Raw genomic sequence first — 144,179 nt, 5'->3', positions numbered from 1 at the left:
GACCCTTCCAGACCTGAGATATCGAAACTCAAAATTTTGACCCGAAAAAAAAACGACAGTGTTACCCCTTACGTTTTTTTCCTTTTTGGGCGAAAAATTAAGTTTCTCCAATCTTCTCAAAACTCTGGATTATGATAGAGGACTGTGAGACTTTGACCTTAGTGCAAAAATGGAGGCTCTAGACCCTTCTAGAGCTGAGATATCGAAACTCAAAATTTCGACCCGAAAAAAAAACGACAGTGTTACCCCTTACGTTTTTTTTCATTTTTGGGCGAAAAATTAAGTTTCTCCAATCTTCTCAAAACTCTGGATTATGATAGAGGGCTGTGAGACTTTGACCTGAGTGCAAAAATGGAGGCTCTAGACCCTTCTAGAGCTGAGATATCGAAACTCAAAATTTCGACCCGAAAAAAAAACGACAGTGTTACCCCTTACGTTTTTTTCATTTTTGGGCGAAAAATTAAGTTTCTCCAATCTTCTCAAAACTCTGGATTATGATAGAGGGCTGTGAGACTTTGACCTGAGTGCAAAAATGGAGGCTCTAGACCCTTCTAGAGCTGAGATATCGAAACTCAAAATTTCGACCCGAAAAAAAACGACAGTGTTACCCCTTACGTTTTTTTCATTTTTGGGCGAAAAATTAAGTTTCTCCAATCTTCTCAAAACTCTGGATTATGATAGAGGGCTGTGAGACTTTGACCTGAGTGCAAAAATGGAGGCTCTAGACCCTTCCAGAGCTGAGATATCGAATTTCAAAATTTCGACCCGAAAAAAAAAACGACAGTGTTACCCCTTACGTTTTTTTTCGTTTTCGGGCGAAAAATTAAGTTTCTCCAATCTTCTCAAAACTCTGGATTCTGATAGAGGACCACGAGACTTTGACCTGAGTGCAAAAATGGAGGCTCTAGACCCTTCCAGAGCTGAGATATCGAAACTCAAAATTTCGACCCGAAAAAAAAACGACAGTGTTACCCCTTACGTTTTTTTCATTTTCGGGCAAAAAATTAAGTTTCTCCAATCTTCTCAAAACTCTGGATTATGATAGAGGGCTGTGAGACTTTGACCTTAGTGCAAAAATGGAGGCTCTAGACCCTTCTAGAGCTGAGATATTGAAACTCAAAATTTCGACCCGAAAAAAAAACGACAGTGTTACCCCTTACGTTTTTTTCGTTTTCGGGTGAAAAATTAAGTTTCTCCAATCTTCTCAAAACTCTGGATTATGATAGAGGGCTGTGAGACTTTGACCTGAGTGCAAAAATGGAGGCTCTAGACCCTTCCAGAGCTGAGATATCGAATTTCAAAATTTCGACCCGAAAAAAAAAACGACAGTGTTACCCCTTACGTTTTTTTTCGTTTTCGGGCGAAAAATTAAGTTTCTCCAATCTTCTCAAAACTCTGGATTCTGATAGAGGACCACGAGACTTTGACCTGAGTGCAAAAATGGAGGCTCTAGACCCTTCCAGAGCTGAGATATCGAAACTCAAAATTTCGACCCGAAAAAAAAACGACAGTGTTACCCCTTACGTTTTTTTCATTTTCGGGTAAAAAATTAAGTTTCTCCAATCTTCTCAAAACTCTGGATTATGATAGAGGGCTGTGAGACTTTGACCTGAGTGCAAAAATGGAGGCTCTAGACCCTTCTAGAGCTGAGATATTGAAACTCAAAATTTCGACCCGAAAAAAAAACGACAGTGTTACCCCTTTCGTGTTTTTTTTCGGGCGAAAAATTAAGTTTCTCCAATCTTCTCAAAACTCTGGATTCTGATAGAGGGCCACGAGACTTTGACCTGAGTGCAAAAATGGAGGCTCTAGACCCTTCCAGACCTGAGATATCGAATTTCAAAATTTCGACCCGAAAAAAAAACCGACAGTGTTACCCCTTACGTGTTTTCATTTTTGGGCAAAAAATTAAGTTTCTCCAATCTTCTCAAAACTCTGGATTATGATAGAGGGCTGTGAGACTTTGACCTGAGTGCAAAAATGGAGGCTCTAGACCCTTCCAGAGCTGAGATATCGAATTTAAAAATTTCGACCCGAAAAAAAAACGACAGTGTTACCCCTTTCGTTTTTTTTTTCGGGCGAAAAATTAAGTTTCTCCAATCTTCTCAAAACTCTGGATTCTGATAGAGGGCCACGAGACTTTGACCTGAGTGCAAAAATGGAGGCTCTAGACCCTTCCAGACCTGAGATATCGAAACTCAAAATTTTGACCCGAAAAAAAAACGACAGTGTTACCCCTTACGTTTTTTTCCTTTTTGGGCGAAAAATTAAGTTTCTCCAATCTTCTCAAAACTCTGGATTATGATAGAGGGCTGTGAGACTTTGACCTTAGTGCAAAAATGGAGGCTCTAGACCCTTCTAGAGCTGAGATATCGAAACTCAAAATTTCGACCCGAAAAAAAAACGACAGTGTTACCCCTTACGTTTTTTTCCTTTTTGGGCGAAAAATTAAGTTTCTCCAATCTTCTCAAAACTCTGGATTATGATAGAGGGCTGTGAGACTTTGACCTGAGTGCAAAAATGGAGGCTCTAGACCCTTCCAGAGCTGAGATATCGAATTTTAAAATTTCGACCCGAAAAAAAAACGACAGTGTTACCCCTTACGTTTTTTTCGTTTTCGGGCGAAAAATTAAGTTTCTCCAATCTTCTCAAAACTCTGGATTCTGATAGAGGGCCACGAGACTTTGACCTGAGTGCAAAAATGGAGGCTCTAGACCCTTCCAGAGCTGAGATATCGAATTTTAAAATTTCGACCCGAAAAAAAAAACGACAGTGTTACCCCTTACGTTTTTTTCGTTTTCGGGTGAAAAATTAAGTTTCTCCAATCTTCTCAAAACTCTGGATTATGATAGAGGGCTGTGAGACTTTGGCCTGAGTGCAAAAATGGAGGCTCTAGACACTTCCAGAGCTGAGATATCGAATTTCAAAATTTCGACCCGAAAAAAAAAACGACAGTGTTACCCCTTACGTTTTTTTTTTCATTTTTGGGCGAAAAATTAAGTTTCTCCAATCTTCTCAAAACTCTGGATTATGATAGAGGGCTGTGAGACTTTGACCTGAGTGCAAAAATGGAGGCTCTAGACCCTTCCAGAGCTGAGATATCGAATTTTAAAATTTCGACCCGAAAAAAAAAACGACAGTGTTACCCCTTTCGTGTTTTTTTTCGGGCGAAAAATTAAGTTTCTCCAATCTTCTCAAAACTCTGGATTCTGATAGAGGGCCACGAGACTTTGACCTGAGTGCAAAAATGGAGGCTCTAGACCCTTCCAGACCTGAGATATCGAATTTCAAAATTTCGACCCGAAAAAAAAACCGACAGTGTTACCCCTTACGTGTTTTCATTTTTGGGCAAAAAATTAAGTTTCTCCAATCTTCTCAAAACTCTGGATTATGATAGAGGACTGTGAGACTTTGACCTTAGTGCAAAAATGGAGGCTCTAGACCCTTCTAGAGCTGAGATATCGAATTTTAAAATTTCGACCCGAAAAAAAAAACGACAGTGTTACCCCTTTCGTTTTTTTTTTTCGGGCGAAAAATTAAGTTTCTCCAATCTTCTCAAAACTCTGGATTCTGATAGAGGGCCACGAGACTTTGACCTGAGTGCAAAAATGGAGGCTCTAGACCCTTCCAGACCTGAGATATCGAAACTCAAAATTTTGACCCGAAAAAAAAACGACAGTGTTACCCCTTACGTTTTTTTCCTTTTTGTGCGAAAAATTAAGTTTCTCCAATCTTCTCAAAACTCTGGATTATGATAGAGGACTGTGAGACTTTGACCTTAGTGCAAAAATGGAGGCTCTAGACCCTTCTAGAGCTGAGATATCGAAACTCAAAATTTCGACCCGAAAAAAAAACGACAGTGTTACCCCTTACGTTTTTTTCATTTTTGGGCGAAAAATTAAGTTTCTCCAATCTTCTCAAAACTCTGGATTATGATAGAGGGCTGTGAGACTTTGACCTGAGTGCAAAAATGGAGGCTCTAGACCCTTCTAGAGCTGAGATATCGAAACTCAAAATTTCGACCCAAAAAAAAAACGACAGTGTTACCCCTTACGTTTTTTTCATTTTTGGGCGAAAAATTAAGTTTCTCCAATCTTCTCAAAACTCTGGATTATGATAGAGGGCTGTGAGACTTTGACCTGAGTGCAAAAATTGAGGCTCTAGACCCTTCCAGAGCTGAGATATCGAAATTTAAAATTTCGACCCGAAAAAAAAACGACAGTGTTACCCCTTACGTTTTTTTCGTTTTCGGGCGAAAAATTAAGTTTCTCCAATCTTCTCAAAACTCTGGATTCTGATAGAGGGCCACGAGACTTTGACCTGAGTGCAAAAATGGAGGCTCTAGACCCTTCCACAGCTGAGATATCGAATTTCAAAATTTCGACCCGAAAAAAAAAACGACAGTGTTACCCCTTACGTTTTTTTCGTTTTCGGGTGAAAAATTAAGTTTCTCCAATCTTATCAAAACTCTGGATTATGATAGAGGGCTGTGAGACTTTGGCCTGAGTGCAAAAATGGAGGCTCTAGACCCTTCCAGAGCTGAGATATCGAATTTCAAAATTTCGACCCGAAAAAAAAAACGACAGTGTTACCCCTTACGTTTTTTTTTTTCATTTTTGGGCGAAAAATTAAGTTTCTCCAATCTTCTCAAAACTCTGGATTATGATAGAGGGCTGTGAGACTTTGACCTGAGTGCAAAAATGGAGGCTCTAGACCCTTCCAGAGCTGAGATATCGAATTTTAAAATTTCGACCCGAAAAAAAAAACGACAGTGTTACCCCTTTCGTTTTTTTTTTCGGGCGAAAAATTAAGTTTCTCCAATCTTCTCAAAACTCTGGATTCTGATAGAGGGCCACGAGACTTTGACCTGAGTGCAAAAATGGAGGCTCTAGACCCTTCCAGACCTGAGATATCGAATTTCAAAATTTCGACCCGAAAAAAAAACCGACAGTGTTACCCCTTACGTGTTTTCATTTTTGGGCAAAAAATTAAGTTTCTCCAATCTTCTCAAAACTCTGGATTATGATAGAGGGCTGTGAGACTTTGACCTGAGTGCAAAAAATGGAGGCTCTAGACCCTTCCAGAGCTGAGATATCGAATTTTAAAATTTCGACCTGGAAAAAAAAACGACAGTGTTACCCCTTTCGTTTTTTTTTTCGGGCGAAAAATTAAGTTTCTCCAATCTTCTCAAAACTCTGGATTCTGATAGAGGGCCACGAGACTTTGACCTGAGTGCAAAAATGGAGGCTCTAGACCCTTCCAGACCTGAGATATCGAAACTCAAAATTTTGACCCGAAAAAAAAACGACAGTGTTACCCCTTACGTTTTTTTCCTTTTTGGGCGAAAAATTAAGTTTCTCCAATCTTCTCAAAACTCTGGATTATGATAGAGGGCTGTGAGACTTTGACCTTAGTGCAAAAATGGAGGCTCTAGACCCTTCCAGAGCTGAGATATCGAATTTCAAAATTTCGACCCGAAAAAAAAAACGACAGTGTTACCCCTTACGTTTTTTTTTCATTTTTGGGCAAAAAATTAAGTTTCTCCAATCTTCTCAAAACTCTGGATTATGATAGAGGGCTGTGAGACTTTGACCTGAGTGCAAAAATGGAGGCTCTAGACCCTTCCAGAGCTGAGATATCGAATTTTAAAATTTTGACCCGAAAAAAAAAACGACAGTGTTACCCCTTACGTTTTTTTCATTTTTGGGCGAAAAATTAAGTTTCTCCAATCTTCTCAAAACTCTGGATTATGATCGAGGGCTGTGAGACTTTGACCTGAGTGCAAAAATGGAGGCTCTAGACCCTTCCAGAGCTGAGATATCGAATTTCAAAATTTCGACCCGAAAAAAAAACGACAGTGTTACCCCTTACGTTTTTTCATTTTTGGGCGAAAAATTAAGTTTCTCCAATCTTCTCAAAACTCTGGATTATGATCGAGGGCTGTGAGACTTTGACCTGAGTGCAAAAATGGAGGCTCTAGACCCTTCCAGAGCTAAGATATCGAAACTCAAAATTTCGACCCGAAAAAAACTCGACAGTGTTACCCCTTTCCTTTTTTTCATTTTTGGGCAAAAAATTAAGTTTCTCCAATCTTCTCAAAACTCTGGATTATGATAGAGGGCTGTGAGACTTTGACCTGAGTGCAAAAATGGAGGCTCTAGACCCTTCCAGAGCTGAGATATCAAAACTCAAAATTTCAACCCGAAAAAAAAAACGACAGTGTTACCCCTTACGTTTTTTTCATTTTTGGGCGAAAAATTAAGTTTCTCCAATCTTCTCAAAACTCTGGATTATGATAGAGGGCTGTGAGACTTTGACCTGAGTGCAAAAATGGAGGCTCTAGACCCTTCCAGAGCTGAGATATCGAAACTCAAAATTTCGACCCGAAAAAAAAAACGACAGTGTTACCCCTTACGTTTTTTTCATTTTTGGGCGAAAAATTAAGTTTCTCCAATCTTCTCAAAACTCTGGATTATGATAGAGGGATGTGAGACTTTGACCTGAGTGCAAAAATGGAGGCTCTAGACCCTTCCAGAGCTGAGATATCGAAACTCAAAATTTTGACCCGAAAAAAAAACGACAGTGTTACCCCTTACGTTTTTTTCATTTTTGGGCGAAAAATTAAGTTTCTCCAATCTTCTCAAACTCTGGATTATGATAGAGGGATGTGAGACTTTGACCTGAGTGCAAAAATGGAGGCTCTAGACCCTTCTAGAGCTAAAATATTGAAACTCAAAATTTCGACCCGAAAAAAAAACGACAGTGTTACCCCTTACGTTTTTTTCGTTTTCGGGTGAAAAATTAAGTTTCTCCAATCTTCTCAAAACTCTGGATTATGATAGAGGGCTGTGAGACTTTGGCCTGAGTGCAAAAATGGAGGCTCTAGACCCTTCCAGAGCTGAGATATCGAATTTCAAAATTTCGAACCGAAAAAAAAACCGACAGTGTTACCCCTTACGTTTTTTCATTTTTGGGCGAAAAATTAAGTTTCTCCAATCTTCTCAAAACTCTGGATTCTGATAGAGGGCCACGAGACTTTGACCTGAGTGCAAAAATGGAGGCTCTAGACCCTTCCAGACCTGAGATATCGAATTTCAAAATTTCGACCCGAAAAAAAAACCGACAGTGTTACCCCTTACGTGTTTTCATTTTTGGGCAAAAAATTAAGTTTCTCCAATCTTCTCAAAACTCTGGATTATGATAGAGGGCTGTGAGACTTTGACCTGAGTGCAAAAATGGAGGCTCTAGACCCTTCCAGAGCTGAGATATCGAATTTTAAAATTTCGACCCGAAAAAAAAACGACAGTGTTACCCCTTTCGTTTTTTTTTTCGGGCGAAAAATTAAGTTTCTCCAATCTTCTCAAAACTCTGGATTCTGATAGAGGGCCACGAGACTTTGACCTGAGTGCAAAAATGGAGGCTCTAGACCCTTCCAGACCTGAGATATCGAAACTCAAAATTTTGACCCGAAAAAAAAACGACAGTGTTACCCCTTACGTTTTTTTCCTTTTTGGGCGAAAAATTAAGTTTCTCCAATCTTCTCAAAACTCTGGATTATGATAGAGGGCTGTGAGACTTTGACCTTAGTGCAAAAATGGAGGCTCTAGACCCTTCTAGAGCTGAGATATCGAAACTCAAAATTTCGACCCGAAAAAAAAAACGACAGTGTTACCCCTTACGTTTTTTTCCTTTTTGGGCGAAAAATTAAGTTTCTCCAATCTTCTCAAAACTCTGGATTATGATAGAGGGCTGTGAGACTTTGACCTTAGTGCAAAAATGGAGGCTCTAGACCCTTCTAGAGCTGAGATATCGAAACTCAAAATTTCGACCCGAAAAAAAAAACGACAGTGTTACCCCTTACGTTTTTTTCCTTTTTGGGCGAAAAATTAAGTTTCTCCAATCTTCTCAAAACTCTGGATTCTGATAGAGGGCCACGAGACTTTGACCTGAGTGCAAAAATGGAGGCTCTAGACCCTTCCAGAGCTGAGATATCGAATTTTAAAATTTCGACCCGAAAAAAAAAACGACAGTGTTACCCCTTACGTTTTTTTCGTTTTCGGGTGAAAAATTAAGTTTCTCCAATCTTCTCAAAACTCTGGATTATGATAGAGGGCTGTGAGACTTTGGCCTGAGTGCAAAAATGGAGGCTCTAGACACTTCCAGAGCTGAGATATCGAATTTCAAAATTTCGACCCGAAAAAAAAAACGACAGTGTTACCCCTTACGTTTTTTTTTCATTTTTGGGCGAAAAATTAAGTTTCTCCAATCTTCTCAAAACTCTGGATTATGATAGAGGGCTGTGAGACTTTGACCTGAGTGCAAAAATGGAGGCTCTAGACCCTTCCAGAGCTGAGATATCGAATTTTAAAATTTCGACCCGAAAAAAAAAACGACAGTGTTACCCCTTTCGTGTTTTTTTTCGGGCGAAAAATTAAGTTTCTCCAATCTTCTCAAAACTCTGGATTCTGATAGAGGGCCACGAGACTTTGACCTGAGTGCAAAAATGGAGGCTCTAGACCCTTCCAGACCTGAGATATCGAATTTCAAAATTTCGACCCGAAAAAAAAACCGACAGTGTTACCCCTTACGTGTTTTCATTTTTGGGCAAAAAATTAAGTTTCTCCAATCTTCTCAAAACTCTGGATTATGATAGAGGGCTGTGAGACTTTGACCTGAGTGCAAAAATGGAGGCTCTAGACCCTTCCAGAGCTGAGATATCGAATTTTAAAATTTCGACCCGAAAAAAAAAACGACAGTGTTACCCCTTTCGTTTTTTTTTTTCGGGCGAAAAATTAAGTTTCTCCAATCTTCTCAAAACTCTGGATTCTGATAGAGGGCCACGAGACTTTGACCTGAGTGCAAAAATGGAGGCTCTAGACCCTTCCAGACCTGAGATATCGAAACTCAAAATTTTGACCCGAAAAAAAAACGACAGTGTTACCCCTTACGTTTTTTTCCTTTTTGGGCGAAAAATTAAGTTTCTCCAATCTTCTCAAAACTCTGGATTATGATAGAGGACTGTGAGACTTTGACCTTAGTGCAAAAATGGAGGCTCTAGACCCTTCTAGAGCTGAGATATCGAAACTCAAAATTTCGACCCGAAAAAAAAACGACAGTGTTACCCCTTACGTTTTTTTCATTTTTGGGCGAAAAATTAAGTTTCTCCAATCTTCTCAAAACTCTGGATTATGATAGAGGGCTGTGAGACTTTGACCTGAGTGCAAAAATGGAGGCTCTAGACCCTTCTAGAGCTGAGATATCGAAACTCAAAATTTCGACCCGAAAAAAAAACGACAGTGTTACCCCTTACGTTTTTTTCATTTTTGGGCGAAAAATTAAGTTTCTCCAATCTTCTCAAAACTCTGGATTATGATAGAGGGCTGTGAGACTTTGACCTGAGTGCAAAAATGGAGGCTCTAGACCCTTCTAGAGCTGAGATATCGAAACTCAAAATTTCGACCCGAAAAAAAACGACAGTGTTACCCCTTACGTTTTTTTCATTTTTGGGCGAAAAATTAAGTTTCTCCAATCTTCTCAAAACTCTGGATTATGATAGAGGGCTGTGAGACTTTGACCTGAGTGCAAAAATGGAGGCTCTAGACCCTTCCAGAGCTGAGATATCGAATTTCAAAATTTCGACCCGAAAAAAAAAACGACAGTGTTACCCCTTACGTTTTTTTTCGTTTTCGGGCGAAAAATTAAGTTTCTCCAATCTTCTCAAAACTCTGGATTCTGATAGAGGACCACGAGACTTTGACCTGAGTGCAAAAATGGAGGCTCTAGACCCTTCCAGAGCTGAGATATCGAAACTCAAAATTTCGACCCGAAAAAAAAACGACAGTGTTACCCCTTACGTTTTTTTCATTTTCGGGCAAAAAATTAAGTTTCTCCAATCTTCTCAAAACTCTGGATTATGATAGAGGGCTGTGAGACTTTGACCTTAGTGCAAAAATGGAGGCTCTAGACCCTTCTAGAGCTGAGATATTGAAACTCAAAATTTCGACCCGAAAAAAAAACGACAGTGTTACCCCTTACGTTTTTTTCGTTTTCGGGTGAAAAATTAAGTTTCTCCAATCTTCTCAAAACTCTGGATTATGATAGAGGGCTGTGAGACTTTGACCTGAGTGCAAAAATGGAGGCTCTAGACCCTTCCAGAGCTGAGATATCGAATTTCAAAATTTCGACCCGAAAAAAAAAACGACAGTGTTACCCCTTACGTTTTTTTTCGTTTTCGGGCGAAAAATTAAGTTTCTCCAATCTTCTCAAAACTCTGGATTCTGATAGAGGACCACGAGACTTTGACCTGAGTGCAAAAATGGAGGCTCTAGACCCTTCCAGAGCTGAGATATCGAAACTCAAAATTTCGACCCGAAAAAAAAAACGACAGTGTTACCCCTTACGTTTTTTTCATTTTCGGGTAAAAAATTAAGTTTCTCCAATCTTCTCAAAACTCTGGATTATGATAGAGGGCTGTGAGACTTTGACCTGAGTGCAAAAATGGAGGCTCTAGACCCTTCTAAAGCTGAGATATTGAAACTCAAAATTTCGACCCGAAAAAAAAACGACAGTGTTACCCCTTTCGTGTTTTTTTTTCGGGCGAAAAATTAAGTTTCTCCAATCTTCTCAAAACTCTGGATTCTGATAGAGGGCCACGAGACTTTGACCTGAGTGCAAAAATGGAGGCTCTAGACCCTTCCAGACCTGAGATATCGAATTTCAAAATTTCGACCCGAAAAAAAAACCGACAGTGTTACCCCTTACGTGTTTTCATTTTTGGGCAAAAAATTAAGTTTCTCCAATCTTCTCAAAACTCTGGATTATGATAGAGGGCTGTGAGACTTTGACCTGAGTGCAAAAATGGAGGCTCTAGACCCTTCCAGAGCTGAGATATCGAATTTAAAAATTTCGACCCGAAAAAAAAACGACAGTGTTACCCCTTTCGTTTTTTTTTTCGGGCGAAAAATTAAGTTTCTCCAATCTTCTCAAAACTCTGGATTCTGATAGAGGGCCACGAGACTTTGACCTGAGTGCAAAAATGGAGGCTCTAGACCCTTCTAGAGCTGAGATATCGAAACTCAAAATTTCGACCCGAAAAAAAAACGACAGTGTTACCCCTTACGTTTTTTTCCTTTTTGGGCGAAAAATTAAGTTTCTCCAATCTTCTCAAAACTCTGGATTATGATAGAGGGCTGTGAGACTTTGACCTGAGTGCAAAAATGGAGGCTCTAGACCCTTCCAGAGCTGAGATATCGAATTTTAAAATTTCGACCCGAAAAAAAAACGACAGTGTTACCCCTTACGTTTTTTTCGTTTTCGGGCGAAAAATTAAGTTTCTCCAATCTTCTCAAAACTCTGGATTCTGATAGAGGGCCACGAGACTTTGACCTGAGTGCAAAAATGGAGGCTCTAGACCCTTCCAGAGCTGAGATATCGAATTTTAAAATTTCGACCCGAAAAAAAAAACGACAGTGTTACCCCTTACGTTTTTTTCGTTTTCGGGTGAAAAATTAAGTTTCTCCAATCTTCTCAAAACTCTGGATTATGATAGAGGGCTGTGAGACTTTGGCCTGAGTGCAAAAATGGAGGCTCTAGACACTTCCAGAGCTGAGATATCGAATTTCAAAATTTCGACCCGAAAAAAAAAACGACAGTGTTACCCCTTACGTTTTTTTTTTCATTTTTGGGCGAAAAATTAAGTTTCTCCAATCTTCTCAAAACTCTGGATTATGATAGAGGGCTGTGAGACTTTGACCTGAGTGCAAAAATGGAGGCTCTAGACCCTTCCAGAGCTGAGATATCGAATTTTAAAATTTCGACCCGAAAAAAAAAACGACAGTGTTACCCCTTTCGTGTTTTTTTTCGGGCGAAAAATTAAGTTTCTCCAATCTTCTCAAAACTCTGGATTCTGATAGAGGGCCACGAGACTTTGACCTGAGTGCAAAAATGGAGGCTCTAGACCCTTCCAGACCTGAGATATCGAATTTCAAAATTTCGACCCGAAAAAAAAACCGACAGTGTTACCCCTTACGTGTTTTCATTTTTGGGCAAAAAATTAAGTTTCTCCAATCTTCTCAAAACTCTGGATTATGATAGAGGACTGTGAGACTTTGACCTTAGTGCAAAAATGGAGGCTCTAGACCCTTCTAGAGCTGAGATATCGAATTTTAAAATTTCGACCCGAAAAAAAAAAACGACAGTGTTACCCCTTTCGTTTTTTTTTTTCGGGCGAAAAATTAAGTTTCTCCAATCTTCTCAAAACTCTGGATTCTGATAGAGGGCCACGAGACTTTGACCTGAGTGCAAAAATGGAGGCTCTAGACCCTTCCAGACCTGAGATATCGAAACTCAAAATTTTGACCCGAAAAAAAAACGACAGTGTTACCCCTTACGTTTTTTTCCTTTTTGGGCGAAAAATTAAGTTTCTCCAATCTTCTCAAAACTCTGGATTATGATAGAGGACTGTGAGACTTTGACCTTAGTGCAAAAATGGAGGCTCTAGACCCTTCTAGAGCTGAGATATCGAAACTCAAAATTTCGACCCGAAAAAAAAACGACAGTGTTACCCCTTACGTTTTTTCATTTTTGGGCGAAAAATTAAGTTTCTCCAATCTTCTCAAAACTCTGGATTATGATAGAGGGCTGTGAGACTTTGACCTGAGTGCAAAAATGGAGGCTCTAGACCCTTCTAGAGCTGAGATATCGAAACTCAAAATTTCGACCCGAAAAAAAAACGACAGTGTTACCCCTTACGTTTTTTTCATTTTTGGGCGAAAAATTAAGTTTCTCCAATCTTCTCAAAACTCTGGATTATGATAGAGGGCTGTGAGACTTTGACCTGAGTGCAAAAATTGAGGCTCTAGACCCTTCCAGAGCTGAGATATCGAAATTTAAAATTTCGACCCGAAAAAAAAACGACAGTGTTACCCCTTACGTTTTTTTCGTTTTCGGGCGAAAAATTAAGTTTCTCCAATCTTCTCAAAACTCTGGATTCTGATAGAGGGCCACGAGACTTTGACCTGAGTGCAAAAATGGAGGCTCTAGACCCTTCCACAGCTGAGATATCGAATTTCAAAATTTCGACCCGAAAAAAAAAACGACAGTGTTACCCCTTACGTTTTTTTCGTTTTCGGGTGAAAAATTAAGTTTCTCCAATCTTATCAAAACTCTGGATTATGATAGAGGGCTGTGAGACTTTGGCCTGAGTGCAAAAATGGAGGCTCTAGACCCTTCCAGAGCTGAGATATCGAATTTCAAAATTTCGACCCGAAAAAAAAAACGACAGTGTTACCCCTTACGTTTTTTTTTTTCATTTTTGGGCGAAAAATTAAGTTTCTCCAATCTTCTCAAAACTCTGGATTATGATAGAGGGCTGTGAGACTTTGACCTGAGTGCAAAAATGGAGGCTCTAGACCCTTCCAGAGCTGAGATATCGAATTTTAAAATTTCGACCCGAAAAAAAAAACGACAGTGTTACCCCTTTCGTTTTTTTTTTCGGGCGAAAAATTAAGTTTCTCCAATCTTCTCAAAACTCTGGATTCTGATAGAGGGCCACGAGACTTTGACCTGAGTGCAAAAATGGAGGCTCTAGACCCTTCCAGACCTGAGATATCGAATTTCAAAATTTCGACCCGAAAAAAAAACCGACAGTGTTACCCCTTACGTGTTTTCATTTTTGGGCAAAAAATTAAGTTTCTCCAATCTTCTCAAAACTCTGGATTATGATAGAGGGCTGTGAGACTTTGACCTGAGTGCAAAAAATGGAGGCTCTAGACCCTTCCAGAGCTGAGATATCGAATTTTAAAATTTCGACCTGGAAAAAAAAACGACAGTGTTACCCCTTTCGTTTTTTTTTTCGGGCGAAAAATTAAGTTTCTCCAATCTTCTCAAAACTCTGGATTCTGATAGAGGGCCACGAGACTTTGACCTGAGTGCAAAAATGGAGGCTCTAGACCCTTCCAGACCTGAGATATCGAAACTCAAAATTTTGACCCGAAAAAAAAACGACAGTGTTACCCCTTACGTTTTTTTCCTTTTTGGGCGAAAAATTAAGTTTCTCCAATCTTCTCAAAACTCTGGATTATGATAGAGGGCTGTGAGACTTTGACCTTAGTGCAAAAATGGAGGCTCTAGACCCTTCCAGAGCTGAGATATCGAATTTCAAAATTTCGACCCGAAAAAAAAAACGACAGTGTTACCCCTTACGTTTTTTTTTCATTTTTGGGCAAAAAATTAAGTTTCTCCAATCTTCTCAAAACTCTGGATTATGATAGAGGGCTGTGAGACTTTGACCTGAGTGCAAAAATGGAGGCTCTAGACCCTTCCAGAGCTGAGATATCGAATTTTAAAATTTCGACCCGAAAAAAAAAACGACAGTGTTACCCCTTTCGTTTTTTTTTTCGGGCGAAAAATTAAGTTTCTCCAATCTTCTCAAAACTCTGGATTCTGATAGAGGGCCACGAGACTTTGACCTGAGTGCAAAAATGGAGGCTCTAGACCCTTCCAGACCTGAGATATCGAATTTCAAAATTTCGACCCGAAAAAAAAACCGACAGTGTTACCCCTTACGTGTTTTCATTTTTGGGCAAAAAATTAAGTTTCTCCAATCTTCTCAAAACTCTGGATTATGATAGAGGGCTGTGAGACTTTGACCTGAGTGCAAAAATGGAGGCTCTAGACCCTTCCAGAGCTGAGATATCGAATTTTAAAATTTCGACCCGAAAAAAAAAAACGACAGTGTTACCCCTTACGTTTTTTTCGTTTTCGGGTGAAAAATTAAGTTTCTCCAATCTTCTCAAAACTCTGGATTATGATAGAGGGCTGTGAGACTTTGGCCTGAGTGCAAAAATGGAGGCTCTAGACCCTTCCAGAGCTGAGATATCGAATTTCAAAATTTCGAACCGAAAAAAAAAAACGACAGTGTTACCCCTTACGTTTTTTCATTTTTGGGCGAAAAATTAAGTTTCTCCAATCTTCTCAAAACTCTGGATTCTGATAGAGGGCCACGAGACTTTGACCTGAGTGCAAAAATGGAGGCTCTAGACCCTTCCAGACCTGAGATATCGAATTTCAAAATTTCGACCCGAAAAAAAAACCGACAGTGTTACCCCTTACGTGTTTTCATTTTTGGGCAAAAAATTAAGTTTCTCCAATCTTCTCAAAACTCTGGATTATGATAGAGGGCTGTGAGACTTTGACCTGAGTGCAAAAATGGAGGCTCTAGACCCTTCCAGAGCTGAGATATCGAATTTTAAAATTTCGACCCGAAAAAAAAACGACAGTGTTACCCCTTTCGTTTTTTTTTTCGGGCGAAAAATTAAGTTTCTCCAATCTTCTCAAAACTCTGGATTCTGATAGAGGGCCACGAGACTTTGACCTGAGTGCAAAAATGGAGGCTCTAGACCCTTCCAGACCTGAGATATCGAAACTCAAAATTTCGACCCGAAAAAAAAACGACAGTGTTACCCCTTACGTTTTTTTCCTTTTTGGGCGAAAAATTAAGTTTCTCCAATCTTCTCAAAACTCTGGATTATGATAGAGGGCTGTGAGACTTTGACCTGAGTGCAAAAATGGAGGCTCTAGACCCTTCTAGAGCTGAGATATCGAATTTTAGAATTTCGACCCAAAAAAAAAACGACAGTGTTACCCCTTACGTTTTTTTCGTTTTCGGGCGAAAAATTAAGTTTCTCCAATCTTCTCAAAACTCTGGATTCTGATAGAGGGCCACGAGACTTTGACCTGAGTGCAAAAATGGAGGCTCTAGACCCTTCCAGAGCTGAGATATCGAATTTTAAAATTTCGACCCGAAAAAAAAAACGACAGTGTTACCCCTTACGTTTTTTTCGTTTTCGGGTGAAAAATTAAGTTTCTCCAATCTTCTCAAAACTCTGGATTATGATAGAGGGCTGTGAGACTTTGGCCTGAGTGCAAAAATGGAGGCTCTAGACCCTTCCAGAGCTGAGATATCGAATTTCAAAATTTCGACCCGAAAAAAACAACGACAGTGTTACCCCTTACGTTTTTTTTTCATTTTTGGGCGAAAAATTAAGTTTCTCCAATCTTCTCAAAACTCTGGATTATGATAGAGGGCTGTGAGACTTTGACCTGAGTGCAAAAATGGAGGCTCTAGACCCTTCCAGAGCTGAGATATCGAATTTTAAAATTTCGACCCGAAAAAAAAAACGACAGTGTTACCCCTTTCGTGTTTTTTTTCGGGCGAAAAATTAAGTTTCTCCAATCTTCTCAAAACTCTGGATTCTGATAGAGGGCCACGAGACTTTGACCTGAGTGCAAAAATGGAGGCTCTAGACCCTTCCAGACCTGAGATATCGAATTTCAAAATTTCGACCCGAAAAAAAAACCGACAGTGTTACCCCTTACGTGTTTTCATTTTTGGGCAAAAAATTAAGTTTCTCCAATCTTCTCAAAACTCTGGATTATGATAGAGGGCTGTGAGACTTTGACCTGAGTGCAAAAATGGAGGCTCTAGACCCTTCCAGAGCTGAGATATCGAATTTTAAAATTTCGACCCGAAAAAAAAAACGACAGTGTTACCCCTTTCGTTTTTTTTTTTCGGGCGAAAAATTAAGTTTCTCCAATCTTCTCAAAACTCTGGATTCTGATAGAGGGCCACGAGACTTTGACCTGAGTGCAAAAATGGAGGCTCTAGACCCTTCCAGACCTGAGATATCGAAACTCAAAATTTTGACCCGAAAAAAAAACGACAGTGTTACCCCTTACGTTTTTTTCCTTTTTGGGCGAAAAATTAAGTTTCTCCAATCTTCTCAAAACTCTGGATTATGATAGAGGACTGTGAGACTTTGACCTTAGTGCAAAAATGGAGGCTCTAGACCCTTCTAGAGCTGAGATATCGAAACTCAACATTTCGACCCGAAAAAAAAACGACAGTGTTACCCCTTACGTTTTTTTCATTTTTGGGCGAAAAATTAAGTTTCTCCAATCTTCTCAAAACTCTGGATTATGATAGAGGGCTGTGAGACTTTGACCTGAGTGCAAAAATGGAGGCTCTAGACCCTTCCAGAGCTGAGATATCGAAATTTAAAATTTCGACCCGAAAAAAAAACGACAGTGTTACCCCTTACGTTTTTTTCGTTTTCAGGCGAAAAATTAAGTTTCTCCAATCTTCTCAAAACTCTGGATTCTGATAGAGGGCCACGAGACTTTGACCTGAGTGCAAAAATGGAGGCTCTAGACCCTTCCACAGCGGAGATATCGAATTTCAAAATTTCGACCCGAAAAAAAAAACGACAGTGTTACCCCTTACGTTTTTTTCGTTTTCGGGTGAAAAATTAAGTTTCTCCAATCTTATCAAAACTCTGGATTATGATAGAGGGCTGTGAGACTTTGGCCTGAGTGCAAAAATGGAGGCTCTAGACCCTTCCAGAGCTGAGATATCGAATTTCAAAATTTCGACCCGAAAAAAAAAACGACAGTGTTACCCCTTACGTTTTTTTTTTTCATTTTTGGGCGAAAAATTAAGTTTCTCCAATCTTCTCAAAACTCTGGATTATGATAGAGGGCTGTGAGACTTTGACCTGAGTGCAAAAATGGAGGCTCTAGACCCTTCCAGAGCTGAGATATCGAATTTTAAAATTTCGACCCGAAAAAAAAAACGACAGTGTTACCCCTTTCGGTTTTTTTTTCGGGCGAAAAATTAAGTTTCTCCAATCTTCTCAAAACTCTGGATTCTGATAGAGGGCCACGAGACTTTGACCTGAGTGCAAAAATGGAGGCTCTAGACCCTTCCAGACCTGAGATATCGAATTTCAAAATTTCGACCCGAAAAAAAAACCGACAGTGTTACCCCTTACGTGTTTTCATTTTTGGGCAAAAAATTAAGTTTCTCCAATCTTCTCAAAACTCTGGATTATGATAGAGGGCTGTGAGACTTTGACCTGAGTGCAAAAATGGAGGCTCTAGACCCTTCCAGAGCTGAGATATCGAATTTTAAAATTTCGACCCGAAAAAAAAACGACAGTGTTACCCCTTTCGTTTTTTTTTTCGGGCGAAAAATTAAGTTTCTCCAATCTTCTCAAAACTCTGGATTCTGATAGAGGGCCACGAGACTTTGACCTGAGTGCAAAAATGGAGGCTCTAGACCCTTCCAGACCTGAGATATCGAAACTCAAAATTTTGACCCGAAAAAAAAACGACAGTGTTACCCCTTACGTTTTTTTCCTTTTTGGGCGAAAAATTAAGTTTCTCCAATCTTCTCAAAACTCTGGATTATGATAGAGGGCTGTGAGACTTTGACCTTAGTGCAAAAATGGAGGCTCTAGACCCTTCTAGAGCTGAGATATCGAAACTCAAAATTTCGACCCGAAAAAAAAAACGACAGTGTTACCCCTTACGTTTTTTTCCTTTTTGGGCGAAAAATTAAGTTTCTCCAATCTTCTCAAAACTCTGGATTATGATAGAGGGCTGTGAGACTTTGACCTTAGTGCAAAAATGGAGGCTCTAGACCCTTCTAGAGCTGAGATATCGAAACTCAAAATTTCGACCCGAAAAAAAAAACGACAGTGTTACCCCTTACGTTTTTTTCCTTTTTGGGCGAAAAATTAAGTTTCTCCAATCTTCTCAAAACTCTGGATTCTGATAGAGGGCCACGAGACTTTGACCTGAGTGCAAAAATGGAGGCTCTAGACCCTTCCAGAGCTGAGATATCGAATTTTAAAATTTCGACCCGAAAAAAAAAACGACAGTGTTACCCCTTACGTTTTTTTCGTTTTCGGGTGAAAAATTAAGTTTCTCCAATCTTCTCAAAACTCTGGATTATGATAGAGGGCTGTGAGACTTTGGCCTGAGTGCAAAAATGGAGGCTCTAGACACTTCCAGAGCTGAGATATCGAATTTCAAAATTTCGACCCGAAAAAAAAAACGACAGTGTTACCCCTTACGTTTTTTTTTCATTTTTGGGCGAAAAATTAAGTTTCTCCAATCTTCTCAAAACTCTGGATTATGATAGAGGGCTGTGAGACTTTGACCTGAGTGCAAAAATGGAGGCTCTAGACCCTTCCAGAGCTGAGATATCGAATTTTAAAATTTCGACCCGAAAAAAAAAACGACAGTGTTACCCCTTTCGTGTTTTTTTTCGGGCGAAAAATTAAGTTTCTCCAATCTTCTCAAAACTCTGGATTCTGATAGAGGGCCACGAGACTTTGACCTGAGTGCAAAAATGGAGGCTCTAGACCCTTCCAGACCTGAGATATCGAATTTCAAAATTTCGACCCGAAAAAAAAACCGACAGTGTTACCCCTTACGTGTTTTCATTTTTGGGCAAAAAATTAAGTTTCTCCAATCTTCTCAAAACTCTGGATTATGATAGAGGGCTGTGAGACTTTGACCTGAGTGCAAAAATGGAGGCTCTAGACCCTTCCAGAGCTGAGATATCGAATTTTAAAATTTCGACCCGAAAAAAAAAACGACAGTGTTACCCCTTTCGTTTTTTTTTTTCGGGCGAAAAATTAAGTTTCTCCAATCTTCTCAAAACTCTGGATTCTGATAGAGGGCCACGAGACTTTGACCTGAGTGCAAAAATGGAGGCTCTAGACCCTTCCAGACCTGAGATATCGAAACTCAAAATTTTGACCCGAAAAAAAAACGACAGTGTTACCCCTTACGTTTTTTTCCTTTTTGGGCGAAAAATTAAGTTTCTCCAATCTTCTCAAAACTCTGGATTATGATAGAGGACTGTGAGACTTTGACCTTAGTGCAAAAATGGAGGCTCTAGACCCTTCTAGAGCTGAGATATCGAAACTCAAAATTTCGACCCGAAAAAAAAACGACAGTGTTACCCCTTACGTTTTTTTCATTTTTGGGCGAAAAATTAAGTTTCTCCAATCTTCTCAAAACTCTGGATTATGATAGAGGGCTGTGAGACTTTGACCTGAGTGCAAAAATGGAGGCTCTAGACCCTTCTAGAGCTGAGATATCGAAACTCAAAATTTCGACCCGAAAAAAAAACGACAGTGTTACCCCTTACGTTTTTTTCATTTTTGGGCGAAAAATTAAGTTTCTCCAATCTTCTCAAAACTCTGGATTATGATAGAGGGCTGTGAGACTTTGACCTGAGTGCAAAAATGGAGGCTCTAGACCCTTCTAGAGCTGAGATATCGAAACTCAAAATTTCGACCCGAAAAAAAACGACAGTGTTACCCCTTACGTTTTTTTCATTTTTGGGCGAAAAATTAAGTTTCTCCAATCTTCTCAAAACTCTGGATTATGATAGAGGGCTGTGAGACTTTGACCTGAGTGCAAAAATGGAGGCTCTAGACCCTTCCAGAGCTGAGATATCGAATTTCAAAATTTCGACCCGAAAAAAAAAACGACAGTGTTACCCCTTACGTTTTTTTTCGTTTTCGGGCGAAAAATTAAGTTTCTCCAATCTTCTCAAAACTCTGGATTCTGATAGAGGACCACGAGACTTTGACCTGAGTGCAAAAATGGAGGCTCTAGACCCTTCCAGAGCTGAGATATCGAAACTCAAAATTTCGACCCGAAAAAAAAACGACAGTGTTACCCCTTACGTTTTTTTCATTTTCGGGCAAAAAATTAAGTTTCTCCAATCTTCTCAAAACTCTGGATTATGATAGAGGGCTGTGAGACTTTGACCTTAGTGCAAAAATGGAGGCTCTAGACCCTTCTAGAGCTGAGATATTGAAACTCAAAATTTCGACCCGAAAAAAAAACGACAGTGTTACCCCTTACGTTTTTTTCGTTTTCGGGTGAAAAATTAAGTTTCTCCAATCTTCTCAAAACTCTGGATTATGATAGAGGGCTGTGAGACTTTGACCTGAGTGCAAAAATGGAGGCTCTAGACCCTTCCAGAGCTGAGATATCGAATTTCAAAATTTCGACCCGAAAAAAAAAACGACAGTGTTACCCCTTACGTTTTTTTTCGTTTTCGGGCGAAAAATTAAGTTTCTCCAATCTTCTCAAAACTCTGGATTCTGATAGAGGACCACGAGACTTTGACCTGAGTGCAAAAATGGAGGCTCTAGACCCTTCCAGAGCTGAGATATCGAAACTCAAAATTTCGACCCGAAAAAAAAACGACAGTGTTACCCCTTACGTTTTTTTCATTTTCGGGTAAAAAATTAAGTTTCTCCAATCTTCTCAAAACTCTGGATTATGATAGAGGGCTGTGAGACTTTGACCTGAGTGCAAAAATGGAGGCTCTAGACCCTTCTAAAGCTGAGATATTGAAACTCAAAATTTCGACCCGAAAAAAAAACGACAGTGTTACCCCTTTCGTGTTTTTTTTTCGGGCGAAAAATTAAGTTTCTCCAATCTTCTCAAAACTCTGGATTCTGATAGAGGGCCACGAGACTTTGACCTGAGTGCAAAAATGGAGGCTCTAGACCCTTCCAGACCTGAGATATCGAATTTCAAAATTTCGACCCGAAAAAAAAACCGACAGTGTTACCCCTTACGTGTTTTCATTTTTGGGCAAAAAATTAAGTTTCTCCAATCTTCTCAAAACTCTGGATTATGATAGAGGGCTGTGAGACTTTGACCTGAGTGCAAAAATGGAGGCTCTAGACCCTTCCAGAGCTGAGATATCGAATTTAAAAATTTCGACCCGAAAAAAAAACGACAGTGTTACCCCTTTCGTTTTTTTTTTCGGGCGAAAAATTAAGTTTCTCCAATCTTCTCAAAACTCTGGATTCTGATAGAGGGCCACGAGACTTTGACCTGAGTGCAAAAATGGAGGCTCTAGACCCTTCTAGAGCTGAGATATCGAAACTCAAAATTTCGACCCGAAAAAAAAACGACAGTGTTACCCCTTACGTTTTTTTCCTTTTTGGGCGAAAAATTAAGTTTCTCCAATCTTCTCAAAACTCTGGATTATGATAGAGGGCTGTGAGACTTTGACCTGAGTGCAAAAATGGAGGCTCTAGACCCTTCCAGAGCTGAGATATCGAATTTTAAAATTTCGACCCGAAAAAAAAACGACAGTGTTACCCCTTACGTTTTTTTCGTTTTCGGGCGAAAAATTAAGTTTCTCCAATCTTCTCAAAACTCTGGATTCTGATAGAGGGCCACGAGACTTTGACCTGAGTGCAAAAATGGAGGCTCTAGACCCTTCCAGAGCTGAGATATCGAATTTTAAAATTTCGACCCGAAAAAAAAAACGACAGTGTTACCCCTTACGTTTTTTTCGTTTTCGGGTGAAAAATTAAGTTTCTCCAATCTTCTCAAAACTCTGGATTATGATAGAGGGCTGTGAGACTTTGGCCTGAGTGCAAAAATGGAGGCTCTAGACACTTCCAGAGCTGAGATATCGAATTTCAAAATTTCGACCCGAAAAAAAAAACGACAGTGTTACCCCTTACGTTTTTTTTTTCATTTTTGGGCGAAAAATTAAGTTTCTCCAATCTTCTCAAAACTCTGGATTATGATAGAGGGCTGTGAGACTTTGACCTGAGTGCAAAAATGGAGGCTCTAGACCCTTCCAGAGCTGAGATATCGAATTTTAAAATTTCGACCCGAAAAAAAAAACGACAGTGTTACCCCTTTCGTGTTTTTTTTCGGGCGAAAAATTAAGTTTCTCCAATCTTCTCAAAACTCTGGATTCTGATAGAGGGCCACGAGACTTTGACCTGAGTGCAAAAATGGAGGCTCTAGACCCTTCCAGACCTGAGATATCGAATTTCAAAATTTCGACCCGAAAAAAAAACCGACAGTGTTACCCCTTACGTGTTTTCATTTTTGGGCAAAAAATTAAGTTTCTCCAATCTTCTCAAAACTCTGGATTATGATAGAGGACTGTGAGACTTTGACCTTAGTGCAAAAATGGAGGCTCTAGACCCTTCTAGAGCTGAGATATCGAATTTTAAAATTTCGACCCGAAAAAAAAAAACGACAGTGTTACCCCTTTCGTTTTTTTTTTTCGGGCGAAAAATTAAGTTTCTCCAATCTTCTCAAAACTCTGGATTCTGATAGAGGGCCACGAGACTTTGACCTGAGTGCAAAAATGGAGGCTCTAGACCCTTCCAGACCTGAGATATCGAAACTCAAAATTTTGACCCGAAAAAAAAACGACAGTGTTACCCCTTACGTTTTTTTCCTTTTTGGGCGAAAAATTAAGTTTCTCCAATCTTCTCAAAACTCTGGATTATGATAGAGGACTGTGAGACTTTGACCTTAGTGCAAAAATGGAGGCTCTAGACCCTTCTAGAGCTGAGATATCGAAACTCAAAATTTCGACCCGAAAAAAAAACGACAGTGTTACCCCTTACGTTTTTTCATTTTTGGGCGAAAAATTAAGTTTCTCCAATCTTCTCAAAACTCTGGATTATGATAGAGGGCTGTGAGACTTTGACCTGAGTGCAAAAATGGAGGCTCTAGACCCTTCTAGAGCTGAGATATCGAAACTCAAAATTTCGACCCGAAAAAAAAACGACAGTGTTACCCCTTACGTTTTTTTCATTTTTGGGCGAAAAATTAAGTTTCTCCAATCTTCTCAAAACTCTGGATTATGATAGAGGGCTGTGAGACTTTGACCTGAGTGCAAAAATTGAGGCTCTAGACCCTTCCAGAGCTGAGATATCGAAATTTAAAATTTCGACCCGAAAAAAAAACGACAGTGTTACCCCTTACGTTTTTTTCGTTTTCGGGCGAAAAATTAAGTTTCTCCAATCTTCTCAAAACTCTGGATTCTGATAGAGGGCCACGAGACTTTGACCTGAGTGCAAAAATGGAGGCTCTAGACCCTTCCACAGCTGAGATATCGAATTTCAAAATTTCGACCCGAAAAAAAAAACGACAGTGTTACCCCTTACGTTTTTTTCGTTTTCGGGTGAAAAATTAAGTTTCTCCAATCTTATCAAAACTCTGGATTATGATAGAGGGCTGTGAGACTTTGGCCTGAGTGCAAAAATGGAGGCTCTAGACCCTTCCAGAGCTGAGATATCGAATTTCAAAATTTCGACCCGAAAAAAAAAACGACAGTGTTACCCCTTACGTTTTTTTTTTTCATTTTTGGGCGAAAAATTAAGTTTCTCCAATCTTCTCAAAACTCTGGATTATGATAGAGGGCTGTGAGACTTTGACCTGAGTGCAAAAATGGAGGCTCTAGACCCTTCCAGAGCTGAGATATCGAATTTTAAAATTTCGACCCGAAAAAAAAAACGACAGTGTTACCCCTTTCGTTTTTTTTTTCGGGCGAAAAATTAAGTTTCTCCAATCTTCTCAAAACTCTGGATTCTGATAGAGGGCCACGAGACTTTGACCTGAGTGCAAAAATGGAGGCTCTAGACCCTTCCAGACCTGAGATATCGAATTTCAAAATTTCGACCCGAAAAAAAAACCGACAGTGTTACCCCTTACGTGTTTTCATTTTTGGGCAAAAAATTAAGTTTCTCCAATCTTCTCAAAACTCTGGATTATGATAGAGGGCTGTGAGACTTTGACCTGAGTGCAAAAAATGGAGGCTCTAGACCCTTCCAGAGCTGAGATATCGAATTTTAAAATTTCGACCTGGAAAAAAAAACGACAGTGTTACCCCTTTCGTTTTTTTTTTCGGGCGAAAAATTAAGTTTCTCCAATCTTCTCAAAACTCTGGATTCTGATAGAGGGCCACGAGACTTTGACCTGAGTGCAAAAATGGAGGCTCTAGACCCTTCCAGACCTGAGATATCGAAACTCAAAATTTTGACCCGAAAAAAAAACGACAGTGTTACCCCTTACGTTTTTTTCCTTTTTGGGCGAAAAATTAAGTTTCTCCAATCTTCTCAAAACTCTGGATTATGATAGAGGGCTGTGAGACTTTGACCTTAGTGCAAAAATGGAGGCTCTAGACCCTTCCAGAGCTGAGATATCGAATTTCAAAATTTCGACCCGAAAAAAAAAACGACAGTGTTACCCCTTACGTTTTTTTTTCATTTTTGGGCAAAAAATTAAGTTTCTCCAATCTTCTCAAAACTCTGGATTATGATAGAGGGCTGTGAGACTTTGACCTGAGTGCAAAAATGGAGGCTCTAGACCCTTCCAGAGCTGAGATATCGAATTTTAAAATTTCGACCCGAAAAAAAAAACGACAGTGTTACCCCTTTCGTTTTTTTTTTCGGGCGAAAAATTAAGTTTCTCCAATCTTCTCAAAACTCTGGATTCTGATAGAGGGCCACGAGACTTTGACCTGAGTGCAAAAATGGAGGCTCTAGACCCTTCCAGACCTGAGATATCGAATTTCAAAATTTCGACCCGAAAAAAAAACCGACAGTGTTACCCCTTACGTGTTTTCATTTTTGGGCAAAAAATTAAGTTTCTCCAATCTTCTCAAAACTCTGGATTATGATAGAGGGCTGTGAGACTTTGACCTGAGTGCAAAAATGGAGGCTCTAGACCCTTCCAGAGCTGAGATATCGAATTTTAAAATTTCGACCCGAAAAAAAAAAACGACAGTGTTACCCCTTACGTTTTTTTCGTTTTCGGGTGAAAAATTAAGTTTCTCCAATCTTCTCAAAACTCTGGATTATGATAGAGGGCTGTGAGACTTTGGCCTGAGTGCAAAAATGGAGGCTCTAGACCCTTCCAGAGCTGAGATATCGAATTTCAAAATTTCGAACCGAAAAAAAAAAACGACAGTGTTACCCCTTACGTTTTTTCATTTTTGGGCGAAAAATTAAGTTTCTCCAATCTTCTCAAAACTCTGGATTCTGATAGAGGGCCACGAGACTTTGACCTGAGTGCAAAAATGGAGGCTCTAGACCCTTCCAGACCTGAGATATCGAATTTCAAAATTTCGACCCGAAAAAAAAACCGACAGTGTTACCCCTTACGTGTTTTCATTTTTGGGCAAAAAATTAAGTTTCTCCAATCTTCTCAAAACTCTGGATTATGATAGAGGGCTGTGAGACTTTGACCTGAGTGCAAAAATGGAGGCTCTAGACCCTTCCAGAGCTGAGATATCGAATTTTAAAATTTCGACCCGAAAAAAAAACGACAGTGTTACCCCTTTCGTTTTTTTTTTCGGGCGAAAAATTAAGTTTCTCCAATCTTCTCAAAACTCTGGATTCTGATAGAGGGCCACGAGACTTTGACCTGAGTGCAAAAATGGAGGCTCTAGACCCTTCCAGACCTGAGATATCGAAACTCAAAATTTCGACCCGAAAAAAAAACGACAGTGTTACCCCTTACGTTTTTTTCCTTTTTGGGCGAAAAATTAAGTTTCTCCAATCTTCTCAAAACTCTGGATTATGATAGAGGGCTGTGAGACTTTGACCTGAGTGCAAAAATGGAGGCTCTAGACCCTTCTAGAGCTGAGATATCGAATTTTAGAATTTCGACCCAAAAAAAAAACGACAGTGTTACCCCTTACGTTTTTTTCGTTTTCGGGCGAAAAATTAAGTTTCTCCAATCTTCTCAAAACTCTGGATTCTGATAGAGGGCCACGAGACTTTGACCTGAGTGCAAAAATGGAGGCTCTAGACCCTTCCAGAGCTGAGATATCGAATTTTAAAATTTCGACCCGAAAAAAAAAACGACAGTGTTACCCCTTACGTTTTTTTCGTTTTCGGGTGAAAAATTAAGTTTCTCCAATCTTCTCAAAACTCTGGATTATGATAGAGGGCTGTGAGACTTTGGCCTGAGTGCAAAAATGGAGGCTCTAGACCCTTCCAGAGCTGAGATATCGAATTTCAAAATTTCGACCCGAAAAAAACAACGACAGTGTTACCCCTTACGTTTTTTTCGTTTTCGGGTGAAAAATTAAGTTTCTCCAATCTTCTCAAAACTCTGGATTATGATAGAGGGCTGTGAGACTTTGGCCTGAGTGCAAAAATGGAGGCTCTAGACCCTTCCAGAGCTGAGATATCGAATTTCAAAATTTCGAACCGAAAAAAAAAAACGACAGTGTTACCCCTTACGTTTTTTCATTTTTGGGCGAAAAATTAAGTTTCTCCAATCTTCTCAAAACTCTGGATTCTGATAGAGGGCCACGAGACTTTGACCTGAGTGCAAAAATGGAGGCTCTAGACCCTTCCAGACCTGAGATATCGAATTTCAAAATTTCGACCCGAAAAAAAAACCGACAGTGTTACCCCTTACGTGTTTTCATTTTTGGGCAAAAAATTAAGTTTCTCCAATCTTCTCAAAACTCTGGATTATGATAGAGGGCTGTGAGACTTTGACCTGAGTGCAAAAATGGAGGCTCTAGACCCTTCCAGAGCTGAGATATCGAATTTTAAAATTTCGACCCGAAAAAAAAACGACAGTGTTACCCCTTTCGTTTTTTTTTTCGGGCGAAAAATTAAGTTTCTCCAATCTTCTCAAAACTCTGGATTCTGATAGAGGGCCACGAGACTTTGACCTGAGTGCAAAAATGGAGGCTCTAGACCCTTCCAGACCTGAGATATCGAAACTCAAAATTTCGACCCGAAAAAAAAACGACAGTGTTACCCCTTACGTTTTTTTCCTTTTTGGGCGAAAAATTAAGTTTCTCCAATCTTCTCAAAACTCTGGATTATGATAGAGGGCTGTGAGACTTTGACCTGAGTGCAAAAATGGAGGCTCTAGACCCTTCTAGAGCTGAGATATCGAATTTTAGAATTTCGACCCAAAAAAAAAACGACAGTGTTACCCCTTACGTTTTTTTCGTTTTCGGGCGAAAAATTAAGTTTCTCCAATCTTCTCAAAACTCTGGATTCTGATAGAGGGCCACGAGACTTTGACCTGAGTGCAAAAATGGAGGCTCTAGACCCTTCCAGAGCTGAGATATCGAATTTTAAAATTTCGACCCGAAAAAAAAAACGACAGTGTTACCCCTTACGTTTTTTTCGTTTTCGGGTGAAAAATTAAGTTTCTCCAATCTTCTCAAAACTCTGGATTATGATAGAGGGCTGTGAGACTTTGGCCTGAGTGCAAAAATGGAGGCTCTAGACCCTTCCAGAGCTGAGATATCGAATTTCAAAATTTCGACCCGAAAAAAACAACGACAGTGTTACCCCTTACGTTTTTTTTTCATTTTTGGGCGAAAAATTAAGTTTCTCCAATCTTCTCAAAACTCTGGATTATGATAGAGGGCTGTGAGACTTTGACCTGAGTGCAAAAATGGAGGCTCTAGACCCTTCCAGAGCTGAGATATCGAATTTTAAAATTTCGACCCGAAAAAAAAAACGACAGTGTTACCCCTTTCGTGTTTTTTTTCGGGCGAAAAATTAAGTTTCTCCAATCTTCTCAAAACTCTGGATTCTGATAGAGGGCCACGAGACTTTGACCTGAGTGCAAAAATGGAGGCTCTAGACCCTTCCAGACCTGAGATATCGAATTTCAAAATTTCGACCCGAAAAAAAAACCGACAGTGTTACCCCTTACGTGTTTTCATTTTTGGGCAAAAAATTAAGTTTCTCCAATCTTCTCAAAACTCTGGATTATGATAGAGGGCTGTGAGACTTTGACCTGAGTGCAAAAATGGAGGCTCTAGACCCTTCCAGAGCTGAGATATCGAATTTTAAAATTTCGACCCGAAAAAAAAAACGACAGTGTTACCCCTTTCGTTTTTTTTTTTCGGGCGAAAAATTAAGTTTCTCCAATCTTCTCAAAACTCTGGATTCTGATAGAGGGCCACGAGACTTTGACCTGAGTGCAAAAATGGAGGCTCTAGACCCTTCCAGACCTGAGATATCGAAACTCAAAATTTTGACCCGAAAAAAAAACGACAGTGTTACCCCTTACGTTTTTTTCCTTTTTGGGCGAAAAATTAAGTTTCTCCAATCTTCTCAAAACTCTGGATTATGATAGAGGACTGTGAGACTTTGACCTTAGTGCAAAAATGGAGGCTCTAGACCCTTCTAGAGCTGAGATATCGAAACTCAACATTTCGACCCGAAAAAAAAACGACAGTGTTACCCCTTACGTTTTTTTCATTTTTGGGCGAAAAATTAAGTTTCTCCAATCTTCTCAAAACTCTGGATTATGATAGAGGGCTGTGAGACTTTGACCTGAGTGCAAAAATGGAGGCTCTAGACCCTTCCAGAGCTGAGATATCGAAATTTAAAATTTCGACCCGAAAAAAAAACGACAGTGTTACCCCTTACGTTTTTTTCGTTTTCAGGCGAAAAATTAAGTTTCTCCAATCTTCTCAAAACTCTGGATTCTGATAGAGGGCCACGAGACTTTGACCTGAGTGCAAAAATGGAGGCTCTAGACCCTTCCACAGCGGAGATATCGAATTTCAAAATTTCGACCCGAAAAAAAAAACGACAGTGTTACCCCTTACGTTTTTTTCGTTTTCGGGTGAAAAATTAAGTTTCTCCAATCTTATCAAAACTCTGGATTATGATAGAGGGCTGTGAGACTTTGGCCTGAGTGCAAAAATGGAGGCTCTAGACCCTTCCAGAGCTGAGATATCGAATTTCAAAATTTCGACCCGAAAAAAAAAACGACAGTGTTACCCCTTACGTTTTTTTTTTTCATTTTTGGGCGAAAAATTAAGTTTCTCCAATCTTCTCAAAACTCTGGATTATGATAGAGGGCTGTGAGACTTTGACCTGAGTGCAAAAATGGAGGCTCTAGACCCTTCCAGAGCTGAGATATCGAATTTTAAAATTTCGACCCGAAAAAAAAAACGACAGTGTTACCCCTTTCGGTTTTTTTTTCGGGCGAAAAATTAAGTTTCTCCAATCTTCTCAAAACTCTGGATTCTGATAGAGGGCCACGAGACTTTGACCTGAGTGCAAAAATGGAGGCTCTAGACCCTTCCAGACCTGAGATATCGAATTTCAAAATTTCGACCCGAAAAAAAAACCGACAGTGTTACCCCTTACGTGTTTTCATTTTTGGGCAAAAAATTAAGTTTCTCCAATCTTCTCAAAACTCTGGATTATGATAGAGGGCTGTGAGACTTTGACCTGAGTGCAAAAAATGGAGGCTCTAGACCCTTCCAGAGCTGAGATATCGAATTTTAAAATTTCGACCCGGAAAAAAAAACGACAGTGTTACCCCTTTCGTTTTTTTTTTCGGGCGAAAAATTTAGTTTCTCCAATCTTCTCAAAACTCTGGATTCTGATAGAGGGCCACGAGACTTTGACCTGAGTGCAAAAATGGAGGCTCTAGACCCTTCCAGACCTGAGATATCGAAACTCAAAATTTTGACCCGAAAAAAAAACGACAGTGTTACCCCTTACGTTTTTTTCCTTTTTGGGCGAAAAATTAAGTTTCTCCAATCTTCTCAAAACTCTGGATTATGATAGAGGGCTGTGAGACTTTGACCTTAGTGCAAAAATGGAGGCTCTAGACCCTTCCAGAGCTGAGATATCGAATTTCAAAATTTCGACCCGAAAAAAAAAACGACAGTGTTACCCCTTACGTTTTTTTTTCATTTTTGGGCGAAAAATTAAGTTTCTCCAATCTTCTCAAAACTCTGGATTATGATAGAGGGCTGTGAGACTTTGACCTGAGTGCAAAAATGGAGGCTCTAGACCCTTCCAGAGCTGAGATATCGAATTTTAAAATTTCGACCCGAAAAAAAAAACGACAGTGTTACCCCTTTCGTTTTTTTTTTCGGGCGAAAAATTAAGTTTCTCCAATCTTCTCAAAACTCTGGATTCTGATAGAGGGCCACGAGACTTTGACCTGAGTGCAAAAATGGAGGCTCTAGACCCTTCCAGACCTGAGATATCGAATTTCAAAATTTCGACCCGAAAAAAAAACCGACAGTGTTACCCCTTACGTGTTTTCATTTTTGGGCAAAAAATTAAGTTTCTCCAATCTTCTCAAAACTCTGGATTATGATAGAGGGCTGTGAGACTTTGACCTGAGTGCAAAAATGGAGGCTCTAGACCCTTCCAGAGCTGAGATATCGAATTTTAAAATTTCGACCCGAAAAAAAAACGACAGTGTTACCCCTTTCGTTTTTTTTTTCGGGCGAAAAATTAAGTTTCTCCAATCTTCTCAAAACTCTGGATTCTGATAGAGGGCCACGAGACTTTGACCTGAGTGCAAAAATGGAGGCTCTAGACCCTTCCAGACCTGAGATATCGAAACTCAAAATTTTGACCCGAAAAAAAAACCACAGTGTTACCCCTTACGTTTTTTTCCTTTTTTGGCGAAAAATTAAGTTTCTCCAATCTTCTCAAAACTCTGGATTATGATAGAGGGCTGTGAGACTTTGACCTGAGTGCAAAAAATGGAGGCTCTAGACCCTTCCAGAGCTGAGATATCGAATTTTAAAATTTCGACCCGGAAAAAAAACGACAGTGTTACCCCTTTCGTTTTTTTTTTTCGGGCGAAAAATTAAGTTTCTCCAATCTTCTCAAAACTCTGGATTCTGATAGAGGGCCACGAGACTTTGACCTGAGTGCAAAAATGGAGGCTCTAGACCCTTCCAGACCTGAGATATCGAAACTCAAAATTTTGACCCGAAAAAAAAACGACAGTGTTACCCCTTACGTTTTTTTCCTTTTTGGGCGAAAAATTAAGTTTCTCCAATCTTCTCAAAACTCTGGATTATGATAGAGGGCTGTGAGACTTTGACCTTAGTGCAAAAATGGAGGCTCTAGACCCTTCCAGAGCTGAGATATCGAATTTCAAAATTTCGACCCGAAAAAAAAAACGACAGTGTTACCCCTTACGTTTTTTTTTTAATTTTTGGGCGAAAAATTAAGTTTCTCCAATCTTCTCAAAACTCTGGATTATGATAGAGGGCTGTGAGACTTTGACCTTAGTGCAAAAATGGAGGCTCTAGACCCTTCCAGAGCTGAGATATCGAATTTCAAAATTTCGACCCGAAAAAAAAACCGACAGTGTTACCCCTTACGTTTTTTTTTTAATTTTTGGGCGAAAAATTAAGTTTCTCCAATCTTCTCAAAACTCTGGATTATGATAGAGGGCTGTGAGACTTTGACCTGAGTGCAAAAATGGAGGCTCTAGACCCTTCCAGAGCTGAGATATCGAATTTTAAAATTTCGACCCGAAAAAAAAAACGACAGTGTTACCCCTTTCGTTTTTTTTTTCGGGCGAAAAATTAAGTTTCTCCAATCTTCTCAAAACTCTGGATTCTGATAGAGGGCCACGAGACTTTGACCTGAGTGCAAAAATGGAGGCTCTAGACCCTTCCAGACCTGAGATATCGAATTTCAAAATTTCGACCCGAAAAAAAACCCGACAGTGTTACCCCTTACGTGTTTTCATTTTTGGGCAAAAAATTAAGTTTCTCCAATCTTCTCAAAACTCTGGATTATGATAGAGGGCTGTGAGACTTTGACCTTAGTGCAAAAATGGAGGCTCTAGACCCTTCTAGAGCTGAGATATCGAAACTCAAAATTTCGACCCGAAAAAAAAACGACAGTGTTACCCCTTACGTTTTTTTCATTTTTGGGCGAAAAATTAAGTTTCTCCAATCTTCTCAAAACTCTGGATTATGATAGAGGGCTGTGAGACTTTGACCTGAGTGCAAAAATGGAGGCTCTAGACCCTTCCAGAGCTGAGATATCGAATTTTAAAATTTCGACCCGAAAAAAAAAACGACAGTGTTACCCCTTACGTTTTTTTCGTTTTCGGGCGAAAAATTAAGTTTCTCCAATCTTCTCAAAACTCTGGATTCTGATAGAGGGCCACGAGACTTTGACCTGAGTGCAAAAATGGAGGCTCTAGACCCTTCCACAGCTGAGATATCGAATTTCAAAATTTCGACCCGAAAAAAAAAACGACAGTGTTACCCCTTACGTTTTTTCATTTTTGGGCAAAAAATTAAGTTTCTCCAATCTTCTCAAAACTCTGGATTATGATAGAGGGCTGTGAGACTTTGACCTGAGTGCAAAAATGGAGGCTCTAGACCCTTCCAGAGCTGAGATATCGAATTTTTAAATTTCGACCCAAAAAAAAAAAACGACAGTGTTACCCCTTACGTTTTTTTCGTTTTCGGGCGAAAAATTAAGTTTCTCCAATCTTCTCAAAACTCTGGATTCTGATAGAGTGCCACGAGACTTTGACCTGAGTGCAAAAATGGAGGCTCTAGACCCTTCCAGAGCTGAGATATCGAATTTTAAAATTTCGACCCGAAAAAAAAACGACAGTGTTACCCCTTACGTTTTTTTCGTTTTCGGGCGAAAAATTAAGTTTCTCCAATCTTCTCAAAACTCTGGATTCTGATAGAGGGCCACGAGACTTTGACCTGAGTGCAAAAATGGAGGCTCTAGACCCTTCCACAGCTGAGATATCGAATTTCAAAATTTCGACCCGAAAAAAAAAACGACAGTGTTACCCCTTACGTTTTTTCATTTTTGGGCGAAAAATTAAGTTTCTCCAATCTTCTCAAAACTCTGGATTATGATAGAGGGCTGTGAGACTTTGACTTGAGTGCAAAAATGGAGGCTCTTGATCATAGACTGTTAAAAACCGGGTTGAAGAAATATTGTTTAGGCCACTTTGTTCGATATAATCACAACAATTTAACGCAAGTATGGGATTTGAACTCAGGTCTTCTTGATTAAAGCCCAACGCTTTATCAACTGAGCTACTGCATCTGTTGTGTTCAAGGGTATATTGGACGGGTTTTATTGCAGGTTTGGCTTTATTTGTTGGAAAAATAAAAATAAAAATATAATTTGACACAAGAGGGCAGTATAGCCCTATTTATGGTTTTGAGATTAAACTAAACCGTGACATCTACACGTTTTCCAAAGTGGACCAACGTGATTATTTCACGTCTTGTCGTGATAGGGGTTGGGCACTGAAGTGACAGGAGTTTCTTCCCATTGCTAAGCAATGGAACTAGGTCGAGTATTTAAAAGGTTATGGTTAACGTGGTTTAATGTCAATGTAATACGTTGTTTTTAGCGTACCTTTTGCCTAAACGAGGAGCTGGGGTGACACCGGAAAAATAGACATTTTACTCATTAGACTGCTTCATTAAAAACGTGACATTTGGACGTTTTCTTCGGCGTGGATCCATGCAAATGAATCATTTTCACCTTGAAAATAATATTTATTTATTTTTTTTGCATTTAAAATAATAGAACATTTCTCAGTGATCGTAAATAAAACAAAATTCAATTTTCTCGGTTTAATGAAAACCAATAGGTCGTTATGGCAGAGGCGAATAGACCCGGATATCTCTCCAATGGAGCGTGTTAACGTAAACGTGTAAGTTTCACGTTTGAGGGGGTTAAACCGTGACATCTACACATTTTCCAAAGTGGACTATTGAGGCTGCTTCATTAAATGTGACATTTAGACGTTTTTTTCAGCGTGGATCGAGGCAAATGAATCCTGTTCACCTTGAAAATAATAAATGTTTTTTGCATTTCAAATATTAGACCATTTCTCAGTGATCGTCAATAAAACAAAATTCCATTTTTCTCAGTTTAATGAAAACCAATAGGTAAGTTTCAGTTTAAGTGTAAGTTTCACATTTGAGGGGGTTTAAACCGTGACATCTACGCGTTTTCAAAAGTGCACCGATTATTTCACGTCTTGTCACGATACCGGGTTGAAGAAATATTGTTTAGGCCACTTTTGTTTGATATAATCACAACAAATTAACTCAAGTATGGGAATTGAACTCAACTCTTCTTGATTAAAGCCCAACGCTTTATCAACTGAGCCACTGAATCTGTTGAGTTCAAGAGTGTTTTGGACGGGGTTTTATTGCAGGTGTGGTTTTATTTGTTGGAAAAATAAATATAGAAATATAATTTGACACAAGAGGGCAGTATAGCCCTATTTCTGAGTTTAAACTAAACCGTGACATCTACACGTTTTCCAAATTGGACCAACGTGATTATTTCACGTCTTGTCGTGATACGGGTTGGGCACTGAAGTTACAGTTTCTTCCCGTTGCTAAGCAATGGAACTAGGTCGAGTATTTAAAAGGTTATGGTTAACACGATTAACGTCGATGTAATACGTTGTTTTAGCGTACCTTTTGCTTAAACCAGGAGCTGGGGGACGCCGGAAAAATAGACATTTTACTCATAAGGCTGCTTCATTAAAAACGTGACATTTAGACGTTTTCTTCGGGGTGGATCCAGGCAAATGAATCCTTTTCACCTTGAAAATAATATATATATATATATATATATATATATATATATATAGCATATATATATATATAGCCTATATATATATATATATATATATATATATATATATTGCATTTTAAATAATAGAACATTTCTCAGTGATCGTAAATAAAACAAAATTCCATTTTTTTCGGTTTAATGAAAACCTGACATCTACACATTTTCCAAAGTGGACTATTTAGGCTGCTTCATTAAAAATGTGACATTTAGACGTTTTCTTCGGCGTGGATCCAGGCAAATGAATCCTTTTCACCTTGAAAATAATAATTTTTTTTTTTTTTTTTTTTGCATTTTAAATAATAGACCATTTCTCAGTGATCGTCAATAAAAGAAAATTCAATTTTTCTCGGTTTAATGAAAACCAATAGGTCGTGATGGTAAGTTTTAAGTGTAAGTTTTACGTTTGAGGGGGTTTAAACCGTGACATCTACACGTTTTCAAAAGTGGACCAACGTGATTATTTCACTTCTTGTCACGATACCGGGTTGAAGAAATATTGTTTAGGCCACTTTGTTTGATATAATCACAACAATTTAACACAAGTATGGGAATTGAACTCAAGTCTTCTTGATTAAAGCCCAACGCTTTATCAACTGAGCCACTGCATCTGTTCAGTTCAAGGGTGTATTGGACGGGGTTTTATTGCAGGTTTGGCTTTGTTTGTTGGAAAAATAAATATAGAAATATAATTTGACACAAGAGGGCAGTATAGCCCTATTTATGGTTCTGAGTTTAAACTAAACCGTGACATCTACATGTTTTCCAAATTGGACCAACGTGATTATTTCACGTCTTGTCGTGATACGGGTTGGGCACTGAAGTTACAGGAGTTTCTACGTTAAAAACGTGACATTTAGACGGTTTCTTCGGGGTGGATCCAGGCAAATGAATCCTTTTCACCTTGAAAATAATATATATATATATTTTATTTAAAATAATAGGGGGGTTTAAACCGTGACATCTACACGTTTTCCAACGTGATTATTTCACGTCTTGTCACGATACCGGGTTGAAGATATATTGTTTAGGCCACTTTGTTTGATATAATCACAACATTTTAACGCAAGTATGGGAATTGAACTCAGATCTTTTTGTTTAAAGCCCAACGCTTTATCAACTGAGCCACTGCATCTGTTGAGTTCAAGGGTGTATTGGACAGGGTTTTATTGCGGGTTTGGTTTTATTTGTTGGAAAAATAAATATAGAAATATAATTTGACACAAGAGGGCAGTATAGCCCTATTTATGGTTTTGAGTTTAAACCGTGACATCTAATAACAATAAATGTTTTTTTTTTTTTTGCATTTTAAATAATAGAACATTTCCCAGTGATCGTAAATAAAACAAAATTCCATTTTCTCGGTTTAATGAAAACCAATAGGTCGTTATGGCAAAGGCGAATAAACATCCGGATATCTCTCCAATGGAGCGTGTTAACGCAAAGGTGTAAGTTTGAGGGGGTTAAACCGTGACATCTACACATTTTCCAAAGTGGACTATCCCAGCTAGAATTTTTTTGTTCTAAAAATGTTCTGAGAACATTACCATGCAGTGTTCTAATAATGTTTTCAGCGGGTAGTTTTCTTTTTGTTCCTAAAATGTTCTCTTAAAAGTTCTAATAACATTCTCTAAAAACATTCTAAATATGTTTAGTGCTAACATTGTTAGAAAATTATTCCCTGACGTTCTTATAACATTTTCAGCGAGTAGTTTTCTTTTTGTTCCCAGAATGTTCTCTTAAAAGTTCTAATAACATTCTCTAAAAACATTCTCAATATGTTTAGTGCTAACATTGTTGGAACATTATTCCCTGACATTCTTATAACATTTTCAGCAGGTAGTTTTCTTTTTGTTCCCAGAATGTTCTCTTAAAAGTTCTAATAACATTCTCTAAAAACATTCTAAATATGTTTAATGCTAACATTGTTAGAACATTATTCCCTGACGTTCTTACCTGACTCCTACATTTTCAGCGGGTAGTTTTCTTTTTGTTCCCAGAATGTTCTCTTAAAAGATGGCATAACATTCTCCAAGAGCACTCTGAAAATGTTTTGTGATGACCTTCTATAAAGGTTTAATCATAACATTTTTAAAACATTATCCCCTAACTTTCTTATAAAGTTTTTAGCGGAAGTTTAGTTTTGTTCCCAAAATGTTCTCTTAAAAACCCCCCAAAAATGCTTAGCTATAACATTGTTAAAGCATACAATTTTATTAATCTCAAAACTAAAACATCAAAATCTAACAGGTTTATGAATGGCATCCACATAAATTATTAGAAGTTCTGCGTACAGTAAATGCCCAACATTACATGTAGAACTCCATGAAGTCACTCATGCGTCTTGACTGCGGTGTTTGCTCAGAGCACTCATCATCTGTCTTTGCTTGTCTTGGTTCCTGCAGAAGAATAATCCAGGAATCTGTATTAAGTGTTCTACTATTCTCTCTTCTAGTTGTCCAGCTTCTCCCCCAGTTAGCAGCATTGAGCTCTGTTCTCTGTGTGCACGGTAGAGTTTTTCCTCATAGCCTAAAAAAGATGATCATGCAAAAGTGTAAACATAAAGAATACACATACATTAAGATCACAAGCAATATTGACATTGAAAACTTTCAAAATTAGCCAGCCTAATTAGCAATCAGAAATTATGTAAAGACTAATTTATTGAAAGTATAAATATGATAAATTATTAGTATCTTTTTTGTTTCTGTAATTTAAAACATATACTTAATCCATATATCCAATATCTTAATCCAATAAAGTTTTAAAAATGGATATTTTTCTTACACAAATGCTTCGCTTCAAAAGGCCTTTATAAGTCATGTGGTGGATTACTTTTATCATGGATGGATGCGCCTTGATAGACGGCCATTCACTGCCATTCTAAAAGTCAATTTAAATAGAACTCCGATTGTATTCGTCTGTAAGAAGAATGTCATATACACCTGCCTTGAGGGTGTGTAAATCATGGGCTAATTCTCATTTTTGGATGTCTTTTGGATGAGATCCTTTATGGTCTGTGCTTTTAGCACTAAAGCTCTAGGAGTTAAGAGTTGAACATTTATGTCTCAGATATAATAATAATAATAATAGTGTAAATAGGTTAACAATATGTTGGCTTTATTAAACCAACAAAATTATTTCCTAACATTTGAACAAGATTACTATAATATGTAGCCTACTATAATGTAAAGGTAATTCTATGAAGATTTACAACAAAAGTTACAAAACCACTTACAAGGGTCTTTAGCTCCCATGTCCATTCACCTCTGCAGGTTTATGTTTGCTTCAATAGTTGCCAGATTGTGTCCTTTACATTGGAGCATCAGCACCAGAGTAATTACCTGAAATATTTGGTGTAAAAACATGGTCTGTCAACATAAAACGATATTACAAGCACAAACATTGCAAGAAACACAAATGACAGAAAATAGTTTTAGACTAAACGCTCCTTCCAATTCTTCCATTAACGTTACCTCTATATGAATTACTGAAATATTAATAACTTTTACTTTCAAAAGACATTAAGATCACTTTTAAGTAGCAAAAATACAGTATTCGTATGCATAAAACACAATACCGGTATTATAGGCTAATGTTACCTGGTTGTAAATGGAGACTTTATTGTGTCATCGGTAACTTAATCATCTTGAATGTAATAAGCTAGTAATAAAAAATCTTAGTAAAAATCAAAGCTAGTAATAATTGCATTAAAGAGCTCTCTTAATGTAATTCTTACTAGTAAAAACTGATTTAGAGAGCTCTCTAATGTAATTCTTACTAGTAATGCAATTGCAGAGCTCTGCAATTCAATTAAAGAGCTTTGCAATATTCTTACTAGTAAAAATCAAATTAAAGAGCTCTCTAATCGTAACTGTTATTAGTACGAATTTAATTAGAGAGCTCTATAATTGTAATTGCTACTAGTAGGAATTAAATTGTAAAGCTCTCTAATTGAATTCTTACTGGTAAAAATGCAATAATGACGATTAAGGCTGGGTACAATTTAAGCTAAAATGGCTTGCAATACAACACTCCAAGTGCGCAGCCTGTGCACAACCCATCTACGGCAAGCCCCGAGGGGAAAAACACATTGCATACACACATACAACGAGCGCCAGAACATCATTACCGGTATTATAGTAACAGACTTTGTTGGATTATGTCATGTAATATCTAACAAAGTCTCTTACGATAATAATAATAATAAAGCTTTTGAGGACAGTTACACTGTATTGAGACAGTTGAGAAATAGTAGGCCAAATATTTTTAGTTTTCAACAATAGGCTTGTTGTTATGTTTCTCAGTTTTGTCATAATTTTAGCAAATAATTTCTTTTATATGTTTTGAGACAGTTTTAAGACTGTTAAAACTTTTTTTTATTTAAGTAAGCATCTATTTTCTTTTTATTAAGTATTAATTTTGTTGTAGCCTAATACATAACCTAAGTGTATTCATTTATAATGTATCATTATTGCGTGACATTTGTGTCAATAATCGTCAAACACAGGTGACTCCGCGTCATGGGAGGGGCCCCCAAATCAAATTCTGCTTAGGGCCCCCAAAAGGCTCGGGCCGGCTCTGAGAGCATCTCCTCTTTCCAATGGATACAGTCCTGCCGAGCTCCTCATGGGAAGGAAAATAAGGACACTAGTTCCTATGATTCCATCTCAGCTCAGTCCAAACAGTCCAAACTCCAAAATCTCCTGTGACATCTGCTGATCTTCCAGACCTGACAGAGATAAGTGCATCTCCACTCGCTGCAAGTTCAGCTGTTACGCCAGAAATTCAGAAGGCCTGCCAAGAGAATTCACAAAGTTCAAGACGTTATCCTTCCAGGGTTAGAGTTCCTCCTGGGTATCTAAAGGACTTTGAATGTAGTTAGAGATGCCCCGGGTAAATTGTGGTAAGCGGGCAGAATAATCCCCACATTCAGTTTAAGGTTTTGGGCAGACTTTTACAGAATTGTTATTTAGAAAAGATAACTATTTATTCATTTCAAGTTTATTTTGCTCCCCTAAAAGATGCAAAGAGAAGGAGCCTTATTTGGAAAGGGTATTAGTTATATACGGTAGTATTGGAGTGCGTAGGAAATGTGTGGAACACATATTGAGTGTGTTAGGGTACTTACTTGTGTGGGGAGTTAATAAAGAGTTATCAGAAGATATGGCTGGTGGTCTTGTCGTCCTTCATAAGAAAGGTTATCGTTGTACCTATTAAACAACCAATCTCATCAAGCTCAATATCCATAGTCTCATCTTTTTTAGTTAGTTTCTCACTAGGCTACTCTTCACTCCACTACTTCCTGGTTCGAACCCTCACCAATCATACTTTCTTTTTCCACACTCTGACCTTCGAGGTCCACTTTCATCTTCTGTAGGCTACCATTTGACACATTTTTGCCTGGACAAGCTCGTACCAAGTGCCCCACTTTCCCGCATCCAAAGCATTTCATGCTGTCAGGTGTTTTCAAAAATGACATAATCAAAACTAACTTTGAATTTAAAAGCAATGTTCAGCACATCAATATCAATCCTCAAGATCATATATGGCTACTTGTCTATTGAAAACACAACGTGTTTCAACAATGGGGATTTGCAACCTAAAGGAATTTTCTTAATTGCTGAAACCAACTGTCCATATCGAGATAATTCACGTTGCAGGGCTTCGTCACTAATAAAACGAGGTACATTGGACAGCAAAACCTTTCTCGCTGGGTTAACAAGTGGGAATACCTTGATCAAACTATCATTAAGGACAATCCCGTTTTCAACCGTTGCGTTCACTTTTTTTAGGTTTATCTAAAAATTTCACCACAGAACCGTTCATTCACGACGGCGAACGAATAGTACTGTGAACAACATCCACCGCTCCAACCGCTAACACACATTCTTCGACTGAGCACTCAACTCCAACCCGCACTTTTTATTCCATGCTCCCCGGTGAGTTGCCCATAATTCGCCATCTCTGCATCCGGTATTTAAAAACTGGCTATCCCAACCTCCCCTTTCTCACCACAATATCCCCAGTGCGAATGTTTAAAGGGTTAGTTCACCCAAAAATTAAAATTAAGTCATTAATTACTTACCCCCATGCTCCACCAACCCCGTAAGACCTTCGTTCATCTTCGGAACACAAATGAAGATATTTTTGATTCAATCTGAGAGCTGGATCACTACTTCATAGGCTGCCTAAGGGAATGACACTTGATGGCCCATAAAGTCATTAAAGAAAATGTTTAAATATTCCATGTTGCCTACAGTGACTCAATTATGCGTTTATCAAGCGACGAGACTACTTTTTGTGTGAAAAAAAACATGAATAACGACTTTATTTGACTATTCCATTACTTCCTTGTGGGCCTTGAGACGAGAGTTGAAGAGATTTCCAGAACGCATGCGCGAGAACTGAGATGAGGACATTCTTCTTCGACTACTTCTTGTTACCGGCTGCTTACCGCTTAGGAGTATTACCGCCACCTACCGTATAAGATGACGTGCTGATATAGCTGGAAGCGCAAAACTTTCTGTTTACAAGCAGAGGAAGATGCGCGCTGTACATACTCTTTTCAATTACTGTATTTTCTGCACTATAAGGGGCAGTTAAAAGCCTTTTATCTCCTCAAAAAGCGACAGTGCGCCTTATAATCCGGAGTGTCTTCTATATGGATCAATTAGTTAACAACGCTCCGCGTTATTAAATTCGCCCACGAACCCTGCAAAATGTACGGCCTAACTTTTTTCACTTTCCCATTTAATGATCTTGAGCGACTGAAGCTATGGCTGCTGGCTGTTCAGCGGGATGTTAAGTGTCTAATTGAAAAGCATATGTACAGCGCGCATTTCCCTTTGCTTGTAAACAGAAAGTTTTGCGCTTCCAGCTATATCAGCACGTCATCTTATATGGTAGGTAGGTGGCGGTAAAACTCCTAAGCAGAAGCAGCCGGTAACAAGAAGTAGTCGAAGAAGAACGTCCTCATCTCAGTTCTCGCGCATGCGTTCTGAAAATCTCTTCAACTCTCGTCTCAAGGCCCACAAGGAAGTAATGGAATAGTCGAATAAAGTCGTTATTTATGTGGGGTTTTTTCGCACAAAAAGTAGTCTCGTCGCTTGATAAACGCATAATTGAGTCACTGTAGGCACATGGAATATTTAAACATTTTCTTTAATGACTTTATGGGCCATCAAGTGTCATTCCCTTAGGCAGCCTATGTAGTAGTGATCCAGCTCTCAGATTTAATCAAAAATATCGGTAACACTTTATTTTACGACCCGCAAACAACTGTGTAAGTACACCGAAATTACGGTGTACGTTTCTGTAATTAGTGTACTTCCGTGCAAGTATGAGGGAACAATATGTTAAGTTTGGGGTAATAAAGGGGTAACAAGCAGATATATTACAACCTGCAAATAACTTCGTAAGTACACTGAAATTACGGTGTATATTTCTGTAATTATGGTGTACTTCAGTGTAGGTATAAGGGAACAATATGTTAAGTTTGGGGTAATAAGGGGGTAACAAGCAGATGTGCAAGCAAATTATTGAATTAGTTAAAAAATAACAGGTACCTATTCTGTTAATATATTCCAGGCAAAGATTGTACGTCTGTTTTTTATAAAATGTATCACATTTCTGGCAAAACATGTTCAGGATAATTTTGACATCTGTGGGTTGAAAATTAAACACACACACACACATATATATATATATAATATATATATATATATATATATATATATATATATATATATAAATGTATTGGCTTTTCTTACTAGATTACTAGAAAAGTCAAAGTAAATTGTTTCTGCTATGATTTTAATTTAGACCGTACCATGTGGTAATTACTTACCTTATCCCATTGAATTGCAATGACACTTAAATGTCAGGGCAAATATACTGTGTAATTTAAACGTTATTTTGTTTGTTTTTTGTTGTTGTTTTGTTTTCTTGATAACAGTACCTTTCTCTGTAATTACAGTGGAAAAAGTGTTGTTTTGTTTTGCTACATAGTAAGTAGCGTTTGTTACCCCCTTGTTCTGTGTAGTTACAGGGTAAGTGTAACTCCTGCGGGCTGTAAATTAAAGTGGCGCTTGTTACCCCTTTATTACCCCAAACTTAAAGGAACTCTCCGACTTTTTGGGACTTTAGCCTATTCACCTTATCCCCCAGAGTTAGTCCATACATACCTTTTTCATCTCCGTGCGTGCTATAAGTCTGTTTGACGCACCCACCGCTAGCCTAGCTTAGCACAAAGACTGGATGTGAATGGTTGCAGCTTTCATACTAATCCAAATGAGTGACAAAATAACGCAAACGTTTTTCTATTTACATTTTGTGATTTGTATTGTCACAGAGTGTACAAATAACAAAGTCAAATGAGAGACAGACATCTTTTAACTGTATAAAACCTGGGAACTATTCTCTGAAGGCGAAGCACTGCTACTTTGGCGGAGTGATAACCGCATCACCTGAGACACGCTGTGGTGAGGAGCGGAGAGTTCGCTCAGAGTTTGGGTAACAGAGTCAGCAATTATAAATAGCAAAACCGTAGTTTACAGTCATGGGTTTTCGCTCTATTGTAAATAGCTGCGACAGTAAACAGGGGAGGTAATACCACGTTTCACAGAATTCCAACTAAAAACGCTGACTGGATGAAAAAATGGCTAACTTACTTACTCTGGATATTGATCCAAACACACCTAAATAGATTATCAAGGGACATTATGTTTGCTCGGTACATTTCAATAAGGGCGATTATTTTGAAAAAAATGGAATTTGCCACACGGACCATAATGTGCTGAAGGATACGGCCATCCCATCTATAGCACAGGACAAGTGGATCACCTGCGGCAAAGGTAAGTGTTTTTAGATGACCTACTGTAACAGTGCCATTAGCCAGATCTAATGTAACGTTAGTGACACTATTATATGATTAGGGTATGAATATGTTTTTATCTTGATGCGGCGCGGACGCGCTTGGAAAAAAACGAGCGCGTTGAACTTGCACCCTGCGCGCCTAGTAGCCTAAATTTGAAATAACCATGGAAATAACGAACTTGAGCGTGCAAAAGGGTACGATAGGCTGTGAGTTCATTGTGCAAAAACAATTTGTGCTATTTCTTTCCCCTTATTCTATCCTATTAATGCAATTATACTGTATATTATATGCTGTTGAATACATTTGGTTCAGCTAATAAATTGCATTTAAAATATATTGATTCCTGTAATAATTATTTATTCATGTTCTGTGATATTTATAAATCTGGATGCGTTTTTGGTTGGAATTCAATGAAACATGGTACTTTACCTGGTCTCCCCTGTTTATTGTCACAGCTCATACAATAAAGCAAACACCCATGATAAACTATGCTTTTCTATCTAACATTAGTAATTGCTGACTCTTTACTCCAACACTGAGCGAACTCTCTGCTCCTCGTCACGGTGGGTGTCAGGTGATGGTTATCACTCTGCCCAAGTAGCAGTGCCTCGCCTTCAGAAAATATAGTATTTATACGGTTAAAAGATGTCTGTGTCTCACATGGCCTTGATATTTGTACAGTCTGTGACTATACAAACCACAACATGTAAATAGGAAAACGTTTGCATTATTTTGTCACTCATTTGGATTAGTATGAAAGCTGCAACCATTCACATCCAGTCTTTGTGCTAAGCTAGGCTAGCGGTGGGTGCGTCAAACAGACTTATAGCACGCACGGAGATGAAAAAGGTATGTATGGACTTATCTAACTCTGGGGCATAAGGTGAATAGGCTAAAGTCCCAAAAAGTCAGAGTGTTCCTTTAAAATATTGTTCCCTTATACTTACACGGAAGTACACTATAATTACAGAAACGTACACCGTAATTTCGGTGTACTTACACAGTTGTTTGCGGGTCGTAAAATAAAGTGTTACCAAAATATCTTCATTTGTGTTCCGAAGATGAACGAAGGTCTTACGGGGTTGGTGCAGCATGGGGGTGAGTAATTAATGACTTAATTTTCATTTTCGGGTGAACTAACCCTTTAAGAGCAAAATATAATCAACAATAACAAACATTTTCAGCATATCATATAATTCTATTTCTATAAAATTCTAAACAAAAACTAATCAGTGAATACAGTATTGACTTACCAAACACAGTGGTACAAGAAATGTATAAATGGCAACACTTTACAATACGAGTACACTAATATGCATTAATTATGAGTCAAGTAAAGTCATAATAATACATTTGCAAATCATTAGCTAATTATTAATTAAAGCAGACAACTGGAAGTTGTGTCCATAGTTTTGATTAATTGTGGTAATCGACACATTAATTTACACTATTAGTTAATATGTTATTAAGGAATTAAAACATGATGACATGTTTAATTAATAGTAATGCATGTATTAGGCTACTTAATCTATTAATCTTAAATAGACTCTTTATTAGTTGCTGATGCAGTAATAATTAATTAATGGTTTAGTTCTTCATGAGTTACTCACCCCCATGCTGATCATGATTATCTGTGCATTATTAAAATGTGAATTAATGTATTAGTGCACTCGTATTGTAAAGTGTTAGGCCCTACTGGATAAATACATATGTAAGTCCATCAGCTTTCATTTCTAAAGTGATGGGAACCTCATGTTAACACCACTCCATCTAAAAAAACAACAACCGTCAAACTGTTCAAAGACATAGGCTAAAGGGAAGTTAAAACAGTAAAATCTACTGCCCTGACCATTTTTATAGATAAAGACCTTTTAAAACAGCTGCAGAAATTTTATGCACAGGCATATTTCCTAGTAGCTGCATTTTTTTTCACTCGTGGAGAAAAAAAAATTCCGTGGTTTATCATTAACTGAAAACCAATGTAAATAGTTCAGATGATATGAGCTGCAGCTCTTGACGGATGAGAGCTCGATCATGATGGTTTATTATCGTTTATACTGGACGCTGTGGATGCTGTTTTGTTTTGGTGAGACTTTTTAGAAAATAAATTATGATGTGTGTTAAATTTCTGTGTAAAATAACCACTTAGTCAATGTTTGCCAATTACTGAAGCTGTTCTTTTTTGTTACCACTAGACTACTTTCACTTGGATTAGTGAAAGTAGTTAAGTAATTTAATTGCAAAATGTAAAAACATTTAAAATTAGATTTTTCTTTTTTAGGACAATATTTATGCCAAGTTCTGCAGTTTTCTGATCCGGCTAATGGAGAAGTGGGAAAAAGCGTGAAGCTCGCCCCTGATAACCCACCCTCCTCCACGTCCATTCGTAGAACTGAATGGTCTTTTACAACAAATATTATTATTACAGCAGAATCTGGAGTAACTACAATATACGATGCATATAAAGGCAGAGTCAAGTTTGACATCAACACTCAATCTCTGGAGCTGCAGAATCTGACACTGGGTGATTCTGGAAAATACAGACTCAGATTATTTACTAATGCTGGAGATATACTTACAGGAGAAACTTCACTTCAAGTGTTCGGTGAGTGTTTTGCTAAAACCTGGTTCAGTATTTATAAAAATAATATCCTCTAAATCGTTTACATTAAATTAACAGAAAACTACTGACAACCCGTCAACCCCTGCTGTCAGTATTTTATTGTTAATTTGCAGTTCTCTGTCTGTAATCTTTATTGGAATAATACCATGCAAGTGAACACATTTCATTTTGAGAAACTAAATTTGAACTATTTAAAATTTAAAACTAACAGTATTAATCCTGTGAAATTAATTAATTTGAGTCCACTATATAAAACAATTTTTAATCATTTCTAAAAACTTTTCATTTCTTCAGGCAAGCAGAATATACCATAGGCTATTATCCAGCCAAATGCAGATTTGTCATGTGACAGTTTATTATGCAAATGAGATTTGGTGAGGCATTATAAAATAAATTGATTCGATTTATTGATTTATTTTCAATATAACAATTTTAAATGTATTAAAATAACTACATTATGTATATTTAATTTTTTCTGAGCTGAAAATATTATTAATTCAAAAACAATTTTATTAAAATCTTTCAATCGCTAGGGTGTCCTCTGAGGTTGTATTTATATAATTTTAAGACCTGCCAAGGACCAGATGATTTTTAAGTCCTGATACGCGCACAACCATAACATTCAGAAGGGTGTCCTTTCTTTTTCACTTTACTGTAAAACAATTGTGACATCAAAATTGAATGTCTAATGATAAAAATGTATGTTTTAAATGTAACATTGTCCCAAAGTATTGGTCAAAGTTCAAGAATAATTTATGCAATTTTATATTATTTATTTAAAGAATTAATAGAGCAGTGTCATGTATGTGCTTATTGTTCAACTGGTCGAGTTTGATATTGGATTTAGAAAGTAATTAGTAATAATTAATGCAATATTTTTTAGAGAGAGAGTAATTAGTACAGTAAACTAACTACACTGATAATTAGTAATTGGTTGCTAGTAATTCATTACTTTTTTACAGTAATTTACCCAACACTGCCCTTAACATAAAACTAAACTGCAAATTGTCTTGGAAAGGTTTTACCAATATAATAAACTTTTACAATTTTTTATGCTATGTCCCAGGCCCTGACATTTCAGTATTTTCTATGAAAATTCATTAAACATAAATGTATGCATAACAAAATGAGGCCATGTAAATACACACTGAAGTAAACCATCTCGATATTTAATGGGAATTGATTTACATTTAACACAAATTGCTGCTTTCCTTCAGTTAGTGTCAAAACAAACTGGTTTATCTCTAATAAATGTGCGTTTATCAATGTGGTGCGATTATTCAAATATAAATAAACATATCTATGACTTCTGTACAGCCCTAGACATGCAGATTTGAGATATAGGGCCTCCCTGGCCCCTGAAGTCAGAGACCCCTGATGGCCCCATTGGCCTTGTCCATAATATAGCCTATTTACCCGAAAATTATTTTAAAAAAAGCTATACTTTGCTAGCCAGTTGTTAAAAAAGAGCTACAATTGTTGTTACATTCATCAGACTTGTACTCACATCTTTGTGGTTGTTGTAGTCTTAATTTTAGCAACTTTCTGCCATGAGAAAATGACAAGCTTTTTTGCTGTTATTACAAAAGATTTGGGCCCTAAATGTGAAAGACTATTTTAGATCCAGTGTGTGGATTTGTTCTTTCTCTCGTTTACACAGAAAAAGTATCTAATGTCAGGCTTATTGGTCCAAAAGAATTATTAATAGAGGGCGACTCATCTGCTAACATCACCTCTATGGGAACTGGCAACATCACCTCTGTGGAGTGGATTAAAGATAACAGTCCTCTGTCTCCTAGCAACCGCATCATCTTCTCATCTGATAACAGATCAGTGTCCATCAGTCCAGTGCAGAAATCAGACAATGGGGAATATCAGTGTACTTATAGAAATCCTGTCAGCTCTGAAACGGCAAAACTCCCTCTAATCATCAACTGTGAGTGTTAAACATTTAAACATCAAGATGATTTAAGATCAAACCTGATAAAGTAGACATACTTCAGTGCTTGTGTTTGTTCTAGATGGACCAGAAGATGTTTCTATAAACGGTCTGGATGTGGTGGATTTAGGGGTCAGTGTGTCTCTGTCTTGCTCTGCAAATTCTACACCTTTAGCCTCATTCAGCTGGAGGTTTAATGGAACAGACACCAATGTGACCACAGACACTTTCACCATAGCTGAGACTGACTTCACACACAGTGGAGATTACGAATGCACTGCCTCGAATAATGTCACAAAGAGAAGCAACTCACAAAGTCATGCTTTACTAGTTAAAAGTAAGTGTTATAACTAACTCTAAATGTTTTTTCAACTTTTGGTAACCAGTATTTTGACCTTAATTTAATTTGTTTATGGAGCTTTCTGTTGTCATCGTTTTGTATGTACGTCTCTTTTGCTCGTAATTGCCTTGTGTTGTCTTATTATTATTATTTTTTACACTGTGTATTTAAAGCGTATTGCAATTATTATTGTGTGCAGTATATGTCTTTAGTTCTCTGTTGTTTATTGTAACTTTTCTATAGTCGGTGGTGGTGGTGGAGGAGGGGGACTGACAGCAGGAGCGATAGTTGGGATTGTCATTGGAGTTTTATTGGCAGTTTCAGGCATTTGTGGTCTGATTGTCTATTTAACAAAAACTAAGAAAATGTGAGTAATATGGCGCATCCTGGTTTAATTTGTAATCACAGCCTCAATTTGACATATTATATACATTGTAACCATTAATAATGAGTGTACAAATCCCATCTTGTATCAGCTTCCAACAGGTCTAGATCCACATTTAACCTTTTAAAATCTCCATGATTAAAAAATATCATTCTCATGAAATATCAAACTCAAGAGTGTATGAATTATCCGATTACAGTAAATTTCCCTAACATTATTATTATTTTTATTTATTTTTTTTGCTGTATTTTAAATTAAAAAATGTTTGTGAGAGAGAAAAGTGGTAAAGATTTTAAAGAATTTATTTGTCTTAACTCTACAGCCCAATGTTAAACAAAGAACAAAAAGGAAAATCAAGTGGAGGTATGTTTCTTCGTAATACTGACATGAGTATGGTTTAATTGAAACAGCGCTGATCCTGATCATCCCATAACAGATTTCAGATGATCTATTCATATTACAGATGATTCAGAACACATTTCTCTCAGTATCAAACTTATTGAATGTTTTTCTTTTAGCAGCAGCTCCAGCACAAAGCAGACAAGAGCCTGTGAGTGACTTTCAGTTTTTTCTTCTCATCACAGCCATTCTTTTCATTTTAAAACTGTAAATCTGGTGTGAAATTCACATATTACAAATTGTAAATGTGACATGTTACAAACACTTACAGTTTAGGTGTTTTTCGCAATGAGACCAGGCTGGTTTTTCAATAGTAGTAATGATATTCAGGTGTTGTGCCTATTCTGTCTCTGGAGTCTTTTGACTCATAGAGGTAATTAAAGAGTTTATGGCTTTTATAGCAGGAACGATGTGTGTATTTTTACTGTCACCTCAAGTGGACTTTAATCTTTCACATATTAGGCTACTGCACAAAAACATGCCAATGATTGCAATTAAACTATAGATGTTAACAAAAATTCAATTATGATAGCATTATCACTGATTTATAGTGGACTTTCTGTTTCATGATTTAAATGTCAACTAAAAAAAATTACCTCAAGAGACATCATCATGTGTCTGATGTTAACTTTTTATCAATTAACTTAAATAGTTAACAATTAACTTTTTGTAGGAACCAAGTTATGAAGAAATCATTGATATCCAGAAGACAAGAAGAGATGGAGCAGTTCCTGTGAAGAGGAGTGAATCTACTGTGTATGAGAATTTCAGTTATGAAGAAAATGAGTATGAAAATGTAAAGCATTGAGTTTCAAAAACAGGCTAAGGGCTCCTTCACCTCAGACAAGGTTAATAATTTAAGTCCTATTGTACAGCATAATATAGAAATAAAGACTGAAACATTTCTTTCTTTCTTTCAAAATGCAGGTCTACATTAAATCTATGAAAACACACAGAATCTTTCTTTACATAGTCCTACATGTTTCCCATCTTGTTTGTTTATTTATAATTACTCTGGCTGATCACATTCACTGAACAGTTTATCAGAAATCATCAGACACATCCGCATTCTTTCTTTCTTGGACTGGGAAAATACAAGAACTGTGATAGTGGGTGATTAAAAACAGTGGTTTCATTGTTGAGTATTCACCTTTAGACCCGAGCACAAAGTCATACAGGGGAAAGACATGAGGAAGTGACATGGTCATAAATAAGGGGTTTGGCTAAATAAATGTATTGTTCATTATCTTTTTCAAAGAATCCAATATACATACTGTCCTGTTATTTTCATTTTCTTTGCTCAAAATAAAGAGTTTGTCTTGTTCATTACACCTTCTGGTTATGGTTTTCAGCTCTTGAATATTTATAAGGCCACATACAGTACTGTATATATGTTTTCTTCTTGTTGCAAATGCACTGACGTGCATATGATATGATAAGAGTTGATCAAGGCAGATAAAGAGTGTTAAACTTTAACTAGTTGTTTTTTTTTTCCATGAGGATGAGTGATTTTCATCACGGATGAATTCTGAATAAACTGCAGGAACCAAAAACTGCCAAATGTCAACTTTTACCACTTCTTTTACACTTTTATGTGTGTGTTTAAAACAATTTAATGCAGTTGTTGAGGTGATATAAATAAGTACCACTTGCATGAAGTTTTCCACTTCAAATATAATATAAGGCTAATATAATATACAAGATTAAAGTCGTAATATTTTGAGAATAAATGTAAAATTACAAGAATAAATTCATAGCATGATAATGATATCAATATGAAAATAAAATTGAGAATAAAGTCAAAAGGATGTGGTGTACCAGAAATGTCTCGGTTATGTATGGTATCCCTTACGGAGGGAACGGAGACATCTTGTCGGAGAAGTTTCCAACAAATTGGGATCATGCACGCTAGGGAGACCAATTGCCTTCGAGTGAATTAAAACGACCCAATGAATATTGGCATGCAGGACTTGCATTCCGTGCCCTGCCTGCCATTGCGGGTATAAAGCGGAAGTGAGTGCACACTCATGTTTTATGCTGAGGAGCCAGACAGTGTCCAGTCCTCTGCGAAGGTACAGCAAGCATGGCGACAGTACAAGACGTAGTTTCCGAACGAAAGGGATCGTCTCGGTTACGTATGGTATCCTTTGTTCCCTGAGGAGGGAACGGAGACGTCTCGTCCCGTCACCATGCTTGCTGCACCTTCGGGAAGGACTGGACAACGAAATAGGACTTTCCTATTGGGAATGCTGCAGAGCCCCTGCCCACCCGAAGGGAGGCATTGGAGATAGACATGTGTCGGTAATGCGATAAATTGCGGTAATGAATATGCACGATATTGTTATCGCGGGCACTTTACAATACCGTGAAAAAATAGTAGATTCGAATTTAGACTTTTAGAATGCGCATTGGCTTATTTTCCATCAACCGCTTAAACACTGCATACAGTGGGACAAAAAGTATTTAGTCAGTCACTGATTGTGCAAGTTCTCCTACTTTTCATCTTTCAACTATGAGAGACAAAATGAGAAAACAATATCCAGGAAATCACATTGTAGGATTTTGTAAGAATTTATTTGTAAATTATGGTGGGAAATAAGTATTTGTTCAATAACAAACCAGCAAGATTTCTGGCTGTCACAGACCTGTAACTTCTTAAAGAAGCTCTTCTGTCCTCCACTCATTACCTGTATTATTGGCACCTGTTTCAACCCGTTATCTGTATAAAAGATGCCTGTCCACAGCCTCAAACAGTCACACTCCAAACTCAACCATGGCCAAGACCAAAGAGCTGTCGAAGGACACCAGGAAGAAAATTGTAGACCTGCACCAGGCTGGGAAGAGTGAATCTACAATAGGCAAGCAGCTTGGTGTGAAAAAATCAACTGTGGGAGCAATTGTAAGAAAATGGAAAACATACAAGACCCCTGATAATCTCCCTCGATCTGGGTCTCCACGCAAGATCTCATCCCGTGGGGTCTAAAGGATCATGAGAACGGTGAGCAAAAATCCCAGAACTACACGGAGGGACCTGATGAATGACTTGCAGAGAGCTGGGACCAAAGTAACAAAGGCTACCATAAGTAACACACTACACAGAGAGGAACTCAAATCCTGCAGTGCCAGGCGTGTCCCCCTGCTTAAGCCAGTACATGTCCAGGCCCATCTGAAGTTTGCCAGAGAGCAAATGGATGATCCAGAAGGGGATTGGGTGAATATCATGTGGTCAGATGAAGCCAGAACTTTTTGGTAAAAACTCAACTCGTCGTGTTTGGAGGAATGCAGAGTTGCATCCCAAGAACACCATACCTACAGTGAAGCATGGGGGAAGAAACATTATGCTTTGGGGCTGCTTTTCTGCAAAGGGGACAGGAAAACTGATCCGTATTGAGGGAAGAATGAACAGGGCCATGTATTGTGAGATTTTAAGCCAAAACCTCCTTCCATCAGTGAGAGCCTTGAAGAAGAAACGTGGCTGGATCTTCCAGTATGACAATGATCCCAAACACACCGCCCGGCCAGCGAAGGAGTGGCTCCGTAAAAAGCATTTCAAGGTTTTGGAGTGCCTAGCCAGTCTCCAGACCTCAACCCCATAGAAAATTTGTGGAGGGAGCTGAAAGTCTGTGTTGCAGCCCCGAAACATCACTGCTGTAGAGGAGATCTGCATGGAGGAATGGGAAAAAATGACAGCTACAGTGTGTGCAAACCTGGTGAAGACTTACAGGAAACGTTTGACCTCTGTCATTGCCAACAAAGTTTATGTTACAAAGTATCGAGTTGAACTTTTGTTATTGACAAAATACTTATATTCCAACAAATTTACAAATAAATTCTTTAAAAATCCTCCAATGTGATTTCCTGGATTGTTTTTTTCTCTCATATTTAGTGTACCTATGATGAACATTACAGACCTCATTCATCATTCTAAGTCGGAGAACTTGCACAATCAGTGGCTGACTAAATAATGTGTGGCCCCAATGTAATAATGGGGAAGGCTCTTGAACGGTGGAAAGAACTCAAAGAATTGAACATTTTTAAATCAGACGCCAAGGTTGCATTGTTTCTACTGGACAGGTGAGAAGCTTCAAGTACTGACTGTTTTTGTATGTGAACTGTGTGTGAAAATGTAATTCTTTAAAAAATATGAGTGAAGCTCGACTAAACTTGAATAGCTCTAGCGAATATCAGGTTGTAGGGATTTAGTGTGTGAGTTGCGTCAACTATAGTTCCCATGGGTAACAAGTGTTGGCTTCTCATCAAGAAAAGTCTCTGAAAATGAAGCAAAGCATTCCATCCACATTGGCCTACATGGGAAATTAACATTTAGGAGTAAATGTAGTTTAGTGATTACTGATTTTTCAATATTGCCTGTAATGACCTTTTAGATTGTTTCAATTAGCCAAAAACAAATACATGTGTTTTTTGTGTGCTCTACACTACAAAACTTCAAGAAGGTAAGTTGACCTGAATCACTTAAGTAATTGTAAATATCAGGTTTGGGTTTTTATATAATCATTATTTGGTAGCCAATATCCCAAATGTGCCATGTTTTAATACTAAATACCTGATGAAATGAAAACATCAATTTTAATCATCATTACTTCACCATATTCTAAAGTTCTGTATTTTGTAGTTCCACCAAGTTCACCAGAGCCTGACACAGATTGCTGGGGATGGACAAACATACGTACCGGGAAGGAAAACTCAGATTTCCAGTTGCAAAACCAACCAAATCCACTGGTATATTTTCACATAAGGAACGTAATGTTTAAATGTAGATTACTGTCTTGATCAAAGCAGACAAAAGGCACACTGTTTTGGATATAAATATAGTTATCAAAACAAATTTTAGATTAGATTTTAGATTAGATTGTGAACATTATCTGTACTACTTTCTGAGGAGGGAGTGTTTTATCAGCTTGTTTTGGTAGTCTGTCCTGATAATAGTGAGCTTAGGCCCTCTTTAACCTTGGAGGAAATGAAGCCAGCGCAAGTTCTATCAGGAAGACTCAATCGTACACGTCATGTACTATTACATTCTCACTTATCCAATCATATCCTAATAGCAAGTATAAAAAGGTGGTACTAACACATGTCAACAACAACAACTCAACCTGTAAGAAATCAAAAGGACATAAGCTCTCGTTCATTCAACTTTCGACCTATAACCCATTGGAGAGATAATATCCATGATCAAATAGACATGACTGTGTTAATCCAACGCCAGGTGGCGCAGTGAGTATTCTGCACTGCCGTTTATCATTAACTGAAAACTGATTTCAATAGTTCAGATGATATGAGCTGCAGCTCCTGCCAGATGAGAGCTCAATCATGATGGTTTCTCATCGTTTATACTGGAAGTTGTGGATGTTTTGTTGTTTTGGTGAGACTTTTTAGAATTTAAAATGATGTTTAATGCTATTTTAGCAATTAATTTTGCAACTAACACAATCTTATATTAATAGGACAACATTTAGGTCAAGTTCTGCAGTTGTCTGCTCCGGCTAATGGAGAAGTGGGAAAAAGCGTGAAGCTCGCCCCTGATGACCCACCCTCCTCCACGTCCATTCGTAGAATCGAATGGTCTTTTACAGCAAAACTTATTATTACAGCAGAATCTGGAGTAACTACAATATACGATGCATATAAAGGCAGAGTCGAGTTTGACATTAACACTCAATCTCTGGAGCTGCAGAATCTGACACTGGGTGATTCTGGAAAATACGGACTCAGATTATTTACTAATGCTGGAGATATACTTTCAGGAGAAACTTCACTACAAGTGTTCGGTGAGTGTTTTGCTAAAACTTGGTTCAGCGTTTGATCATAAATTATGTATAGGGCAAAAATATTAAAATAATGAGGTGTTTAATAGTCTAATATGTGAAAGATTTAAAAACAAAAATTAATTGACACAGTAAACCAATGTTTTAATGCCATTAGAACAATGGCTAACAGTGTAACAGGTAACATTACAAATAAGGGTTTTAAAACAGTAATTATTTCAGATATGCAACTGCCTGCTTTTATTCGCAATGAATTGCTGTTAGGCTGGTCCCACCATATTATGTCTATGGGTCCCACACTTGAAGAGCCCGCTTGAAGGCCTAAGGGTGGGTGCAGGGGCGTAGCAATCATTTCAAAAGTGAGGGGGACAAAATGTCAAGCATTATACCTTTTTTTTACAATTGCATACTGCATTTATATTGAATGGAAACACTTTACAATAAGGTTTCATTAGTTAACTATCTATCTATCTATCTATCTATCTATCTATCTATCTATCTATCTATCTATCTATTTTACTTAACCAAAACTGTCTCTCATATTGAAAACATTCAAACTTCATGCTTTTAAAACTTCTTCAAACTTTCTGGTTAGGCTTTTTAAAGAAACCCTAGGCTCCCTGTTTCTTGATCAATCTTGACAACACAGAAGAAGAAAAAAAACATTAAATTAGTGCAATAATATTATTGAACCCTATAAATTAAGACCGAACATTAATGCATACAATTGCATACTGCATTTATATTGAATGGTAACACTTTACAATAAGGTTTCATTAGTTAACTATCTATCTATCTATCTATCTATCTATCTATCTATCTATCTATCTATCTATCTATCTGTCTATCTGTCTATCTGTCTGTCTGTCTGTCTACCTGTCTGTCTGTCTGTCTATCTGTTTTACTTAACCAAAACTGTCATTCATATTGAAAACATTCAAACTTCATGCTTTTAAAACTTCTTCAAACTTTCTGGTTAGGCTTTTTAAAGAAAACTTAACATTTGTCTACAAACTTTTTTAATCTACTTGTAAAGTGTTACCTTATTATATGGTAAACATCATGTACACATGTTACAAGTCAAGTGCAACGCTGCATGATTCAAGAAAATAAGTTGGATAATGGCAGAAAATTAGGCAAAGTTATTCATCAATGACAATGAGCAACCAAATTCGGATACCACATTACAACTTACAGTTCTTGACTTTTTGCGAAAAAGTGTGAAGTGTTTTGGCGTTTGGCGTGTTTTGGCGTTCATTTCGACCTTCGACGATGGATTCAGTGCGGGTGCGAGCACGGGCGTGTGGTGATGCACGAGCGCGAGTCACTGATTACCATGGCAACGTGAAAGTCACGTGTAGATACAGTAGATAGACGATCTTTTCTCTTTGAATTTTACATCTGTATCTATAAATACACATTACCTTGCGAAAACCTCAACATGTCGTGAACACTTCCCCTATGAAAAAAAAGTGCGGGGGACAAATTTACATTTTATAAAATGTGGGGGGGACACGTCCCCCGCGTCCCCCGCGTAATCTACGCCCTTGGATGGGTGCCGAGGAACAGGTGTTACGGATCAACTAGGAAACATGTCAACTGGGAACGCGCGCGTGCACGCAGACAGTTTTACCTGGATTTCCAGCAGATGTTAACAGCGACAGATTCGTGCCCTATTTTTCACCGATAAAAGGGTCATTCCTGGTATGCGGTGACATTTTGGCTTCATAAGTGTTGGAAAAAAAAGGACATGATTTTCATGTTTTTAGCATTCTAAAATATTGACATGTTTAACTATAAGGAATACATATTGGTCAAGCTCAGGGACTCTGAAAATAATAATTATGGTTAGATTGTTCAGACATGTCCATGAAAATATTCCACCCTGTTAGGGATATATACATAGTTATCACAACATGTTAATAATGTAAATGTTAAACAATAATGAGCTTTTCTTGGATAGTATATGTCCCTTATGCCATCTTAGATTTTTTTCTTCTTGAAACAAGCAAAACAATTTTTGATGAAGAGATTATTAAAAACTGGTACTTTTTGTGCCCATCTTTGCAAATAGGATGGTAAATAACAATAAAAATTGGCTCAAAACATATACACTCACCGGCCACTTTATTAGGTACCCCATGCTAGTAACGGGTTGGACCCCCTTTTGCCTTCAGAACTGCCTCAATTCTTCGTGGCATAGATTCCAGCATTCCTCATGGAGTTTGGTCCATATTGACATGATGGCATCACACAGTTGCCGCAGATTTGTCGGCTGCACATCCATGATGCGAATCTCCCGTTCCACCACATCCCAAAGATGCTCTATTGGATTGAGATCTGGTGACTGTGGAGGCCATTTGAGTACAGCGAACTCATTGTCATGTTCAAGAAACCAGTCTGAGATGATTCCAGCTTTATGACATGGCGCATTATCCTGCTGAAAGTAGCCATCAGAAGTTGGGTACATTGTGGTCATAAAGGGATGGACATGGTCAGCAACTATACTCAGGTAGGCTGTGGCATTGCAACGATGCTCAATTGGTACCAAGGGGCCCAAAGAGTGCCAAGAAAATATTCCCCACACCATGACACCACCACCACCAGCCTGAACCGTTGATACCGTTGACCGTTTATTTCATGTTGTAGACGCCAAATTCTGACCCTACCATCCGAATGTCGCAGCAGAAATCGAGACTCATCAGACCAGGCAACGTTTTTCCAATCTTCTATTGTCCAATTTCGATGAGCTTGTGCAAATTGTAGCCTCAGTTTCCTGTTCTTAGCTAAAAGGAGTGGCACCCGGTGTGGTCTTCTGCTGCTGTAGCCCATCTGCCTCAAAGTTCGACGTACTGTGCGTTCAGAGATGCTCTTCTGCCCACCTTGGTTGTAACGGGTGGTTATTTGAGTCACTGTTGCCCTTCTATCAGCTCGAACCAGTCTGGCCATTCTCCTCTGACCTCTGGCATCAACAAGGCATTTCCGCCCACAGAACTGCCGCTCACTGGATGTTTTTTCTTTTTCGGACCATTCTCTGTAAACCCTAGAGATGGTTGTGCGTGAAAATCCCAGTAGATTAGCAGTTTCTGAAATACTCAGACCAGCCCTTCTGGCACCAACAATCATGCCACGTTCAAAGTCACTCAAATCACCTTTCTTCCCCATACTGATGCTCGGTTTGAACTGCAGGAGATTGTCTTGACCATGTCTACATGCCTAAATGCACTGAGTTGCCGCCATGTGATTGGCTGCTTAGAAATTAAGTGTTAACGAGCAGTTGGACAGGTGTACCTAATAAAGTGGCCGGTGAGTGTATATGCTGTTAGTGCTTCTCACCTCACAAAATAAGACAAAAGAATGCCAAAAATGTAATGTTGCTGTCAAATTATTATTTAAAATGACTTGTCTAACAGGGTGGAAAGGAGCATAACAGGGTGGAACGGAGTATAACAGGGTGGAACACAGGGTTAACAGGTTCAGTGGATGAGCCTTTTGTCATTGTCCTGCATGGTTTGCCATTGATAATGTTTGGAACTGCATCTACTGTATAACGTATTGTTTCAAAAAACAATAAAAAAAAAAAATCCAAATTCCCTTTGGAGGAGGGACACAAAAAATATCTATGTGGTTCCTCATCATAATCGATCATGGGGGCAAAACAAAACAATTCTCTCTTCAGATGGCTAGAGAAATATTTACAAATTAGAGAAGACAGACATAATAAATTATTATATTTTTATTTATTTATATTTGATTAAAAGATGATATAATTCATTTGAATTAACTAGATAAACAAACAAATACAAAATTCATCAGAAGGAACAGTAATGGACAGTGATGCCCTTTGTGGTGTTTTGGCTACATCAACTTACTAGATTAACAAACAAAATAAAAATAAAAGCAAAAAGGCAGGGGAAAAGAACTTTAAACTCTAATGGAAAGAACCATCTCAGCATAGGATGGCATACTATAAATAACCTTTATATAACAATCTTTGATACTGAGGAAATATAGATAGATAGATAGATAGATAGATAGATAGATAGATAGATAGATAGATAGATAGATAGATAGATAGATAGATAGATAGATAGATAGATAGATAGATAGATAGATAGATAGATAGAAATTTTTTTGATAGGACAAACAGACTTCATAACAAAGCCGGGGGTGGAACTTTAAGGGTGGGACAAGCAGGATAACATCTCAAAAAATAAAATAAAAATTAGGAGTGAGAGTTAAAGCTTACCTCAGTTTGTACAGTTGAATTCCAGCAGGTAAAAGAAATTAAATCACTTCCTGAAAATGGACTCAATGAAATTGCAGTCGGATTTGGAAGGCAAAAAAGTACATACTAACAGGGTGGAAGATGACTTCAGGGACGCAGTAATTTAAGAAAATTTTAAGAAAAAGACCTATGATTTATGATTCACATGATTTATATGTATGTTTAGATGGAATTTAGCCTAGTCTATAACATAATTAAAAAATATTTTGAGGTTTTTGTCATTTAATGGTTTATATTTTTTGCAGAAGTTGATTACTGTGCACTGAGGACATGATATAATTTAATGCATACATCAATTAAAATGGTGTAAAATACAAAATAGTATTTTTAATGTCTATTATCTCTGTTTAAATTGTAAAGAATACTTGAATCTACCATTTAAGCCATTTATTATAAAAATGTGACTCATTTTAGAGAAAATATGAGTATATAAATCATTGGGACAGGAAAAGTCACCGCATACCAGGAATGACCCAAAAACGAATATTTCACCAGTTGTATACACGGTATGCAAATAAAGCGCTTTGTTTTTGCAGTGTATGATATTCCTTTGCATTTTCAAAGAAGTTTAACATACTTTAGTGTCAAGCTCAGAAACCACGCCCATGTTAACAAGGGTCATTCGCTTTCATTGGATGAACAGAATTGTCAGTGCACTTGTGTTGTCATGAGTTCTAATCACAAATTACAACAGATGTAGATTAAGTTAAAGTAGGCTACCTAAAAGAAACATAAATTGCAAAGTCATTTACATTTTTTCAACAAGTTGCATTTTTTGATCTGCATATATAGCCTAATTTTATAATGGATCAATTATTTTTTATCTTATCAGCTTACTCTGATGATATTTAGATCTCTTTTTTGAACAACCAGCTCTGACGCGTCCGTATTATCCGATATCATGAAGTTAATCTTAATCTTAATCTCATTAATTTAATGTAACATTTTCAAAAGATTCATAAATAAAAAATAATTTCTGTTTTTTTTTTCAGAACAATTCTGTATTTACTACTGCATATTTGTATAAGCATATAATCATTTGATCAACCAAGTGATCAAACCATTGAATTCATTCATGTAGCTCAAACAATGGAGTGCTTGCAACATCAGAGTCATGGGTTCAATTCCCAGGCAAAGCAAGAACTTATGAGACTTTCAAATGTGTACCTTGAAATTCAATATAAGTTGCTCAAACATTGTACATTATGCTCAGTAGCATAAACTTGAATGTTGTGTAGCCTATCTAATGTCTTGTATTGGGCATTTAGAGAACACTTTGTCTTTAGTGATTAAAGTCCTGTGAAAAACACAAGAGTGTATTACTGAAACAAGCAGAACATACGATATTGTGATGATGACTTATTACAAATATATAGGCCTGATATTCTATATCTAATTTTCACCTACATCACTAACCTCTTAATCATTTGTCACCTCACATGAATAGCATGACCCTCTCTAAAACAATAGGAAATGCTTTAATTGTTTACTTATTTGCTGACATCTTTAACAAAAGAAATATTACAGAATGGTCTATGAGTTTTATAAATAAAATATAATGTGTTTGGGCAACTTTTTATGTAATATAAATTATGCCAGTGCTCTTCATTTGACTGGTACCATGAAATTCATTAAAGGATTAGTTCACGTTCGAACAATTTCTTGCTGATAATTTACTCACTCAGGAATGTTTTCCTCAAAAATCTTAATTTCTTTTCGACTGAAGAAAGACATAGACATCATGGATGACATGGGGGTGAGTAAATTATCAGCAAAAACATTTTTTGAAAGTTAACTAATCCTTGAACATATTCTCTTTACTTGTTATTAATCCCATCATGTGCATTCATTGTTGTCATCTGCTATTTTTCAGGAACAGATTAAAAAAAAGGTCTATAGCTAAATTAGTCATTATTGTTACTGCATGGTGTCATTGTTGTTAGGCCATAGACTACCACAACAAATTGATGCAATTAAAGTTACACAAATCAAAAACTTTGTAGGATAACCATTATTTGGCAGCTGCTCAACAAAGGAACACACAGAAGAGATGTGAAAATTTCTCAGTGAAGGTGGTTGTGTGTTAAATTGCTCTTACTATAATACAACTGTGACATTTATTTTCTAATATATAATGTAATGATTACATTAGATGGAGAGCAGGTATTAAGGCCAAACTGGCCAATGGGTAAGAAAAATGTATACACATTGCAAAACAAGTAACTGTTCTTCATTAGCATATAACTATTCTAACTTATTCTATAGTTTGTTCATCCTTCCTTAGATTGAAAGTTCAGAAGGTGAAACGGTGTGGTCAGACCTTCACAGATGGCAAAAAACAGCTGTCCTGCATGCATGCACAATTGCCTATTTTTTTCTTTCTTTTGTTGCTTTCGTCTGTTATAATGAATATGTTTGTTGAACATTCCGCTATATAAATGCTATGGGTAAATAACTGGATCCATAAGCTATGGCTTATCCATTTTCACCACTCTTTATGAACATTTATGGAGTGTACTGTATGCTTTATGTTTGAACTCATTCCTCAGCAACATTAAAATTCATAAATAAATAAATGCTTGAGATGTCCCTTTAACCACAGCAGTATTGCTGCTCAATTTAAATTAAGCCACAAATTGGCATCATAACAATAATCTGCCAATACACACGCACTGCAAATACACAATGTCAATAGTATAATGTATTTAATACAGTTGTCATCAGATACAAATTTTATTGAAATGAATGTAAAAAAAATAATGGGGCGTGGTCTGTGTGTCGCGAAATTAAAGCACTTTAAAACTTCCCTTAAAGGCGTCTGAAACATACAGCGGAGCAGCGCAGAGTAAACAACAGAGACAAAATATGATGCAAACATTTAACAATAAAATGGAAAGCTTTGAAAATCTGCTCAGTGAAAAAATAGCTGTGACGAATCTGTCACCGTTTAACATCTGCTGGAAATCCAGGTAAAACTGTCTGCGTGCACGCGCGCGTCCCCATGATCCCGAGTTGATCCGTAACACCGGGGGTGGCGAAAACCGATTCAAGGCTTCTCGCAAACGACTTTGTCTAAAAAAAAATCCTCAATTGTGTGGTGTCATTACGATTATTTAACTGGTTGCTTCGAAGCCTGGACGATCCCAAATTCTCCTAATTTGTTTTTCTTCTTAGGTCACGTTTTATCTGATCTCGCAAGTCTCCGTGATGTTTACTACAATCACGGTTGTGGTCTCGCGGTCCGGACGAATCTTGTGTGTGCATTCGGAGGATAATGCTCAAAATCAGTTGAAACTACCTTTTGTTTGTGGACTGTGGTCTCCCAAAGTTTTAAAAATGGTTACGATTTGAAAATCACCTGTGTCCCAGGCTTAAGACAGTAAAATCAGACATGCAGAATGGGTGCTCCCAATAATGTGCTCTGGTCCCACTTAATAATGTCTTTAATGACTAACATTTAAGCTAATCATTTGACACAATCCACTCAGTCTGTACATTAATGTTTTTACTTTGTACACAGGCTATATTTATTAAAATACCTGCATGTGTTTATTTATACTATACCGACCACTCCCCGACACCTTAATACCCCAAAATTTTGTCAGTAATTACTCACCCTGGTGTTTCAACCCAGTAAGACATTTGTTCATCTTCGGAACACAAATAAAAATATTTTTGATTAAATCTAAAGGCTGTCTCACTTCTTCATATGCTGCTTCAGTCTCTTTTCATCTCTCCTTCAAATATGTTTTTTTTGAGTTATTTTCACACAAGAAGTATTCCTGCAGCTTGATAAACTTAAGGTTGAGTCTTTATAGACTCTTGGACTATTTTAACAATGTATTTACTAACTTTTCTGGGCCGGCAGAATGCAATTACCTAGCAGCCTATGAAGGAGTGAGACAGCTCTTAGATTTCATCAAAAATATCTTAATTTGTGTCCTGAAGATGAACGACAGTTTTATGGGGTTGCAACTACATGATGCTAAGTAATTACTGACAAAAGTTTAATTTTTGGGTGAACTATCCCTTTAACCTGCCCTTAAACCTCACCAAACCTGTTCCTAACTTTATCTATATCCCACCCCAATAGCAGCAAAAATATTTTGCAATACAACATGAACACATGAATTCTAACAGTATGAATTCTAAATACAAAGTAGTACAATATTTGAGATGTGAAAAACTTAATGACAAAGGAAAAACACCCAAAAATTAACATTCATCATAGGTTAATATAAACAAACATTTAAAGACTAAACACCTGTTAACATTAGTAAACTATTAAAGGGTGTACTTTTGTATATAGTTGGTGCTGCCATATCACGGTTATTTGCAGTCATAAACAAAAACTATTCAGACTGCATAACAATACTAGGTAGGAGTGCACTTTTAACTGTAAATTGTAATAATAATAATAATTTTCAAAGATTCTACATGCAAAGATGTCGGTGTAGTGAATGGGATGGAAACATTATTCATGTTTGTTATGCAACTGACTAATATTTATAGGAACCAGTAATGTATGGAAATATGAACAACGCAAAAGCACAAACTCTTTTGCTATTTTTACAAATGTCTATTATAGTATATTTGTTCTTTCTCTCTCATTTACACAGAAAAAGTATCTAATGTCAGGCTTATTGGTCCAAAAGAATTATTAATAGAGGGCGACTCATCTGCTAACATCACCTCTGAGGGAACTGGCAACATCACCTCTGTGGAGTGGATTAAAGATAACAGTCCTCTGTCTCCTAGCAACCGCATCATCTTCTCACCTGATAACACATCAGTGTCCATCAGTCCAGTGCAGAAATCAGACAATGGGGAATATCAGTGTACTTATAGAAATCCTGTCAGCTCTGAAACGGCAAAACTCCCTCTAATCATCAACTGTGAGTGTTAAACATTTAAACATCAAGATGATTTAAGATCAAACCTGATAAAATATACATACTTCAGTACTGTGTGTTCCTCTAACAGTGAGTCTCTTGTGTTTGTTCTAGATGGACCAGAAAATGTTTCTATTAACGGTCTGAATGTGGTGGATTTAGGGGTCCGTGTGTCTCTGTCTTGCTCTGCAAATTCTACACCTTTTGCCTCGTTCAGCTGGAGGTTTAATGGAACAGACACCAATGTGACCACAGACACTTTCACCATAGCTGACACTAACTTCACACACAGTGGAGATTACGAATGCACTGCCTCGAATAATGTCACAAAGAGAAGCTTAACCTCAAAAAGACATGCTTTACTAGTTAAAGGTAAAAACCTAAAACTAACCAAAAAATGTTTTGTTGCATTTTGAGAACCAATGCTTTGATCTTAATTTACCTATTAAGGCATGTTATATATTTTTGTAAATGTTTAAAAAATAATAATAGGTACTTTTATGAAATTTTGTATTGCTTTAAGTTTCTAAGGATACAATTATCTGCATAGGAATCTGCTACATAAAATAAATAAAATGCACCCATTAGAAAGACATTAGACAATGCATTTCATATACCTTCATAAGGCATGCTTAATTTTTAGTTTAGTTTTTTAATCACAATCTTGGTACAGGTGTATTACAGTAAGTATTGTGTGCAGTACATGATCTGTTGTTTATCTTTATCTTAGTAGGTGGTGGTGGAGGAGGGGGACTAACAACAGGAGCGATAGTTGGGATTGTCATTGGAGTATTAGTGGTTGTTGCAGGCATTTTTGGTCTTATTGTCTATTTAACAAAAACCAAGAAAATGTGAGTAAAACAATCTGTTTCTGAATTATGTGCAATAACATTGACTTTCCCTAAAATATGTCATTATCTATGTAGGTCTGGTTGTATATGGGTGCTAGTAGGTGCTAAGCACCCTCAATTAAACGTAAGAGAGCACCCTTAGTTAAAGGGGTGGTAAAGAATGATTTCTCTTTTCCAACTTTAGTTAGTGTGAAATGTTGCTGTTTGAGCATAAACAACATTATCAAAGTTACAATGCTCAAAGTTTAAAGCAAAGGAAGATATTTACTTTTTAAAAAAGCACTACAACAAAAGGCTGGAAGGGACTACACGACATTCCTCCCCAACGCATTCTCACCCCAAGGCGTCACCTTTGACCATGCTTCAATATTTGACGTTTTAGGTGCCCTTTAGCGTCACTTACATGACGCGATCCTACAGTTAGAGGACGCGGTTAGGTTTAGGTGTGGGGTGGGGGTAGGGTACACGCGATCCTAGGGCGTCGTATAACTGACGCTAAAGGGCGCCTAAAGCGTCAGATATTGAAGCATGTCCAAATGCTTCCCAAGGCGTCAGTTAAGTGACGCCTTGGGGGTGAGAATGGGCTGTCCTCCCAGGTTAGTGACATCACCAACTCTAAAATGTACATGAACTCCACCCCAGGAACACAGTCCATGTTGAGAAGATGAAAAGTTGTTGTATAAGAGTACATTTGTGAGTCAGCTCAAACTTTAACATCCATCTTTTCACATGCAAAAGAAAGTCACTCTGTGTGCATCTCACAACAGTTCCTATACGAGTGATATATCGATTACCATGACAGTATTTCCTAATTGAAGATAGTTAACTTCACATCAGCAACATAAATTCATCAACTAACCATTCTACATGTTGCCACTTCTTCCTGAGGCTCTCTGTCTTTGACTGACTCTGTTTTAACATTAAAGGGAGAACAGTTTCTGACATTTTAGTGTGTCTGCACAGAGCCTGGCTAGCGCTTCCCAGCCCGTCTTGCTGGCTCATCCATACCATCAGACTCAGATATGCAATTAAGTTCGCCCAGCATCCCCTGCCTTTACCAGGCAGAGATTGCAGTGGTACTGGCGAAGGACGCAATTGAGCCCTCCACCCAATATGAAGACTGACTTTTTTAGCCCGTACTTCATTGTACCCCATAAAGGTGGTGGATTACGACCTATCTTGGACCTGCGTGTCCTGAACTGGTCCCTTCACAAGCTGCCGTTCAAGATGCTTATGCAGAAATGCATTTTCAAGTGTATCCGTCCCCAAGATTGGTTTGCAGCAATCGACACAGACAGTTTCTTCGCTCTGTGTTCAAGGGACGGGCATATCAGCACAAAGTCTTACCCTTCGGGGCGGATTGGCCCTGTCGCCCTGTCTTTTCAAAAAGTCGCGGAGGTGGCCATTGCTCCCATGTGCAAGCATTGTGTTCATATCCTCATCTACCTTGGCTCCTGGGGCATATGGCATCTGCAGTCGCGGTAACACCACTCGGATTGCTTCATAATGAGGCCGCTCCAACTCTGGCTCCACGGTCGAGTCGAGCCGAGATAGTTGAGGCAGAGCGGCTTGTGCCGGTGGGTAGCATGAATCGTCAGAACACCGGATCCAAGTGATCCACGCACTGTCACCAAACTCTTAGCTTGTCGTCGGGCCCTTCGTTCCCACGGGTAGGTGTTTCCCTAGAACAAGTGTCCAGACATTCTATGATCTCCACGGATGCCTCTGCCACCGGCTGGGAGGCCATGTACAATGGGCATGCAGCTTCAGATCTGCCAGATCAACTGCCTTGAGTTGTTAGCAGTAAATCTTGCACTGGGCCGCTTCAAAACGCTGCAGAAGCACCCTCAGTGATTTAATTCTGAATCCGGGCCTGTATTTATCTGATAATTAAAGAATTTCAGTATAAGAACTGTAATAAGCTGCTTATTTGTGAGGCAAAAATGTAGTAAAAATAAACAACTTCTTGTAACAAAATATGTTTGTCTTTACACTACAGACCAAATCTAACCCTTCACAAAAATGGACGGGCAAGTGGAGGTAGGTTTATTTATTCATAATTTCAACACAAGTTCTGATTGAAGCAACACTACTGACTTCACCAATTATAGCCATATTGACGATGATACTGTCCATCCCAAAACAGATTTCAGATGATCTATTCATCTTACAGATGATTCACAACATTTCTCTCAGTATGAAACTTATTGAATGTTTCTTTCTTTAAACAGCACCTGCAGCACAAAGCAGACAAGAGCCTGTGAGTGACTTTCAAATTTAGTTTTCTCCTCATCACAGCCATTTTTACATTTTATTCGTTGTATACCTGATTTAAAAATTTAAATCTGAGGTGAAATGGCACATTACAAACACTTAAAGGTGTGTTTTTTAGTGGTGTAGTAACTGATATTCAGTTGTTCTGCCTCTTCTGTCTCTTGACTCTTTTATCTCATATAGGTAATTAAAGAGTGTATGGCTTTTATAGCAGGAAGGATGAGTGTATTTTAAAAGTCAGTTCAAAAGAACTTTAAGCTTTTAGAAATGACCGCTGTGAACTTTAGTTATTGGCTTATATTCAGTAATTTTGATTATCATGATCATTTTCACTGTTTAAAAGTGACACTTGTTTTTCAGCATTTACAAATCAGCAATTTTTTCCACATTTGTTTCACCTAAATTGACACCATCATTGTGTATGACTTTGTAATTTAACAAAAATAATTGACTATTTGTAGGAATTGAACTATGCAGACATAAGCCATTTTCAGAAGGCTGGTGGAGAGAGAGTGATTCTGGGGAGTAGTAGTGAGCCTAGTACAGAGTATGCAGAAGTAAATCCTGGAGCCAAGTCAAAGGCTCCTCCACCTCCCTATGGAAGTCAGGTGAGTAGTTTCAAATAATAAATGTAGCCCATCCCGCTGTAGAACACCATATGTGTACTTTAGCTGCAATATAACTGCAATGCATCATAAAATAAGTGCCATTTATTCTGTCCTGCAGCCATGCAGTAAAACAATATGGTCATTTGTTTGCTTTCTTTTATCATATGCTTGTGCAACGTCTCCCTTCAGGTATCAAACCCTCCTCTGCGCAGGTGAGGAAGTGAAGACACTGAAATCTACTGCACTGAGTCTTCCAAATATTGCACATTTACCACACTGTTTTGTTTCTTGAATTTAGCTTTATTTTGCTGATCGTTGTTGTGTAATTTAAATATACAATTTTTATGATAGTTTTGAATGCAAGTTGACCTGTCAGGCTGTGTAATTGTTCTATTTTAATAATAATGATAGGAGAGAGAGGGGAGGGGAGGGTGGTAACACTTTTTGCTTCAACATCTGTTGTTCAGGGCTATTCATCTTAAATTTTGAAACAATGTTCCCAAACATATCTGATATGAATTGATATTGTTTTCGAAATGTACAACTTGTTATGAAATCTCTCTATTGTGAAAAATAATGTCACATACAAAATTACATTACAACATACTATCTACAGGAGTGAATTGTAACAGGATACGTGGGGTGCAACGTTATAGAGAAAGCATGTATATCTGTTTAAATTTTGCACACTCATGTATTTATTTTTATTCAATTGAACTGAAATAAATGACTGAACACATAAAACATGGCCTTTCGTCGTTGTCAAATATCAGCTTATACAATGTCCTATTTTGTTACAACCCTTTCCAGCTCAGAGATGACAGTTCCAGTCAAACAAGAAGCTGTGGATTCAGATGAAAAAGGGTCCGTCTATTAACATACATAAACCTTGTCGCAAATTAAATTATAACTTGTGACTCACACTTGATAATGTTCCAGATCATTCAAACGGAAACTGCGAGAAATTTTCATAACAGAGGACTGTGTTCTGCTTATGTAGATTATTACTCTTATGTAAAAATTACTCTTATGTAAAAAGTTAAAATTACATGCATGTGCACTGACTTGACATTTGTTTCTTCCTCTTCTTTTCCCCCTTGAGAAATATGTAAAATCATTTCCTTTCTTGCCTGTAACTCTGAACCGCATTGATATGACATAACTCTTTATTTCTAAATTCATCTATTCACATTGTTCCTCTAAATGTTGTATACATATTGGCTAATCTTTAGCTAACACTCCTAACAGTTTCTCGGAAACCATCAGATACATCCTCATTCTTTCTATCTTGCACTGGGAAAATAAAAGATCTGTGATAGTGGGTTATTCAAACAGAGGCTTCGAAACTAAATTCACCTTTAGACCTGAACACAATGTCACACAGGGAAAAGAAATGAGGAGGAATTTTATTCTTGTCATAAACAGTATGAGCTTTGGTAAAATATATATATATATATATATATATATATATATATATATATATATATATATATATATATATATATATATATATATATATATATAGCTGGTATTTCTATGGCAGTTTTATTTTCTGATTGCTTAACTTGTTCATCATCTTTACCAAAGAATGTGCTATAACTAATGTTTGTTATTTATAATTTATGTAAACTTCAATGACATTTGACAGTGGAAGTTAATTTGCTTTAAATAAAGAGTTTATTTCTTGCTCATTCTACCTTTTGTTTATGTTTTTCAGTATATTCCTAAGGTCACATACTTTATTTCCCCCTCATGGTGTGATAACAACCACAACTGATATGATTTATTAAGGCAGATGTAACAAGTTAAACTTTAACTTTGATTGTGTGTTTTATGTTGACGAGTGACCTAAAAAGTATCTTGGATGAATTCTGAACAATATAGAAGGTATATATTGTATGCCTTATTCATGCATAATGCTATTTCAGTAATAAACTAAAGTTAAAACTTTTTTTACATGAGTCTTGTTCTCATGTCATACTCAAAAAGAAATGGCAAAATAAATTACGAAGGTAATTTCACATTAATATATTAACATTTTGTGAAAGTTCCTCTAATTCTTTAATATCAGTTAAAATTACATGCATGTGCACTGACTTGACATTTGTTTCTTCCTCTTCTTTTCCCCCTTGAGAAATATGTAAAATCATTTCCTTTCTTGCCTGTAACTCTGAACCGCATTGATATGACATAACTCTTTATTTCTAAATTCATTTACAGATTTTAAATGTGTAACTTTTCTTGATACGAAACATACAGTAAATACAGAAGAACAACTCTGTAGTCAAAAAGTGTGTGGTTATTAACCAACTCTGTGGTTATACCATGTTCCTGTAAAACAAACTGTCTTTGATAGTTTTACAGCATGCTTGATAATAATCATTAGTCATTATAATATAACAGTCCCCATGAAATGTGGACGATGGGTACACAAATAATTGTTTTGGCATAAAATTTTAGCATTGTGCCTTGTGATCATTGTGAAATTTTATAAATAACAGTCAACTAGGTTATATGCAGTATGCAGTCAAGTTACTTTCTGATGACATTTCTGAACTACTGATGAAATTGTGGCCACAAGCAAAACATGTTTCACTAAAAATCGTTTCCTGGATGAACATCTTTGACACCTAGACTTTCATTGCTTTGAATAGGCTTTCACGTCTCAGGTCTCCACACTGCAACTAGTTCAGAGCTGCAGACCTACAAGGACAAATTACCCACTGCTGCCACCTGTTGTTTATGAAGTGAGAAATTGCTGTTTACCCAATATTTTTAATCATTGGGCTTAATTCCAGCCATATTTAATTGAAAAAAAAACAACAAAAAAAACTAAAAGGGATCTGGGAAGTGTGGTGTCATCATCAGTATCCATAACCTCACTGTAATAATTTATAATGGATCATTATTGCATGATATTTGTGATAATAATCGTCACAAATATCATGCACAAAAAGCACAGCATTGTGGGCCTCCAAATCAAATTCTGCTTTGGCTCGGGCCGGCTCTGAAACAGTGTCTCTTTGACATAGTGACAACAATGTCTTCTCTAATGCCAGCTAATGCAGCTCAACCAGGTCCTGTCCCCTTTTTTGCATATTCTGGACAGAGATTATTTAAATGGATGAGGATTATGACTTCATAAGATCCAGAAAAATTGCATTGTAATCCATGCGAGCCTATAGGTCTTAAAAAGGGGATTCTGTTAAAATATCTCCCTTTGGATTGGACTTTAAGTTTTGTAACCTTGCATAGGGGAGAGCGGGGCACAACGACTTTCTCAGTTTGTGTAAACCTACTTAGGGTTTAGAGCAGGCCTATTTATTTTTCCCACATTAATTTCCCACATGTCTAGTACAATTATGTGGTTTTGTTTTATTAATAGAGTGTATACTTGTTTCTTGATTTATCCTGAAAGAATGGAAGTGAAATGTGACAACATGCCCCATAGGTGGGGTGCATTGTAACATGGGCACATTGTAACATCACCATATAACAGCTTAAAATGCTATCTGATCTATAAAAAAAAACAACTAATTTTTAAGTTTGACAACAAACACGGGGAAACACAGCTCAGCATATGTTCAAAACAATATAATAATTAATAATTTCTGAACATTGACTCTCAGTCTTTATTGTTTCTCACGTTCTCTCAATAGAATTCAAGTATAGAATATAATAGCATGTTTCTAATAGGGGCACATTGTAAGTCAGTGTTAGGTTACAACAACTGCACAATGGGCTCTATGCACGGCGGTATTTCCGGTGAAGGTTTAAGGATGCTCGATAACTTCCGCCGATCGTAGAGTTTTTTTTCTCTATATAGTGTTGAAATGGCAACTAACCAAGATCATCATGCTAGCGCGCGTGGAAGCATTTAAAACAAAATATTAATTGTATTGATTACGTTATCTTTACGTTGTGTAAAACACTTTACAACATTTAGAAAAATCGGCCTAACAACAAGACAAACATTTCAACAGTTCCTTCTACTGAAAACTGAAGCCTATGATTCTCACTACAATAAGATAATAAAGGCGCAAGATGGCGCCAGTTGCGTTTGTATGAAACAAGGGCGTGTAATATGTAGCCTACCTGTATTTAGGTGTGTTCGACATCGCCTGCGGCTGGAGGATGCAACCGATCGGCGAGAATAGCCGCGTGCAGGCGGAGAGAGGAGAGCAGCAAATGGAGACGTGAAGTCGGACAATTTCTGGTTCCCGTACTGACGGCTCACGTGGTGTTTGCATGCTTTACCACAGCTTAAGTGAAATAAATGCAACATTTGCCAAATAAACAGATATTTCAGACACATTTTCATTCAACACTTTACTGCTTCATACAGCATCTGTTTGAACTAGAATAAAGTTCAAAATAGCCTATAATCAATGACGTGGAATCAATCAGTTTTATTTTGATAAACATGATAAACATGACTATAACATTGCGACTACATGAAAAGAGTGTTTACTGTTATAAAATACTGATTTGTGAGCTTTAGTGGAACTAAAGGTGTGAGAATAAATACGAAACGCACGTGATCGTTGTCATGCGGTGAATCCGGCGAATCGTGGAACAGCTGTGACATCATCAGAGCTCGTGCAGCCGCTCTTGAGAAGCTGCGCTGGCTGAGTCCTCCGGCTTCTCTCGTATCGCTCTCGCGGTACTTTGATGGCATACATCACAGTCACGTGGAGTCAGCGCTGCATCAAGTCGGACAAAATGCACTGTTTCAAGTCAGCCGCCGATCGGTCTGCGCAGAGCTGCATGAAGTCGAACAAGCCCATATCTATGGGTTCAACCAGAGCCATGGCTCTGGGTTCAACTACCTCGATGATGAGTGGTCCAATCAGAATCGATGTAGTATCGATGTAGATCATCCATGTAGTAATATTCTCGTCCAGCCTTGAGTGAGTTTGCGTTGTTTCGGTGTTTGCATTACAGAACAAACCTTTTATTTATAGGCGTAGAGCATTGGAAATGATATGAGTGTCTATCCTACCTAGATAGAATCAACAGATGATTTTGTCTTAAATGATGCCTTGCGAATGCGATATAAATGCAAACATAAGTAGACAAATATTTCCAGACAATGTTGTTCAAGGTGGCTGGTCAGCTAAAAAAACAGGCTTTGGTATTATTTGTTCTCAGATCACTTATTGAAGATAGAATTGTCCCTCTTTGGGTATCATTTTACTGACTTTGTTTACTGACTTTGTGGTTATCACACAATAAGGGTGCAGCATTATTCCTACTACTGGTTATGTGAGAGAAGGTTTAGAAACTGGCATTGAAGACCGGTCTCATCCCAAGACGTCATATAACTGACGTTTTGGGACGTCTTTTGACCATACGTCAATATTCGCCTTTTTAGGGCCCCCAACGTCGGTAGATGAGGTTATGGGATCCTAGCTCTACCCCATACCTAAACCTAACCCGTCACCTAACTGACGTTAAAGGTAAAGCGTCAGTTGTATGACGGCCCGGGATCGCCATCTACCGACGTTTAAGGGGGCCCTAAAAAGGCGGATATTGACGTATGGTCAAAATACGTCCCAAAACGTCATTTATATGACTTTTTGGGATGAGACTGTGTTAATAAAACAGTGGTCTCAAACACATGCCTCGCAGGGTGATATTTTGTGGCCCCCTGCTATTTGATATTAAAGTTTAATGTCATGCGGCCTGTTGTTGCATGTGCCGCGTCCCCCCCCCCCCCATTTATTTATCCCTTATTTACTTATAGATAGAGTCTCATGACAGCTTACCGGGGTTTGTTGTCAATAGTTTTCAAAATGTTTGTGAAGTACAAACATAGGCCTACTGCGATTGAAAAAAAACAAACTTGAGCGCGCAAAATATGTGAGCACGATATGTGAACAGGACACTTTGCGAGCGATGTGTTGGAGATCCCTGCTCTAAAACAATGTGAGAATAATCATTTTGAGTAATATGTGTCCAACAGGTTGATAAGAAGGTTTCCTTTGAATTGTGCAAAATCAATATTTTGCCTGAGACACTAAACATGTGTATAAAGCCTATTCAGTAAGATGGGCAGCAAACATGACTGCAAATATTTGTATTTCAAAATCAATAATTGTTTTTCTAAGTATAAGGAAATGTGTCTTTCAGAAAACATTCAATATCATGTTGTGTTGTACAAAGAAAATAAATATTAGTAGGCCTATCACAAAGATTTGTTATAAGGAAAAAGAATGTAAAATGAATTATTACAAAAATGTTGTGTATAGGAAAAGACAAAGAAAGTTTGTCAGAAGGACAGCTTATGAAGAACCAATCATGTACAGAAAAGAATGTCCAAATTTAGAAGAACAGTTCAGAAGAAACGTTAATGATGAAGATTGAGAAGAATGGATCAGTTGTGCTCCTTTATTGGAATATTTGTTACTATTACTTAGTTTATATATGAAGAGTTCAGATGCAAAAGCCTCTAAGTGCCATTTGAAATTTTCTTCTAGAATGGTCATTTTTATCAAGCTTGTATATTTAAGCTCAGTAATTTCACTTAAATGGCAATGAAGATTACCTATTAATTGTCATTTAAGTGAAATTACTGAACTTAAATATACAAGCTTGATAAAAATGATCATTTTAGAAGAAAATTTCAAATGGCACTTAAAGGCTTTTGCATCTGAACTCTTCATATATTGAATAGGCCTACTTGATGCGGCCCAGCCTGACCCAGACTCTGCCTCCAGTGGCCCCCAGTTAAGTTGAGTTTGAGACCCCTGCTTTAAAAAAAAATAGTTCACCCAAAAATTAAAAAAAAACTGTCATCATAACTATCTCATCATGTCATTCAAAACCTGTATGACTGCCTAATTTTCATTGTCTATATTTTATTATCATGCAAATATGTCAGTAACTTCAATATTGTCTTAGCTTATTCATTACACCATTCACAAATCAGTAGCTGAATCTCTGATTCTCATTTTAACCGTGGTTTACTGAAATGAAAACAAGAGAAAACACAAAAACATCAATGAGCACATACAAGAGAAACTCAGATCTGTTTGCTCAAGGTGTAGCAGGAGGGGTTGCAGACAAAAATACATTTTGAACAAATAAAGCACTGTGACACAATGGATTATCTGCCAGTTTACAATGGAAACGGCAGTTAGGGTTGGGAACCGAGAACCAGTTCTTACTTCTGGTTCTTACTTCAGAACTTACTTCTTTCTGAGATTGTGCTGCTAGTGTAAAATAGGGAAATATGTTTACTTTTAAATCGTAATATATTTAGATATAGTAAGTTCATCACTACTGGCGTAAGATGCCCCCCATCACGGGCAAGTCTTTGGGCAGTCGTTGTCATTGTCTAAATCTTACACAAAGGTCTAAAATTAAATTCTCTAAAAAAAACTCTAAATTATTTCGACTGAATAAATGTTGATATTCAGAATAAATTAAAATATTATAGCGTAGCCATTTACCATAAGAAATGACTGAATTGAGAATGTTTGACTTAAGTGGTAAAGAGAAAAAATGAATATCATCTTGCCCTGGGGAACACCTCTTATACCCTATAAAGGCTATATGTTAAATATGTACTATAAACAAATGATGTGGTAGTATCTCGCCCTGGGGGTATATTTACATATAAATATGATTTCAAATAAATACGAGTTGTCTATTGATGGTATTACCAAAGACAGATTGAGGATTAATAGGATCGCACTAATAAAGGAGTGTCTCCTCACATCAAGGGGGTCCCTGGTCCGAGTCCTAACTGAGCCAGAAGATCTTTCTGAGTGGAGTTTGCTCCAAGTGTTCTCCTCGTGTTAATGTGGGTTTGTTCTGGTTTATCCTACAATCCAAAGACATGAAGGTTAGGAGAATTAGAGACTGTAAAATGTCCTTAGATGCGAGTGAAGGTATGAATGTGAGTCATTCCTGTGATGGACTCTCTCCAGGGGTTTCCCTGCCTACGTCCCGAGACGCTGAGATAGACTCCAGAATCCCTGCCACCCGAGAATGAATCGATATCTTACACCAGTACTCATGATTTGCATGCCCAATTTATTTGTTATCATGTTTAAATATTGGCTCTGATCAAATGCATGACTAACTTTTCTATGTATAAAAAGTTTTATTCTTATTAAAGTGTCTTATTAAGCCTTATTAAAGTTTTCTTCTCATTAAACTTATGAGATTCATTCTTGGGCGTGTCAGTGCTGAACCTGAAAGTCAGCCGAAAAGCCAATCGCAAAACAAACAGTGATTCATGATTTTCATACTATTTTTTTTTTTTTACTGTAACAACTCATGCCAGTGTGAAGTAATCTTTTAGAACGCAAACAAAATGTTGTAATGTTAAACATAGCTTTTCAATGACATCAAACCGGTGTTCGGTTTACATCTTGCACTTGAGATAAAAGTTTAATATGGTATGAAAACATAGTGTAAATACTCAGAACTTGACACCAGGAGTGACGTTGGAAGGTGTGAATGAAAACAGCAAACTTGAATTGTCATCATGAGTCTCCCCATGTTAATATCAACTCTTGGGGTTGATAGTCCACAATTTTTAATAACTACACATCTTTTTCGACCACACCAGGAAATATTTAAATACATATGGCTTGACCTTCGATTTGTGACTTGAATGTCAGCTGGGTACCAGCAGTCTGAGTGCAGATTACAGTCAACCACAACAAACACCGTCACTCAAGATGATGACAATGGGTGTACCTTTTTGTCAGATGCTTTCTCATTGGAGAACCTATTGATATAACAAGGTAAACATTGGTAGAGTGAAAGTATAATGGTGATTACTGAATTTAGTTTCAGACTCATCTGAATTCTGTGGAAGAAGTAAAGTATTTTCTAGTTAGGATTTCCAAAATGGGACATCAATTACTTGCCTTCTTCCTCGCCTTAATCTGTATTCCAGGTATTTATGCAATTGTATTTTCATTTTCAATTGAGTTCTAATTTCTTTTTTTTTAAGAACAATGCAGAAAGGAGATCATTTGTTACTGTAAATGTACCAGTTTTACAAATTTACCAAACATTGTATTTGACAGAATGTAAATGTCATTAAATCTGTATTTTTACTTAAAAAAATCATTAGTAATCTTCAAATTCTGTATAAAAGGAAGGTCAATTTTAAGAAATTATCAGTAGTATATACTTTAGTAACAAATACCTCTTTATATTAAATGTATATATATTTTGGTAACACTTTACAATATGGCCTCATTTGTTAACATTAGTTACTGCATTAACTAAACTACACTCTAAAAAATGCTGGGTTGTTTTAACCCAATTTTGGGTAAAATATTACGAACAAAGTAACAACGAACAAAATATTTTTGCAGCATTTATTAACCTTTGTTAATGTTGGTGTTCATGTTTATGTTAGTGTTAGCTCACAGTGCATTAACTCATTTTTGCAGCTTTCAATCATAAATATGTATTAGTAAATGCTGAGCTTAAGAAGAACTAACAACAAACCATACTTCTAATGTATTTAATAATCTTAGTTGATGTTAATGTTCACAAATAAAACCATATTGTAAGGTGTTTCCTTTATTTCCAAAAACTTGGAGTGAAATACTGTTATAATGTAGTGCTGAATATTCAACTTGTCTCAGGTTCTTCTGATTATTAGTATTACAAGAAATATATATTTGTATATTTGAAGAAATCTACATTTGTGGATACAGTGACGTTACCCCAAAATGCCAGAATGAAGTAGATTAAAGTTCCCAGATTACACATAAACATGTATGAATTACATTAGCAATAGCAATGCTAAAGGGTGATCCATATAATAATTACATATTACATGGATGCTGTTCATTAGTACACTTTAGTGCCTATGAGTCCTTTTTACTTCTACAAGCAAGAACATACTAAATATGAAAACCACAACTATGGAAACAAGCAACGAATATGCAAAGGCTACATGTAAATCAGTAGACTTATTTCCATCACAATCCAAGAGAGTTGAATATTTTCTTACTTAATATGAATATGTTTTTTGGATGTTTTCTGTTTGAAATGATACTGACTGGCTCTCCTGCGTCTCCTAGGTCTTTGTGCAGTGACACTGGTTCCATCACAAAACCCTGTGGCGGTCGGGAGCAATGTCACCATAAGTTTGAAGGACCCCATCGACATTACAGTTGGGAGCTGGTTGTTTCGGTCTGGTACAATCTTCATATGGGCAACACCAAACATTTTCCCGGGTAGTAGCCACCAAGATGGAATATCTTTAAACATCTCTACTTATCAGCTCACCTTATTGTCAGTAACTCTGAATAGCTCCGGCTTGTATGTATTGGAGGCCTTGAGTCCAAACAGGATCAGAGCAGATATTACATTAGATGTTCAGGGTAAGTTGAATAAAGATCTTCTTACCTATTTACACTGCAAAAAATAATATATTCACAGAACTTGTATTTAGTGAATTTATGCCACGAGTTTTTCATTGTATCAGCTGCCTTCACATAAAAAACCCCTGTAGAATAAGAAAGCTGTAGTTTATTAAGCTATAGAATTGAATGATTTTAAGTCAATTCAGTGAAGTTCAATTATATATTTTTATATCTTGAAGAAAAACATTTAATTTAGATTTTACCACATAAAGCAAATATTTAAATTGATCTATATAAGAAGATTTCTTGTATCAAATGTTTCTTAAATTCTATACAAAGAAGTCCACTCTTTTATAGACTGTTCCTTCAATGTGACCACCGAATCGTTTAACATTCAAAATATTCATGATGGAATAATATAGCCTAAACACTGCCAAACCAAAACAACAGACAGAAAAAAGATAATTGAATAATTATTTGTAAATAAATCTTTGGCTATTTTACCAGAATTATCTACTACATATAATTTGCTTTACATTTGTACACATATATTTTCTGAGGGTATATTCAAAACAAACATTTGTGCACAATGTTCAACATACTTTTAGCCGCTTACGCACTTACAACACTTACACTCCCTGCCAAAAATTATATTGCGTAATATTTTCATGTGGTTACTTCATGCTCTTTAAATATACAAAAAAAAAAAAAAACTTGTTTATTTAGCCTATACTACACCAACATGAACCTGATAACAGCAACAGTTTACATGTAGGCTACTCTGCATTGAATAAGTCGGTGAACTACAGATGATTTTGTTGAGGGGATGCAAATTAAAGAATGGACTGATGATGGGAAAAGTAACAGTCTATACTATTGGTAAATAATAGGTAAGCTTTGAGCTTGCAGAAACTCTTGTACTAAAACATTTTCTGTTATTTTGTAGAACCTGTCAGTAATGTTACTGCAGATGTAAGCAAGACAAACCTGGTGGAGTATAACGACACCGTGACGTTCACATGCCACGCCAGCGGCACTCCACTGTGGTTTTCATGGCAGAACGGCAGCTCTGCAGTCACAGCGGGAGAAAGAGTTCAGCTCAGCAACAATGGACGAAATCTCGTCATCAGTGGTGTGAGCCGGTACGACGAAGGTCCCTTCAAGTGTGTTGTGGTAAACAACATCAGCAATGGAGAGAGTAGTCAAATTAATCTCACTATAAGCTGTGAGTATATAACAGCACAAAGTGTCAATTTCACTACATTTTCCTTAACATGTTTCAAAAGCTCAATCTGAATTGGTTTCATGTGTTTAGATGGGCCCAGTAACCTAAGAATTACAGCCTCGCCAGACAGCATGGCATTGTCTTCTGGTTCGGCCATGTCTCTGTCATGCTCTGCTGAGTCCAAACCAGCAGCTTCTTTCTACTGGACATACAACGGCAATCCTCTGAATGTCTATAGTTCGAGTTATAATCTTAGAGACACTACTGTGAATATGACTGGACTGTACACCTGCGTTGCCCAAAATGAAGTCACGCTCAGATCTGCTGCAGTGACAAAAACTATTCGTATAGTTGGTGAGAACACTCTCGAAATATGGTTGTATACATTTCTTATGCTTGATCTTGTGATCTTTTTATCACCAATACATTGTTGTTTGTTTATTTAGACCCAATCTCAGCAGTGTCAGTGAATCCATCAGGCTCTTCAGTAGAACACATGCCTTTTAATCTAAGCTGTAATGTTGTGGGGACAGTGGACTCCATTCAGTGGATGAAGAACGGGGTGTACCTGTACGCCGACAATACGACCACTTTTTTCAATGGCAACTCAACCTTGAGTTTTAAAAAACTCGCTCTTAGTGATGACGGACTGTACCAGTGTGCCGCTAGTAATGCTGTCAGCAACACTACCATCCAGGATTACAACCTTATGGTCAACTGTGAGTAGGATAGATATTTCGAGAACATCTTTGTTTCCTATGAATACTGTATAGATTAAGATGGGGTAAGATGCCACCATAAATTTCTGAAATATTAATCTGGGCTTTTCATCTGGGCTTTTCAAAAAGTTTTAGTGTCAGATAATATTGAGCTGTTAATTTATTTTATGTTGGATCTTTATAGTTATTATTCTAAGAATTGCTCAAATCTTTGTGTACTCATTGTTAGTTATGTGTATTACAATGTTAAAAATAGTGCACCATTATAACTTGAAACAGAAAGTTAACGCAATTCATGTATTTACTAGATGGCCCAATCAACACTACAGCCTCTGGTCCAAATGTAGCCGTAGTGGGATCCAGCGTGACATTCAGCTGTTCCTCTGTCTCACGTCCTCAAAGTCAATACAGCTGGCATTTCAATGGTTCAAAAGTAGCAGATGGCTCAGTGTATGTGACTGCAGCTCTCAATAAAAACCACAGTGGATTGTACACCTGCATGGCCTTCAATAATGTCACAGGCATTAGCAGCTATGCCTCAGTGCAGTTAACTGTACTTGGTGAGTCATTCAATTCAGGACTTTGCTAAACTGAAACTAGCAAATGTGTTTATTCTAAAGTGTGTTTTTAAAAACTGAAATGGTTGGAAATGTGGTTTATATATACATATATATATATATGTGTGTTTTTTTTTTTTTTTGGTATGAAATTTAGCTCCTGTCACCAATGTTATGGTTAACATGGACAATCAGCAACCAATCTTCAACCAGTCCTTCACACTAACCTGCACTGCCAGTGGAGATGTTGAGCACATTCAGTGGATGAAGAACGGCATGTTCCTGTATCCTGAAAATGGAATCACTTTCTCCAATGACAGTTCCACCTTGAGATTTCAAAATCTCTTTCTCAATGATGACGGACATTATCAGTGTAAAGCAAGCAACGCTGTCAGCAACTCAACCAGTCACGCCTATGACCTGATGATCAACTGTGAGTAACAAAAATATATTAGTAACATGTCCATTTAAATCATTGTACATGGGAATAATTTCAATGTAAATGCAATATTTCAGATGGTCCATGGAACCAGACAGTCACAGGCCCTCTCATTGCAGCGACTGGGTCCAATGTGATCTTTAACTGTAATGCAGTCTCTCGTCCTCAAAGTCAATACAGCTGGTTCCACAATAATTTAAAAGTGGGAGATGGTCCAGTGTATGTGACTGCAGCTCTCAATAAAAACGACAGCGGACTGTACTCCTGCATGGCCGTCAATAATGTCACAGGCATTAGCAGCTATGCCTCAGTGCAGTTAACTGTACTTGGTGAGTCATTCAATTCAGGACTTTGCTAAACTGAAACTAGCAAATGTGTTCGTTCTAAAGTGTGTTTTTAAAAACTGAAATGGTGGGAAATGTGGTTTATATATATATATATATAATTTTTTTGTATGAAATTTAGCTCCTGTCACCAATGTTATGGTTAATATGGACAATCAGCAACCAATCTTCAACCAGTCCTTCACACTAACCTGCACTGCCAGTGGAGATGTTGAGCACATTCAGTGGATGAAGAACGGCATGTTCCTGTATCCTGGAAATGGAATCACTTTCTCCAATGACAGTTCCACCTTGAGATTCCAAAATCTCTTTCTCAATGATGACGGACATTATCAATGTAAAGCAAGCAACGCTGTCAGCAACTCAACCAGCCACGCCTATGACCTGATGATCAACTGTGAGTAAAAAAATATATTAGTAACATGTCCATTTGAATCATTGTACATGGGAATAATTTTCAATGTAAATGCAATATTTCAGATGGTCCATGGAACCAGACAGTCACAGGCCCTCTCATTGCAGCGACTGGGTCCAATGTGATCTTTAACTGTAATGCAGTCTCTCGTCCTCTAAGTCAATACAGCTGGTTCCACAATAATTTAAAAGTGGGAGATGGTCCAGTGTATGTGACTGCAGCTCTCAATAAAAACGACAGCGGACTGTACTCCTGCATGGCCTTCAATAATGTCACAGGCATTAGCAGCTATGCCTCAGTGCAGTTAACTGTACTTGGTGAGTCATTCAATTCAGGACTTTGCTAAACTGAAACTAGCAAATGTGTTCGTTCTAAAGTGTGTTTTTAAAAACTGAAATGGTTTGAAATGTGGTATATATATATATATAATTTGTTTTTTGTTTTTTTTGTATGAAATTTAGCTCCTGTTACCAATGTAATGGTTAATATGGACAATCAGCAACCAATCTTCAACCAGTCCTTCACACTAACCTGCACTGCCAGTGGAGATGTTGAGCACATTCAGTGGATGAAGAACGGCATGTTCCTGTATCCTGAAAATGGAATCACTTTCTCCAATGACAGTTCCACCTTGAGATTCCAAAATCTCTTTCTCAATGATGACGGACATTATCAATGTAAAGCAAGCAACGCTGTCAGCAACTCAACCAGCCACGCCTATGACCTGATGGTCAACTGTGAGTAACACAGATATATTAGTAACATGTCCATTTAAATCATTGAACATGGGAATAATTTTCAATGTAAATGCAATATTTCAGATGGTCCATGGAACCAGACAGTCACAGGCCCTCTCATTGCAGCGACTGGGTCCAATGTGACCTTTAACTGTAATGCAGTCTCTCGTCCTCAAAGTCAATACAGCTGGTTACACAATAGTTTAAAAGTGGGAGACGGCCCAGTGTATGTGACTGCAGCTCTCTCACTGAACGACAGCGGACTGTACTCCTGCATGGCTTCAAATAACATCACAGGCAGCAGCAGCTACGCCTCAGTGCAGTTAACTGTAATAGGTAGGTCTTTTTGTGGACTGTCAGGATCTTTTTTTAACCCAATTATTGTTGTTGTTGTTTTTTTACATATGTAAAGAGATCATTTGAAAACTCATGAAAATTTTGCTTACATAATATAGAAATTCTCTCTTCACTCATTTAGTTTGGAAATCAGACTACACTAAGTTGCACTGTATATTTTTGATTCCCTAAAAATTACTGATTCATACGAGTCATTTGATCGAGCTACACCAGTCGTACTGTAAGTTTTTTATTCAACTAAAAGAACGGGCTCATGAGAGTCATTTGTTTGGGGAATCACACTACACTGGTTGCACCATATGTTTTTGATTCACTAAAAAGAACCGGTTCATCAGAGTCAGTTGTTCTTGAATCGGACTACACTGTTGCAGTGTATTTTTGATTGTTTGTATTTTGTAGCCCACAGGGACAGTTCAATAGAAAGCAATTTATTGCTAAAATGTTGCAGTAAATGTATTTTTTATACTATAGCATCACATTCAATACAGAACACAAACTAAAAATCATTAAAATGAAAATAATTCCAATGAAGACTACTGTTAAAAGCGACCCTAGAAGGTACATAATCACATTATTTACAACAAGGTGTGGTGGACTAATATGATATTCTGTGCACTCTACAGATGCCATCACTTCAGTGGTAGTGACCCCTGATCGTTTCAATCCTCTGGCTTCTCAAAGTCTGCAGCTCAAATGTAATGTGATGGGTCCCTACAACAAAATCTACTGGCTTAAAGACAACCAGAATTTCCAGCCATCAGACGGAGTTACTTTTTCAGAAGATAATACCATTGTGACCTTCAAATATCTGAAGACCGCCGATGATGGGCAATATCAGTGCGTCGCCACAAACATAATGAAAGAGCATGCCAGTGAACCATATGGTCTTATGGTCATCTGTAAGTAATATAAAAAACATACATGTTTAAAATATAGCTGTAAGCAGCCATTAAGGGGCCAATCACAAAGGGGGGACTAAACTAAAAATGAAACAAATTTGAACAACTATGGCATAATTGGTTAGCCTGGTGCCACCAGACTCTCGTAAATTTCATTTATACAGAGAGTCTGGCCTGGTCAACTTGTTCAGAAGTTATAAGTTCAAAATATTATTCACATTTCATCTTAATGCAGCAAATAGCTGTGAAGCTACAGGCTCACGTCCATTTTGGTGTGCTCTTCGTCGAATTTGTTAACGCACGACTACGAGAAAGGTTGGGTCTATCAAAATGTCAAGATGCCAGGATGGTCTAAACGTGTCCTTCAGTGCTTGGCTCCTAATTACTTTGATATAAATCTGACTTTAAAAGACTTGTTTTTTGTACAAACTAAACCTCTTTGTGTTTACTGAACAGTTGGACCACAGAGTGTGCAGATCATTGTACTTCCAGGGATTCCCACCAAGTTGACATGTCAAGCACTGTCTCAGCCACCAGCTGTGTATCATTGGATCGAAAACAACACAGTAGTGGGAAATCAGTCTACCATAGAAGTTCCCATAAAGTATATCCTGGGCAGCAATTACACCTGTGTGGCCAAAAACCCTTTGACCAATGTGACGGTCTACACCAGCCAAGTCGTCAATAGTGAGCATTAGCCCAAATTCACACAAAACAGTTGACATGCAATATAGAGGTTAATTGTCAAAATATGCCGACATAGGAAGTTGTATGGTGTGTTCATGAAGTAACCATTCTCTCTCTGTCTTTATCACAGACCCCAATACTGCTGTCAGCGTCCAGGCGAGTGTGTTGCTGACTGCTCTCATCGCTCTCCTGCTCCCTCTGCTTGAATTATGGCTCTAATACTCATATTACTCTCAGGAAGAACATGGTATTTCTGAATGAGGCATGTAGATTAGTTGAACTGCTCAAATTACTTTTTGAAAGCCAGACATATAAGCATTCATTAACGGAACACTATTTTGGCAACTAATAAAGGGGGTTGCATTTTAAAGGAACCATACTGCATTATTTGCCTATATTTATTTTCTAAAAATGATATATGTGGTACATTTATTACTATCATTAATTGAACAGTACTTTAATGAATCACCCATTTAATATGCTTTATATACTCTAAATTAAAGCTGAACCTCATAGATGCTTCAAACACAACTAGTTCATGTTTCTTATCTCGCAATTATGTAATCTTCTCTTGAAGGAAAATGATATGCCTACAGTGTGATTTATGTATTTTGTGATTATTTAAAAGATCAAAAAATGTGAAATGTTATATATAATATTTAAACGTTATTTTCTTTATGGAATTAAATAAAAGCAAATTATTCAAACAAACTTCTCTTTTTATTGGCAACCCGTTTTATTTTTAAATGCACTTGCACATCTTTTCCAATTGTAAAAACTCAACCTCACTGGATAGATTAAATGATTTGGAATATAACAGATACAAAAGTAGTTCAGTATACACTACTTACTTTAGATATTGTGTAACAGGTACATGTATAAAACTGTGGGGACGTATAGTTTGTGTGCATAGTGACTGTGAGATTAAATCGGCATACTGCCTATGTTGCCTTTCTTCTGCTTCATGATTCCTCCAGTCAAACGTTGGCATATTTTTGATGTCGCACTTCCCTTCTTTTGGCAAAAAGCTTTCTGCTCTTTGAGGACTCCTGAAAATAAAATAAAGGAAAATGGATAGGGCTGTCAAGTGATCAAATGTTTTAATCTTATTAATTACATGATACAGCGATTAATTAATCAAATTATATCGTAAATTAATCAGTTAGGCTAAGAAATTACCACCCCCCTTAGTCCTTAAAGTCACTATTGTGTTAAATAAGAAAAGCTTTTTTTTTATTTATTTTTTTGATTCAACATTCAACAAACTTTTTGGCTTCGACTGCCATTAGGGGGAGTAAATGATGACAGAATATTCATTTTTGGGTGAACAATACATTTAATGGGTTTTTTTTTATTAATATGGAAATGAAATCTTTTTTTTAATGAAATAATAGGCTACTCTAAATAAGAAACTAAAACTGCTGTGGTGGTAAATGGCTAAATGACTAAGTCATTCATTGAGCTGATTCATAGGAATGAATTAAATGTCTCTCTTTGGGCAAACAGTTCTGCTCTGGCTTTATAGGTAGCTATCCTCGTTAACAAAATTTAGCAAAAGCAAACAATATTGCCTGAAATATAACACAAAATTAACTTCTGATTTATTAAAGTAAAATATATTACAATATCAACTTCTTGATTATTGAACTGTTGGATAAAATTAGTAGGTCTATCACATGTGCACTCATGCTATTCGGGACTAAAACAGCACTTGTGTGACGCTGTAACACAGTCTCATCCCAAGATATCATACAACTGACGCTTTTGACCATACGTCAACATCCGCCGTATTAGGGTAACCTTAAATGTTGGTTAGATGACGATCCTGGGGCGTCATCCAACTGACGGTTTACCTTTAATGTCAGTTAGGTGATGGGGTAGGTTTAGGATTAGATAACGTCATCTAACCGACGTTTAAGGGTACCCTAAAACGGCAGATGTTGACGTATGGTCTAAAGCATCAGTTGTATGACATAATGCGCTCATTAAAACCTACTCGACAGAATTATATCGTGATATACTCATGAGACAAACTCACACAGGAGAGGAGCATTTAGGCTATAGCGAGTTGCCCCAGAGTTTCACGATCTGGTCTGTTTAACGTAAATGACAAATGGTCTGGGTAAATACAGGTTGCATAACTCACTGTATTGACGTTGCAGCTCACAGGGACAGTTCTCAAATCTTCTTCCTGTGTAAAACACCACATCAATCAAAATGACAGGACTCTTTCATTTTACACTTTTGCACATGTCACGGCAAACATACTGTTAGAGAAAATGTCATATTCAGAATCAAAACTTTCATCATTAAGGAGAGACACTTTACTGGTTAATTGCTGTTGCACAAAACAATTATGTTTTCTACAGAATCGCAAGGATAAGCAGTAAACGATTGTCATATAAGGAAAGAACAATTAAAAGCTCTTTGAGACCGACAGTGAGTTGTGTATGCTATTTTCTTTAAGACACGGGGTAAATAAAGCGCGTTACTTACTTTTAATGAATTTAGCTATTATTATCTAAAGAAGTTAGCCCCAAATAATATTAGCATTTCCGCCTCAGTTAATATTGTATTTTATATTTGAATGATCATTAAACAAATACTGTTTTTTCCCCAAGCAATGTTTCACTGCAACACTGACTTGACTGCATTAAGAAGGTACAAATGGAATGCTAGCATATCCTGTTTAGTTAAAGGGGCACTATGCAGGAATCCCGTTTTTGTCGAACATCAACCCCTAGAGTCGCTGTGGAGTACTTGAACTTAACATTACTGTCGTAGATACCACTCGCGCAGAGTGTGACATGGCATTAGATAGTACACAATAGTAAATTGTGTTTCATTTGTCGTTTAATGAGTTTCTAATATATTTTGTTAGTGGTGAGAATTTTCACGTGATTAAATACATAGATCCGACAATTACCCCTATGAACTTTAATGATCCAGAGGCAGAACTTTCGCCAGGTGTGTTTCGCCAAGGTTCTAGGTTCTAATCCCTACTAGTTGTATAGTTTATTTTCCTCATCAAAACCGATTATTTATTAGTGGTTGTATTTCAAGCATGGACAAACTTTTTTGTGTATTTTGGGATTTCACCGTAACAAATATAGAGTCTCTCAGTCCCCGCAAAGGATTGAAGCGCGTGAAGACTGTGCGCGTCACAACAGAACACTGTATCCGCGCCACTGATCGCAGCAGCAACAAGCACTTCAGTTACTTGAGTTCAAAAACAACACATTTCAGATCGCCTCTTATTTAACATACGAACGAAATGAATGCTCTACTAGAGTTACCTGGAGATATTTTATTTGTTTGTATTGGTACATCCATGCCGCGAGATGTTTCAATGGGGGACATATCACACCCACAAATTCAGCTGTGCTGGTAACTTATAACAGAAATAATCGCAATTAAATGGAATGGAGATTTTTCTATACAATAACAGGCTAGTCAACATTTGAAGTCAAAACCATTCATTAAAAAATTACATAAAAATTTTTTGAACAATACTATGGATTCAGCGATTCCTCAAAATTCATGCCTTAAGAAATTAGGAACTTTATGTTCCATTATTTTGTTAGAGGATTGACGCTATTTCTTTAAATGTGCGCAGTCAATTTTCCGCTGATTCATTGTACATCAGAGTATTCATGTGTTTTATTGCATGTCAATGTGTAAAAAAATATAAGACAGGCTATTTGGGGCTCCATAGTATTTTGTGACGCATTCAAAAGTCATTTTTAAACCATTTGTGTCGATGGTGATGTCTATCTTGTAGGTTTTCAGATATGTACATCTCTGAGAGATATGTGTGTCATCTTACCACTGCAGTTGCATGTCCTGACCTGCCTTCTGGACACCTCTGGAGATTTATCTGAATCTCTCCGCTGAGGCTGGGCTGCATCAAGGACAAATATTGAAACATCAACATTATTCAAACAAATCACACATTTAAAGGAGTAGTTCACTTTAAAAAAAAAAAACTTTTGCTGATAATTTACTCACCCCCATGTCATCCAAGATTCTTTATTCAGTCGAAAAGAAATTAAGGTTTTTGATGAAAACATTCCAGGATTTTCTCCATATAATGGACTTCAATGGGAACCAAACGGTTCAAGGTCCAAATGAGAGTTTCAGTGCAGCTTCAAAGGGCTTTAAACGACACCAGACGATGAATAAGGGTCTTATCTAGCGAAACGATCTGCCATTTAAAAAATAAATAAAAAGTTTCAGTTTTATAAGCACAAATGCTCGCCTTGCTCTGTTCTGTAATGAGCATTCGTGACTCTCCTGTTCAAACTCATTCATCAAAATTTATCTTTTGAAATCCAAAAAAATCAAAAACAAATCTTTTTTCGAATCATGACTCGAAGGGTCCTAGATAAGACCCTTATTCATCGTCTGGTGTCGTTTAAAGCCCTTTGAAGCTGCACTGAAACTCTCTTTTGGACCTTGAACCGTTTGGTTCCCAATGAAGTCCATTATATGGAAAAATCCTGGAATGTTTTAATCAAAAACCTTAATTTCTTTTCAACTGAAGAAAGAAAGGCGTGGACATCTTGGATGCCATGGGGGTGAGTAAATTATCAGCAACATTTTTTTTAAAAGTGAACAACTCCTATCATAAATTTTAATAAAAAAAAACTTTTGAAATATATTACATTGCAGGATTTAAGGAATAGTTTACCCCAATATATATATATATATATATATATATAAATATATATATATATATATTGATAAATTGGTAACCAAACAGCTGATGGAACCCTATTGACTTTCATATAGTATTTTGTACTTGCTTCATATGAAAATCAATGGGGTCAATCAACTGTTTGGTTATCCAAATTCTTCAAAATATATTCTCTTGAGTTCAGAAGAAGAAATTAATACAGGTTTGGAACAACCTGACGGTAAGTAAATTATGACAGAATTTTCATTTTTGGGTGAACAATCCCTTTAACAGATGTAATTTAAATTCTAAATGCAAATACAAAACAAGCAATATATTTTTGGTTTGTAAATTTACAATGCAAAATAACATAACAGCTAAAAAACAACAACAACAAATACATATAGCATACCTTAAATGTAATTATATTAATTAATATTTTTACCTTGACAGTAGATGTTAGTGGCAATCACCAGAGCAAAGGCCAGCAGAAGCACCTGGAACTTCATCTTTCTCACAAGCACTTAGACAGAAAATGAGAAATACTGCCTAAAATAACACTTTTAAGTCTTCAAGACTCCTGCTTTTCAAGAGAACATTGTATTCAAATCTAGGGTTACACAGTATTTATATGACAAAGCTCTGATTTCTGGGTCTCAAAAGCCACGTCTGGTTATGCCCCAACTTGCTGGATAGAATTTTAGAAGTGAAGTGTGAATGACTTGTTGACAGCATTTTTTTTTTTTTTTGATGGAAACTGCCAAGATCTTTGATGAGGGTTGCCACAATTTTGCAGAATTTCAATGTCCCCTTTGTAATTCTAACTCTGATGAACCCTCATAGAATTTTTTTCTTATTCTTACCATATCACATTTATACCTTAGTTCAGTTCAAATGAAACCTATTAAGTCCAGTGCCAAATGTTCTGCATTAGATGGTTTCGCAGGAACCCAAAAGTTCATATTTCACTAAACCTTTCAAAGTCTGATAACACTATGCGGTTACAGTAATTTGTCATGAAAGAAGATTTATTTTCTTGTGAACAAGCACCTGGTCTGGGTCACATTTGATGAACAACTCAAGACCAAAAAAATAAATTCCTTAACAGCTAAATGATATCAAGCATGCACCCCTAATCAATCTTGTATTCACTCAGATTCATTAAACTGTAAAGACAGGCTGGTTAACACTGTTGTAACTGCGAAACAAAAAAGGAAATAAATATCGTCTTTCTGAAGACACTCTCAGATCATTTACAAGAAATGACATCTTGTGGACTTCTTTAATCAGAGACCTGACCTCAACCCAACTGAGATGCTTTGGCATGACCTCAGCACATGCCAAGAACAGAGCTGACATGAAACAGCTTTATGAAGACAAATTGAACAGATTCACAGATGCAGAAATCATATCTATTATTAAAACCACAAACATCACACAATTTCAAATCACATACTTAAATCCTCACTCTGCTCTGAATATTTACAGTGTGTCTGATAAATCTATAAAACTATAAGCAGACTCTATTGTTGTTGAATATGGAGATACTTTTTTGATGTCGTTTTGATGTCGGCTTTCAGAAAAGTGCCTAATGAAGAGGAATTAGATTCTACCTGTCACATGCTGACATAAAAGAAATGTTGTGCAAGACATTTGAGTTCATAAAAGAACTAAAGTACACATGGGTTGTCTCAAAAGTCACGGATTTACAGATATCCTGGAACTGTAATTCTATCTTTAACAGTCTGAATCACTCAGCTTGATATCACGTCATCTGACACTCTTGTGTACACCATAACATGCCCCAGCCGAGTGCTTGTTTTCTGATGCTTATCAGATTGTAGGTGCCAAAAGGTATTTAACAGTATTTGAGCACTGACACAATGTCAAAGAGAAACTGACTTCAATTCATTCACCTGAAGGAGACCTGTCGCCGAGACCTGACCACGTTTTCTGAAAGCAACTGGAAGTTACTTTAAACACGTGGATTAACTTCTGAATTTACACTAATTTTTATGCCTTTTTTTCTGGTTATTTCAGACTGTAAAATATCATACCCTAAAACAATTATATTAAATATCAATTCATGACATTTGTGTAAAAAAATGTATACACAAACACACACTTGTGGCCAAAAGTGCTAGCTTTCATACAAAGAAATTATAAACACATGCAAAAACAAGAACCAACTAAACATTAATAACTAATTATGTTGTTGTTATATACATTTTCCTCTATGCTTTTTGTTTCTCTTATGTATTTTTTTTTTTTGCAAAATAAACTAAAAACTATAGCTGTACTTTGCCTTTTTGTCAAATTATTTAACGTTTAATGTTTCGTTTTTTCTTCATATTTACAATATTTCAAAAAATATAAACTTTTTCCTCATTTTGTGATAATTTAATGAAACTCATAAAAGGGTCATAAAAAAATCTCAACCTTCAGACAACACTTTTGGTCACTACTATATAAATATATATATTTCCCTATAGTTCCCTATATATTTAAAAAGTTTGGGTAAGATTTTTAATAGAGCGATGGCACATTAAAATGTTCAAAAGACATTCATAATGTTACAAAAGATTTCTCTTTCAAATAAATGCTTCTTTTAAACTTTCTATTCAATTAACACTTAAATATGAACCGTTTTAATATTAACTGTCAACACTGATAATAATAGGAAATGTTTCATGAACAGCAAATCAGCATATTAAAATGATTTCTGAAGGATCATCATGTGACACTGAGGTGATGATGCTGAAAATTCTCTGCCATCACAGGAATAAATTACATTCATAAATATATTCAAAAATAAACAGTTATTTAACATTGTATAATATATAACAATTTAATTTTATATTTCTATATTTAAAATAATATTTCACAATTTTTACATGTATTTTGATCAACTAAATACAGCCTTGGTAAGCTTACATGATTTCAAAAATGCCAACCCTAAAGGTTTGAACAATGTACTGTATATTTAAAAACGCAATAACACTTCTAAGAACTAAATGTGTCCTTCATAATAAAAGACAGCTTAAAATAGAAATTCAAAACAACAGATTTGGAAGGTTTCCCAGGTTTTATTCCATCATTTTTACATGATAACTGTTTATCGCAGCACCAGACATATCTAACCCTCAGACTGGAATCTCAACACAGAGTCACAATTCCTGGAATCACTAGAAGATGATAAATGTTCACAAAAGCCCATCAAGACAAGACAGTACGAACACAAACACCAGGACAAAGCAGCAGAACAATCATACACCTTGACATTTAACCATATTCCTCAGTATTTGAAAGTGACGGTGGGTTGATTGGTTAAAATAAAGAAAGTGGTCAGTGTCTTTTCCATTCTCTGCTTATTATATACTGAGCCATGCGAGGACCACCCACACCCACACCCACTCCCACTCCTTGTCTTTAGTTACAAGGTTGGATTTTATCCAAAATGTAAATCTTTCAGTCAGATACCTCTGGTGCCTAAAGAACATTTACTTTTTTAGTTACCTGGAGGTGAAGGAAAGAATCAGAAAAAAAAAGAAAAACACTGTACAAAAATAACTGAAAGACTAATTCAATGTTTATCACAAAGAATTCCTGCAAAGAAAGTATCCAAAACAATACATCTTTTGTAATCATTTTAAAGCTACGTAACATTGTGTGAGGCACCTACCCTTTTTTCTTAGAAAAGAGACTAATACGGGCATTGACAGAGAACAAAACCAAATTAACCCATATCGTTCCTTTCAACAAACAAACAAGCAGTTTCCAACATATGAAGAGCCTGCTTTCGAGAAGTCTGCTGTTTCCAACACAAGGATCAAAAGGAAGTCTTGGTCAATCAAACCATGATAGCAGCACGCAGCCCTTATGTACACGTCAACAACCTCTACTCATCACCATTACACTGCAAAATAACAGGCTTGTTCATATATGCAGACTTTGTAGCGCACTAAACATTTTGCGTAAAGATAATAAATCTGACGACATTTAAAGGGATAGTTGAGCCCAAAATGAAAGCTCTGTCATTATACCTTCAAGTCTAAACAAAACACAACACAGGGGGCCTGTAATAGCAATATATTTATAGAAATGTATTTCTATAAATATATTGCTCTATATATTTATGCTAGTCATATGATGTTTGGAACTACCTGAGGAATGGCATGACAGTTTGCATTTTTGGATGAACTATCCCTTTCTGAAGTCTCTTAAACAAAATCTATTTTTGTAGTAACAAGGAAGCTGTAATGCATACTGACGGGAAGCATGTGTTGATGTGTATGACATATACGTGTGTCTATTAAACAGTCATGAGTTTTCCTCGGGGTGTTTATATCTCAACAAGGCTCTAATTGTAGAGCATAAATGATGAGACATCCGTTATTTCACAGGAAAGGGTGTTTATGCTATATTTTGTGTTTGCGTTCATGGAGTTTGCTTATCTAAAAGGGATTTGATGCATTCATGCAAGGGCTGGCACACCCTCTGGTAGGCCTGCGGCGTGAGATGCAGATAATCATACATGTCCTGATGTGCGATGGAACCATCGGACTGAATAAACCCAGGGTCCATGTCCAGAAAAGAGACATGAGACAGAGACGCTACCTCAGCCTGAACTTGAGCATTCACACTCGCGTTACGCTCCCGAAGAGGGTTTGGACTTTTACCTCTTGGCAGCAATCCCTAGTGGTGAGGAAAGAAAGAGAATTACCTTCCAATAGGTGCAATAAATTTGAACCTTTTAATAAGACACCAATATCTATAAGGTATTGATAATGTTTATGAAAAAGTGAGATACTACCGTTTTTATATGTCAACAGGACAAAAAAGGAGCATTTTGACAATGGTCAAAATGATTGAATATGAATAACCGTTTCAAAGGTTCTTGTATAATGTTTGTTTGGGAATATGTTGTACCCTTTGGACAGTTCTATTTTTGTTACTTTTTGTTTCTCTGTTGCCCATTTCTCTCTGTTGAACAAGTCATAATGGCCAAGCACTGATGGAAATTATCAAGACTGGAATGAATTAAATTATTTTCAAAATATGAAATAATGTTGTGACAAAGAGAGGAAGGAGCTGAGACAACTAACCAAAACAAGAGTGTGAGCATGAGGAAGCTTCTCATGGATCACGTTGACGATGGCCATGATGCCTCCAAGAATCTGCTCTGGAGTGTGACCATGATTATTAGTGCCCACCCACAACACCACCACCTGCAGACCAACAGACCAAATAAGACATTAATAACTGTTTTTTTTTTTTTTGCTAGAAGAGGGTCTTTAAGTTTGTTTTGTCAATTAAGTTTTTCAGATGTCTAAACAGTGTCACCTGTGACCATTTTCCTTCATGTTTCCTTAAAATAAGGGATCCATATGCAAATGACTCACTTCTTAGAAAGAATTCAAAGATGTACAGACAGTATCTGGGCCACCTTGCATAAGTTGAAGCTCCACCTTAATTCGTTGAACTGCTTGGTTTAAAAAGTCTCTTGACAAACTCTGGTTTAACTTTGAATAAATCGATCAGTTTGCAAAATGAGAAATAGATATTGATATTGTATTAAGATATTACATGTATATTTAGAATAGATATATTGATATTTAGATATTGTAATAGTAGTTTTATTAGTTTCGTTCAAGAATGAATATGCTGCTTTGAATGGATCAGTGAATAAATGATTCTTTGACTTACTTGTTAAAAGGTTTGAGTTTCATAGAAAAATATCATACATATTTTTTTTATTAAATATTTAATTTCATATTTCTATATTTAAAATGTTACATTATAAAACTAATTTCATAACATTCTCACAACTCTAAATTAAGTGTAAATACATTCAAATAATAATATAATAATAATAGTAATAATAAATAGTAATTTCTGTATCACAACATTTAGTTAAAGGTAAAATATGTAGGATTTTGCAGTAAAGTATCCAAAAAAAAAAACACTAGGCCAATGTTACATGTTTTGTTTAGTTGATTACTTACAAGATCCCCAATGTATCCAACTATATGTAAATCGTGAGAATTTGGTCATCCAAAATAAAAGTATGTGTTTACATAATATATGTGTGTGTAGTGTGTATAATTAATTTGTATATATATACCCACACATGCATGTATTTATTTAAGAAAAATGTGTTATTAATATATCAAATACTTATATTTATATATATAATATTAATTATGTATAAATATATATAAAGTATATACATGCAAATATTTCTTAAATATACTGTATACATTCATGTGTGTGTATTTATATATACAAATTAATTATACACACTACACACACATTGCCCATCCCTAATTATAACCAAGGATACGGGGCGTGTGAGCAGGGGTGAGGGAGTCTCACCCCCGAGTCTGCGCAGTACGACTCGGCTCGGCATGGCTCGGTTCGCTTTCGCTCGGTTTGCTTTTCCACTGCAGTTAGTACCGCTTCAAAGTGGGTGGGATTATAGACTGACCATTTTAGCTTATCCGCTCGCTCCTCTGCAACAAACGAGAGGAACGTCTGCACTTCGTCCACTGACCACGATTCAGCCATTTCTTTTTTGGAAGTTTTCCTTCTTTCTTTTTTCTTCAAGCAAGTCAGTCAAGTAGTTTTAAAACAGGTGCTACAGTGGTGGCTGTTACTGGCAATTTAAATCTAGCGGGTTTGATGTCTCGCAAATACAATGACGCTGGTAGTGACAATTCTGTCTGACTGACCAATCAGTGATCTGCAGATCATTACAAAAATGACATACTGTACGTTTAATTTACCAATTCCAGCATAATGCCAACAACGGAAAAAATTAATTATTAAATTGTTTGTTGTTTTTGGATAAAAATTCACTAAAATTAGATCTGGTGTTACTTCATTAAGAGTCACTTGAAAAGTAAAGAACTCTAAAAGAGTTCAATCTATCACAGGCCATCAAAATATGCTTCAGTAATAATGGATTCTGGTACAAGGGGTATAAAGGAGGATCTTCACCCGTTAACAGAAACATACGAGTTAGACTAGAGTGCCTTATTCAGACGTAAATAAATATGAAAGTAATTTAAATGTGTTCTACAGTATGTAACTAACTTTTTAATGTATTTTTTATAGTAATTGTTATAGGGGTGCCAGGTCATTTACCTTTGGGCTGATGTGGTCCAGTTCTCCATTGATGAGTCTCCAGAGTACATGCTGTGTAGCATCTCCACCAATCCCGAAGTTCAGTGCATGGAGAGGAGAAAACAGTTTTCGCCAAACCTGCCAACATCAGGTAAAAAGAAACCTAGCATTGTGGATTTGTTGCTTTTTCTGGTAACACTTTAATTAAGGGTCTAATTCTCGCTATTAACTAATTGCTTATTCTCATACATATCACTAAGATATTTGTTGTTTATTAGTATTTATAAAGCACATATTTAAGACTTATTCTGCACAACATTTTCTGCATCCCTTAATCCCACCCAGTACCTAAACTTAACTGTACTAACTAATAAGCAGTATCAGTATAGTTTTAATTAATGCCATGTCAGCATCTGTGGCTATCTTCATGGCAAAAACTGAATTACAAAAAACAAGTTACATCAATACAATAAAATGAAAAACAAGCAAACAAAAAAAAAAGCATTTATTATTATTAAAACTTTTTAACATTAAAATGTTTAACTAATAAGCAGTAGAAGTTCATTAAGGCAAAAGTCATAGTCAATAGTTAATGGTGAGAATTGGGCCCTAAACTTAAAAGGGGGGTACAACGGTGTTTCATGTATTCAGAGTTGTTTACAGTGTTAAAGATAGCTTGCTGTAGTCATTGCTGCTGCTGCTCGTCTTTAATTTCAGCCTTGGGATCTGATTCGGAATCAAAAATGTATTTCTGAATGGGATTGTTAGCCATGGCTTGTTTTGGGATGTCACAGCTTCCAGACGCTCTCAACGCAAAAGCTATGCGCGCTCGTGATTATTTAGCCCACAAGGCACACCTCCACCCACTCATTTTTCCCCAGAAAGACTGTAAAGCCTATCGTTCTTTTATAAATGTAATAAAACTAAAGAATTTTTGGAGATATGAAGGATGCAATACTTCTCTATAGGTACTCAAGATTAACAAGAGATTGACTTACTGAGTGTTTCAAATAGTGACTGACACTAGAGTGTTTCTATCAAATATTAATGCTGTAATGTTAGTTGATACAAATGCTGTACCTCAAACTCATGCAGAAGCTGGATAAGTGAATCTCCAATAAACAGAACATCAGGCTCTTTTCCTTTACTGTCCGATACAAATCGATTGTGCTGCACAGATGAGAACACATAAAAATGACATTATGATTCTGTTTGCACATTAGAGAAGGTGCTGGATCATTTTTTTTTTTTTTCTTTTTTTTTTGACAGATACATCAACACGATATATTAGCAGTCTAATAGGTACACTAAGGTTGTAATATTGTTGTATATTGTACTAAAGAACCACCAGTGACATCCATCGGCCATCTCCCTGTGTGTCCTGACAGGGGGTGGGTGTGGCTGCAGGGTTAGAATCTCCACTCATTACTTCCTGGGGAACGACATGGGGAGATGAGTTACATTTCTTCTAGCGTTAAAAATGGATCCTCCTCAATTAAGCCCAAACAACATTTGAGATTATACAATTCTGACCACAATGGTGTGCAATAACATGCAAAACATTAAATTAAAACAAGAAGTTGTATTATGGTTGGTTAGTTTATGTACTTTGTACGCATCCTATCCGCATGAAAAGCAAAAACACGGCTACATTTTCCCACAGCTTTACTAGTTTGTTGCTATTTTTGATGAAGTTTGCATTGCAGTAGCTCACAACCTAGCTGATGAAAAAAATAGCAGCTTATAAATAACAATTGGTTGGACGTTTGAGTATTTCAAAAAGTTAACGTCTTAAAGATTATAAATGAGCTAAAAGTGTTTTTTTAACTTAGCAGCTCACATAGCTAATGTAGCACTTAGCATGCAGATGTCTCCATTTAGAAGAACAAGGCACAAAAACGCGTTAAAACAATGCGTAATATGATACTAAGTATTTGCAATACATGTTAGCCCTTATGTCGATTCACAATCATTTTAAGGATGGGAAAAGTCGTTACCAATAAATGTAAGCACAGCCGAGTTCAGTGTTCAATCAGTCAGCCAGCCAGCGGTCAGCTGCCAAACCCCGGAAGCAGGAATATCGAACCAGGCATTACTGGCAGATCGCCGAGAACAGTCGACTTATAAAATAGCATAAAACTTTACAAAAGCAAAAAACTGGTCATTAAATCTCCTTCGTTTTTGTTTTTAGTTTTCAGTGGTTCCAATATATGTCAAACTTTAAAACATTTTACTTAATAGCCATTTCCTTTGACCGAAATAGTCTTTGCAGAGATCTGCATTTGATGGTCATCTTTCGAAGCACGTTGCCAAGCAACGAAAAGTGAAAACCTAACGGCCTTTGGACTCAACTACAGGTATACCGATTTCATGTGGTGGTTTGATAATATATATGTATTATATGTCTATTTGATAATAAAGAAATCAAAATTCAACCGTTGAAACACAAAGAATGTTTTTTATTTGATGTATGCTGTTGCTAAACCAGTGTGGTGAACATAACCACAGAATTAGCATGGGACTACTAACACAGATTGCTTAAATTATTGAAATACATAACCGACTAACGTTATTTATTTATTTTTTTATAATAACGTGTCTTTTATAGTTTCAACATGAAGATAAGCCAGCAATCCTGCAAAAGCTTTCCACATAAACACAGCTTTCAGAAGACATCCAACAAGTCTTCATGTCATTCAGCCAATGCTGTCCACAACTGCAAACCGTCATGCAGCAGCAGCATGATTACAGATGTGCATTGCAACTCATCACATAAAGTAAGGCGTCTTAAAACCAGGAAGGAAAGGAATCAGATTCGAGGTCAGGAGAGAAACCGGTCTCACGCATACAATCAGCACAGTAGAAAGGATGGCGGTAAGAAAGCACAGTGCCACCACATCCATCCACTGTCGTGTTCAAGAAAAGAGAGCACATTCTTCGCTAAGCCGTTAATTCCCCGAAAGCCAAGCATAATAACTGAAGGACGCCTTACCGCCATCCGAGGCCTTTTCAGCCATGAGGTTAGGTCGATAGATATTGAGAGGCTGGTGAGCGACCAAATAAAGAAAGATAAGCAGAAAAATGAGCAAAGAAAACAGTCTATGACGCACATTACATCACCGCTATCTCCTCCAGTAACGTTACCTAATTCAGACCAGGACTGCGCTCTCGATTTACAGGAACCACTCCAGGAACAAGAAAACAATATGCCGCCACATGTGAAGAGGAAGAAGAGTTCAAGAAAGGAGCTTATTGGAAAAAGCACTGGTATTCGGACTAATAGAGGAGACGCAGGGCCTATGGGATTAATTAGAGAAGATGGGAAGTATGACAGAAATGCCGACATCAGGAAAGTAGATACTAGTAACAAAACAAGGCAAGATAGTCCAAGTAGACCAAGAGAAACTGAACACATGGTTTTGTCATCCTTAGAAAATGACCCGGTTCTTCAGTTATGCTCTACTCCAGTTGAAACCAATGATAATAATTCTGAAATTTCACAAACAGACATCAAATCCCATGATGAAGCATATCAAGAAAATGGCATTATGAAGAGTCAAATATTTGAGAAAACTTCTACAATGATGGAATTCCAAAACATGGAAGCTCCACAAATGTTGGAAAATCTGCAAACTTTAACCTCTCTATCTGAACTGGACCCTGGGGCTGGTCAATTGGCAGATAGTGTCAAGCAGAGGGAGCAAATGTCAAATTCTTGTAGGAAAGCAGTGAAAAGGCTGGCAAAGCGTTTGTGTCAGGCTTCAGAGCTCCATGTACCAAGCCATCGGTGTCCCCTGCTGGCCGAGTGTAGAGAGGTGCTAATGCAGACTTTACAAAAAAGACATGGCTTCCAGTTAGAGCACAACCTGTATAGGCTACACTCATTCTTGAATGGGAAACAAGCTGCCTCTCAGCTCAGCTCAGGACAGAGTCATAAAGATTGTTCATCTTTTAGCTACGCAGTGGAGAACGAGGAAAGGTGTTACAGCAGGAACATGGAGATTTGGCCAGGTATGTCACAAATAACATTTGTGGTTCAGTGACAGGTAAAAGTTCCTAGAAATGTAATCTTTGTATTTAGGTTGCTTTTCAAAAAACTTTTAATCTATTTTCAACAACATTTTCAATTTAAAGCGATGACAATTTTCAGTATGAAATAACCGATTTTTTTTTTTAATTAAAGGTCAAATTATTTGTTATTGTAACATAATTATTAACCTCGAAACAGACATGATATCATTCCTGTTTTATTTATTTATTTTCCTGCATGCTTCTGCACATTGGTTGCACAACATGAGTTTTATCAAATGTTTATATTTCAATGGAACTGCTTTGATGCTTCATTCTTTCTGATAAAAATAATAATTAAATATAATATACCAAACTATTCAAGGTTTTTTTTTTTTTGTATGGTTATAGGACAGATGTGCAACTCTGACATTTATGACTTAATGCACCCAAAAATATAACAAAATTAATTTTAATTTAGAAAAATAAAAACATATCATTGAAGAGGTTTATTCAAATCATTATGGCCCTGTTTCACAAACAGAGCTTAGATTAAGCCAGGATTAAGCCTTAGTTCAATAATGGCATTTAAGGAGCTTTTATAAATGTGTCTTAGACAAAAAACATTACTGGTGTGCATCTTAAGACAAAACAATGATGTTGACATATTTTAAGATATGTCAGTGCAGGTATCTTTCAGTTAAAACAGGTCAAACATTCATTTTTATTCTGGGTTTAGGCTTAAGGCTCGTCTGTGTTATACAGAGGGTATATGAATCAATTGCATTTTTATATCCTGACAAAAATGAGTGTCATGTCATTAACCATTGTCTCATGGTATAATATTTGTGTACATGAAAAAAGTTTGAAATGACCTCTCTGCTTCCTAGACAGTGCCATACAGCACGATTACGTAGCAGAGGAATTTAGGCTGGACTTGAACAGAGGAGCTTCCACCAAGAAACAAAGGATACAAGAGTGGAACACATCTTTCCCTCCATTCTCTCTAGAAGAACCACAACAGTCACACACAGACATGGTGAGTCAGTGAAATCAGACACAAAGTTTAATGTCTCAAAGTTTAAAGTCCAAATAATACCAAAGTTGTCGTAAACTAGACTATTAAAGAGGAAAGAAATTTTTACTACTTGCAGTTCAGGGCTCTATGGATATTTTTTGCATCTGAATTTGTTTGGTCAGTCTTTGCAGTTTGACCAGGATTGCTTCAGAGCTCAGCATCATCCCAGCAGACACCTCTTTAACCAGAGCCAGACCTTTACCCAGCATGCCGTCCCTTTACTCAGAGCCCCCACCTGGCTTGATCATTCTGTAAACTCCTATTCCCAGCAGCAGACACTGAGCACAGGGAAGAGTTTGAAAAGTATACATTTAGATCCCTCCAGAATCTCTCAACAGTGTCCAGAAGAGCCATATTTTGGAGGATCCAGATTCTGGTCCCCTCAGCAGCGAGTTCAGGATGAAAGAGAAAGATGGGCTCCCTTTTCATTCTCAGCTTCCTATCTCTCAGAGGGCTTTAAGTCCGAGCCCTTTTTTCAGTGTCCACGTCCATCTAACACATCCAGGTCAGACTGGCTTGGTTTGACTCAGTGTCCCAGGTCAAACACACCATTTTACCCTCCTCTTTACCTGTAGAAAAGACTGTTTGCCATGGCTAATCTCATCTTATCATCATAGGTGATGCTGTGCTCCAACTATCTTCTTACTGTCGTTGTACGAGTAAAACATTTTTTCTTTGCATTACAGATTTACCTTTTTATGTTTACAAAAATTAAAAAGACCATCACCTCTACATGTGATTTGTATTTGAGAGTTTAGAGTACTTACATTATGATTTCTCTAATATATTTGTATATACTTTGTAACACTGGTAGTAAAAGTGACTCTTTTTTTTCTTCATTATACTGTAAAAATAAGATTTTGTTATATCCTTTTAATAAAGCAGTACAAAATTAACATTTGGTCATCAAACTGATTTCACGATTTTAGTTTTATATCTGCTAAAATATCTCGTAGTAAAGTAAAATATAAGAATTCAATTTAATACTCTTGTAAAGTAAGTAGATCATAGTTATTGTAGCTGTTGAATTTATATTTATTTAATTATATTATTTAATGCATTTTCATTACATTTTTACCACAAAAGCCTAATAAAAATTTAAAATACATTCTGGTAAGTTTGTATCTTTTCCATTATTATTATTATTTACATATTGTAATATATGCAGCCTGCAGAATTTATAGCCTTTTATTGAATTAAATTATATTAAACTTATATTATAAATGTGGTTTTATACATGTAGTCAGGGCATCAGGTAATATACTTCCTCATCTATTGGTGTCTGATTCACAAAATATTCGGTTTCCTCCATGTTTTTCTCTTGTCTCTTCTGAGCATTCTCCTCCTTCATCTTCTGCTCCTCTTGGCTTCCAGTGTTGCTGCTCCTTAGAGCTCTCTTTAACTGATTCCAGAACAGTTCTTTTGCACTGCTTGGATCAGAACAATTTAACCCTGGCCATTGCAAATAGGTCTTTTTGAGCATGACCTTTCTCATACGGTGATAAGTGGACAGTTGCCGCTTTGGTATAGGCTCCAGAAAGACCAGCAAAAGCACATCCTGCATTTCCTGAAAGAGACGATAGCTGGCCAGCTGGATCTCCAGTGAGCACCATTCACTGCGAAGGAAGCTTTGACTGACCACACAGATCGTTTTACGACTTCCATACACAGCAGCCACAATGTTGTCGACAATATCGCGGCCCAGTTCGAAATCTCTGTGGTGGAGGCAGAGCCGAAATGAGGAGCCCTCGAGATTCGGCAGCAACTGTTCCATTACCCAGTCTTCATCTGCTGAGTTGTAGGACACAAAGGCGTCATACTTGTATTTCTCTTCCTGGTCCCTTAAGCGACGCCACTGTTCTCCAAACCATGATCGAAACACATAGTAGCCGTACTTAAACTTCCAATAAAGTCTGACGTAGAGAAATGGTATTAAGGTAAATAATATTGTGAATGTAAAAGTTAAGGAAAAGAGGTAGAGTTCTATGTCCAGATAACACACATTAGTATCAAAGTTGTGAAAATATGAGCCTGGATGGTCTTGGCATGTAATATTGTAAAGATATGGAAATTGGAGTCTCTTATTGCTTACGGTCCAGTTCTGCAGATCAGTATTCTGGCAGCCACAACTGAGAGGACAACTGCGCATGTCAATGTATGTTAGATTGGTCAGATTGTCCAGTAAACTGATGTCCAAAGACGTCATGGCGTTGCGATTCAGATGTAGAGTCTTTAGTCCTGTCAAATTTCCAAAGACCTCTTTTGTAAAAGATTTAATCCCCATGTTCTCAACAAATAACATTTTCAATTTTCGAAGGTTTTTGAAAATACCAGGTTTGAGTTGGGCGATCCCGACACACGAGTCGACTAGAGTTAAGAACTCCAAGCTTTTTAGGTCATCAAATGTTTCATCACCAAATCCAATGATATGGTTGTTGGTGAGGTAAAGACTTTTTAGAGAAGTTAGACCCCGGAAAAACGCACGGGGCAACAAGTATATGCCATTCGGTTTCTGCGCATCAAGTTTCAGGTCGAGAAGCCTCGTCATATTAATAAATGGCGAGAATGTATGCTCTTTCAAATACTGAATGTGGTTATCCTGTAAATCAAGCACCTGCAGGGTGGCATGAAGTTTCCCAAAGAGATGGCTATCAATCATATTCAGACGATTTCTATCTAAATACAAATTGGCCAAGCTATGCAGCCCATCAAATGCATGTGGCTTCAGCTGAGTGATCTTGTTCCCGCCTAAATCTAAAATGCTTAAATTTGACAGAGAATGAAAGGTATAGTTGAAAATTACAGCTATTTGGTTGTTGCGCAGGTTGAGAGTCTTCAGGCTGGTAAGATCTTCAAAGCTGTCGTTGTAGACATCGGTCAAAAGGTTGTTGTCGAGACGAAGTGTAACAAGATCTTTGAGTCCACTTAAGGCTTTATGGTCCATATAGGCAATTATGTTTATATTTAGCTCAAGGTTTGTTAATTTTGGTGTGTTACTGAAGGCAAAAGGACTGACCTGTAGAATTCGATTGTATCGATAGCTTAGGTTTCTCAGGCTGTAGAGCTTTTCCATTTTGTTGCAGGACTTCAGGCTTGTCAGATGGTTATGTTCTATTTTGAGACTTTTCAGTTGGTTTTGACCGTGCAGAAACTGCAAGCAGCCTGTTGTTTTCATTTCGTTTCGTGAGAGGTCCATTACATCTGTGATATTGGGGCAATGATAAAATGTGGTGTTATTTAGAGTTCTTATGGAATTGCCCTCGAGGAACATGTTAGGTATGGGTTTCTTTTTAAGGTGACGTTGCAGAAGAGAACACAGATCAGACAGCACAGAAGAGTTCTTCAGTTTCAATCCAGAGAAGTCGATGCTCCACGGTTGTACATTATGAATAAGAAGCTCGCTAGCAGAGACGTTGGTAAAGCGCAAGCGCAGGTACGTTATATTCTCCAGATTCAGGTCCTGAAAAGCCTCGAATGATAACTTTTTGTTGTCTGAGAAATCTAGCACTTTCACATTCATTAGGAAAGACTTGTCACATCCTAGTTTGTATAGTTTATTATCACTGAGGTAGAGTGTGGCAAGCGACTCTGGCAGACAGTGGGCGTGATGCAGGGTGGTAAGCTTGTTAAAAGAAAGGTCCAGTTGTATCAAGCTGGACAGGTTTGTTATGCATTCAACCAAAGCGGAAAAGTTTTTCAGGTAATTCCGACGTAGGTCGAGAATCTGTAGATTTTTCAATTTGGAAAACAGGAACATATCAGTATTATTAAGTTTGTTGCTTCCCAGGAGCAGCTGTGTGAGGTTATGGAGGTCACTGAAGACATCACGGTGGAGAGATGATATGCTATTGCAGGAGAGATTTAAAATCTGAAGTTGATGCAGATTATTAAAAGCATCTTTGTGGACTTCAAAGATATGGTTAACGTCAAGTACAAGAGAAGTAAGATTGGACAGATGATCGAAGCTTCGGCCTCGAATGGATGTAGTGTTACAGCGAGAAACTGTAAGGTTTGTTGCTGTCGAAAACACATCTTGCACAATTGTAGAAATGTCTGGTTCGTGACTTTTAATACATCTGAAGGTTTTATGGTTAGAATCTGGGATCTCTATGCAGCTCCTGAAACTGTAGCTGAAGGCAAGTTTAAGGAGGCAGAAAAATACCGCCTTCAGGATCAGTTGGCGGCATGCAGAATCTGCCATGTTTTTTAATTCCACTTTACTTTTGCCCTCCTCAAAGACCAACACTACGAGGTTCTTCACTCAGTATGAGCTGCACCTAATCCAATATTGACAGTTTAACACAGCCAGCTGCTACAAAAAAGAAGGGAAGGTTATAATCAGTTTAAAAATAAATCTGAAATAAAATTGTTACATATTGATCTGTAATGCTACTTGTCAAATTGACTTTTTTCCTTTTTCGTAAATGTATTAAATACAACAGAAACAGACTGCATTTACAGACTGTATTTTCTGTATTTATTTTTATTTGTTTTCAGATTTATAAAATATCGTCAAATGTGAAATACAGGCAGTAAAAAGGTAGATACAAAAACATTACTCCTAATATCAAATTACATCTAAACAAACTTCTCTAATGTATTCTAATCCATCTCAGGTGACAATTTCCCACTTCTCAGACTCTTTTTTCCCCTTTTTATTTTTACATCAACTTCCTTAAAATCGTAAATAATACAGCAATAATATATTGAAACAAAAAAAAACATGTTAAATAAAATATCTGTGTAAGTTTATGTAAATGCATGACACTGCATAAAACTACATAAGTTTCTCTTTTTCACATGTAACCATTTGCTCACGATACTGATGTTATACAAAGGCATAAATCTTGTCATGGTGAGCAAAGTAGATAGAGAGCGATGTAACATGTGAACAAATTGTTCTCTTTAGCATGACAAATACAGAAACAAAATCTCTGACTATTTCAAAAACCATCAGCGATCAATCCTAAATAACCCAAGATCTCATATCTTTCATTAATTCATTTCATCATGTTGACTATTTGTCATTTGAACATTCCCTAAATATAAACAGAACCTTAATTCAGTACCTTACCTTCATTAAATTGTTCCCGATTATTTTGACTATCAGTTGTTTGAACTATCATAGCCATTCTCTCTTTTAAACAGGAATAGAAAGAGGAACCATAAGCCCGAGCAAAGAAGAACAGACAATGGGACACAATGCCTGATCCATTTACTTCGAATTTGCAGTGAAAGTTTGTATACTTAAAAAAAAATGTAATTAAGGATTGATTCGTAATGTTAAATCACATGTAAGGGTCATTTAAATGATATAGTTTGGAATATTCTATTAAAAAAAAAACAATTGAAAGAAAAAATCCAGCCATCTAGGCATTATTAAATAGACAATCTTCCCTTCATTTTCTTTAAATTAACCTCTCGCCTTCTGTTCTCGAGCCATCTGACACAGTCCACAGAAAGGACAGCAGGTCATAATCACCCAGTCATCACAGACAGAGCCCTAAAGACAAAAAAACACTTACTGCAGTGCTATTCTTTGACACCAGCATTCTTAATGTCATGAAATGATATAGATATCAGCAGAAATTTCAACACCACATCAACATCAGAAAAAGCAATAATCAATACTGAAAATATTTGTTATTGCATGGCCTACATTAATACGATATTTGTCACGGATGCTGGTTCTCAATGCAATCATAGCTCCAGGTAGGAAAGGCAAACAGCAGCTGTCACCATTATCCTGTGCCACCTTACAGCCCAAGATGCAAGGAATAAATGCCCCACACAGACCTGAGGAGCAAACCAGTGTCAGAAGAATTCACACTTTTATTTTTATTTTTTTATTTTTTCTCAATATGAGGCCACTTACTCGTCAAATTATTTGAAGAGATAGTTCATTCGGATTTACTCATCCTCTATTTAAAGGGACACTCCACCCTTTTGCATTAAGCTTTCCATTGTTCGAAACCCAGTCATACTATTGAATGGTCGTGCAAAACTCTCTCATTTTCCCCTGAGACGAGAGAAATCTGCTATTTACCTTGTTCACTTCCTCATACAATGACGCAAAAATTGCCCATAGGGGCCTGGACCTAATGCGCTAACAGACCTATCACAGATCAGTGCCAGTGCATTTGATTTCACCGGCAGGAACTTTTTGAAAATATGGACGAAGGTACTGAATATGCAGACGGATGCATTATGGGATTATGCTGCGTTCAAGTCCTCCTGGGAAGTTCGTACGTACGAGATGGGAAGTCGTGTTTACGACGTGAGGTGCGTTCAAGTCAGTTTCGTCGGAGCAAAATGGTGGTGTACTTCTTTTAATGAATTACACGAAAATATAGCAAGGTTTGTTAACTCTGCTATCAAAAAAGTGAAGAACAAAGAATGCGCATCAGGTGAGTTTTTATTTTTATGTTTTTTATTAGCTTATGAAGCCAATGTAAACTCTATCATTAGGTATAATTTTTATATTACAATGATATCATATTTTGTGTAGAGAGCTTGCTTTATAAATGAAAAAGCCTTACAATGTCAATGAGTAAACATTGAAATTCAATTTAAAAATTTACCGTCAACAGACGTTGAATGAACGTTTCTCACTGACACGCCCCCAACTCAGATCGGGGCTTAAAGAAAATCCCGAGCTCTCCACTGGTATTTACGACATTGTGGTGGCGGTCAAATGCGCTCAACTCGTAATTACGATCTATACGAGATGACTTGAACGCAGCCTTACACAGTGTCAGCCATCTTTTTTTGGAAGCTAAGCTAGCAGGCTCTTGTTCTGCAGAAAGCCGAGTCCTCTTTTTCCCAGACATGTCCGGCCGTCGATGTCCGGGATTAAGCTTTTGCTTTCTACAGTCGCCATGCATTGTTTACATGTACATCTTTTGTTTCAAACTAACTGAATTCATTCCGATTGGTGATTCTGAATGTAGTGTTTACATGAACGCTAAAAAAAGTTTAGTAAAGTTTAGCAATGTTTTAACATTGCTAAGAAAATTCCCGCTCCTCCGTGAGAGATATGATATCGGTAACGTCTCACAGGTGTCGCTCATCAGTAACCACATCACCGGCCTCGCATCGTTCTCCACACGGCCCTCCCCAGATAGCAAACTGACATTGAATCAACGTGGAAATGTGACATCGAAACAACGTTGATCTGACATTGTTTTGCTCATCGAATTAACGTTGAACCAACGTCAGACGCTTCATTCTTTCAAAACTAACGGAAAATCAACTTGAAATCAACGCGTTGTTTCAACGTTATGAAAGCAAAACAATTTTCGATTTCATTTAGCTTTGAAGAATGCCGCGTCTGACGTTGGTTTAACGTTAATTCGATGAGCAAATCAACGTTGTTTCAATGTCATGAGAGACGTCGTTTCCACGTTGATTCAATGTCAGTTTGCTGTCTGGGTCACTCGTCCTGCACAGTAAACATGATGAATGGCGGCTGTAGAACGCAATAGCCGAATCCTGGACAGTTTGGGCGATCTCGAAACACATTTTCGGGCAGACTCATCACGGAGACTCACTAGTAGCCTAGACTTGTTGTTTAACTTCTGCGCTCTATAGCGGTAGGTGTGGCCTCCCATGGCAGCAAAGCAAGTGCCTTCTGGGAGTTGATGTCTTTCATCCACATAAGCCAAAAATACATTTTCTGGCTTTTCTCAATCTAGAAAGCTCCAAATTCAAAAATAATTTCACTTTTCTTCTACATAAATTACCCATTTTAGATACAAATTCATCTTTCCAGAGGTGGAATGACCCTTTAAATAAATCCTCTATTTCTTATTGCGGGACATGAAAGGAGATATTTTGAAAACTGTTTTTGTTCAGTAGGGTCCAAAACAACTGACTTACATTGTCAAAGAAAGAAAGTCATACATACAGGTTTGAAATGACACGAGTGAATATTTTTAGGGAAGAACTTTCATTTTTAGGGAAGCTATTCCTTTAACAACTTTTCCAATTCGTAATATCTCTTACCATTATTACATAAGCAAAATAGATTTACATGAATGAAAACACTCACAAATGCCGCAGTCCTCGCAACAGTCACAGACATCAGAGCTCCAGTGAGAAACAGTGTAGCTGGTTACAATCATTTGTGGCTGGGAAGTCATTGCTTCTGTTTGATATGACATCACTGACACACAGAAAATTATATTTAAAATTAGCAGTATACATTAAATACAGTAAAGCCTTGTTGCTACAAAACATGTATTTTGATGGCTATTATAGCAAAGATTGGTTAAATAAGTATAAATTAGGACATAACATGTGATGTCATTTCTAAGCCAGATGGATTGTTTAAAATATTACCCTCTCTCTCTCACCTGTTTCCTTGGAGAGGCTGGTACTGTACAGTATGTGTCTCACTTCCTCAGGGAATGATGTTCAATTTCTGATAGTTTCACATCAGTGAAGTTGGAAATCACCTCAACATACGTAGGGGAGGAGAAAATGTGGTTACCAGGTGAGTGGTTTATGTGACCTGTAAACTTAAGGGTGAAGTGTTTGAATTGGGGGCGAGGAGTTTTACATTATTTCAGGTCTCCACACCCTTCCATCAACACATGTTATCTACAGCCTATAAAACATTTAGATGAGAACATTGTGTTTTTGTACCTCTTGAATATGTACATTGGCCCTTTTGACAAAAGTAATTGCCTAATGACCTCACTGCACAAATCAAGAGCTCAGACTTCCATTTTTAACACTCCTACCATCACAAACACTCATGGCGTTCAAATAAGCATACCTGAGCCATTAGAGAGAATTATTCCATTGTCAATCGGTAGTTTTCTACAATCTGTTCGGGTTTCTGGGAATTCGGGTGAGCAAGTCCACAACTTTTTCCCTTGATTCCGGATGTATTTATTCATCAATTTTTTCCAACAGGGATTTTAAAAAGTGTTATAGATTATAACCCAAACCGGGTGAATCACAAAATTATAAACTTTGATTTGAAGCAACAACAACAACAAAAAACAAAGGTACAAGTGTAATAAACAGAGATTTAAGTTAAAGAATTACAATTGGCAATCTTTTCCAACCCCATTTCCAGAAAAGTTTTTGAAAGACATTTTGTGAAATGCCATAAAATCAAGAATCTGTGATGTGTTAATTCTCTTGAACCTTTATTTAACTGAAAAAAATGTACATTTCCAATGTACATTTCCTAAATATTTCCAATGTTTTCACTGACCAAATTAATTTTATTTTGTAAGTATAAACAAGTTTTGATTTTGATGGCTGCTACACACTCCAAAACAAAGCATCACCTTTCCTTTTAATTACACTTTTGAATCATTTGGGAATTGAGGATATTAAATGCCAATTTTTGCCTGATATAAGACATCAATCTGTGGTCATCGCTGTCCGATTCTCCTTTTCATGATATGCCACAGATTTTCAATAAGTGACAGATATGGACTGCAGGCAGTCAGGCGCACAACTTCTATGGTTTTAGCACATGCAGAATGAGGCCTGGCTTTGTCTAGCTTCCCAGGAATATGTCATCTTGATGGCAGTTTATGTCTCTGCACAATCCATATGCCTCCATGTCAATGGTACCTTCACACAAATGCAAGTCACCCATGCCATTTGCTTTTGCACCTGTCGCTAAAGAATGTTGGTCCCTCTCATCTTGTCCTACATAGAACTCTATGTCCATTTTTTCCATAAACAAGCTGAAACATGGACTCATCTGACTATATAGCACACTTCCTCTGCATTACGCAATCCATTAGTTTCAAACCAGATGTGCCACAGTGACATGTTTCTAATGCCATATGCCACTTAATGTTAAACCGCTACTACAGAGGAAGTGCACTTCAGAATCTCTCTAAAGTGTGTCATCGTTATTTGGTACAAAATGAAATCATTTCAAAACAAGCTTCCTTCGGTTAAACATCACTATAGTTTGATAGGACTGACGCACTCTGATGCTGAATTCTGAGCTGAACTTGCATGCAGTCTTTGATTATACTATTTCTGATGTCTGACATATAAAGCAAAACTAAAAGTAGTATGCTAGTACACAGCTCTGAATTCAGACTGTCGCTATGATTCAACACTTGTTTTGCTGTCATTGTGCTGCATTCTATTTGATTGTTTGGCATGTGGGCACTTTTATGCACACACACAAAAAACTGTACTCGATTTGTTCGCCAAGTGGAAAACTGTACTGATTTACAGTTGCCAGATATCGAGTACAACAAAAATCACCTGAATGCAATTGATGCCAAACTAATCAAATTAATAAAAGTAAATCATAACTGTATATTTCTTATGTTTTTCTCCAAAAAAAAAACAATTTGTGAAAAATCCCCCACATCTTTGACACACATTATCAAGCCATGTGTACAATCAGAGAATGATTTTCATTTACAGGTAGAAAAAAGGTCATACTTTTAAAGGGATACTCCACCCAAAAATGAAAATTCTGTCATCATTTACTCACCCTCAAGTTCTTTTGCTGAACACAAAGCAAGATATTTTGAAGAACGGTTGTTTGGCACCACTGATTTCCATAGTAGAAAAAAATATGTAAGTCAATGGTGTCAAAGTTCCAATTGTTCTTCAAAATTTGTGTTCAGCAGAAGAAACAAACTCATACAGGTTTACAACAACTTGAGGGTGTGTAAAAGACGATAGAATATTCATTTTTGGGCGAACTATCCCTTTAAATCTACACCTGCCATGGTTTCCACTGCTCACTCCTGAACTGCACCAGACCAATAAAGATACCACTCTGTTAACCCTTTTAGAGCAAAAGATTAAATTGATAACGAAATATAAAAACACCCTTTGATTTCAGGCCTATGCTCTCTTTTGAAAGGCAACACTTTTAACTTTCATGTCCTCAATTAAGAATAATCAAACAAAATACTAAGGTAACTGAAAAGGGAAGCTCTCATTGGAATGTGACTAATGTATTCTTTGCTGGAAGACTTTTAGGGAAGAATACATGGCAAGAGTCAAAGTCACAAACTTGGCATGTTCATGTTAAAATGTAAGGATGATACGACTAAGTAAAGAGGTGTTTAAAAAAGTGTTTTCTTAGAATAGCTCTGCGTGCCTTTTCATTAAAAATTCATTAGGGGTGTAAAGTGTACACAAACAATAACTGCAGTTAAGTGATTTGGTGGATCAGAATGCTAATAAATAGACCAAGATTTTTGTATTATTCGCCACATCTTTAGACATCTAAGTGCATGGGGACAACGGAGACGATGAGTCGTACGGTTTTATAATAGTGCAGTGAATCTGTTGAGCAGTTTGACTTGATTGTTTACACATAAGGGCATGTCTCTGCATGGTTTTCTTATTTAAAGTCCTGTCTAACACTTACTAATTCTTTGCCTTTTTACCCACGTCTGTGAAGTCAGCTTGTATAAATACAGTAATCAGCCTGCTGCCCCTTAAGTAAATGATTTTTTTAAAAGGAACACCCAAAGTCATCTGAGAATAGGAAATTCCATGTTTTACTGTTCCAGTAATGAAGAACTGTATTTTTGTATTTAACTTAAAAGGACTTTATTTAGGCCTATGTGAAAAGAAGAAATATTTTATAATTATATATAATTTTATATACTCAGCAAAGTGTTTTCTATAGTTGTAAATGAATATTTTAAGATTGCTGTGCAAATTCTACGGTTCCTCTCTCACTCTAACCGCATACAGACGTGCACATGCAACATAATTGCTCAATTCCTGAAAATATGTTGCACAACCATTTAGTCAAAATCAAGCTCCACAGTTTCAAATGTTTTTGACGAGGATCAAGTAACGGATATGAAACACCACTCTAGTTTCATTAGCATTAGAAACAAGAAGCTCTTGTTTCAACGTAAGCAACCGTTAAAATATAATGTAATGCGGACACTTCTGAAGCTTCTAAATCTGAGGTGCAACAATAATGACAATGACAAAATAAAAATAAGCAAATAATAATTGATGAAGGAGATAATGTTGTTGCACTGATGCATGTTATAAGAGTGTCACTTGAATTAATATATTACTTCAAACATCCATCTCCTTATATTTTGCTGTTGTAAATGATGTCAGTCTCCCAGTAACTTCCACAAAGTTACATTTGTTGTGTCTGAGACATTCAGTTCCTGCATATGTGCAATTGGAAAAAGAGATATTGCTGCTCTGTGGTAGACTGATTTTGTTGGTCACAAATCTGTAAGTATTGATAAAATTTATGAATAATTTGTGATCAGTCATTGCTAAACCTAATAACTATAATATAATTATCAACTTAAAATTGTCTACTAATAATGTAATAGTCGTCTATATTCTGAAAAAAAGGTTCCATTGAGTTCATTAAAACACTAGGTTTTTTTTTCTACTGATAAAGTATGTTTATGAATGATTTAATTCATAACATTTAATTAAAATGTTATGAATTAACACAGCCTGTGCATGAGGAGGTCACAAAGTCGTGGAAGGCACCTTTTTCTGCCCAAATGGTATGGAAGATTTCTTTCACTGTGTCTGGTTGGTGTTCCCTGGGTGTCCACTAGAGGTCTCTTCCCCTTACTATCACCACCACAATCACATTTATAGCCTGTCTGTTTCATTCACTGTCATGGAATCACTTGCACTTTGGAGATCTTTTGCCTGTTTTGGACTGCCTTTGTATGATTTTGTCCCTTTGCCTGGATCACTTACGATTACGGATTACCCTATTAAATATACACTTGGATTTATCTTTTTATGTGCGTGTCGTGTATTTTTTACAGTCTATGGTCGTGACATTCCTCAGACCTGCAAAGTGCTGCCACCTGGTGGGATTGCCCGCACCTCCCATCCAGGACCTGTAAATTCTCGGCCGCTCTCTCTATAGCCAAAACTTACAATGTCACTGCGTGATTCCTTGGGCAGAAGATGTGCAAACTTGTGGTCCAGGACTGAAATTATAATTTAATTTTTGGAATATTTAAAGTCCCCGTGAAATCAAAATTGAACCTATTTACTTTGTTAGCGCATATTACTAGTCTTGTGGTGAACAATTAATCCGTGCAAATGAATATATATTAAAAAAATGTTTTACCTTAGTAATCTTTAATCAAAATCTGAAAAGTTACTTCCGGTCTGGAACGGTTTCTTTTTCTGATGACGTAGGTTTCACAGTTTGGGTGGGGAAACGCTTAACCACTCCCCTCAAACCGTTAGTTTGCTATGAGCGAGAGATGGAGAGGAGGAGCGCTAGAGTAAAACCCAGCCCTCTGTTCAATATTCCGTTTCACTTGGAAGTACGTCACAGCACTGGAGAAAAATCGTTTGCAACTTCCGATTCACGGGGACTTTAATTCTGTTGTGAGCAGATGCTGCATTTTTTTTGTTAAAAAAAAATAGAGATCATAGCCTATATACAGCCTATACTGTTATAGTAAAAATCTGGCTGCTATGCTTAACTCTTTTGTATTTATTGGGCCTAGGATGTGGTTAACATTCTGAGAATGTGTCAACACACATCTACTATGAAAAATAGGTTGTGCACTAATTCCAGTAAATGTGAACAGCACTGGCTTAACCAGATGATTCAAAAGATTCATTTTATAAAGTCAAAAGACATCAATCACCAACACTGTCAGGAAAAAAAAGGGTAGCCTACAGTTGGGGTACATTTGTGAACACTATAGGGTACAAATGGTGAAGTTGTACCCTCAATGGGTCATATTAGTACCCAAAGGTGTAACTATTTAACAATAAAAGCTGATTAGGTTCTGGATCCACAGTGATCTCCATTGAATTCCAGTGAACACAATTGTCAATCAACCAAAATAGATTAAACATAGCAAGATATCCATGTTCATGAGTTGTTGGTTATTTAAAAGAGATGCACAAAATAACCAGACATATTTAATAGCCCACATCTTTACTGTCACTGGTTCTAACAGTATAAGCACATGACTTTTTATTGATTATGCAGAGCATCAAGTTAAAACGTTTAAAACAAAGCAAATGTAATGAAGAAGGCCTGGATTTCATCTGACGGCACGTTTTATTTAACACTAAAAAGGTAAATAAGCAGGGCTATGACGCTGTGAAGGCACGAGCGCCCTTCATTGGACGTGACGTCACGTCAGGCTCAGCGGTAGACTCGACGGCTCTGGGTAGACTCATAGACTGTAAAAAATAGGGTAGACTGCTGCAGTTTCCCCAGGGCAGCCTACGAGCACGCTAGACAAAGCACGATAGCAAAGTTGTGTGGTTTGAACGACAGCTCTCGACCTGTGGTTAGAAGCATCGTTTCGATATTGCATGACATTTGGAGGTAATAAATCCTTATCTTGAGCAAAATAAGCAAGCTGACATTTGTCAAGCTGACATTCAGACATTCAGTGTCTTTTATTTAGAATACATACAAATGTAATTTACGTCTTTTAGTTTGTCAAAAGATTTGAAGTAACGTGTTTGAAGAGTGCGCATGTGCGAACGTGCTCTACTGTGCAAGAACGAGCAAAATATTGAGTCTGGTAATAAAGCAAAACAACTGAGAACAATTAGAAATAGTCCTCAGATGGCATGTCTGTAATTTATATAAAACAAATCTAGCATTAATTGTATCTCAAAGAGTTTCATTAAAAGTAGTTATTAGCTACTCCACGTGCGAAACCAATGTGGTTGAACAATACTTTGCGACAGTGGGTTTCGGGAAACAGTCGTGACTAGCTAGTTGATTTTTCCGACGATGCATCGTACTATGGTAGTGAATCAGCGAACTACGTCGTTGTACGGGAAATGCACCCTTGGCTAGTGAGTTTTAATTAAAACCCGCCAAAATTAATTTTAACCAACATTTGGCGGGTGTTCATTTAGAACCCTGCTCCTATGATTAAAGGCGACAATTCCGGTTTTCTTCCCACCAGAGCCATTTCAAAATAACGGCCGCTTACAGCATATTACTCTGCCACATGGGTTCTCAAGTCTCACACATTGGTCGTGAGACACATGCAATAGGCTTTATGTCGAGTGTCACGTGACCAAACCGGAAAACAGGTCTCATCGCATCCGCTTGTCAGAGAAAGTGTTAACGGCCGTAAGAACTGACTGCGATATCTATAGATTTTTAAGGTGATCAGCTAACCTAACTAGTTCACTCTGTTATTGGCGTTTTATTCCATTTAAATATCTAAACGTTTCTGTGAAGATGAAAAATATAAAACGTTTAAATATCAATCTGCACATGTGAGGGACATTGGTTATGCAAATCTTTGCTCGCTCCTTTTAAGTTATCTTGAGTAAAACCAACCCGATCTCACGACCAAGTCGTACGAATTCGACGAATGATTAAAAAGTGGCTAATTCGTAACAATTCATACGACCTTACTCGTACGAATTAATACGATTTTGCTAAATCGTACATATTTTACGAATTGGCCAATTCGTATGAATTCGTACGAATGACCTACCCCTTACCCCGCCCCTAAACTTAACCATCACGTGGGTTTAGACAAATCGTACGAATTAGTATGAGTGAGGTCGTACGAATTAGCCACTTTTTAATCATGCGTCGAATTCGTACGAATTGGTCGTGAGATAGTGTTGGTAAAACCGCAAAAAAAAATCATGAAGCACATACAAAAGACCTGGACCGGAAGCAATGCGACTTGTTTTACAGAATGCGGAAGTAAGTTGTGCATATAGCCTATTCAACCAGTTCACCTTCACAACCCACACCGTGTATTTCTCACGCTGAAAACTTGAAAAGGCAACGCCAACCAAGTTGTCCTGCAAGCTTTATATAACGTTGTATACGAGGCGTAAGCACACACTACTGTAGCCTAAATCAACTTCTGCCCCCAATTAGTCTGTGAGGGTTATAGGCCTACAGTGAATTTCCACTGTGAACTCATGTTTACATATGAAATGAGGTCTGTAATGAAATGCAACTTGAGATCAGGCCCTTTTCTGTATTCCCGATGAGCCTGTAAGGCTGGGAGAGGCCGACTCTTCTCTTTATTCCTGAGAATTTTATGTTTTGTATTAGGGATGCACCGATCCACATTTTTTCACTTCCGATCCGATCCCGATACCCGACTTTGGATATCGGCCGATACCGATACTTTTTCGATACCAGAGCTGTGTTTGCTTTAATATTATTTATCATTATTGTTGATTTTATATGATGTTGAAATAAACTCCTCTCTACAGGCAATGATGATATGTGCGTATGTATGTCAGTATATATGTTAAACAATAGATAGACAATTAAACAAATATGCACATTATACAGGCCTACACAGTGCTTTAATTTCAGGAAGGTCTACTAACATTATTCAGGTATGGTCTAAAAAGAATTATAATAAAGTAATCAAAAGTAAAATAGCACTGCAAAGCTTACCATAGATAGATTTATGCTTATTAGAGCTGAAGTTATTCATTCAAGAGCTGTGAGTGATTTTCTCTTTGCCTTTTGTTGTTTGACTCTCAGTAATGTCGCAATCGTCACATTTATACTGCTGCCCCTTTAAGAACGAGTTCAGATTTCATATCTACTGATGCACCATATTTTCTCTCTCAACTACTTCCATAACTACGTTCATTTTAGACATAAACGGTTTAAGTGTTAATCTCCAAGCCGGTCGGTTTGACATTTTTCTTGTGCAGGCTACATTTGATCGTTTAGACGCGCATATGAAGCCCAGATTATAATTTGCTTGTCTTGTTGCAGTCTGTTTCGGAGCGCGCGCGCATTGGGAACAGCATTTCTTGCGCAAATTTTGTGCTTTTAATAGCTCTCTTTATTATTAAAAGTGTCCCGCAATTTAGCAACAGCAGAGCCTGCATTTTACAACAATCACAGATCGTGCTGATTCTGTCTTAAAGTTTTAGTATTAAGGAGAAATGACAGCGCACCGCCGCGATGGGAAGAAAGTTGGCTAGACAGAATGCGGCTATTGTTTTTAATGTTTTTTTTTTACCTCAATATATTCTTTAATCTTTGGAAATCAGACTAATATCATAGCCTAGATATAACCAGGCTACGTTTCCTCTGTCGTCACTCATTAAGCAGGGCTGTCGTGTTGTGCGTGCTGTGGGACTGCGTGAGAGATCTCTCTCTTTCTCTTCTGGACTGCGAATTGCAAACATGCATCACAGACAAATAGTTTAATTAATACGGCTTTGCAAACATTGCATTTTGCGGTCTTGCTCTGCTGCGGTGTTTCCAGTGTGAAGTATTTCCACACAGCGAACATGTTGGTAGCTCAATCCTATCCTGCTAGCTGGCTGCAAACTGCGGAATGGATTTCCTGAGTGGGGGTCTGTGTGTCTCATTGAGCCCTATTTTTTACAGTCTATGATTGAGCTGCACCTCCGTTCAGGAGATCCATTCCACAGTTTGCAGCCAGCTAGCAGACTAGCAGGCCCGGGGAATCCCTTTTGCAGTCATTTCAGCAGACAACGTTAAAGCGCAGACATGGATCATAAATATCGGATTTCTCCGCAGGTTGGATCGGAAAAATCCGATACGTGAATTACGCTGGTATCGGTCCCGATACCGATACTGGATCGGATCGGCCCCATCCCTATTTTGTATTGATTATCTTTGAACTGATTATGAATTTGGAATGATATATTTACCTGACATAATAAATTCTTACATTTGATGATTCTAACTGACTATTATTTCTTTAAAAGGAATAGTCAAACATTTGCTTACATTTAATGATGCACAAATATCATTAAAAAACCTTTTCATTTATGAAGTCAGGTGAAATAACGAGAGAATACATACAGTAGGAGAAATGTATTGCACTTAATCAAAAATACTTTGCCACGAGAAAAGACAATGATCGCTGATCGGATGCCGGAATTTGGGCTGATCTAGCCAGACTTAACAATACCTAATATATCAAGTCTTGCAGGTAGTGAAGATAATTGACTGGAGGACTGAAGAAGACTGACACACAGAAGACTAAAAGATTTAGAACAGACGGACAGCATCAGCTTATTGTTTATTAGCAGGAAAGACTAATAAGAATGTCATTATAGGGGGGGGGGGGGGGGTGATATAACTGAGCAGTAAAAGAGAAAACATTTAAACCAAAATGCTTTTACAGGTATACTTTTAATATATATGACCTTTAAAAAGTAAGTTATTTTTTTGTGGCGAGAGCAAAAAGGGAAGAGAGAAAAAAAAAGTCAGGAAGCACTTAGATAAACGTGTTTCCTGAACATTTTCAGAAGTAATCAGACCACTATCTTACCCCTGAATAGACAGCACAGAGAGGACAGGTACGAGACTTCTACTTCTACTGTGATTCTGATAAAACTCAGTCTTTAAAAAATAGATTAGTGTTTATTTTATATGTATATTTGAAAATGTTTTATATGTATTTTATATGTTGTTAAATATTTTTAAATTAAATACACTCTTAGAAAAAATGATTCATTGGGGTTCTAGCATTTGGTTCTTTACTCAACTCCTTTTATGCTAAAAAGGTTCTATAAAGACAATAAAGAACCCTTTTTACACAAAGGTTCTTTATAGGCTATTGTTCCTTCATATATGACTTTATTCTGCAGCATTTTGTAGTTGTTATTAAATTACTGTTTATTAAACTGTTGTAGTAACTTAATATCATATTTAAATCATGCTGATTTTTGGAGGAGAAAAACTGAAATGGCACTCTTAGTGTGATATTGATTTACTACATAAAATGATATAAATATTTACATTTTATAACCCCCATATCTTGAATTTTGTGATCATTAACATGCATTCATAAATACATTTTAGGGTCTTGATGTTTGTCAATGAAATATTTAATCCAGAAAGGACAAAACAAATGATAATGAATAAAACCCAAAAGGTTCCTTATATAACTTTTTCCAGGTTACAAAGAACCTAATGGTTCTTATTTATTGAACCCTTAAAAAGGGTTCTGTATAAAACCTTTTAGGGGTTCTAAATACATGGCGCTGATAGAACCTTTTACGGTTCTATATAGAACCTTTTCTTCTAAGAGTGTATGCACACAAAAGTTTCACTGAAGTATGAAAGTCTTTTGGTTTTGATATAAATTGCAACAAATACAAATATTTTCTCTATTTTCCATTAGTCTTGATTCAAGTAATCAATTCCTTGTCTTTTAATGACTAACAAAACTCTAGCTGTTTTAATGACCTTTTCTTTCCTTCAAACTTCACTTCTTCCAAAAATCGAATATAAAATGTTGATGGCACATAATGGTAAAAATATTATTTTTCATAAATGTATATTTTTGTTTCATTGCATATGGCAAACTAATGCAATGTTAATTTTCAGCACTTTCAGTTCCCTCTAGTTGTACTTTACTATTCCCGCTTTTGCACAATAAAATTACTCAACATTTTTCATAACTTTTTTTTTTTTTTACAAACATTAAGGTTTACGAACCTGTCACGACTTTCCATTATTATATTTTTTTTTTAGTTTAGGAAATTGCAAGATGTTTACTTTTTCTCCCAGCAAATTGGGGATTTCAATGTTTATTTTTAATCAAAAAAGTTGTATTTCTCTGTTAATGCAGCCTTCGGTTCCCCTTTGCAGTGGTTATACAAAAGTGTATTCAGTTTCTGTGACTTCTCCCTCTCTGTCCCTCTTTTTTTCTCTACCGACATTTTCCCAAAAGAAAGGAGAGACATATATACAAGATAGTGTGAGAGACGAGTGAATCTCGTGCCCACTGTTTTACTTGCATGTCTCACTTCTCTGAAGAACATCATGAAGAACGTCACAGCATCCACAGACAACTATGGGGTAAGTGATAGTTGGCATCAAAAAACTAGCAAGTAATTAAGAAAATAACAAAATACTGAAAATAACAAAATACTTGCTCTGTTACACAGTACACAGATTATGACGACTACGAAAACAGTTCTGTCAACGAAGACGATCGCCAAGGTGATGCCATTTTTGCCCCCTGCAGTCTGGAGGAAACATGGGAGTTTCTTGGTCGCTTTGCCCCTATAGCTTACATCCTGGTTTTTATCTTGGCGCTAGTTGGTAACGTTCTCGTGCTGTGTGTGATCCGCCGCTATCGACAGTCTCGACACAGTCCCTGCTCCTTCTCACTGACAGACACCTTCCTGCTCCATTTAGCCATCTCTGACCTCCTTCTGGCTGTCACGTTGCCATTTTTCGCCGTCGAGTGGATCAACGGGTGGGTGTTTGGCGTGTTCATGTGCAAATTAGCTGGAACGGTGTTCTCGCTGAATGTCTATTGTGGCGTGCTATTCCTGGCCTGCATCAGCTTCGACAGATACTTGGCTATCGTACATGCCATCAATATCAGCTGGAGACGCAAGACCTGCCACGCTCAGCTGGCCTGCGCCATCATCTGGGTCGTCTGCTTTGGATTGGCCATGGTGGACATGCTCTACCGTGAAGTGGTGAAAATACCAAGAATGAATAGGTGGATGTGCCAGATAGTGTTTTCACAAGAGAACTTCCAGCAATGGCAGATCGGCATGCAGCTGGTTAGCTTGATTCTTGGATTCATAATTCCCCTACTGGTCATGCTGTATTGCTACCTTCGCATTTTCAAAGCACTGTGCCACGCCACGCGTAGGCAGAAACGGCGCTCCCTGAGGCTCATCGTCTCATTGGTAATCGTGTTTGTGGTCAGTTGGGCACCTTATAATGCCCTGCGGCTTACCGACAGCCTGCAGACGCTTGGGGTCATTGTCAAAAGCTGTGGGCTGAACAAGGTGCTGGATGTGGGCATTCTGGTGACTGAAAGCCTGGGGCTGGCACATTGCGCTTTAAATCCTCTACTCTACGGCCTTGTGGGGGTGAAGTTCCGTCGTGAGCTCGCCCATATGTGCAAGGCTGCTTTAGGACCCCAGGGCTGCCTCGGATTAGCAGGATGGGCAAGCGGTCGGGGGTTAACCAACCGCAGGCCTACTGGATCATTCAGCTCAGTTGACAGTGAGAATACCTCATACTTCTCTGTCATGGCCTGAAAAGGGAGCAAATGACATTAACAAGAGAAGAAGTGATGGTTGTTCTTATTTGGAATTGGAAAGGAACCCACAATTTCAGTTTGTAAAGTCTGAGTGATATTAAAACCAAATCTTTCCATGTTCTCATTTTTAAAAGCATTGCATTATCTAATACATAAGCACGTTTATTTTAACATCCATTTAACTTTTGACTGACACTTTGTCAAACATTTTTTTTTTTTTTTTTTAAATTTTGATACATCAGCAATTCTGCTTTTTCCTGGTGGTTGTTAAAATGACAGTGAATCATCCCGAGTTGTCTGGGTTTAGTTTTACAAAAAAGGAACTGAAAACATGTTTTCAGACTCCACATCCTCTTTCTTTATTTTTTCTTTCTTTCTAAATACTCTTAAGACTGTACCCTGAAATTGAGCTTTGTTTATCTTTTTATTCTGTTTGTTGAGATTTAAGAAGAGGAAGATCATGACAGAATGTCTTCTCCTAATGTCATTTTTGTACAACATTTGTATTGGTATTTTTGTACTGTGCTGCCTCCTCTGATAAAGTGTAGGTTCCATTAAAATTGTTATAAAGATTATGTGACTCACTTCCATTTTTGTTCTTGTTCAGCTGTAGATTGGGAGGACGTTAAACTCTGAAGATGAATTTTATTCTGAGAATAACTGCAGCCGCACAAAGGAGCAATTTAGGTGTGATTTTTTTTTTTTTTTTTTCAATGAAATCTTCAGAGCAACAGATCTGAAGATTTAAAAGTTTCCTTCTGTGGCTGTTATTAATGTTAGTTTCTGCAAACCAGCCAAACTCTGAACCCTTTATACCAAGTAGCATGACTCATTGTCATCGCAGTGACATAAACTTAAAGAGGCTACATGCGTTTCCTGAAATTTAGACTCGCAATTCACACCTGTGGCCAAAAAACAGAACCGCTCTTCCTTTCTGCTCGCTGTTGCAATGCACGCTTTTTCATGCACACTTCACTAGTCCTCTGCTGCAAGGAGGTCAACATTATGTTTACAGAGGTAAGAACATTGTTTGAGATAAAGCTTGCGAGTGTAGGCTACTTGCTGACTAGCGGTAGTAGTGTGGCAGAGTGATCTGAAACGTTTAACATGAACGCGCTTGACGTCACATCCGCAGACAGCCCGGGAAAAGTCCAACCCGACAGAAAATAGGAAAAACAGGATACAGGCTTATAGGTGCACCCACTGTGAGCGGACAAGGTGTCAGAATGCTCATCAGGAGATGTTTTAGTCATAACTGGTAAAATAAAAAAGGTATTGTTACGTTTATTTTTGGGGAAAAGCTGCATATAGCCTCTTTAAGCCTTTTTGGTTATTAAATAATGGGCAAGCCAAGCCCTAATGATTCATCACACTTAAATGCCTTGATTCAATAAAGAAAATGGTAATGCCGGACAGAAAGTATCGCTGTGTTTCACCATTAAATTAATAAAGACAATAGTTTATTCTTCCTTAACTAAATGTGAACGGGTCCCATATGCAATTATCTAATCAACCAATCACATGGCAGTTACTTCAATGCATTTAGGGGTGTAGTCCTGGCCAAGACAATCTCCTGAATTCCAAACTGAATATCAGAATGGGAAAGAAAGGTGATTTAAGCAATTTTGAGCATGGCATGGTTGTTGGTGCCAGACGGGCCGGTCTGAGTATTTCACTATTTCACTACACTTTTCTTCATTGCTTGAAACAATAAAGTCAAAATTCTTTTGACACCTGGAACTCCTGACTTGAGACTCTTGACTTCTACCACGACACCACTTGCTGTGAAAGAATTCTACGATTGGACATTTATTTATATTTTCCAACTATTATCATTTAGTTTAGTATTTATTTTAAAAATCAATTTGAAGTGTCATTTTGCAATAAAATATTCAGATTGCATATCTAAAAGTCACCAATGTTTTTAACCACCCAGATTAAGAAAACACATTATTTAACTATTTGGTTATTTATTAAATATACAATGGTCAAAAATGACTGAACAGCCTGAGAGGCCTAAAATAAAACTGGAAGATCCCCTAGCTATTTTCTTCACTGTAGTGTAGACTGTAAGTCACTATATCATAACTCATTGTGATTGATTGCACAAACTATTAAAACATGAGCTCTGCTGACAATATATGCTGAAAAGATTGCAATACCAGTATTTTAAATAATTTAACGCAAGACACATTGACTGTTATGACTTCAGTAAGTAATAATAATAAAATAAAACATAACACTTATGACACATTTTTTTACAGTTACTATTGTAGAACAGTCTTGGATTCAATTAGTCTACAACATGCTTCAGAAATGTAGGCCTATGTGTGCCATGCATGCATAAATGTAAACACTCAAATCAATGGCTATGACAAAGCAACTCAGAACCACTTTACTGAAGAGTTTAGCTCCAACCCTGATTACACTCAAATGCAGCTTTCTGGAAATCCTAAAAATATTTATTAGATCAGGTGTGTTTGATTAGATTGGAGCTAAATTCTCCAGGACAGTGGACATCGAGGCCCATATGCTATAAGCTCCTCCTAAGTACATCAACAAGAGGTTTGGAGAATGGATGGATGCTTAACAGTTTGAGTGATAATTTACAAGTGGGAAAAAATGTATCTAACTGACGCCTTGGGAACCATTTTGACCATGCTTCAATATCTGACGTTTTAGGCACCCTTTAGCGTCAGTTAGATGATGCCCTAGAATCGCGTCATGTAACTGAAGCTAAAGGGTGCCTAAAGCGTCAGATATTGAAGCATGGTCAAAATTGTCAGTTAGATGACGCCTTGGGATGAGAATGCGTTGAAAATTGCTTGTCTGAGGTCAGCTCTCCAGCCACCTCTCCAGAATGTTTAATACAATTCAGCTGCATTTTAAATCATGAAACACTAGAGGGCGCACTACATCCGTAATAGGCCTACACGTCAAATCATACCAGTAATATACTTAGGGACTATGTGTGACAAGGATACAACTATTTAATAATCTGGAATCTGAGGGTGCAAAAAAAAAAATCTAAACATTGAGAAAATCGCCTTATGTTCGTGATTTTGTGCTGCATTCACTCGCAAAAATAAATGTTTTATATTTATACAAAATATCTTCATGGACCATGCTCTTTACTTAATATCCTACCGATTTTTGGCATAAAAGTAAAATAAATAATTTTGATCCATACAATATTGCTGGCTTTTGCCACAAATATACCGTAATTGTGACTGGGTTTGAGATCCAGGGTCACATGTGTATATGAATTAATTACATTTCTATGAATATTATACATTTTCTTATTGAGATTTATTGTAATTTTTTCAGGATGTTTTTTTAAAAAAATGTTTAGGACTAATACATGTGTCCCAGATTATAAAATCTGTGGGACACACAAACACATTGGTGTGGCATGTCTCCTCTGGGTATAATATCTATTCTTTCTTCTGGTGTGGTTAGAAAACATCTTAGGTAGGCTATTTAAAAAAATTATAATGTGTTGATCTAATGTTTTAGATAGGCTAGATATCGAAATAAACTGCAGAAGTCAAAATTGCAAAAAAAAAAAAAAAAAAAAGTCCCAGATTACCCGAATTCAACCTGTCAGATTTTGATGACATCATGCTCTAGAATCTAAAGCGCCCCGCCTATTAATTGCTGCCCATTCTCACCCCCAAGGCGTCACCTTTGACCATGCTTTAATATCTGACGCTTTAGGCGCCCATTAGCGTCAGTTAGATCAGTGGTTTTCAAAGTGGGAACTGGGGGGCTGCCAGGGGGCGCTAGGGGGGCCGCAGCAAGTTGGAAGAAAAAAATGTTAGCAAAAAAAAAATTATATATTTTATAAACATTTTTAAAAAATACAAAATATATATTATATATTATAAATATTATAATGAAATAGCATTATAATAATTTGTCGCATATCTGAACATTAAACTTTTAATGCTAATCTTTTTGATTGGCTGGTATGCCATCACGTTATCTGTCAGTGTAGCCTTGGTAACAACCGCCAGTGCTCAGCTGTTCAGCTATTTAGCTGGCTAGCTCTATCAAAATGGATAGATTTTTCAAAAGGAAAAAACCTGACGAGCCAGCTATCGAAACCTCAGATAAAAAAAATCAGAAAACGAACTCCTGGCCGAGTAAGACTCGTAGGTATGACGCAGCATACATAAAGTATGGATTTACCTGCTTCACGCAGAAAAATGGACACGAGTGCCCCAAATGCGTTCTCTGCCTCGAGATCCTCTCCAACGAACGCATGCAAGGGCGTGACACATACATCGTGCATATGCAAGACAAAGTGCGTGCTTTTTCCCTGAAAATTACACTGTGGTCAAACAAGCTTAAGGAGGGAATTACAGAAATGTTCCCACTATTACACCAAGGGCTGCTGTCATCTGATGGTGAATTGGACACAATTTCTCCACTGATACAATCCCACCTGGAGCACCTCCAGGGATATTTCAGAGACTATTTCCCTGACCTTGACAGCACTCATCTAAACTGGGTAAGGAACCCATTTGCCCCTGATGTAGGCACTTGTCTGGACTTAAAATCACAGGAGGAGCTGATTGAGATGACTACTTCATGGGATTTAAAAACTAAATTTGAGTCTCTTTCCCTCTCTAACTACTGGATTTATGTAAGAAATGACTTTCCCATCCTAGCTGAGAGTGCTCTGAAATGCCTTCTTCCTTTTGCAACCACTTATGTGTGTGAGTCTGGATTTTCAACTTTAAAAGTACTTAAAACAAAACACAGAGCACGTCTAAATGTGGAGAGTGACATGCGTGTTGCACTGACGGACATAAAGCCCAGGCTTGACAAACTGTGTAGGAGCCACCAGGCCCACCCATCCCATTAATATGCTCTCTCTCTCTCTCTCTCACACACACACACACACACACACACACTCTCTCTCTCTCTCTCTCTCTCTCACACACACACACACACACACACACTCTCTCTCTCTCTCTCTCTCTCTCACACACACACACACACACAAAGGTATCTGACATGAAACCCCTGTAAACACACACACACACAGGTATCTGACGTGAAACCCCTGTAAACACACACACAGGTATCTGACGTGAAGCCCCCGTAAACACACACACAGGTATCTGACGTGAAGCCCCTGTAAACACACACACACACAGGTATCTGACGTGAAACCCCTGTAAACACACACACACACACACACACAGGTATCTGACGTGAAACCCCTGTAAACACACACACAGGTATCTGACGTGAAGCCCCCGTAAACACACACACAGGTATCTGACGTGAAGCCCCTGTAAACACACACACACACACAGGTATCTGACGTGAAACCCCTGTAAACACACACACAGGTATCTGACGTGAAGCCCCTGTAAACACACACACACAGGTATCTGACGTGAAGCCCCTGTAAACACACACACACACACAGGTATCTGACGTGAAGCCCCTGTAAACACACACACACACAGAGGTATCTGACGTGAAGCCCCTGTAAACACACACACAGGTATCTGACGTGAAACCCCTGTAAACACACACACAGGTATCTGACGTGAAACCCCTGTAAACACACACACACACACAGGTATCTGACGTGAAGCCTCTGTAAACACACACACACACACACAGGTATCTGACGTGAAACCCCTGTAAACACACACACACACACACACACACACACACACACACACACAGGTATCTGACGTGAAACCCCTGTAAACACACACACACACACACACACACACACAGGTATCTGACGTGAAACCCCTGTAAACACACACACACACACACAGGTATCTGACGTGAAGCCCCTGTAAACACACACACACACACACACACACACACACAGGTATCTGACGTGAAGCCCCTGTAAACACACACACACACACACAGGTATCTGACGTGAAGCCCCTGTAAACACACACACACACACACACACACACACAGGTATCTGACGTGAAACCCCTGTAAACACACACACACACACACAGGTATCTGACGTGAAGCCCCTGTAAACACACACACACACACACACACAGGTATCTGACGTGAAACCCCTGTAAACACACACACACACAGGTATCTGACATGAAACCCCTGTAGACACACACACAGGTATCTGACGTGAAGCCCATGTAAACACACACAGAGGTATCTGACGTGAAACCCCTGTAAACACACACACACACAGGCATCTGACGTGAAACCCCTGTAAACACACACACACACAGGCATCTGACGTGAAACCCCTGTAAACACACACACACACACACAGGTATCTGACGTGAAACCCCTGTAAACACACACACAGGTATCTGACGTGAAACCCCTGTAAACACACACACAGGTATCTGACATGAAGCCCCTGTAAACACACACACACACACAGGTATCTGACGTGAAACACCTGTAAACACACACACAGGTATCTGACATGAAACCCCTGTAAACACACACACACACACAGGTATCTGACATGAAACCCCTGTAAACACACACACAGGTGTCTGACATGAAGCCCCTGTAAACACACACACAGGTATCTGACGTGAAGCCCCTGTAAACACACACACACAGGTATCTGACATAAAGCCCCTGTAAACACACACACAGGTGTCTGACATGAAGCCCCTGTAAACACACACACAGGTATCTGACGTGAAGCCCCTGTAAACACACACACACAGGTATCTGACATAAAGCCCCTGTAAACACACACACACACACACAGGTATCTGACGTGAAACCCCTGTAAACACACACACACAGGTATCTGACATAAAGCCCCTGTAAACACACACACACACACACAGGTATCTGACGTGAAACCCCTGTAAACACACACACAGGTATCTGACGTGAAACCCCTGTAAACACACACACACACACAGGTATCTGACATGAAACCCCTGTAAACACACACACAGGTGTCTGACATGAAGCCCCTGTAAACACACACACAGGTATCTGACGTGAAGCCCCTGTAAACACACACACACAGGTATCTGACGTGAAACCCCTGTAAACACACACACACAGGTATCTGACATAAAGCCCCTGTAAACACACACACACACACACAGGTATCTGACGTGAAACCCCTGTAAACACACACACACACACAGGTATCTGACATGAAACCCCTGTAAACACACACACACACACACACACACACACACAGGTATCTGACGTGAAACCCCTGTAAACACACACACACACACACACACACAGGTATCTGACGTGAAACCCCTGTAAACACACACACACACACAGGTATCTGACGTGAAACCCCTGTAAACACACACACACAGGTATCTGACGTGAAACCCCTGTAAACACACACACACACAGGTATCTGACGTGAAGCCCCTGTAAACACACACACACACAGGTATCTGACGTGAAACCCCTGTAAACACACACACACAGGTATCTGACATGAAGCCCCTGTAAACACACACACACACACAGGTATCTGACGTGAAACCCCTGTAAACACACACACACACACAGGTATCTGACATGAAACCCCTGTAAACACACACACAGGTATCTGACGTGAAACCCCTGTAAACACACACACACACAGGTATCTGACGTGAAGCCCCTGTAAACACACACACACACAGGTATCTGACGGGAAGCCCATGTAAACACACACACACACACAGGTATCTGACGTGAAGCCCCTGTAAACACACACACAGGTATCTGACGTGAAACCCCTGTAAACACACACACACAGGTATCTGACGTGAAACCCCTGTAAACACACACACACAGGTATCTGACGTGAAACCCCTGTAAACACACACACAGGTATCTGACGTGAAACCCCTGTAAACACACACACACACAGGTATCTGACATGAAACCCCTGTAAACACACACACACACACACACAGGTATCTGACGTGAAACCCCTGTAAACACACACACAGGTATCTGACATGAAACCCCTGTAAACACACACACACACACAGGTATCTGACGTGACACCCCTGTAAACACACACACAGGTATCTGACGTGAGACCCCTGTAAACACACACACAGGTATCTGACATGAAACCCCTGTAAACACACACACACACACAGGTATCTGACATGAAACCCCTGTAAACACACACACACACACAGGTATCTGACATGAAACCCCTGTAAACACACACACACACACACAGGTATCTGACATGAAACCCCTGTAAACACACACACACACACAGGTATCTGACATGAAACCCCTGTAAACACACACACACACACAGGTATCTGACGTGACACCCCTGTAAACACACACACAGGTATCTGACGTGACACCCCTGTAAACACACACACAGGTATCTGACGTGAGACCCCTGTAAACACACACACAGGTATCTGACGTGAAACCCCTGTAAACACACACACAGGTATCTGACATGAAACCCCTGTAAACACACACACAGGTATCTGACGTGAGACCCCTGTAAACACACACACAGGTATCTGACATGAAACCCCTGTAAACACACACACAGGTATCTGACGTGAGACCCCTGTAAACACACACACAGGTATCTGACATGAAGCCCCTGTAAACACACACACAGGTATCTGACATGAAGCCCCTGTAAACACACACACACGTATCTGACGTGAAGCCCCTGTAAACACACACACAGGTATCTGACATGAAGCCCATTTAAACACACACACAGGTATCTGACATGAAGCCCCTGTAAACACACACACAGGTATCTGACATGAAGCCCCTGTAAACACACACACACGTATCTGACGTGAAGCCCCTGTAAACACACACACAGGTATCTGACATGAAGCCCATGTAAACACACACACACGTATCTGACGTGAAGCCCCTGTAAACACACACACAGGTATCTGACGTGAGACCCCTGTAAACACACACACAGGTATCTGACATGAAGCCCCTGTAAACACACACACAGGTATCTGACATGAAGCCCCTGTAAACACACACACAGGTATCTGACGTGAAGCCCCTGTAAACACACACACAGGTATCTGACATGAAGCCCATGTAAACACACACACACGTATCTGACGTGAAGCCCCTGTAAACACACACACAGGTATCTGAAGTGAAGCCCCTGTAAACAAATACACACACACACACACACACACAGGTATCTGACGTGAAACCCCTGTAAACACACACACACACAGGCATCTGACGTGAAACCCCTGTAAACACACACACACACACAGGTATCTGACATGAAGCCCCTGTAAACACACACACACACACAGGTATCTGACGTGAAACCCCTGTAAACACACACACACACAGGCATCTGACGTGAAACCCCTGTAAACACACACACACACACACACACAGGTATCTGACATGAAGCCCCTGTAAACACACACACACACACAGGTATCTGACATGAAACCCCTGTAAACACACACACAGGTATCTGACGTGAAACCCCTGTAAACACACACACAGGTATCTGACGTGAAACCCCTGTAAACACACACACACACAGGTATCTGACGTGAAACCCCTGTAAACACACACACAGGTATCTGACGTGAAACCCCTGTAAACACACACACAGGTATCTGACGTGAAGCCCCTGTAAACACACACACAGGTATCTGACGTGAAACCCCTGTAAACACACACACACAGGTATCTGACGTGAAACCCCTGTAAACACACACACACACAGGTATCTGACGTGAAACCCCTGTAAACACACACACAGGTATCTGACGTGAGACCCCTGTAAACACACACACAGGTATCTGACATGAAACCCCTGTAAACACACACACAGGTATCTGACATGAGACCCCTGTAAACACACACACACACACACACACACAGGTATCTGACGTGAGACCCCTGTAAACACACACACACAGGTATCTGACATGAAACCCCTGTAAACACACACACAGGTATCTGACGTGAGACCCCTGTAAACACACACACACACACAGGTATCTGACATGAAACCCCTGTAAACACACACACAGGTATCTGACGTGAAACCCCTGTAAACACACACACAGGTATCTGACGTGAGACCCCTGTAAACACACACACACACACAGGTATCTGACGTGAAACCCCTGTAAACACACACACGTATCTGACGTGAAGCCCCTGTAAACACACACACAGGTATCTGACATGAGACCCCTGTAAACACACACACACACACACACACACACAGGTATCTGACATGAGACCCCTGTAAACACACACACACACACACACACACAGGTATCTGACGTGAGACCCCTGTAAACACACACACAGGTATCTGACGTGAGACCCCTGTAAACACACACACACACACACAGGTATCTGACATGAAACCCCTGTAAACACACACACAGGTATCTGACGTGAGACCCCTGTAAACACACACACACACACAGGTATCTGACGTGAAACCCCTGTAAACACACACACAGGTATCTGACGTGAAGCCCCTGTAAACACACACACAGGTATCTGACATGAAACCCCTGTAAACACACACACAGGTATCTGACATGAAACCCCTGTAAACACACACACACACACACACAGGTATCTGACATGAAGCCCCTGTAAACACACACACACACACAGGTATCTGACGTGAAACCCCTGTAAACACACACACAGGTATCTGACGTGAAGCCCCTGTAAACACACACACAGGTATCTGACATGAAACCCCTGTAAACACACACACAGGTATCTGACGTGAAGCCCCTGTAAACACACACACAGGTATCTGACATGAAACCCCTGTAAACACACACACACAGGTATCTGACGTGAAACCCCTGTAAACACACACACAGGTATCTGACGTGAAACCCCTGTAAACACACACACAGGTATCTGACGTGAGACCCCTGTAAACACACACACACACACAGGTATCTGACGTGAAACCCCTGTAAACACACACACAGGTATCTGACGTGAAGCCCCTGTAAACACACACACAGGTATCTGACATGAAACCCCTGTAAACACACACACAGGTATCTGACATGAAACCCCTGTAAACACACACACACACACACACCATCTTGTTAAGATCTCTCTCTTTTTCCATTCACTGACACACAGATACAATATTGAATGTTGAAATTACTGTACAAGATATGAAGATATGTGAATATTTGACATACAAATGTTATTATTTCAACACCAATAAAGGTTAATGGATGCTCACCTAGTCCTAGATGTTTTATTTATTTATTTCTACATTTGCCGTAGTATTGTCGATGGGTTCAATAACATATCATGGAAAAGGGGGGCCTTGGCCAGAACCTAGTGGTATTTGGGGGGCCTTGTCATGGAAAAGTTGGGAACCCCTGAGTTAGATGACGCCCTAGGATCGCGTGTACCCTACCCCCACCCCAGACCTAAACCTAACCGCGTCCTCTAACTGACGCTTTGCTTTAACTGATGCTTTAAAGGGCGCCTAAAACGTCAAATATTGAAGCATGGTCAAAGGTGACGCTTTGGGGTGAGAATGTGTTGCAATATGCTAAACCTTTGGCTAAAATCTGTAATTGTTCACACAATTACTATTTTCTATATGGCGAATGTCTCATAGTGCACTATATAGGGATTAGAGGACAAAATATAAATATGCTGTGGGGGTAAAATATCTGGTTTCACCTTATTGTCATGCGAACCACCACAGCGTGCACACAGTCTGCTCCAGTCACGATAGCACCGAGTGAAAACCAGTCGGCAGAAGCGGCACTGACCAGAAAACATATCGGATCTATTTTTATTTGAATAGAATGCTATATTTTAAAGCAACATAGAGGAGATTCGGAGGAGAAACTGTTAGAGATAAGGAGGAAACTGTGGCTTTACCGAGCTGTGAACAACTCTTGACTTTTTTAGCTCTTAAAGCTCTTAGCTCTTCCGTTTCAGTGGAAATTATGTCAACCAAGAGAGGGGTAATCCATCAGCCGAAAAGATGCTTACAAGTTTATGCATGATAAAGATTGTTATGGCTACTGTGTTTAGTAAAGATCTCTCGAGAAAATCACTTAAAGGAACACTCCGACTTTTTGGGACTTTAGCCTATTCACCTTATTCCCCAGAGTCCATGCATACCTTTTTCATCTCCGTGCGTGCTATAAGTCTGTTTGACGCACCCACCGCTAGCCTAGCTTAGCACAAAGACTGGATGTGAATGGTTGCAGCTTTCATACTAATCCAAATAAGTGACAAAATAACGCAAACGTTTTCCTATTTACATGTTGTGGTTTGTATAGTCACAGAGTGTGCAAATATCAAGGCCATGTGAGACACAGACATCTTTTAACCGTATAAATACTATATTTTCTAAAGGCGAAGCACTGCTACTTGGGCAGAGTGATAACCATCACCTGAGACGCACCGTGACGAGGAGCAGAGAGTTCGCTCAGTGTTGGAATAAAGAGTCAGCAATTATTAACGTTAGATAGAAAAGCATAGTTTATCATGGGTGTTTGCTTTATGAGCTGTGACAATAAACAGGGGAGACCAGCTAATACAGTACCATGTTTCATTGATTTCCAACCAAAAAACGCACCCAGATTTATAAATATCACAGAACATGAATAAATCATTATTATTACAGGAATCAATATATTTTAAATGCAATTTATTAGCTGAACCAAATGTATTCAACAGTATATAATATACAGTATAATTGCATTACTATAGGATAGAATAAGGGGAAAGTAATAGCACAAATTGTTTTTGCACAATGAACTCACAGCCTTTCGTACCCTTTTGCACGCTCAAGTTCGTTGTTTCCATGGTTATTTCAAATTTAGGCTAGCAGCTAACGTTACTAGGCGCGCCGCGCGCAGGGTGCAAGTTCAACGCGGTGAACGTGCTCGTTTTTTTCCAAGCGCGTCCGCACCGCATCAAGATAAAAACATATTCATACCCTAATCATATAATAGTGTCACTAACGTTACATTAGATCTGACTAAAGGCACTGTTACAGTAGGTCATCTAAAAACACTTACCTCAGCCGCAGGTGATCCACTTGTCCTGTCTGTGCTATAGATGGGATGGCCGTATCCTTCAGCACATTATGGTCCGTGTGGCAAATTCCATTTTTTCAAAATAGTCGTCCTCATTGAAATGTACCGAGCAAACATAATGTCCCTTGATAATCTATTTAGTTGTGTTTGGATCAATATCCAGAGTAAGTAAGTTAGCCATTTCTTCATCCAGTCAGCGTTTTTAGTTGGAATTCTGTGAAACATGGTATTACCTCCCCTGTTTACAGTCGCAGCTATTTACAATAGAGCGAAAACCCATGACTGTAAACTACGCTTTTACTATTTATAAATTGCTGACTCTGTTACCCAAACACTGAGCGAACTCTCCGCTCCTCACGACGGCGTGTCTCATAGACATATACTAGACCTCACCTGGGGGTTCTAAGCATGCGTCAAAACCGCCGCCATCTTGGAACAGGGGTCTTGTCATAGGAAGTAGCTAGGTAACGCTGCTATCCTTTACTTCGTGGCGGGCTTTTGTGCAGCGTATGATGTTCACGGATGAAATCTGAACTAGGAAGAATGTTTGTTTTTTTTTTTTTAAATAATAATTTCTTTCTGGAATTAATGATAAATACATGTCTGACCGTTGGAACAAACCAAAAAAACAAGAAAAATCGCATTCATGATGATTTATGGTGATTTTATTTCCGTTAGACCTGTCTACTACATAGACGCTGATGCATTAAAGTGGAGGGGCTCCCCTGTTTCAAGATGGCGGCTCTATTGACGCATTCGTTCCAATGAACTGCCGTATCCAAGGTCATAGATACACTAGACCTCACCTTGGATACGGCAGTTCATTGGAACGAATGCGTCAATAGAGCCGCCATCTTGAAACAGGGGAGGTAGCCCACCCACTTTAATGCATCAGCGTCAATGTAGTAGACAGGTCTAACGCAAATAAAATCACCATAAATCATCATGAATGCGATTTTTCTTGTTTTTTTGTTTGTTCCAATGGTCAGACATGTATTTATCATTGATTCCAGAAAGAATTTTTTTTAAATTTTTTTTTTTAAAAACATTCTTCCTAGTTCAGATTTCATCCGTGAACATCATACGCTGCACAAAAGTCCGCCACCATCAATGAATTCGAAGTAAAGGCAGAGATAGCAGCGTTACCTAGCTACTTCCTATGACAAGACCCCTGTTCCAAGATGGCGGCGGTTTTGACGCATGCTTAGAACCCCCAGGTGAGGTCTAGTGTATATATCTATGATCCAAGGTGAGGTCTAGTGTCTATGGGCGTGTCTCAGGTGATGCGGTTATTACTCCGCCAAAGTAGCAGTGCTTCGCCTTCAGAGAATAGTTCCCAGGTTTTATACGGTTAAAAGATGTCTGTGTCTCATTTGACTTTGTTATTTGTACATTCTGTGACTATACAAATCACAACATGTAAATAGGAAAACGTTTGCGTTATTTTGCCACTCATTTGGATTATTATGAAAGCTGCAACCATTCACATCCACTCTTTGTGCTAGGCTAGTGGTGGGTACGTCAAACAGACTTATAGCACGCACGGAGATGAGCACGCACCTTTAAGCATAGGAACACTCCGACTTTTTGGGACTTTAGCCTATTCACCTTACCCCCCAGAGTTAGATAAGTCCATACATACCTTTTTCATCTCCGTGCGTGCTATAAGTCTGTTTGACGTACCCACCACTAGCCTAGCTTAGATTAGGCCTACTGGCTTACAGACTTTACTATGTCTTCTTTTATTAAGTCCAGTAGCCGCTCCCCTCACAGATCATGCTTTTATCGATCTTATTTTATATGATTCTGGGTTGTCACAGAAACCCTGGATACTGGAAACTAAATTGTTCTCTTCTACACTGTAAATAAATATTGACGGTTTAACTTAAAAAAGTAAGTAACCTGGTTGCCTTAAAATTTTAAGTTGATTGAACTGGAAAAAGTGAGTTAATACAATGAAGGAGAATGATTTAATCATCAGAAACTCAAAATTATATGTTATCTGAACTAAATAAATTATTTAAGTTGATTTGACAAAAGAAAAAAATTTGTGATTACTACACTGTAAAAAAATATTGTTGGTTTAACTTAAAAAAGTAAGTAACCTGGGTTGCCTTAAAATTTTAAGTTGATTGAACTGGAAAAAGTGAGTTAATACAATGAAGTAGATTAATTTAATCATCAGAAACTCAAAATAATAAGTTATCTCAACTAAATAAATTATTATAAAGTTAAAAAATTATATTTGACAAAAGAAAATATGTTGTGATAACAAATCTTGAAAATATTTTTTTTACAGTGCACAGATTCCCTCTTATTGTTGTATTAAAGGGTTAGTTCACCCAAAAATGAAAATTCTGTCAGTATTTATGTTGTTCCAAACCTCTATGTGTTCATTTGTTCTGCTGAACACAAAGGAAGATATTTGGAAGAATGTTTTAATCAAACAGGTCGCATTCCCCATTGACTACCATACTATCCTACTATGGTAGTCAATGGGGAATGAGATCTGTTTGATTAAAACATTCTTCCAAATATCTTCCTTTGTGTACAGCAGAACAAATAAACACATAGAGGTTTGGAACAACATGAGGGTGATTAAATACTGACAGAATTTTCATTTTTGGGTGAACTAACCCTTTAAGAGCATAATTGAACAATTTAAAGCAAAACCTGGTGCTTCAATATCTTTTGCATTGGGAAATGTTTAAATACGAGTGTAGAAAATTCTCTATTCGATTTAGTAAACACAACAGTTAGTGTTACTGTTACACTACACATAATAATAAAAAGTCATGCCGAATAAATTCCAGCGTCTCGCCAGAAGATGGCGCTCGCAGCTAAATAATCATGCATCCATTTACGGTACTACCCGCTGGTCCAAAATTTGGTCAAAGCGAATATCATAAGAGGAATGAATTGATTTTTGATCGATTATTAAATTGTTTGATTAAGGTTTATACATTCTAGTTTCCATGACAAATTGATAAAGATACACATTTGCCCTTCCATTTGGAACAGACAGTTCCCTGTTCTTACATTTTTTGATGTCTCCATTTCTGTTAAAATCTATGGTTAAAATGAACTGCAACCTAGTCTTGAATTTTTCTTATGTCTTACTTCATAAAAATGAATATGACTTTTCAAAAGAAAAACATGGCCTATCGATTTGTTTTTGTTAGTAGGGCAATGTTATATTCATCCAGCCTAACTCCATGTTGTCCATGGCTGCATTAAAATGTATTTAGAGTCTGTAAAGTTTTTTAAAAAGCCCAAATATCTGTATTTCTGCTAAATTAATTTAACATGTTTGTGATGCCCTTTATTTTAAAAATGTATTTTTCTTTATTAGAATAGGCCTCTTGTTGTTGTTGTTGTTGTTGTGTTTCAAGTTATGCTTACAAAAATGTGAAAATAAGTGTAAAAGAAATGTTTCAACACCTTGATAATGAATTTTGTCATTTTGAAAATTCTAATAAAAAATAAACAGCAAGCACAAACTATGTCGGCAGCCCTTCGTGCACCAGCTAAGGCGGGAATGTTGCATTTTGAAATAGCCTAGTGACATTTGTCACTTGTAAACTTTGAAGAGTAGCCTAACTTTCTATATTTGAAGATTTTGATTAGCTTGGTGTTAAGGTGTGATTAGGGTTGGTCTTAAACTCATTAAAGTTCATCAAAGTGCTTGAGGCCACTGGATTTATTAGATAGCCTATCATTAAACCTTTTGTGGCAGCATAGTGTGGCAGCCTAGGGCCCTTGAGGCTACTGTATGCACACATCAAATCTCCTTTGCTCGCTGTGTCGACAGAGTTTTGGAATAATAATGGCATTGAAAAATATTGAATAAAAGCTTGAGAAAAAAGAATCCTCCTGTCCTATATACGCATATCAAATTTCTGTAGGCGTAGAAGCCAGTTCAGTTCAAATTGAATATGACTGATCCTGTCCATTACTCCACGTAGAGTCTGACTCTGCGAAATGCCGTAGTAGGCTACGGTTAGCTGCCGCGTGGTGGCGAAAGAAGATTTGGGGTGGCAAACCAAAACGCTAACGAGTCGATTACAAAGTGGGATATCTTTAACCAGTTGGGGAGAGGGGCAAGAGTGCACGTGATAGGGTGTAGGAGGGAACTAGATAGCTATGCGGATGAATTAAGCAGGCTATGAAGAGATGAGTCAATACGTAAGAAGAAAACAACAAGGGCTGGCTCATCTTTATTCTTTACCTATTCCTCCTCCTATTTCACACTGCTGCGCGTGCACGGTAACTAACCAAGTAATATTTGCAATGAGCAAACATTCGATTCTCAGCAGATGGATTACGTAAAACTAAAGAAAATGCGGACTGCATAGAAAGGAAGAAAAGGAGACAAAGAGAATCAAGAACATGGCAACACCTGTAAGTTGATCTCAGCCCTTGTAGCCTATATATAATTACACAGTTTTATGATTCTGTCACTTTCGGTTCAAACCTTTGTTGTAGCCTAAAGCCTATAGCTGTAATTTGATCGTTGACAACCGCATTCAACAACAAAAAAGTGTAGGCTAACTTAGTTCTCTGAATTTAACAGATTGAGAGCAGCTAAAAGTTTTTGCAAACTTAAAAACCACAAACGCATTATCAAACTCGGCTGATCAGCTGCTCGGTTTCGGTTTATTTTTTGTGTGTGCGCGCGCGCATATTCATCTCATATGTTTTCTCAACACTGCAGCCAGACAGCTGTTCCCACTCTTTTTACTTTCCATTTCGCTATTGTTGCAACATCATGTGAAAACCCAGCATGTGACTACATATTTAACACTCACCACTCTTTACAAGTCCACTCATAAAGCTGCAGTCAGACATTCTACAGTTTGTCATTGACCCTGGCTAAGTCTGTTTTTTTTTTTTTTTTTAGTCAAACATGGAGGTAGACTTGCACGGACTGTTTAAGGATAACAAAACCTTCGACTATGACGATTATGAGTACAAGGAGGTGATCTGCGCGTCCAGCACAGTTTCTGGTGCCTTGGCGGTCTTCATTCCCCTGCTTTACACTGTGGGGCTCTTATGTGGGCTGCTGGGAAACGGACTGGTGCTGGTAATACTCTGGCGTAAGAGGCTGAACCTGAGTGTGATGGACATTTTCATCTTTCATCTGACTGTATCAGACACTCTCCTGCTGCTTACACTGCCTCTCTGGGCTGTAGATGCGGTTAAGGGATGGAACATGGGCACAGGGCTCTGCAAACTTGCTGGTGCTCTGTTCAAGGTGAGTTACTGTAGGCTTCTAGATCGCTCTGATAAGTCTGTAGACATCACTGCATGGAATGCCATTTTATTGTATAAACGGCTTCGATTATCAGATATAGTTTGAACAGTTGAGAATGAGACTCTGAAATTCACGTTAGCATAGAATGGATTGGAATGACAGGCTTTAGACCTATCAGACAAAATGGATATCTTCTGATGGGATCTGAAGATCCCATTCTGTTGTTTTTTAGAACAAATAAAGTTTTATGTAATGTGAGCTTATTTTTAACAGTGACATGCTATGACGTGAGCTAATTATCTATTATTTTATGCACTATTATTTCATTCGTAAATACATTAAAAATGTATACTTAACTTGAATACACCTCTTCTATAATAAGCATGTTTTTATCCATTTTGATATTTTGGGGGGCATAAAGTCACAAATGTCATGGTGATATATATATTATATATATTATATATACATATATTTACTATATTTCATATCATTCTTTTTAAATTGTCTGCTGAATCCAAGTTGTTTGATGTGGCCAACAGTTTAGTGTTTTTTTCCCTTAATATTTTGCTTGTATTTCGGTTAGAATAACTATTCTCTGATAAAATCTCTTCAGATCAATTTCTACTGTGGTATCTTCACATTGACCTGCATCAGTGTTAACTGCTACCTGTCCATCATCCCTGGAGTACAGATGTTTTCCTGTGAAAAACGGTGGTTGGTTTATGGTTGCTGCCTGCTTATATGGATCGTTTGCTTGATCCTTTCAATCCCTGATTGGATCTTTCTGAAGCACGTAAGGGGTACATGTATTCACTTTTATACACCTGATTCCTGGCGTCTTGCCTCTCGTTTTCCACATATCGTGAGCTTTGTTCTACTCGTGCTGCTGTTCTGTTGTTTCTTCGTCCTGCTGAAGCTACGGCACAACTCCAAATGCCAGAAGAAGAAGGGTCGGAGTACAGCTGTAACTGCAGTCCTTGTGCTGGCTTTCTTCGTTTGCTGGACACCCTACAACATTACCTTCATCGTTAACACGGCTCAGCCAATGATTAGCGCCCCTTCAGCAGGGGCAGATGAGTGTGAAGGGAGCCAGTGGACAGCTATCAAAATAACGGCCATTTTTGGGCTTCTCCATTGCATTGTCAATCCTGTTATTTATCTCTGTTTCTCTAAAGAGTTTCGGCGACGCGCACTGACTTTGATAAAGTTCAGTGCTTGTAAAACAGACCGTAATGAGGTTTCGCTTTGGGACTCTAGTGGAGTAAACGGTAATGCTTCTGTCCAAGAGGTACAAGGTTCACTTCAACCAATGAATGACATTCAACCAACAATAAAGACACAGGATTATGATACATAAATACAATAAAAACAATAATTGACTACTGGATGCTCTGAATCCCATAATTCCTGAAATATTGGAAGACAAAGGGTCCTACAAAGGCTTTTGTACATGCATTCTGGTAAATTCTCCATTTAACTAGATAATGAAGTAAAACATTATGCTCTTATTAAGGAATGCTGGCCAACTCATTTACACTTCTAATTCAGTAAAATGACTATACTGTTGATTATTGCTCTTCCAATGTTATATTCATTTTTTTCTGTAAGTGTCTTGGAATAATGTTCCGAAACAATATTTGGCATTTTGGCCGATACTGTGCCTATTTGCTTGATGATAGAACTGTTCATTTCCACTTGTCAATTTCAATGGATAATACATATTGCAACCATGAAAATGTCAACTGTATTGGATGCATTCACGTATGAACCATGCATTTATTTTATTTTTTTATATAAAGGCTGCTGTAGTTGGGAGTAAAAGTTCTGAGATGTGTCTGAATTTCATCACCTCCCTGCATCAGCGGATCTGTAGATGAACATGATATCATTTGTGTTCTCATGACAGGAAGTCATATCAGTTTCTTAACAATGACATGTGTTTTGTTTTTTTTTAAATGTCTTTAGTGGTCTCTAAAGTGGGTTTAGAGACTTACATGTGAAGGAACACAGTGCTATTTTAATGTACCAAATTCCTATCTTCACACTGAAGTGAAAGATAATGATCTGCTACTTCTGTTAAACTAAAAACGTCAAGTAAATGTTTATGAAAGAATACATTTTGTTTTTTTTAATCGCCCGTCAAATGAGGAATAATGATTTGACGTTTTCGTAGTTTCCTGTGAGATGGGGTCATGAAAGATTCTTTTCCCATGTTACATAAGCAAGTTTGCCTCAAATATTTTGGGGGAAGTACCTTATTCCTGTGTAATATACATAGCACTTACAGGGTGAATTGGTCATTGGGAAAGACCGTTGTTGGGATTTTTAGGCATAAATATTTTCACTTCTCAGGAGTGGAATATCCCCAAGAACAGAAATGATGACAGAGAAGAACAAGGGGGTATTTTTGTATGTCTTTGTAATGTACTGCAGTGTAGTTTTCTTCTAACTACTCTAAAGGATATCATCATCTTCTTGAACAACAGAAGAATCTGTGTGTAGAAAACGGAGAAAACATTAAGATTTTTTTTTTTTTTTACGCATCCATAAACTGCCAAAGCACATTTTAATACATGTGATCCACGCCAATGACTTTAGTGAACTTACAATAGACCATTTTCTTGGAAAGTTATAGTGAAATTTGACCGTTCTCTGGTAGACCTATTCGTAAGACGTTCTGGTTTACACCCAAAAATAACCACATGCATTTCAGTTCCTTTTTCCGAACATGTGGTGATCATTATTGTGTAGAAATACAGTATGATTGCACTGTCATGCGATCTGATATCATCAGTATAGACCATTTCACAAGATGTAAACAACACTGGTCCAGAAGCACTTCCTGTTTCAGTTTTTTAACACTACATAAAAGCTGGGATAAAATACAACCAACAGAACATTTAAAACTGAATCAAAAAGTTAAACAAACATCTTTAAGATGTTTTCTTTACATGTAAAATAAAGAAAACAGTTACA

At 37.8% G+C, this 144,179-nt stretch overlaps 10 protein-coding genes across 15 annotated transcripts; 6 read left to right on the top strand and 4 right to left on the bottom strand.

Moving 5' to 3' along the window:
- Window positions 1–45,816: 45,816 nt before the first annotated feature.
- LOC120488480 (cell adhesion molecule CEACAM8) lies at window positions 45,817–50,929 on the top strand. 4 transcript variants are annotated; one of them, XM_039685219.2, is made up of 8 exons: window positions 45,817–46,000; window positions 46,196–46,519; window positions 48,165–48,473; window positions 48,559–48,813; window positions 49,060–49,183; window positions 49,524–49,564; window positions 49,723–49,751; window positions 50,274–50,929. In XM_039685219.2, the coding sequence occupies exons 1-8, from the start codon at window positions 45,949–45,951 to the stop codon at window positions 50,406–50,408; spliced, it is 1,269 nt and encodes a 422-aa protein (XP_039541153.2). In that variant the 5' UTR covers window positions 45,817–45,948; the 3' UTR covers window positions 50,409–50,929. The 4 variants fall into 4 exon arrangements, with proteins under 4 accessions (XP_039541153.2, XP_039541152.2, XP_088973738.1 ...); XM_039685218.2 differs by having other exon boundaries at window positions 49,720–49,751; XM_089117612.1 differs by having other exon boundaries at window positions 45,873–46,000; window positions 48,198–48,473.
- Window positions 50,930–54,875: 3,946 nt separating this feature from the next.
- Window positions 54,876–69,047, top strand: LOC120494945 (cell adhesion molecule CEACAM6). Its single transcript, XM_089117611.1, has 9 exons — window positions 54,876–54,983; window positions 55,066–55,389; window positions 64,294–64,569; window positions 64,681–64,938; window positions 65,297–65,417; window positions 67,417–67,457; window positions 67,649–67,677; window positions 68,153–68,299; window positions 68,489–69,047. Exons 1-9 carry the CDS (start codon window positions 54,932–54,934, stop codon window positions 68,513–68,515), a joined length of 1,275 nt encoding a protein of 424 aa, XP_088973737.1. The 5' UTR covers window positions 54,876–54,931; the 3' UTR covers window positions 68,516–69,047.
- An 8,020-nt stretch (window positions 69,048–77,067) lies between these two features.
- On the top strand, window positions 77,068–85,639 carry ceacam1 (CEA cell adhesion molecule 1). Its single transcript, XM_089117607.1, has 15 exons — window positions 77,068–77,213; window positions 78,358–78,660; window positions 79,589–79,867; window positions 79,958–80,221; window positions 80,314–80,586; window positions 80,895–81,146; window positions 81,301–81,576; window positions 81,660–81,911; window positions 82,048–82,323; window positions 82,407–82,658; window positions 82,803–83,078; window positions 83,163–83,414; window positions 84,059–84,334; window positions 84,791–85,021; window positions 85,152–85,639. The coding sequence occupies exons 1-15, from the start codon at window positions 77,165–77,167 to the stop codon at window positions 85,238–85,240; spliced, it is 3,600 nt and encodes a 1,199-aa protein (XP_088973733.1). The 5' UTR covers window positions 77,068–77,164; the 3' UTR covers window positions 85,241–85,639.
- Window positions 85,640–85,719: 80 nt separating this feature from the next.
- cxcl17 (C-X-C motif chemokine ligand 17) lies at window positions 85,720–90,368 on the bottom strand. Its single transcript, XM_039679646.2, has 4 exons — window positions 90,142–90,368; window positions 88,848–88,922; window positions 87,168–87,212; window positions 85,720–86,070 (listed from the first exon to the last, which is right to left on the bottom strand). Exons 1-4 carry the CDS (start codon window positions 90,203–90,205, stop codon window positions 85,946–85,948), a joined length of 309 nt encoding a protein of 102 aa, XP_039535580.2. The 5' UTR covers window positions 90,206–90,368; the 3' UTR covers window positions 85,720–85,945.
- A 2,394-nt stretch (window positions 90,369–92,762) lies between these two features.
- Window positions 92,763–98,920, bottom strand: pafah1b3 (platelet-activating factor acetylhydrolase, isoform Ib, gamma subunit). Its single transcript, XM_039679351.2, has 6 exons — window positions 98,819–98,920; window positions 98,170–98,253; window positions 97,902–97,991; window positions 96,843–96,959; window positions 94,802–94,924; window positions 92,763–94,391 (listed from the first exon to the last, which is right to left on the bottom strand). Exons 2-6 carry the CDS (start codon window positions 98,245–98,247, stop codon window positions 94,134–94,136), a joined length of 666 nt encoding a protein of 221 aa, XP_039535285.2. The 5' UTR covers window positions 98,248–98,253; window positions 98,819–98,920; the 3' UTR covers window positions 92,763–94,133.
- A 117-nt stretch (window positions 98,921–99,037) lies between these two features.
- Window positions 99,038–102,482, top strand: prr19 (proline rich 19). The gene is made up of 4 exons (XM_039679349.2): window positions 99,038–99,178; window positions 99,430–100,832; window positions 101,720–101,868; window positions 102,030–102,482. Exons 2-4 carry the CDS (start codon window positions 99,437–99,439, stop codon window positions 102,480–102,482), a joined length of 1,998 nt encoding a protein of 665 aa, XP_039535283.2. The 5' UTR covers window positions 99,038–99,178; window positions 99,430–99,436.
- tlr21 (toll-like receptor 21) lies at window positions 101,865–107,046 on the bottom strand. Of its 2 annotated transcripts, none has more exons than XM_039679347.2 (2): window positions 106,982–107,046; window positions 101,865–106,219 (listed from the first exon to the last, which is right to left on the bottom strand). In XM_039679347.2, exon 2 carries the CDS (start codon window positions 106,106–106,108, stop codon window positions 103,151–103,153), a length of 2,958 nt encoding a protein of 985 aa, XP_039535281.2. In that variant the 5' UTR covers window positions 106,109–106,219; window positions 106,982–107,046; the 3' UTR covers window positions 101,865–103,150. The 2 variants fall into 2 exon arrangements, with proteins under 2 accessions (XP_039535281.2, XP_039535282.2); XM_039679348.2 differs by having other exon boundaries at window positions 101,865–106,216; window positions 106,982–107,045.
- On the bottom strand, window positions 106,358–136,391 carry cnfn (cornifelin). 2 transcript variants are annotated; one of them, XM_089117609.1, is made up of 5 exons: window positions 135,932–136,391; window positions 110,262–110,363; window positions 109,958–110,071; window positions 107,567–107,703; window positions 106,358–107,410 (listed from the first exon to the last, which is right to left on the bottom strand). In XM_089117609.1, exons 3-5 carry the CDS (start codon window positions 110,067–110,069, stop codon window positions 107,321–107,323), a joined length of 339 nt encoding a protein of 112 aa, XP_088973735.1. In that variant the 5' UTR covers window positions 110,070–110,071; window positions 110,262–110,363; window positions 135,932–136,391; the 3' UTR covers window positions 106,358–107,320. The 2 variants fall into 2 exon arrangements, with proteins under 2 accessions (XP_088973735.1, XP_088973734.1); XM_089117608.1 differs by lacking the exon at window positions 135,932–136,391 and adding an exon at window positions 114,796–115,206.
- On the top strand, window positions 120,094–123,470 carry cxcr3.2 (C-X-C motif chemokine receptor 3, tandem duplicate 2). The gene is made up of 3 exons (XM_039679350.2): window positions 120,094–120,183; window positions 121,563–121,690; window positions 121,780–123,470. The coding sequence occupies exons 2-3, from the start codon at window positions 121,655–121,657 to the stop codon at window positions 122,893–122,895; spliced, it is 1,152 nt and encodes a 383-aa protein (XP_039535284.2). The 5' UTR covers window positions 120,094–120,183; window positions 121,563–121,654; the 3' UTR covers window positions 122,896–123,470.
- A 3,689-nt stretch (window positions 136,392–140,080) lies between the features above and the next one.
- On the top strand, window positions 140,081–143,316 carry cxcr3.3 (chemokine (C-X-C motif) receptor 3, tandem duplicate 3). The gene is made up of 3 exons (XM_039679792.2): window positions 140,081–140,350; window positions 140,850–141,203; window positions 141,817–143,316. Exons 1-3 carry the CDS (start codon window positions 140,339–140,341, stop codon window positions 142,558–142,560), a joined length of 1,110 nt encoding a protein of 369 aa, XP_039535726.1. The 5' UTR covers window positions 140,081–140,338; the 3' UTR covers window positions 142,561–143,316.
- The last annotated feature ends 863 nt before the right edge of the window (window positions 143,317–144,179 follow it).

Source organism: Pimephales promelas, chromosome 12 (assembly GCF_988280905.1).
Source record: "Pimephales promelas chromosome 12, fPimPro1.hap1.1, whole genome shotgun sequence".
Lineage (NCBI taxonomy): Eukaryota > Metazoa > Chordata > Actinopteri > Cypriniformes > Leuciscidae > Pimephales > Pimephales promelas.
The sequence above is the reverse complement of the archived record's forward strand: the minus strand, read 5'-3'. Positions and strand labels throughout refer to the sequence as shown.

Coding starts and splice junctions, on each gene's coding strand:
- LOC120488480 (XM_039685218.2), top strand. CDS start 45,949: ATGATGGTTTATTATCGTTTATACTGGACGCTGTGGATGCTGTTTTGT. Junction 48,814..49,059: donor TCATGCTTTACTAGTTAAAA/GTAAGTGTTATA, acceptor ACTTTTCTATAG/TCGGTGGTGGTGGTGGAGGA. Junction 49,565..49,719: donor AAAAGGAAAATCAAGTGGAG/GTATGTTTCTTC, acceptor TTTTTCTTTTAG/CAGCAGCTCCAGCACAAAGC.
- LOC120494945 (XM_089117611.1), top strand. CDS start 54,932: ATGATGGTTTCTCATCGTTTATACTGGAAGTTGTGGATGTTTTGTTGT. Junction 65,418..67,416: donor TTAACAAAAACCAAGAAAAT/GTGAGTAAAACA, acceptor TTTACACTACAG/ACCAAATCTAACCCTTCACA. Junction 67,678..68,152: donor CACAAAGCAGACAAGAGCCT/GTGAGTGACTTT, acceptor GACTATTTGTAG/GAATTGAACTATGCAGACAT.
- ceacam1 (XM_089117607.1), top strand. CDS start 77,165: ATGGGACATCAATTACTTGCCTTCTTCCTCGCCTTAATCTGTATTCCA. Junction 77,214..78,357: donor CGCCTTAATCTGTATTCCAG/GTATTTATGCAA, acceptor TGCGTCTCCTAG/GTCTTTGTGCAGTGACACTG. Junction 82,659..82,802: donor AGTGCAGTTAACTGTACTTG/GTGAGTCATTCA, acceptor TATGAAATTTAG/CTCCTGTTACCAATGTAATG.
- cxcl17 (XM_039679646.2), bottom strand. CDS start 90,205: ATGAAGTTCCAGGTGCTTCTGCTGGCCTTTGCTCTGGTGATTGCCACT. Junction 87,213..88,847: donor CAGGACATGCAACTGCAGTG/GTAAGATGACAC, acceptor TGTTTTACACAG/GAAGAAGATTTGAGAACTGT. Junction 86,071..87,167: donor TGAGCTGCAACGTCAATACA/GTGAGTTATGCA, acceptor TTTTATTTTCAG/GAGTCCTCAAAGAGCAGAAA.
- pafah1b3 (XM_039679351.2), bottom strand. CDS start 98,247: ATGAGTGGAGATTCTAACCCTGCAGCCACACCCACCCCCTGTCAGGAC. Junction 96,960..97,901: donor AGCTTCTGCATGAGTTTGAG/GTACAGCATTTG, acceptor TGATGTTGGCAG/GTTTGGCGAAAACTGTTTTC. Junction 94,925..96,842: donor TGGACCACATCAGCCCAAAG/GTAAATGACCTG, acceptor GTTGGTCTGCAG/GTGGTGGTGTTGTGGGTGGG.
- prr19 (XM_039679349.2), top strand. CDS start 99,437: ATGAAGATAAGCCAGCAATCCTGCAAAAGCTTTCCACATAAACACAGC. Junction 100,833..101,719: donor GAACATGGAGATTTGGCCAG/GTATGTCACAAA, acceptor TCTGCTTCCTAG/ACAGTGCCATACAGCACGAT. Junction 101,869..102,029: donor AACAGTCACACACAGACATG/GTGAGTCAGTGA, acceptor TTGTTTGGTCAG/TCTTTGCAGTTTGACCAGGA.
- tlr21 (XM_039679347.2), bottom strand. CDS start 106,108: ATGGCAGATTCTGCATGCCGCCAACTGATCCTGAAGGCGGTATTTTTC.
- cnfn (XM_089117609.1), bottom strand. CDS start 110,069: ATGTCATATCAAACAGAAGCAATGACTTCCCAGCCACAAATGATTGTA. Junction 107,704..109,957: donor TTGCGAGGACTGCGGCATTT/GTGAGTGTTTTC, acceptor TTTGCTCCTCAG/GTCTGTGTGGGGCATTTATT. Junction 107,411..107,566: donor GTGACAAATATCGTATTAAT/GTAGGCCATGCA, acceptor TTTTGTCTTTAG/GGCTCTGTCTGTGATGACTG.
- cxcr3.2 (XM_039679350.2), top strand. CDS start 121,655: ATGAAGAACGTCACAGCATCCACAGACAACTATGGG. Junction 121,691..121,779: donor CATCCACAGACAACTATGGG/GTAAGTGATAGT, acceptor TCTGTTACACAG/TACACAGATTATGACGACTA.
- cxcr3.3 (XM_039679792.2), top strand. Junction 141,204..141,816: donor TTGCTGGTGCTCTGTTCAAG/GTGAGTTACTGT, acceptor AAATCTCTTCAG/ATCAATTTCTACTGTGGTAT.